This window comes from Rosa chinensis, chromosome 7, assembly GCF_002994745.2.
Source record: "Rosa chinensis cultivar Old Blush chromosome 7, RchiOBHm-V2, whole genome shotgun sequence".
NCBI lineage: Eukaryota > Viridiplantae > Streptophyta > Magnoliopsida > Rosales > Rosaceae > Rosa > Rosa chinensis.
The window spans coordinates 60,161,561-60,288,960 of NC_037094.1; the positions used below are offsets into that span (position 1 = coordinate 60,161,561).

General features: G+C 37.6%; 7 protein-coding genes and 2 long non-coding RNA genes across 11 annotated transcripts; 4 read left to right on the forward strand and 5 right to left on the reverse strand.

Moving 5' to 3' along the window:
* Positions 1 to 8,833: 8,833 nt before the first annotated feature.
* On the reverse strand, positions 8,834 to 10,233 carry LOC112176003. Its single transcript, XM_040511543.1, has 4 exons — positions 10,013 to 10,233; positions 9,595 to 9,664; positions 9,388 to 9,486; positions 8,834 to 8,878 (listed from the first exon to the last, which is right to left on the reverse strand). Exons 1-4 carry the CDS (start codon positions 10,153 to 10,155, stop codon positions 8,834 to 8,836), a joined length of 357 nt encoding a protein of 118 aa, XP_040367477.1. The 5' UTR covers positions 10,156 to 10,233.
* A 4,407-nt stretch (positions 10,234 to 14,640) lies between these two features.
* On the reverse strand, positions 14,641 to 16,821 carry LOC112178303. The gene has a single exon (XM_024316464.1). The coding sequence runs from the start codon at positions 16,819 to 16,821 to the stop codon at positions 14,641 to 14,643; it is 2,181 nt and encodes a 726-aa protein (XP_024172232.1).
* Positions 16,822 to 28,003: 11,182 nt separating this feature from the next.
* Positions 28,004 to 29,756, forward strand: LOC112178304 (putative methyltransferase DDB_G0268948). Its single transcript, XM_040512127.1, has 3 exons — positions 28,004 to 28,508; positions 28,669 to 28,822; positions 29,032 to 29,756. The coding sequence occupies exons 1-3, from the start codon at positions 28,249 to 28,251 to the stop codon at positions 29,662 to 29,664; spliced, it is 1,047 nt and encodes a 348-aa protein (XP_040368061.1). The 5' UTR covers positions 28,004 to 28,248; the 3' UTR covers positions 29,665 to 29,756.
* A 29,832-nt stretch (positions 29,757 to 59,588) lies between these two features.
* On the forward strand, positions 59,589 to 61,996 carry LOC112175354. Its single transcript, XR_002926418.2, has 4 exons — positions 59,589 to 59,911; positions 61,233 to 61,391; positions 61,483 to 61,547; positions 61,977 to 61,996. It is a non-coding gene; the product is annotated as an uncharacterized LOC112175354 (long non-coding RNA).
* Positions 61,997 to 81,245: 19,249 nt separating this feature from the next.
* Positions 81,246 to 83,361, forward strand: LOC112175520. 2 transcript variants are annotated; one of them, XR_002926484.2, is made up of 4 exons: positions 81,246 to 81,694; positions 81,780 to 81,831; positions 82,266 to 82,453; positions 82,934 to 83,361. It is a non-coding gene; the product is annotated as an uncharacterized LOC112175520 (long non-coding RNA). The 2 variants fall into 2 exon arrangements; XR_005802554.1 differs by having other exon boundaries at positions 82,275 to 82,453.
* Positions 83,362 to 87,658: 4,297 nt separating this feature from the next.
* On the forward strand, positions 87,659 to 89,547 carry LOC112176266 (putative methyltransferase DDB_G0268948). 2 transcript variants are annotated; one of them, XM_024314102.2, is made up of 3 exons: positions 87,659 to 87,844; positions 88,034 to 88,200; positions 88,718 to 89,547. In XM_024314102.2, the coding sequence occupies exons 2-3, from the start codon at positions 88,051 to 88,053 to the stop codon at positions 89,348 to 89,350; spliced, it is 783 nt and encodes a 260-aa protein (XP_024169870.1). In that variant the 5' UTR covers positions 87,659 to 87,844; positions 88,034 to 88,050; the 3' UTR covers positions 89,351 to 89,547. The 2 variants fall into 2 exon arrangements, with proteins under 2 accessions (XP_024169870.1, XP_024169868.1); XM_024314100.2 differs by having other exon boundaries at positions 87,661 to 87,844; positions 88,047 to 88,200.
* A 163-nt stretch (positions 89,548 to 89,710) lies between these two features.
* LOC112176265 lies at positions 89,711 to 96,018 on the reverse strand. The gene is made up of 6 exons (XM_024314099.2): positions 95,715 to 96,018; positions 95,391 to 95,586; positions 94,740 to 94,826; positions 93,295 to 93,684; positions 91,664 to 91,817; positions 89,711 to 90,795 (listed from the first exon to the last, which is right to left on the reverse strand). Exons 1-6 carry the CDS (start codon positions 95,795 to 95,797, stop codon positions 89,939 to 89,941), a joined length of 1,767 nt encoding a protein of 588 aa, XP_024169867.1. The 5' UTR covers positions 95,798 to 96,018; the 3' UTR covers positions 89,711 to 89,938.
* A 3,399-nt stretch (positions 96,019 to 99,417) lies between these two features.
* LOC112177201 (NADPH--cytochrome P450 reductase) lies at positions 99,418 to 106,279 on the reverse strand. Its single transcript, XM_024315460.2, has 18 exons — positions 105,835 to 106,279; positions 105,177 to 105,236; positions 105,003 to 105,079; positions 104,842 to 104,899; positions 104,655 to 104,738; positions 104,543 to 104,579; positions 103,204 to 103,273; positions 102,883 to 103,071; positions 102,639 to 102,731; positions 101,574 to 101,799; positions 101,398 to 101,481; positions 101,063 to 101,214; positions 100,880 to 100,976; positions 100,579 to 100,728; positions 100,414 to 100,491; positions 100,201 to 100,323; positions 100,007 to 100,120; positions 99,418 to 99,885 (listed from the first exon to the last, which is right to left on the reverse strand). Exons 1-18 carry the CDS (start codon positions 106,132 to 106,134, stop codon positions 99,805 to 99,807), a joined length of 2,073 nt encoding a protein of 690 aa, XP_024171228.1. The 5' UTR covers positions 106,135 to 106,279; the 3' UTR covers positions 99,418 to 99,804.
* Positions 106,280 to 108,051: 1,772 nt separating this feature from the next.
* On the reverse strand, positions 108,052 to 112,877 carry LOC112179521 (protein ECERIFERUM 2). Its single transcript, XM_040510156.1, has 3 exons — positions 112,406 to 112,877; positions 111,683 to 111,921; positions 108,052 to 108,879 (listed from the first exon to the last, which is right to left on the reverse strand). The coding sequence occupies exons 1-3, from the start codon at positions 112,847 to 112,849 to the stop codon at positions 108,237 to 108,239; spliced, it is 1,326 nt and encodes a 441-aa protein (XP_040366090.1). The 5' UTR covers positions 112,850 to 112,877; the 3' UTR covers positions 108,052 to 108,236.
* Between the last annotated feature and the right edge of the window lie 14,523 nt (positions 112,878 to 127,400).

The window sequence follows — 127,400 nt, forward strand, 5'->3', positions numbered from 1 at the left end:
TTAATCATGGTTTTAATTCTTATTAAATATTTATAAATGCTTTAATGAGTATGTAGTGAAATTGGAAAAAGAAAATAATAAATAATGCAATCTAATATTTTTTTTTTGTCCTTAATAATCATTTTATAGGAGGCTTTATATGTCATTTAATAATTCATTATAGCAGGGTCGGCCTTACCCATGGGCCACAGACATCATTGGCGACAGCCCAAGGCCAACATAGAGGGGGGCACAAGATTTTATCAATAAGATTTAATATATATATATATATATATCTATATATTTAACTATATATAATTATATATGTATAGAGAGTGGAAAGTTAAAAAAAAAAATTTATTTCTAGACATAGATCGCATCTTTTCTTCTTCTTCTTCTTTCAACGTGCAACGGGAGACACAAAATTGATTATCCAAGCGTCTCTTGCTCTCTCCCAAGTCCCAAACCTTGAAACCTAGCAATATTCTTTTTATTTTTTAAAATTTGGTTTCAATGGTTACCCAATTCTTATGTGGGAACAATTTGATAAATAAGAACAAAAAAAAGAAAAACCCTAGCCGCACCGGTTTCGGATTTTCTCCAATGGTGGCCGATGCCAGCCTCCACTCTAAGTGGAATCCTTCTATCCACGCTTTAAGATCTGTCCTCATCCCTCCGAAGCCTTTCAGAAAATCGAAGCTAATCTCTCTATCAAGGGAGATCGATCGACCAAAGCCCCTGGAATCCCGAGTGCTCATCGGACTCCAACAGTGGTTGTTGGGTGGTGGCGTCAACCTTCGATGCACGGTGACAAGGGAGGAAGTCGCCGTTGAATCGGGTCATGCCCGATCTCCCAGAGGGCAGCTCAAGGTAGTGGCTTTGACGTGGTTTGGACCTGTGTCAGTTGGCGAGGCGGTGGTGCTTCGATGTGCAGAGACGAAGGCAAATTGCTTCATGATCCGTTCAAGGGGTGCAGCGACGAGTGCGTGCTGGCTAGATCTTGTTGTAGCAGTGTTCCTGGGCCAATTACAGGCGCTATAGAGGCGGGATAGGGGCTCCGGCTAAAGGTCTCGATGGCTACGGCAGCGGTTCTAGAGAGTGTGGGTCTGATTAGGATTGATGCGGGGCCGTGTATGGCAGAAGCACAGGAGAAAGTCGGTGGGGAAGCTACCGGAAAGCAGTCGACTGCGGAGGCATTGGTGGTGACCAGAGCAGTTGGGAGGCCCCACTCCAATCAGGTGCCCAAATCAAATCTGAGGCCCAATTGGGTGCCCAAAACAATTCTGAGGCCCAAACTAATTCTAAGGCCTGATGCGGTGTTCAAAGTTTTTAAGAATGTTGCTTGGAGTTGGGCCCATTCGTGGACCCAAATGATAGGCTCTGGTTCTCTAGAGTTTCGTATTTGGGATCCTGGCGGCTTGATCCAGCAAACTATAGCTATGTTCGAAATTGGTGGTACTTGCCAATCTTCTAGGTAGTACTGAAGGCGAATTCGAGCTATTCTGTAATGGCGGAGCATGACATGTCAAATGAGTGGACCTATCTCTATGTACCACCGTGGGTCCTACCACATCTTCTTGTTCTGTTTGTAGATGGCAGCGTAAGGGTATGTAATGGCCACTCTAGCTTTAGGCTAACCCAAATTTCTAGTAATTTGATAACACTCCACAAATACTATCTGGAGGTGTTACGATATGCTTGTAATAAACTCTTTTGAGTTTCTATCTATAAAGTCATTTCCTTGCTTCAAAAAAAAAAAGGTTACCCAATTCTTTAGTTCATTCTCATCCATCACCTAATCTTTCTCCTCTCTATGTTTCTATTATTCTATGGTAATCATATAAATTTTTCAGCTTTCCATCGTTGTAGGCTGAGTTACAATTCAAAATAGGTATTGGGTGTTCTTCAATTTTTATATCCAATGAAAATTTGGATATCAAAAGTCTTGTTCTTCAATATGTTCTTCAATTTTTCAGCTTTACTGACAACCTGCTCATTCTTTGGTTTTCAATTTTCAATGTTAGGTGCAATTGAAAGTTGGAGTTGCAAGTCAATCTCGATCAGAAAAGAAAGAACAAGAAGGAAAAAAGCAAATTCCAGATTTCCAGGTATTGTTCTATGCTCCAATGTTTATCAATTATCATTCAAAGTGATTACTAACAACCTGCTCATTCACTAGTTTTCAATTTTCAATATTAGATGCAATTAGAAGTTGGATTTGCAAGTCAATCTCGATCAAAAAAGTAAAAACAAGAAGGAAAAAGGCTGATTCCAGATTTCTAGGTTTTATTGTTCTATACTAAAATGTTTATCATTCAAAGTTTAGTGCTTTGGCTTGCTTGTTTGAGTTTTTTTTTTGCCAGTTTCAATAATGTTACCTAGGAAACAACTCTCAGATTCTCAAAAAAGATAAAGTAAGAAAAGAGAAGAACAAATTATTCAATCTTAACGGGGATCTTTAGATAGATATTTTGTTAAAGAAACAAATGAATTTGTTGAAAATCAAGTTGAGAATTTAGGAAATGAACCTGATCTACAAATTCATTCTGATGAGTTTGTAGAAAATCATAATGAGGTAAACGAAGAACTTGGTGATACAGGTGAAAATGAAATTGACGAAACAGAAAATAATGAAAATCCTTGCCATTATGAAATTATTGCCAATGAACTTGAATGCTTGAAATCATCAGCTGATTTGAATATTTTTGATCCTAGAGTTTGGGATAGTCTAGATTCAAAAATGAGAGACTTGCTTGTAGAAAAAGGACCTATTACTGAAACTAATATCAACTTTCCTAAAGATGAATTAGGTCGGCACTTTTCCTCTAAGTTTTATGTTCGAAAATTACCAAATGGTGAATCTTTTGCTAGAAAATGGTTGATTTACTCAAAAGAGCTAGATAAAGTTTTTTGTTTATGTTGTAAATTATTTAAAACAGCTCGCTTGAGAAGTTAATTAGCAAGTGAAGGGCTAAGACACTACACACCAAAAACGTTAACACACAACACTTTTTGCACAACGAAAAAAAAAATGTATTGTGTGATGAAGAAAAGTGAATCACACAACATGTTTACTAAACTTCCGTTGTATAAGGTGGTTAAAATTTTGAAGTTTTTGTTTAGAAGGTCATTGCACAACGGTTACAAGAATAATCTGTTGTGTGAATCATAAAAAAAATAGCGGCTAATTTTCCCTCCTAGATCGACTCAAATTTGGCTCCAAATTCGTACTGCATAGTACAACAATATAGTTATATCTGTTGTGTGAGAGTGGCATGCAAAACATGATACAACAGTTTTTTACATTTTGTTGTGTGATAAAGTGGGAAATATTTGGATGTGCCTTTATTTGGCCCAAAATGGCACTGAAGCCCCCCCAAAACCCTCCAAGTTTTGATTGAAATATAGCACCAGATTGATGATCTCACAACCAAATGAGTTGTTTCCGTTGTGTGAATGAGCATTGCCTAGCATGTTACTTTGGTTACAAATTATAGCGGAAACTTTTCCCTCTTTGGAACCTTAGCTGAGGTTTAATCTGTTCACAATCAGACAACAAAACTTCGTCTTTATGTTGTCTGAATCATAAAGAAAAAATAAAAAGCCCGCCTTTGTCAACTTAATTAGCTAGCTAGGTTTATTGGATTTGCTGTCTCCCGGTCAACACTTTGTCAAAACAGTCGTTTCCTCTCGTCGAGCAGCTCTCTTCTCAACTTCATCAAAAACCATGGGTCTCTCATGAAAACACCATAGCTATTTGTCTCCTCTCACTCCCAGTTAGACAAAATAAGGGTTTTTCTTCGAATCGTTTCCATCAAAGACTTCTCCGTCACTTTCTTCACACTTCACAGTCCCTTCCCAAAAACCTCGACTACCCTTAAACATCGCGCTTTAGCTCTCTCTCTCTCTCTCAACATCCCCAAATTTGCTCCCCTCTCTCTGCAAATCAACCCTAAATCTTCAATCTTTAACTCCACTTAATGGTTCCGACACCTTCTTCCACCAAATCCAATCAAAACCCTAGCCAAACCCCCATAATCCCCCCATCGTCTGTAGTTCTTAAAAGCCCACCCATCTCCAAACCCCAACTTAACCCTAAAAGAGTCTTTGTCGAAGCACTTCGGTGGAAGTCTTTGCTCGAATTTGGGTCTAGGTGTAACACTCACTGGTAAGCTCTCTCTTTGATCTATTCATTTTCAAATCTATAAATCTGTATCAGGTTTTGGGGTTTCGAAAAAGGGGTTTAATCTGTGTTTTATTTTATGTGAATTTGATTTCTGAATCGGCCTTGACACCAAACTCGACGGCCTCCATCTCTACTTCATATTCTAGTTCATTAATAGATCTGGTTGTTTTACCTTGATTTCTGGGCATAATGTGGTTTGTTTCAATTTAGTTTGCTTAGGGTTTATATGATTGCATTTGGGTTTCAAGACTGGGCTTTTTATTTAGGCATTATTGTTCTCTCTCTCGACCTTTCAAGCTTGTTAAAGCTTCAATTTTTTTGGGTTGTATGTTTCACTGCTCTGATATATGTTTTGGATTTTTTTCTTTTTGTTTTTGCTTGGTTGTAGGTTGAATTGTTCTGGTGATGCCGATTGAAATTACTGGTGAATATGTATTTGAGGTATTGTAACATTTCTAGATTCCCCCCATTAAAATTTGTTGCATTATGAATTCTATCTTATGTTTAGATTGTTAATAGTTATCAGTCTCTTTGTTGGTTTTGAAGTGCAGATTAGTTCAGATTATATAGTTTCGATATGGACTGAGTAGAGCAATAGCCATTTGCCATTCAGAAGACAAACAAGTAGTAACTTTAGCAGGTGTGCTCGTTTTGTGTCTGCCACCCTATTTTTATTGCTTATATTTTCATGCATTTCATTGTTCCTTTAGTTGATGATGAAACTTCAATTGTAGAGATGAAAACAACATTATGAAAATAACATCTTCTTTGAGTTGACCTTGTGAGCAGACAATTTAAAAAGCTTGGGGTTTGTGTATATCCATAGTGCTTCTCTGCTTCTTCCTCACCCAAGATTAGCATGAGCCTCAAAGCCGGCATCGTTGGCCTCCCTAATGTCGGAAAGTCCACGCTTTTCAACGCCGTCGTATGCCCTACCAACCCCTCTCTCTTTATTTGAATTTGATATGTTTAACAACTTCTTAAGTCTCTATTTTGATTCTAGAACTGAAATTTAAACTGGTTTTAGACTTTTAGGGATAAAAGTTTAATACTTTTTAATCCAGGGCAACAGTTTGCATCAGTAGTTATGGACCATTTTTGTTTTTTTTTTTTTAACCAAAGTTTGATTTTTGGTTAATTTGATGGACCATAATGTGGGATGGAATTTATAATGTGGTTCAGTGTTTCGGTTTTCGTATACTATTGTGACTTGTGAGTGATGCATAGTGTTGATATGAACATGGTATTATGGCTGTAGGTTGAGAATGGGAAGGCTCAAGCAGCCAATTTTTCGTTTTGTACGATAGAGCCAAACGTTGGGATTGTTGCAGTTCTGGATCTGCGCCTAAATGTACTTTCTGATCTCAGCAAGTCTCAGCGTGTAGTCCCAACATCTTTGGAGTTTGTGGATATTGCTGGCCTTGTGAAGGGTGCTAGTCAAGGAGAGGTGAAATTCCATGGTCTTTTTTTTCCCCCTCTTTTTGGTTTTATGTTAGAATGTATCAGCTTATTTATTTTCTTTGAGGAAAAAAGGAAATAGCATCAGCTTAATTTATTGTCTTACTTTTATTCCTTGCAGGGGTTGGGGAATAAATTCTTGTCAAATATTCGCGAGGTGGACTCCATACTTCAGGTTTCTATCCTTTACTTATTGGTGCCATTTATTTGTAATTACCATCTTTTCCTTGTTCTGAAAATCTTTATTTTTTGGGTTGGTAATGGAGCCATTATATAGCTTAAGAAATGTATATGTGTGAGTGTGGTGGACAGAGAGGATACATTAGTTGCTCTTGAAAGGATATGTTATTTTGTACCAATATAGTTTCTTCTCAAACTCATAGCAAAGGACAATAGAACGATTCTGAAGAATCTAAACTTCAATAGTGCTTTGTTTATTCATATGTAGAAAGCCTCCCCTTACTTGACAAGACCCTTGTTGTTTCTTACACAGAGAACTCGTCAGATGGCTATTGCACTTAGACTAGAATATTACATTCAAGTACATTTATTGTGATTTGGTTGCTCGAATTATGGTTTAGGCGACTAAATTGTTAAGAGCCTATCAAATTGTTGTGGTTGCTTTTGTTGATTTTTCGCTTATCTGTTTTGGCTTCTTGTATGTCTTGGTTCTGCTGCCACAGAACACAGCTTCGTTACTGTAATTAACCCAGTTTTGGAGTAAACATATATAGCTTGGAAAGACAAACTCCTAGATTGGTGTCTTGCACAACATGAACTTAATACAACTTTAAACAGTGGACTGTGGAATTATTGCTGCTACAATAGTCAAGTGTCTGTTTTCAGATTACATGGTCTTTATTTTTTTACCTTTATTTTTTTTTTTCTTCTCTAAAATAGACTTGTAGAATTAGCATGCATTGGATTCCTCCACTCGTTTTTGTTTATACCATTTTCATTTTGTGGTTTAGATTTGTTCATTAGATGATTACATATAATAAAAATGAGAGATATTGAAAATGTTTTGTTGTTCAGTGAGGAAGGCAAGAGGACTTGCTTGTCTTCATGAGGAGTCATGCCCAAGGACTGTGCATAGGGATGTCAATGCCAGTAATATTTTGCTCGACGCAGAACTCTGCCTAAAAATATCATATTTTGGATTAGTAAAGCTTTATGATGATGACAAAACCCATACCAGTACCTGAATTGCAGGACAATGTAAGCTGCATATATAATGTACACTGAACGGTTTTATGCTTTATATGTAGTTGATAGCTGCAAATATATGTACACTGAACTATATTTCCCCTCCTGAAATTGTGCTTGTTGGCCATAGGTTCTTCTCTTTTTATATTTTAATTGTTGTTGAAGTTCTCATAGCATATCATGTTTGATTGAGAATGTAGGGAAAAATCAATAATTTCCCAACACTTAAAAGGGGTATAACAGATGCTCAGCGATCAAAGTTCGATTATTGCACACCATGTGTTTGACTCCCAAGCTTAACTGCTGAACCAGTAGGGCATTTCATGATTTTCGAAAAACCTATACTTCTTATTTTACTCTCAGTTTTTGATATTTTAAAGAGGACTTTTCAATGTTCATTTTGAACTTGGTTTCGTGAAAAACAGAGTTAAAATGAGATATTTATTCTATTTTGAAGTTATTGCACTGTTTCAGGATTTCTGCAGAATTCAGCAATTCTGTCACTTTAGATTCTTGTTTGACCATCCATTTGAACTGGGAATAGCATGAAACTCTACGAAATAGTAGCTTTGCATATCTACTTGAAATCTGGAAAGTTGTGCTTGAAATCACTAAAAGAATAGTTGTTGGTGAATTTTTCTTTCTTTTTACTAGTTTTCTGAAACTGTCTCAAGCTTGCAACTTATTATTACTCTTAGAATTCTTATGAGTATGCTTGTGGAATAGATTTAAATTTGTTACTATTTCAAACATATATAGGCAACAACTATAAATCTTGTGGGGTGAGGATGCATTCAAAGATGGGCATACAATCAGCTTCTAGATGGAGCCTGAAGTGTTTGGATATTCTCACAAGACATTTATATTGGGAAAAAATGTTAGGCGACTTGCAAGCATGAGGGAAGTAACTGGAACTTGTGCTTCTCTGCTGGTATATTGTCATGCACCATGTGTGGCATGTTTTGGAACAATATATATGTGTATCAGCTTTTTTATGTCCCAAGTAGATGGGCATGCACTATGCCAGAAAAGCAATCAGACGACAGAGGAGATCTGTCGTCTGATTAAAAAAATTTCTGTTGTCTAGTACGGTGCCGTCTCTTGGGGCATCAGACGACAGATTTCCTCTGTCGTCTTATTTATCAGACGACAGAAATTTGTTAGGTCTTCTGTTGTTTGATGAAATCGAGACATGAGGCTAGTGAATTCAAACGACAGATAAATGTGGTATGAACTAGAAACAAATAACAGTTCCTTATAATTTCTGTGGTCTGAATGGACTTACAATAACAGTTAAGTGTTGTTTTATTCCAGTTCAATAACAGTTAACTGTCATTTGTATTCAGTTTAGAATACAATTATCTATCGTCTTTAGTCACCTAAGATAACACTTATATGTTGTTTTATATGAATTATAGTCACAGATAAGTGTACATTGAACTTAGTTCATACTATATTTATTTACCGTTTGAGCTTAGTCACAGATGACAGTTAAATGACGTTTAAAGGGAATACAAATAACAGTTGTCTGTGGTTTTTATTAACTTATAGTAATAGTTATCTGTTGTGGCATATGACTTGGAATTACAATTAAGTGTGGTTTAAAAGTTGTTAAGGTTACATTTATCTATTGTTGTGGTTTATACTCTACAACAGTTAAATAAAGGTTGAAGAGCACAGACAGGACAATTATTTGTTGCTTGAAGCTAATTTGAGCAACAGTTAAATGTTGTTTCATTTTGTTTGTAACCATAGAATTTTGTGGTTGTTTTAGTTTTTAGTCAACAAATTTTGTTCGACTCTGTCTTTGTTTTGACATGAAGACAACAATTATCTGTTTTTTGAGTGCATATAAAACAACATACTTGAATTTCATTCTGTTGTTACTTTCTATTTTAGATGACAATTTTCTGTTGTTTAAGTGTCCAAATATGAACACATTTTTTCTTGTTTCTGTTGTTCTTTGATGCGTCCAACAACATCATTTTGTTGTTGCTTTCTATTCTAGATGTCATACACGTATCCCTGTTGTGCCATAATCATATAAATCTGGGAACAACACAATGCATTCATCAAATATGAAATCCATTCACAAAAGTACCAATATTTGATCTATTATTTGTTCCTGCAGCTATATATACATACATCCATCATGGAGCTAAACTTAATAAACATCAGTTCAATAACCCATAGCAGTTGGCATGATCAACAAATGTAACCCAAAAACCACTGATATCTCATACTAGCTACTGATCATAATTAAACTGTACTTGCAGGCCAAAAATAGATACTTAGACCAACTGCATAACTAGTTAATATGGGTTATAGATGATGCATGTCCAAAATTAGAATCTTCTCGACACACTAGCTTTGTTGAAATTGGCTGACATACTTTGCCCACTTGGCCCGGACCTGATCAATGTCTTTTTGTGTGTAGAAGTGATTTGCTTTCCTTTCCCACTGCAAGTATAAAAAAAAAAATACAAGTTAATGTGAATGGATATGTTTCACAACATTAATCAGAATTGGAAGGAGTTGATATATATATATATACCTACCTTAGCACTCCACTGTTGATTTTTGTCCTCCGCTATGTCTTTCATGTAATGCATAATCCACAGTCCACAAGTTTTATCGCCCAATTGCTCCGGAATGCCCTGAAACATCATAAAATTATTGAATACTTGGCTGATGCTATGGAATAAAAAGAACATTTGTTGAAGTAAAATCAACTAGCATATAGTTAGCTGGTTTGCAACTCGTACCGCACAATTTTTCCATTGAACTATTTTTCTGCCTTTCCTATTTTTCTGTGCATTGTATATTCTGATGGAACTGAAACAACATGATGAGAACAACAATCAGCCAGAAACTGAACAACTTACAAAGTAACATTTAGATAGAAATAATTCCAACAAAATGCAAGTATAACAACCAATTTAACATTGAACCAAACTGAATGTAGAAGCCACTTACTCGTCCACAATAGTTTTCCATTCACCGGTGATGAGTCGCCTCTTTAATGGATCCATGAAGTGCACCACTTCTTCACCGGAGTTCACAACCGTCAACATCCAATGACAACTAACATTAAAATGTTCAACTCAATACCCAAATTAATGAAGATAACATGCATTTATATTGTAGATATTAGGAGGTAAGGTCTAAATCAAAATTGCTTACCCTGAGTTATAGGGAACTAGAAAAACCTGGCCAGGCTTCCCATTTCCATACCGAACAGCTAGAGAACGAGCTCGTTCTGTTGGATTTCCACACGCAAGTGCACCAGTGTGATCAGGGTCTATGAAGGCGATCATTTCCAGCATCTTTGTTTTCTTCAAAACCTGATAGAGGTAGCTACAAAAACAGCAGATTTAGTTTAACAGCAATTACAACACTGAAGATGGCCACCATACAACCTAATACAATTTAACAGATTTAATGTGCACTACAAACCTCATATACATCACTAATGAGCCGTTCGATATCTCCTTCATATTGGTCATGGCATACACATCCCTCCTAAAGATAGCTACCTTCTTTGGATGGCCGAAAAGATCTTCTCCCAAAGTGGTGTGGATGGTGAACCCATCCTTTAAGAATGTGTTGGCCCATTGGCACAACATCTTTAGGGGTAAAGGCAACTTGGCTGGCAGGTTTTGAAGGTCATCATGATCATCATCATCATATATGTCTCTATTTCTCTTCTTCACAATTTTACGCTTTACTCCTTCCTATATTTATAAACAATAATATGCATCATTATTAGATAAAATAGTTTAGGGTTTCTGAAAATGTACTAATGAACAAATGAAATTACCTTTTGCTCAACTGTGGGGGTATAATCAAGTTTTTAGGCCAAGCAACGCATGTGCCAATCGCATCGCGTATTTTGACAATCTCATCTTTGATAGGAAATGGTAGCAAAGCATCTTCAACAATAGCTTTGGTGCCTGACACGCGCACATTTTCCTCTCCCATTGGAACACCATGGATTGTTTGTTTGCTAGCCTCAATATCAACTTCAACGATGGTTCCAAGAGCAACTACATTATCCAATGAATTTATTGCTAGCTTAGACTCCAACTTGACCGTATTGGTCATAACCTGAGATTTCTGAAACAGTTAGCATAAATCAGATTTCAGAAATCGGCATGCATCAATAAGTGTGTTCTATCAATCTAACCATAAGGGTAACAGAATGTAAAGGAAGGAAGGTAAGGTCATAGGGTGCAGTTTACCGAAAGTTCTTCCCAGAATTTAGTCCTCATGAGAGGTCTACCAACTATCCCAACATCATCCTCAATAACCGATGCAAATTTGCTGCTCAATTTACTATCCAGAAACGGCATAGCAGTCTCCTCTTCAACATCCACTTGTGCAGCATTGTTCAAGATTAACTTCTTCTTGACATTTCTAGCAAGCTCAGTTTGACCAAGCTTCATACCCTTGTCATTTTTCCGGGAACAACTGCCTTGTCCAGAACCAATATCATTCAACGGTGTCAATGTTTTCAATGAATCATTGTCAACCTCTTTCCTCACAACCTTTTCTTCCAACTTCTTAAACCTATCCTCCCAAGCAGCTCTTTCCTTGGCAATGTGATGTTCCATCTCCAGCTCCCATTTAGCTCTTTCATTGGCAATGATAGTTTCTTTCTCTTCAGCTAATATCCTCTTCACACTCACCCTCAAGGTGTCTTCTACAGATTCCTTTCGGCGTTTTGGTATATTAAAGTAAGCAGCTGGCTTGACAAAGCCACCAACACCTCGTACCCTGCCAGGGGCCTCAGGGTTTCCCAATGCCAATGTTAGAATATCATCTGATCCAGAAGAATTCACTTCACCTTCACACAATTTTTGCCTTAGTTTGTCCTGTAAACATAAAATAGAAGCAATGGATGCATGACTGATGCAAATTAATTATAAAAATTCAGAACAAAATAATTACACTTGTAATTGAACTTACAATTTTTTCAACTGTCTTCTTGACTGCCGGCCCGTTGAAGTTGCCGGTCTTGTCTTGTCGTGCCTTTACCCACATTGTCGCACGATCAAGTTCTTCGATCGGTATTGTTTCAGACTATATGAAAGGGTTTAATGATCATTACTCTATCCTAAATCCAAGGAAGAACAATTATACAGTAAAGTACTCTAGAAAAGGCTATACTAACCAGTTCCTCTTGAAGATTAGCATATCCTTTTCGCGCCATTCGATGAGGGTACTTATTCTCCTTTCGCTTTTTTATTTGTGCCTCGCGAAGTTCCTTCAAAGAGTATGCAGAAGTGTCCACAATATTAGAGCGTCTTGAAGATTTTAACCGATATAGACATAGAAGAAAAGCATTATATGTAATTGGACTAAAATTCAGTAGTTGCCAAACCTTAAATTTTGTGGTAGTCCTATCAGCAACAAACTTATCCCAGTCATGTTGGTCAATGGATCGATAATCATCGGGAGGGAACTCCAACAGTTCAGGGTTATCCAAATATAGCATAATGTACCAGTTTGTCAACTTGCTCTTGAATTCTCTCCATTTATTGGCGGCTGATGTAATAACCAATTTCTTCCACTCCTTAGGCACCACAAATGCTTCCTGGATATGTTCAAAACCATAAGCGGGAACCTTTCTTTAATATTTGCTCATTGTTAATGAAAATAAGTAGAATACGAGTAACACAGCTATAATAACAACATTATCATACAATTAAACATATAGTCAGATTAATTACCTCAATACTTTCCCAGATTTTGTCTTTCTCATCTAATTTCACTCCTCTCCAATCCTTTATAAATATTGGGATCCTTGTACATGCCAATACCCCAATATAGGACTGCATCTCTTTAGCTGCCTTTCCAATTGGTTCCCCTTGAGCATTACACTCAACTTTCAGCCTCTTTCCACGAATAAGTCGCCTTGAAATGCGATTCATCGTTACCATCCCACGCTTAAGTAACTGTAGTCCACCGGTTACGTTGTCCTCTTCATCAGGGGCCTTGCTCTTTCCAACATTACGTGCATATGCTGCCTTCTTGGACTTACCAGCTTGCTTGGATACACTTCTCTTTGGGGATGCAGATTTGTTAGAGTGAGCAAGTCTGAACCTTGTTTTTTTTTATGTCGCTTGAGCTTTCTTGGGGGTTGCAGCTTTATTAGGGGCTGCATCTTGCTGAGCAAAGGTAGATTGGAGTGGTACATCAATCTCTTCAACAACTGGTTTTGACACGATCTTTTTACCTCTTTTCAATTGCAATGCCTTCATCCTTAGTGCTATAGCTCTAGCTTTGGCTGTGTTGTTAGACCGGGGAGCCATGACCTAAAAGAAACAAGTAAACAGTTAGCAATATGTATAAATAAATGGTTGAAAACAAATATCACATCGCAGTACACAAAAGTACACAACACATTAGCAGCTAAATTGAACCTAGTACTAACAAAACAACTAACATATTAAAAAGGTTCATATATTTCATCAATAATCACACAGTACAAAGACGGGTGAAGCAAACAAAAGTGCAAGGAAACAACCCTATTATCTAATCCTATAAGCGACGATGACTATTTTCATTCTCAACCCATATGGCTTCATCTCCAGGTCGCATATAATTGATGTGATCATCACCAACTATATCATCAAAAGTCTCAACATATGGCAATGTGGCATTAAATGGCTGCTGTTCGACTTCAATATCTTGTAGCTCCTCATCATCATTAGCCTCTTGGTAGTCTTTATCTGGACACCTTACTACCACTGACCATTGCACATCAAGGGGGTCTTGTATGTAAAATATTTGCTTAACATGCGTAGCTAAGACAAAAGAATCATTTAAGTGCCCTGTCCTATTCAAATTCACCAAAGTAAACCCAAGTTCGTCTACTTTGATGCCCCTAACATTCTCTACCCAATCACATTTGAATAAAGGTACCCTAAACTTGTAGTAGTCCAACTCCCATATATGCTTAATCACACCGTAAAAGTGCATATCATCTGTTCTAGGGTTTTTATCCCTTGCATTAGAAATCTGCATTGCATCAGCAAGCAAAAATACCCCACTGTTTTGAACAGATCGAAGATTGTCACGCTCCTTGGTGTTGAAATCAACACCATTAACCTGGTATCCACTAAATGTTGGCACTTCATTCTTTGGTCCAGCTGCCATCCATCTCATTGTTTGTGAAACATTATTGTCAGCAAACATGAGTTCATTTGAAACCTGCAAAGAGTACATACATTACATAGCCATCAAAACATAATATTTTATTGTTGCAAATGTATCAATAATGAAGAACTTACCCTCTCTTTTAACCAGTTCGAAAAGGTTTGATTCTGTTTATTCTTCAACCACGTTTCATTTTTGGAGAACTTAGGATAAAGCAACTTTAATAACTCCAAATGTTCACTGGATGGAGGAGAAAAACAAAACACTTAGCAAGAAATAGAAAAAAATGAAGGAAAATGTTTAGCAATGTAATTACTAAAAAAAAAAAGGAAAAAGGAATAAGTAATGACTTACAGGAAATATGGCAACGCATCCTCCGTATTCTGCAATACACAAAGATGTGCTTGATGCATTTCTTTTCCATAAACAGAAATCATGGAAGCACCTGATAGCGGTTTGGATGCATTCCGAAATTCTGCTTTGCTACTTTCTGGGATTCCAGCAGTACCAGCATCATCAAGCATACGTTCAGCACAAAACTCAACAGCCTCTTTGACAATATAACACTCTGCTATGCACCCTTCAGGGTGCCTACGACATCTCACCCATCCTTTGAACACTTTCATGTATCTCTCAAATGGATACATCCATCAAAAAAATACTGGACCACAAAGCTCTACTTCTCTGACAAGATGCATAGTCAAATGAATCATGATGTCGAAAAAGGATGGTGGGAAGTACTTCTCAAGCAAGCAAACTGTAATAACTAGGTCTGCTTGCATTTTTTGTAGCTTGGAAACATCAATCACTTTGGCACATATAGCCTTGAAGAATAGGCAGAAGCGAATGATTGCATACCTAACAGGCTTCTCAAGAACAGATCGTAAAGCAACAGGGAGCAGAATTTGCATGATAGTGTGACAATCATGCGATTTAAGACCAACAAGTCTTAAATCATCCATAGAGACAAGGCTCCTAACATTTGAGGAAAACCGCACAGGCACTGTCATATTGAAAAAAGAGTTGCAAACTATTTTCTTTTCATTTAGCAGCAAATTCCAACTAGCTAAAGGTAACTTGTCTCTTTTGGCACCAATTTTGGGATTCAAACCAGTCCTAATGCCCATTTCAACCATGTCTAAACGAGCAGCAACCCCATCCTTTGTCTTCCCGGGAATGTTTAGCAATGTACCAATGATAGCATCACAACAATTCTTCTCAATGTGCATTACATCGAGATTATGTCGTACAGGAATATATCTCCAATACTCTAGTTCAAAGAAAACTGACTTCTTCTTCCAACAAGGCCTGCTTTGGTCTTCAACACTCTTTGCAGGACGACACTTTTTACCAAATGCACAGTTCATACCCTCTACTCTAGCAAACACCTCCTCTCCGGTTAATGGTACAGGAGCAAGCTCCTCCTCTACTGTATTGTCGAAAGCAGCACGCTGTTTTCGATAGGGATGATGTCTAGGTAGGTATCGACGATGCCTCATGAATGACATTTTATTACCTTTCTTCAACCTATATGGTCCACTCTTATCAACGCATATCGGACAAGCATTGTATCCTTTCACAATGCTGCCTGACAAGTTCCTATAAGCGGGAAAATCATTAATGGTCCAGAGGAGTATAGCTCTTAGTTTAAAGTATTCCCCTCTGAAGGCATCATATACTCCCTCAACCCCATCCCACAAGACTTTTAGATCATCTATTAAAGGTTGCAGATATACGTCAATATCATTACCAGGTTGTTTTGGTCCGGAGATCAGCAGCGTCAACATCATATACTTCCTCTTCATACATAGCCATGGCGGAAGATTATATGTCACAAGTATAACAGGCCAGCAAGAGTACCTGCTACTTAGAGAACTATGAGGATTAAACCCATCAGATGAGAGGGCTAGTCGAAGGTTCCTAGGCTCACTACCAAATTCAGGCCATTTCTTGTCAACTAAATCCCAAGTCGGGGAATCAGCTGGATGCTGCATCATTCCATCTTTCTTTCTGCCATAATCATGCCAAGTCAGATTCTTAGCTGTAATGGCCGATTGGTAAAACCGTTTGAACCTCGGGATTGGTGGAAAGTACCATAAAACCTTGGCAGGTATCCCTACTTTTTCAGTTTTATCCTTGCCTAATTTCCACCTTGAAGCACCACAAGTGGGGCAGATAATAGCATCTGCATGCTGCTGTCTATATAAGACGCAATCATTTGGACAAGCATGAATCTTATGGTACTCCATACCTAATGCACTAAGTGATTTTTTTGCCTCATATAAAGATGCAGGAACCTCATTTCCTTCAGGAAGCAAACCCCTGATCATTATCAGCATGTCAGAATAGCAGGAATCAGTCATTCCATGCTTTGCTTTCAGATTGAATGTTTGAATCAGACCATTTAACTTGGTTGTCTTGGTACAACCAGGGTACAAAGGCTTATCGGCATCCTGCACATACTTCAGAAACTCATTTGAGTCTTCTGAAATCTCCTCATCCTCACTCTCTCCTTCTACATCATTCTCTCCCATCCTACTACCCCCATCCCAATCTACAGTTTCAGATTCCCCTCTTCTATTGCCAGAAATGGCAGCTATACTATGTTCTCCATGCCACCTCCAATGCTTATAACTACTATCAATACCATTCCAAAAAATATGGTCCTTAACAACTCCAATGGAAAATCCATCAGTATTGCAGCATTTTAGGCAAGGGCAACGTATTTTTGCTTTGTTGTTGGCATTAGCAGAGGCAAATTTCAGAAACTGTCCTACTCCTACCTCAAACTTCCGTGACCTTCTATCAGCATTCATCCATGATTTATCCATCTTACACAGAAAAAGTACAATAATCAAGATTTGTACAAGACATTACATACATTTACATATCCCAAACACAATACATGCTATACTGCTCAGTACTCATTACTATTGTACATGCTAGATCCCAAACACAATACATAACTTGCTATAAGTTTTAAGACTTTCATTTCACAAAAACAATATTGTTTTCAACAATTGAAATGCAATTACTATTGTACTCATTAGTAATTGCATTTCAATAAAACTCTAAGCTTTACAAACATACTTACATGAGCCAAAACCCTCAAAACTAACTATAGAAGTAAAAAAGAAAAATGTACAAGATCAATCTTCAATCATCTATATTTAATGAAAAAACTATAGAAGAGCTGCAAGTCATGCATTGAGATACGATGTTAAGAAAAACTTACTTGTAATTGCCTGACAATATGCATGAACTACGACCTTGCTGGAATACCAGACCCTTCACAATGAAGTTAGCAACAATCTCAGCGACCTGTACAGATGTATAAAAACATTAGATAAGCCACACAATGTAATTATCAAAGATAAAAGAAATATTAATATCATTTAATAATTGCATTAGGCGGCCATAGATGCCAGAACATACTCATACAAGAATTAAATCATTTAATGACATCCATAATGAATTTGTTGATAAGTGTTTAATTTGATAAGTTTGTTCAGGTCAAGAATTCATGTCTATATTATATCTTATGGTATTTGGATTAAGTTAATATAGACAGGTTCCTTCAACCCCCAACCCACAATGCCCCATCTCCCTCTCACTTAGACTAATGGAATGCACATTTGCACATATATTTTAGATATGTCGCAATGCAAAACAACTAACACATTAACATGTGTTGACATTCTAACAGATATAAGATTTAAAGAAGCTAAAGAAATAAGTCATTAAACAAGCAAGTTCTCCAAATTGAATGATAATAGCAAAATGACTAGAAGAAGCACGATTGAAGAATATGACAGAACACCAATTCAGTTATTCCAAACAATATTACAAATGAAATCTCCCACATTGAAATTCCAAATGAAAAAATATAAACCTGTCAAAGATAGTAGCAGAATGCTAATTTCATTGGCAAATGATGCCTTTTTCCTTTTGCAGTAATATAGGATATAAAAATATATAAAGTCCTACTAACCTTCTTCAAAAACCCGGCTATTGCTACCGTTCAACAATTCTGGTGTCATCCATGGAAGCTTTCCCCGCACATCACCAGATACCAAAGTATTGTGATTGATTCTTGATAATCCACAATCTCCAACCTAAAGAGTAAATAATTCCAAGTACAGGTTAAGAACTCCTTTGAATCAATAATTCCAAGTATAGGTCAGTAACAACTAACAACAACACATGACATCCAAATTGAATTCATAGAATTGAGGTAAGAATGCACAAAAGAATAAGAATGCTTTGTCTTTTGGCTCTCTCAAGCTACTGCCTAGATGGCACATAAGAGGGTCTGTGCTGCATTTATATATAATGCCAGTGCTTCTGGAACATTGCCTAAAGTTAATGCATGTTGTTTTATTATCTGCAGCTACATGATTGCTTTATGCAAGTAAAAGATTACAAGAAAGACTTAAAAAAAGTGAAGATAAACTTTGGGTTGGTGATTTTGTTCCTCTTGAGATTAATGTACAGGAAAAGATCAATTTGAGAGGGGGAAAAAAAAGGTATCATTTTAGAAAATGTAATGGTGAAGAATAATAATAATTTTTTTTTTACAAATATCCACAAGTTGAAGTAAAAACTATCTAGAATTTTGGTCAACTTCTTTTGAACCGACCGGTTTTGAATATCAAGTTCTTTTGTACCTTAAAATGAACGCGGAGATCGCTGCCTCTGGCTTTGCAGGCTGATTCATCATTGCAAAACAATAAAAACCATTAGATTTTCAAAAACACTCAAACTCATACTAATAAGCCCACGAAACAAACACATTGGTTAAACTACAAATTACTTACAGTTGGTATTGTTGTCCGACTCTTGCGAATACTTCACCTGCAAAAAACTCAGTAACCCAATCTCATAAGAATTTGAACCCACCAACACAAAACCACAGATTCAATGACCCATACATTTTGATTTCGGACTAAAAACATATAAAACATGCTTCATTTTCACTGCTTCTGAAACCCAGAAAACCAAAACTATCTAGAATTTTGGGTAACTTCTGAGTCAAAGAATCTATGAAATTCCTGTTTCAGTAATAGAACAACTAGAGTTTATATTTGGTCATTTGGATGCCTAAAACACAAACATGCTATCAGATTGGTATCAATTATGCTATCCTAATTATGCTATCAGATTGACAGCAAAACACAAGCATCCTATCCTAATTGCAAACGGCATTAAATCGTAATTGCAATTATATCATTTTGAGTCTTTTGATTGTCTGCAATTATACCATCAACATCAAATGCAAATCCGAAATCAAACCCATTACCCATTACCCATTTCAAGTTTTCAACTATACCATTATGGTATTACCTTAGTTAAAAACCAACAAGAATACAAGATCAAATGGAAATCGATTATTTACTGATTGGAAATTGATTATTTACAAGAATACAAGATTAGAGGAGGATCGAAAGGACCCTTCGGCCGTCACAGAGGAGGAGAAGAAAACGGAGAGGGAGAGAGATGGTGAGATACCTGGAGGCGGAGCCGCGGAGACGAGTTGCTGGTGGGGATTGAAAGACTGGAGGCCCAGGTCGGAGGCTGGAGATGGGTTGCCGAGTCGGGAGCACTCCAAGTCTCCAATCGAGTTGGCGAGTTCAGCGATGGGGGGAGCAGAGATGTGTCGCTGCCCGTCAAATGGAAATCGATTATTTACTGATTGGAAATTGATTATTTACAAGAATACAAGATTAGAGGAGGATCGAAAGGACCCTTCGGCCGTCACAGAGGAGGAGAAGAAAACGGAGAGGGAGAGAGATGGTGAGATACCTGGAGGCGGAGCCGCAGAGATGGGTTGCTGGTGGGGATTGAAAGACTGGAGTCGGTGGCCAGTGGGGCTTGAAAGGCTGGAGGCCCAGATCGGAGGCCGGAGATGGGTTGCTGGTTCTAGCGTTGCACTCTTGCAGGTTGCCGAGTCGGGAGAACTCCAAGTCTCTAATCGAGTTGGCGAGGTCAGCGATGGGGGAGCAGAGATGTATCGCTGCCCGTCATGCAACCGCCGTCGATCATCGATTCATCAAGGAGAATAGGAGAGAAATCTGGGTGAGAGAGGACTGGGTTTCAGAAATGGCCGATTTTTGAGAGGTATAGAGTTTCTGTTGGTAAGAGAGTTTAGACAGAGCGAGAGGTAAAACGAAGGGGCTGCTAGGTTTTGTGTTATGTAAAAACAGACTTCAAATAAAAAAAGTCAAACTCACCTTATTCAAACAACAGAATTTCTTAGCTCTGTTGTTTGAATAGTTTTACATTCACTGGTCATCGATAGGGTTTGGGAATTTAGGAGGGAAAAGACTTATTCTTGTTGGAGGGAAATCCAAACGTTTTGCTAAGAAAATTTTTATTTTTTCAGACGACACTTAAGTGTCGTCTGAGTCTGACCATATCTTCAAAATGAAACAAGCATGGTTTCTCATTGTATTCAGACAACACATTTAATTTATGTGTCGTCTGAGTTTAGTCTGAAACACTCAGACGACAGAAAATGACTATTCTGTCGCCTGAACTCTGTTGTCTGATAGCTTTTTTGGCATAGTGATGCACTAGAATGCTTTTCTTGTGTAAAATGTTGGTTTCAATGATTGGAAAATGCACCCCTTTTTCTTTTGAAGTTTAAAGTATTGGTTATATGAATCATTTGATGGTTTGCAACGTTTGTATTTGATAGAGTATTGTTCATTTGGTAAATGGACCAAATGAATGCACAATCTAATTCAGAAATGGGATGTTCAAATGATCACACAACAGATTAGATATAATGATCACTACCTGTTGTCTGAATGGCCAAAAATGGGACAAAAACACATTGTAATCAATTATATCACACATCGGTTTTTAACGAATCAATGTTTTCTAATTTATACTCAAACAACAAAATTAATTGAACTTTGTTGTCGTAAAAGTTAATCACACAATAGAACCAATTGAACTCTGTTGTCCTAAAGTTAATCACATAACAGATATAGTCCAAGAACTGAAGTTTGAAGATCAATCAGATAACAGAAAAAATAAAAAAATGTTGTCTGACAGGCTTAACATACAACATCTTAAAACTGGCACTGTTGTTTGAAGACAGCACCTCAACTACTGTGTAGCTGCGCTTGGCATCTGCCGAGCCATCTGCCGAGCTATCACACAACAGTTATAACACATACCTGTTGTCTTTGTGTTTCTCACACAACTATGTTCCACCGTTGTCTGAATTTTCAACAGACAACGGCTCACTCTACAACGGTTGGTCTCCAAATCCCACAACGGTTTTCTGCCGTTGCCTGATAAGGTTTTTGGTGTAGTGAGATATTGGAAACATCTTGGTACAACATTAAATTTACATGAAAATAGTTCTGAATACCTCATTAACTTGAGAACTTGGGCTGAGTTGTGAGTGAGATTGAATAAGAATCAAACAATTGATAAAGAGTTACAAGAGTTAATTAAGAAAGATACTGAACATTGGAAAGAGGTTATGGTCAGAATAATTGCTATTGGGAAATGTCTTGCAAAGAATAATTTGGCCTTTCATGGAACAAATGAAAAAACTTAAGAAGATTCTAATGGAAACTTTTTAGGCTTACTCGAAATGATTGCTAAGTTTGATCCCAAAATGAAGCAACATTTTCGACTTATTTAAGATAAAGAAATTCATTATCATTATCTTAGCCATAAAATTCAAAATGAGCTTATTGGTATGTTGGCCTTAAATGTCAAGAGTGCAATCATTAAAAAAAATCAAAGAGGCAAAATATTTTTCGGTAATCCTTGATTGCACTCTTGATGCAAGTCACAAAGAACAGATGACTATAATTATAAGATGCGTTGATGTGACGAGTTCTCCAATAAAAATAGAAGAATTCTTTTTAGAATTTCTAAATGTGGAAGATACATCTGGTTTAGGGCTTTTTAATGAATTACAAGCAGGTTTAAAATCTCTTGATTTAGATATTGATTGTGTGAGAGGACAAGACTATGATAATGGATCTAATATGAAAGGAAAACACCAAGCTGTTCAAAAAAGATTGCTTGATATAAATCCTAGAGCCTTTTATATGCCGTGTGGTATTGTCATTCTCTTAATTTAGTATTGTGTGACATGGCAAACTCTTGTCATAAAGCAAAATCTTTTTTTGGAACATGTCAGACAATTTATACGATGTTCTCTAATTCTACAAAGCGATGGAGTGTTTTACTTGAATATATAGATGACTTGACTTTGAAATCTTTGTCAACTACACACTGGGAAAGTCATATTGAAAGTGTCAAAGCTATAAAAACTCAAGGTGCCCAAATAAAAGAAGCCTTAAAAAAACTAGCAAAAATTAGTGATGATGGAAAAATGTGTAGGGATGCTGAATCTTTGATATCTGGTGAACTTTCAAGCTTTGATTTTATTTTAAGTTTGGTTATTAGCATGATATTTTGTATAAAATTAACTTGGTTAGTAAAAAGTTACAATCCAAAGATATGCTTCTTGATGTTGCCTTGAAGAATTTAGAGGGATTGGTTTCTTATTTTGAAAAGTATAGGGAAAATAAGTTTAATTCTACCATGACTGAAGCTAAAGAAATTGCAAATGACATGGGAGTTGAGCCTGTATTTCTTATAAAACGTCATGTTTGCAGAAAAACGCATTTTGATGAAATTCCAAATACTAAAAGGGAATAGGAAAATGCTCAAGAGTCCTTTAGAACTGATTACTTTTTTGTTTTAGTTGATGATATGGTTGTTTCTCAATTAAAAAGCAGGTTTGAACAAATGAAAACTTTTGAATCTATTTTTAGCTTCTTGTTTGATGCATCAAAATTAGCTTATTTGGATGATGATGAATTGAAAAGCTATTGTTTGAATCTTGAAACTGCTTTGAGAAATGGTGAGGGTTCTGATATTAATGCAAAATATTTGCTTATGGAATTACAAATTTTGCAGAAGATGTTGCCGAAGGAGGCATGTGAAACAGATAAGGCTTAGACATCCATTCAAATTACGGAGTTTGCAAAGAAAATGGATATGTTTCCAAGTGTTATGGTTGCCTATAGGATTTTATGGACTATACCGGTGACAATAGTATCTGCTGAAAGAAGTTTTTCAAAATTAAAATTATTAAAGTCTTATCTGCGGACAACCATGACTCAAGATAGGCTGAATGGATTAGCTATTTTAACCATTGAGAGAAATATGTTGGCAAATGTTGATTATGAAAAGATAATTGATGATTTTTCTTCAAGAAATGCAAGAAGACATCATTTTAGACGATTTGTAATCTTTTTTATACGGTGTTTTGGTTTTATGTCCCCCCATTGTATAATGTTTCTTTATGTAATAAAATCAGCGTGGGGATGAGCTGCCCATCTTGACTGGGTTCCAAACTCCTAAAAAAAGGATTTAGCGTATGACATTTGTAAGAATCATTACATGTCTATTTAGGCTAGTTGGGCACACACAAAAATTTCACCATAGGCAACAAAAAGCTCAGGATCGGCCCTGTAGAATAGAATGAGATCAAGTGAGCAGATTTGGAGGTCCCAATAGAAACACTATTCTCTAAATGCAAAGTTGTGTGAGGAGAGATCTCTTTAAGGCTAATATAAAGCGAATCTGGGTGAGGAGTATTCCCTTACTGGAAATCCGAGTGAGGAGTGGAATCCATGTGAGCAAAAATTTCCTCAAGACGAATCTGGGTGAGGAGAATTTATGATGGAGTAATTTTAGCAAAAAAAAACAAACATGATGGAGCCATATTTCAAAAAGCTTATTTTAATTCAAAAAACTTTATGGAATCATATAGTCATTTTTTGGATGTAGATGAAGTTTTTTTTTTTTTTTTTTTAACGAGAAGAGGTCAGCCCATTATATATATTCAACAAGTAGTATAAAAACGAAACACCCCTATGAGGTCGATAGAAAGAATTGTTCCTTAGGGAACCCTAAAACCTATTCTAAAGCAAGAATAAGATCCAGGAAACCCCCAGTACACCCAACCTTTTACGAAATCCACGCACCATTATTCCAAACAAAGATCAAAATCCTCCGAAGTTAAATAAGTAAAATGATCCTCAGAGAATTTGATCTTTGCGACCTGATAAAAAAAAACTAAATGCTAGGAATGGAAGATGACAAGTCACCTTCCATCCCCTCTAAAATTAAACAAGCCCAGTAGGCCCACCATTTAGCCCACAAAGGCCCAGCCCACATGGCACTTACGAACGACACCTTAAGAACTGCTAAGGGCACCCCACCACCACCTCTGACTTGCCTTACCGCTGCAAAGCTCTAGCACAGAGTCACTGCTAGACCATCATGATCAGGCCGATTTCTACCCCAGCCATCGGAGTCCCCTAAGAGAGCAGATTGAGCCAGATCCCCATCCTTCACCATCCATCAATCACTACCCTCATCTCCAAAATCAACCAGACCAAAACACCCCAAACGGGATCCATCAAGATGCATCAGATTCACCACGACCAGTCCTCGCTGACCACAAGATTTTGGGCTGCACGACCAGGTCTGTGCACCATCGCTAACGCTACCATCAGAGGGCATAAACCCTCTCCACCTCCAAGGACCGATTATGCTATTCACACTACCTCCTTCACACATCACATAAGGAATCAGAATTAGATCCAAACCCGAATCTAATAGTCCTCCACCAATGCCATAAACATCAAGCATAAGAGAGAGTTAGCATTCAGCAGCGCGCCCCAGGACAACACATAATACGCCAGAGGAAGGATCGATTGTGGCAAGAGCCATAGTTTTGGGAAATTTGTCGAAGACGGGAGGCCAATGAGTAAACCCTAGCAATGACTACAGAATCGATAATTTCGCCGATATTTCGGTGAAATTTTCATTTTTTTGAGGCTCTGATATTTTGGATGACTTCCAACAATGTTTTGTTCGATATTTTCGGCATTTCGCGATATTTTTGAAAAATTTGCGATATCTTCGAAATTTTAGGGAATATTCGCGAATATTCCTCAAACAAAATACATAGAAAAACTTGACAGAGTCAGGATTCGAACCTGTCTCCTCCAATATCAAGTCAAAAAGCACCCCAGCCAACTCGATTGGAGTTGATTTTAGTTCTTCTATACTTTTTATTATTATTAATATGCTATTTGATAAAATAAATTACTAATTTCTTTAGACAATTAATTTAAACCTCTAACTTCTAAGATATAATTTCATCAATTCTAGATTTTTAGTTTTTTTACTCTAACATTCCTAAATACTTTTGCCATGTTGTAGAAATATTAATTCATTTCTATTTGTTGATTGAATAGCTTTACAACTTTATAAAATTTCTAATTAGAATTATATATTCTAAAAGTACCAAATATTATACGGGCAACATCAAACATTTACTCTAAATTAACTATGAAATGAAGCTTGGTCACCGTTTGTTTTTTTTCTCTTTCTTCCCAATATAATAGATAATTGATCAAATAAGTAGTTCACAAAGTTTCACTTAAAATTTCAATAATTTTCTCCTAATTTCCATCATTTTTTTCAAAAATTTATCTATATCGAAACTTTCTCAATATTTCCATTTTCTGAACCATCGATATTTCCTTGATACTCGATATTTTGATCATTGAACCCTAACAGAGCTGCTAGGTCACAGATGTGATAATGTAGATGAAGTTGACATTTATATCTATTTATATGTAAATTCAATCAATTGAATCTTTTAAAAAAATATATATATATATATATATTTTTCAAAATATTCCCGATGTTTTCTATATCTATATTTTTTTAATTTTAATAGAAATGTAAAAATCGATATTTTAATCATTGATTATGTGTATATCAAAATATTGTAGTAGATAAGACAACTTATTAAACAAATTATATGAATTCTTGTCGATTTTGAAACCCGAAATGCCATAAAACCAATGGAAATTGCATTTAGTTGTTAACTTCATCATTAAGAATTGCGGGTGATTTCATCATTAAGATTTGCGGGTGATTTTTACTTGAATCGTTCGATTTTTACTTGAATCGTTCATTATTGCATGTCCTCCCCAAGACTGAATGGCCTCATATGCGCTGCACCTCTCCTTATCAATGACGTTACATTTATGAGTCCCACCGACTAATCATCTAAGCTTTCTTTTCTAAGTGTTTTGTCTCATTCCAACAATTAATAGTTGGTCATGAGTTGTGGCTGTCCTTTTAAGATATTGTTTCCGTACAATTTCGTCTCATAGTCAACCAATATTCCATGTAATGATTGTAATCCTTGAATCAACCAACAATTAATAGTTGATCGTGAGTTGTGGCTGTCCTTTAAGATATTGTTTCCGTACAATTGCGTCTCATAGTCAACCATTATTCCATGTAATCCTTGAATCAACCAACAATTAATAGTTAGTCACGAGTTCCACAGCGGCAAATCCTTTAAGCTTTTGTTTATGTCTCATAATCAACCAATATTATTTGATTGATGATATATTTACTTACTTGGAATGAGAATAAAATAGAGAAAATTATTACTGGGTAAAAATCTTCTTGCGTTTACTAACACACAAAAGAATCGGAATGATTCCGGATAAAAGTATTCATGCGTTTGATTATGAAGAGGGGAATATGAGTTTTGAAATCAAAGCCTCCTGAATCAAGACCGATTATTTTCTTCTCACATTTTAATTGTCTCTAATTCATGATTATTTCTCATTCCAAGTATGTAAACGTGCCATGAATGAATAGCCACTATGCATCAATTATTGATTAGTAACAGGTAAGTGATGGCAACAAATATAACACCTCTCAATTCCCAACTCTTTGCACAACCAATAGATAAGTATAAAATGAAGAACATCATAGCAAAAGAGGTCAAACCATTTATTAAGTTCAGCAAGCGGTACCAAAATGATACACTCAGATGGGGTCGACAGAAAAAATTGTTCCTCACAGTACCCTAAAAACCTATCCTAAAACAAGAATAAGAGCCCAACATACCCTCAATACACCTACATTTTAGGAAGTCCACCCATCATTATTCCAAACAAAAATCTAGAATCTCCGAAGGTAATAAAGAAAAATGACCCTCAGAGTACCTAGTTTTGCCGACCTAAACAAAATTTAAACAATTTTTGGAGTACTTTGGAGTACAAGATGACTAGTCACCAAAACCTCCAAGTCTTCGGCCACAAAGTCATCGGAATTCCCCCTCGTGACAGCCTCATTGTCTTTGGTTGCACATGAAAAACCTTGGACTCTTTGGCTTCTGCGCTTACTTGATGTATTAGAACTAAGGCTGTCAATTCCGACACGACTTGATAACACGACTCGAAACATGCACGAAATAAAGCGGGTTGAACCCGCATGATTAAAAAGTGGGTCAGCAACGGGTCAACCCGTCATGACCCATTTAATAAACGGGTCGGCCGCGGGTCAACCCGCCAACACGAAGTGAACCCGTATAATTCGATTATGCTATACTTCATTTTTGAAATTTTGGAAGTTTGGAGTATTTGATCCTAGGATTGGACAATTTGAAATATTTTGCTTCATCATTATTGGATTGAATTATTTATGAATTATATATAATTATTTATATTCTTTGTCTTATGGAGTTTTTAGTGAATTTAATCAATTATGCATTTTTTTAGTTAAATGGGTCGCAGTGTTAGCCCTTAAATGAGTCATTTTGTCTAACACGACACGACCTATTTATTAAATGGGTTAAGCGGGTTGGAAACGGGTAACCCGTTTAATAAATAGGTTGGGTTTGAGTTTAAATTTTTGACACTATTAATAAATGGGTTAAGTTTGAATTTGTCTCTTCTGACACGACATATACCTTGACCCGACACGACCCATTGATAGCCCTAATTAGAACTCTTATTGGCTTTTGTCTCCTAAAGTCATAAATGGTTGATTAGATGCATAACTAAAGTATCTCCGAAAGATTACTAGTTTGGCACTCCCTGCACAGAGAGCCACGGACAAAGTAAATATAATTAAGCCCCGCTTCCAACCTCTGGCTAGCTCTTTTCATCTTCTACCTTCTTCAACAAGTAGAAAAGCCCAAATCTAATTGCAGGCAAAAAAACTAAACTAGATCGGGACAAACTCACTATATCCACCAGAAAAGGCCTAGAGAAAAAACTAGAAATAAGATTTGCTGGACCAATTAGCAGCTCAATTATGGTCCAAAGGAGAACCTAGCCCAAGTTCGAAGCCCAAAAAGGCCAACCCGGCCAAAACCCATCTCCACCCCGTGCAGCATGTATGCCCGTGCAACGGCCACGACCCCGGTCGCCGCCCTTCGAGGAAACGTCACCTCCCATCGCCGCCGCCATCTAAGCAAACGAGTCTGGCTGCCCATCAGGCCTGAGCCAACCGGGTATGGGACACCAAACACACCCCGCCGTCTACTGCATGCCAACGACGCCTCCACAACCTCCAACCAGCGTCCCCGGAACCCTGCCGCTACCATCTTTGCCACCAACGAGGATCGAAAACGGATGAACGCCGGCCAATCAATGTTAGTTTCATTTGGTACTTTTGCTATGATGCATGTGTTCTCTTTTTGTTTCATCTGCTGCGCACAACTATATATATGTTTCTAGGTTCTCTGCTTCTAAATTTTCATGCGCATATCAAGGTTTTTAATTATCTGATACTAATTTAGTGGCCGGAAATAGGGAAGTGACAGGTCTATTTGACAAGCAGGCAGAGATATACGTAAAAGGTCGGCCAACATATCCCAAGGAATGGTATTCTATGCTGGCTGCTCTCACCCCACAACACTCTTTAGCTTGGGATGTTGGCACTGGCAATGGCCAAGCTACCGTTGGTGTAAGTTTATTGTGGGCAATTTGTCCAATAAAACATATCATTGTTGTTGAATCTGTAGATTAAGGGCAGTTTGGTGAAAGGAAAAAATCATATGCAATTCGTATCTGATACACAGTTTGGGGACCTTTTTTTTTATGTTCTTTCCTAAATGAAATACTGTGTCAGCACTTTTGTATGCATACCGCTAAACTTCATGTCACTATACACAGCTTTTAGAGCATTACGACCAAGTAGTTGCAAGTGACATAAGTGACGCACAATTGAAATATGCCATCCAACACCCTCGAGTTCGATACATTCACACTCCAGCATCAATCTCAGACGATGAAATGGTAAACTTAATAGGGGGTGGTCAAGAAAATTCAGTTGATTTGGTTACAGTGGCTGCTGCCATTCACTGGTTTGATCTCCCACGCTTCTACTCGCTTGTCAAACGCCTTCTGCGACAACCAGGAGGCATAATCGCTGTTTGGTGCTACAATGGCATGGTCGTAAGCCCCGACTTTGATCTTGTAATGAAGCGTTTACACGAAAGTTGTCTACCATTTTGGGACCCGAGGACAAAGTACGCATGGGGGGGTTATACGACACTTCCTTTTCCATTTGAGAGCGTTGGATTGGGTCGTGAAGGTGAACCTATCACACTTGAAATACCAAAGGAATTGTCATTTCAGGGGTTTGAGAGGATGTTGAGGTCTTTCTCTGCAGTCGCTACAGCTAAAGACCGGGGTGCGGATTTGTTGTCTGAAGATGTGATTAAAGAGCTTCACAGAGCTTGGGGTGCGCATGATCTGGTTAGAACAGTTACATACAAGGCATTTATGCTTGTGGGCAGATTATAATCTTTATGTAATGCTTATTATATCCATGGAATTGGGAACTAAAACGTGCTGTATTTGTTTATGCAAATTATAATGTACGTTTGTGTTATTATAGTATTGCTTCTCTATATTTACAATCAGAGTAAAATCTTCAAATGGTACTCGAAATATCAATTGCAGTAGTTTTTTGGATTTCCACATTATTTGTATCATTTTGAAGTTTGTCATTTAGACTAATTTCATTTCATTTGGATTAGGGCTATCACTTGGTCCATTCGAATCGGTTTTTGGTCTTACCAACTTCAAAACCAAAGCTTTCGATCTCAAAATAGAGCTACCAATTACCAATTAAAATTTTCGGTATTTAATCATAACTATCAAATTCGTTACTTCGGTTTGGTATAACTTACAACAAGTATTTCTTTGTAATATAAATTCTTTACAAGTATTTCTGTCTTATGTATATATGACATCTTAGTCATTTTTAATAAAACTAATTATTTAATGGTCTTTTACCAAGTTACTTAAAATACATATGCTATAAATGTTGTATCAGTAATAGAGAAGTTTTAAATACACACCCCCAATTACTTAATACACACTCCTTACTCAATACACTTACCATTTAATTTCTCATTCTAATATTTTACTAAATACACAACCCAAATTACCTAAAATATCCTTAAACTAAAAAACCATGAAATACAGTATTATTTAACTACATTAAGGCTACTATTTAATTTGATTAGTATATATTGACATATTAGTGTTTTATAATTGACCATATTAATTACTTTGTTAGTTATTTGGAAGTCCATAAGGATTCATTGTTGTTACCTTCAAATAGATGCTTAGAAATAAGTTTTGTATTAGTTGAGTTCTCATCTACCAAACACCATACTGATCAAGTATAAAATTTTGAGTCGAACATTCAACCAAAATTGTATCAGTAGTTTCTCCACATTGGCGGAACTACAAAATTGTCATTTTATAGTCAAACAAATTAACAATTACAAAGTTTTATACATATGATATTTTATATTAGATAATAAATTGAGTAATCATAACTTTTAGGAAAAAAGAAGAAGAGAGTTTCTATTGGGACCCCTAAATCTGCTCACTTGACCTCACTCTATTATGAATTATTAAATGACATATATAACCTACTATAAAATGACTATTAAGGACAATAATTATACCAAAAAAATATTATATTTATTTTATGTAGACTTTCTAGATCAAAAATATTAGATTGTATTCCTTATCTATTTTCATTTTCCAATTTCACTGCATACTCATTAAAGTCATATATATGTTTAATAAGAATTAAAAATATGATTAAGATCATGTGACATAAAAATGTATGATATATATGTTGAACGCATATTGGTGAGGTAAAACAAAATAAATCCTCTTATAATTTATGACCTAAATCGAAGTCAATCCATTATATTTGCAAAAAAAAAGAAAAATCTAAAAATATTTAAATAATTAATCATGTGGTACAAAAAATAAAATAAAATAAACATTAAAAAAATAATGATTTTTTTTTTTTAGAATAAAAACAAATGATTTCTTCATTTTTTTTGTTTTTGCACAACTAAAATAGAAAAAAAAAAACATAATAGTTCATGGCATTTTCTTATTTATTAGACATTAATTTTTGAAACTCAAGTTTAATTAATAAATGTATATTTAGTTAAGATTTATAGAGTGATTAAATCATTGAAATGACTAAATTTTTTATTTTAAAGATAATAATTTGTTTGCAAATTATATGAGTGAGGTTATTTGAGGAAGTTTAGTGAGGTTTAGTGAGTAAATTTAGTTTTTGAAAATTTGATAAGAGGTGTAAAAAGCATAGAGGTCAAGTGAGTACATTTGGAGGTTCCAATAGAAAAACTCAAAAACAAAAGAACTAAAAAGTGGGAGTAAAGTGATTTGTTTTAAAAACATTAAATGCCATTGATTTTGAAATCTAAATTATATGGTTTCTCACCCCATTTAATTACAATTTATTTAAAGGAAATTTAAATTAGATGGTTTCTGACTTTATTCTTGTTTTAAACCTCATGCCATGTATATAAATTTATTGTGTTTATAATTATAGAATCATATATATAAGGAAGATATGATTCTTATTATTTTTCTTTTAATACATAGATGTTTATTTTGGTCATTTAATCTACCTATAAAATCTGATTTGAAATATAAAATAATAGAGATGTGTATTAAGTAGTTTGGGGTGTGTATTTAAAATTTCTCTTAGTAATAATGTTAATACTATTATGAAAAGTAATTATGTTATAATATAGTACAGATTTGCTCACCTAAGGGACAGTTTTAAAGGACTGTGAGCGACAAGTGTATCTCAACCACATGTATTAAATATAAAAGCAGAAATTATAACAACTTAAAACTGTGCATTTATTTTCAGCCGTCAGATTCACTTGTCCCTCTCAGTCCCTTAAAAACTGTGTATATAGCTAATTTTTGGATAATCGGTAAATTCGGTATTTTCTAAAATCAAACTAACTTTTCGATAATATTCGATTTCAATTTTATTGATTTCTATCGATTACCAAAAAGTCAAAAGATAAAATATTGGTTGGTATTCGATCGATTCTATATTATCAAACCAAATGGCAGCCCTAGTTTTGACTAAAGCATATCAGCATCTCGACAGTTCACTTCTTAGGACACCATGAATAGATTAGTTCTGCAAATTTTCGGCCAAATTGGTAACCGTTAAAGTATCGAACTAGAATAAATCAATGGACGAACCAATCTGTCAAACCTGATTCATTCATATCACAGTTTTGAATGCCTTTACGATTATACATTTAGACGAAAATTTGCTGAATGGTAGAAATGTTAATAAGTGATTGAAAAGTTGGTCAAATAATCAATCCCTTAAAATGACAAAAAAAAAAAAGGATCCCTCACTAGAAGGGTCCTATATATTAGGGCCAGCATTTTGGGCCGAAATGGCGAAACCAGCCGAGTTTCGAACTGGCCCAAACCGTGTTGGGCCGAAATCTCGGCTTGTCGACAACTCGGCTCAGCTGAGCAGTATCGATGGCTCGTATTCGGTTTGGCTATGGTATGAGATATTGCATACCGTCGGTATAACGTCCCGAACCTGAATATACCAATTTACTAGTCATTTGGACGGTAAACGATCCTTACTTTCACTTTTACTGTCGTTTTAGTACTTTTAGTGGCCCTAAAAGATGACTTTTTGTTCGGATCAAAATTTGAGAAAATGTTCTTCATAAAAGTTGTAGAGGACGTTAAACCGAGCGCGTGCATATGTGGTACGTAAAAATCGGAGTTCATATGCGAAAGTTATGGCCAAAATACTAAACTTACTGTTCATGGTAATTTTCTACAAATAGCCGAGTTACTGTGATAAGTTTCCATTTTCGGAAACTTACCGAGCCCTCTCCTTTCTCTCTCCCCAATTCTCTCGTCCTCTCCGACCTCGTCACCTTCTTCCGGCCATAGCTCCTCCATCCGGCGACGGATTTTGATGTATAAGATGTCGTTGGAAAGCTCTCTTCCTTCTCTTCATTTCTGGGTTCGTTTCGTAGCTTAATATGAACTTTGGAAGGTGCAGCAAAGAGAAGAAGAGGACGGTCACTGTAGCAGTTTTGAGTCAACGCCGATATTTTCCTATTCTGGCAGTCTCCGGCCACCAAACTGGCGTCGAAGGTTCGGTTTTTGACATAGATCATTTCCCCTAAGGTCTTTCATTTCAATTTGCAGTGTAGAGGTCGAATTAACAATTTCAATTTCTAGGGTTCTTGGAATTTCTGGAAATTTTTCACCGGCCAAATTGGAGCTCTTCCAGGTAAAATTGAAACTTGTTGTAGTTGAGAAAGAGGTTGGGTTTGTTGAGTAGATGGTGCTGCCAAATTTTGGTGGTCATCGGAGGTGGTTGCCGGTGGCGCGTGGAGGCGTGTAGGGCAGTGTTTTAATTCCGGTTTTTAGCCCATTAAATCCTATAAATTGTGTAGAGCTTGTATGTGAAGTTTGGTAATTTTTGGAGAAACTTGGAATTAATTAGGAATTTTGAAGTTTAGGGTTTCAATTATCGAATTACGAGAATCCGACCGTTGGATATCTCTCGGTTCTGACTTGGAACCTTTATGATAATGAATTAGTATTAGAGGTAAAATTTGGATTGAATCCGAGAACAAGTGGAGAGTTGATTAGTGAGGGTTTGATTATGGGATTCGTATTAAATTGTCGAATTATCGCTTACGGAATATAATCGTGTACAGGGCGACGTACCGAGCTCTGGCTTGATGAAGGAACTCGTATACGTGATCGTCGGAATAGTACTGTGAGTGGACTTTTGTTTTTAAATAATGATGCATGCATTTATTTCTTAAAGTAATGCTCTAGTTAATTATCATATTATATTTCGAGCATATGATTTATTTTCGGAGATTGATTTCGCTTTATCCCATATAATTGCTTTCGATAATGATTTGTTTCCAAAGTTGGTTATGACTTATAATATTATTTGACGAATTATTTATTTCCGAGGTGATTTTCGGAATTATACTTTTTAGTTATATTTCTATTCGTCGATTGGAGATTTTTAAAGGATTTTCGAAATGGGATTTCGAATTATGGAAATGGGATTTCGAATTTTCGAAATGGGATTTCGATGGAGTTATATTTCTTATTTATTTATCAACCTTCAGTTTTGGCATTGGGAATGCCTTGATGATGATCTTGGAATTGGTTTTGTTTCGATTTATGGAGATTATGTTTTATTATTTTCTCTCCTATTTATTTTTGAACTTGAGATTATCTTGGCGTGTGGGACACGTCGTTGGAAATTCATTTGCGAGAGTTGGGGAAGCTTTATGGATTTATGTGGTTTTCAGATTTTCTTTTGCCATACTTTGGGTGACTTATCATTGCTAGCATTGATCTTCCGCCTTTATGGCGAGGTGATGGGATCACCGAAGCCCTCCGCCTTTGTGGCGCTGGTTACTGTCTCTGTGATAGTAATTCTGAAGCCCAGTATCCTATCGCTACACATAGTGGCGTAAGGGTATATTACGGGAGTAATGGGAGTACTTTAGCCTGGGAGGCTATCACCCGAGCCTGGGTGGCTCACTCGTATGGCTATCGTCTTCCCCTACTCATTATACTATTTTCGACTAGCGGGGCTAGTCCTATTTATTTTAGCCAGCGGGGCTGGTTTTATTTCCTTGAGTATCAGAGTTTCAACCTTTTCTTTTAATCGTTTGTGACTAGCGGGGCTAGTCGGTTTTCATGGGCGGAACTCCTCTTATTTTATTTTCTTTAATCATTGCATGCATCGGGAATTTTTTAAAGAAATAAATGTGGGAAAGTATAAAATCCCTTTTGTTTGAAATTGTTTATTTTTGTCCACTCACGCTAACGTTTTTATGTACTTTCCCCTGGGCCCTTCGGTTTCAAATGCCCAGTTTGCAGGCGAATTAGTGGAGGTCGGGCGTACATGACATTTGAGGCATAATTGTCACCACTTCCGCATAGTAGGATCCCTTGATCCTTTATTCTACTGTTTATTTCCTTGTGTATTTGTATTGCTCTGATAACCTTTGGGATTGGTATTGTTAAGTTGAGTTTTGTGTTTTGCGAGTTGGGGAATGTTGTGAAATGGGGAGCAGGGTGGCTCCAGGAGTATAAGGTTGGTTTGCTTGAAGTGCTTTGTGTGTTTCTACAGGTTTTGGGTAGTCCATTTTTAGGGGAAGTTCTGCCAAATTTTTGGTAGAATTTCTTCTAAGGTGGGCCCCGCATGACTACTTCGGATTTCGGGGTGAAATTCGGGGCGGGTCCTGTCAGTCGGTATATCCTACCGATGGTATATAAGTATACATATCGAATAATATACAAAATATAAATAAAATAAAATTTGTAAGAGATAGGGTTCGAACCCCTCACCTCTTATACACCACAACCTAGTTCCCAACTATTTATTGCTTCTTAGATGATAGATTAAACAAAACAAAACTCCTTTCCTTATCTCTCTCTCTCTCTCTCTCTCTCTCTCTCTCTCTCTCTCTCTCTCTCTCTCTCTCTCTCTCTCTCTCTCTCTCTCTCTCTCTCTCTCTCTCTCTCTCTCTCTCTCTCTCTCTCTCTCTCTCTCTCTCTCTCTCTCTCCCCATTCTCTTCTATCTTCTTCCTTCGACGTTTTTCTTCTTCTTCATAAACTGGTGGCTTCACTCAAGATATGCTTCATCTCTTCATCTTCTCTTCTTTTTTTTCTTTTTTCTTCCTCCACAATCCCTATCAAATCATCATCATATCAACATCAAATCTTCCTCATCTAATTAGTAATTACCATATCTTCCATTATCTAATCATCCTCATCTCCAACATCATGAATCTCCGGTGAAAGAGGAAGAATAATAGTCTCAAAATCATCAGATTTCAGACATGAATCTCCGGTTGCAAATCCAATCAAAATTGAACTATGTCAACCAATATCTCAACTTATCGACAGTCGGTATACCAATTATTCTGATCAATAACGGTTTGAGAATCTGCTTACCGACAAGAGTCGGTTCGGCAGCCGGCTGAGGCAAAATTGCCTCGGTTTAGTACTGAATTCAACCCTGCTATATTTCAGGGCCCTTGTAGTGAGGGCCCTATATATATGATCTACTCATATATACCTAAGAACTGTACGGTTGAGATATGAATATGTAATCGAAAAATGTGTCTAATAAGTGATCCCTTAAAATGTCAAAAAAAAGGATCCCTCATTAGAAGGGCCTTATTTGTGTGTGTGTGTGTAGGGAGACAAAAGCCTTAGCCTCCCTAACCTCTCCACTAGCTTTCAACCCTTAGAGAATTCTTGTTCGCATGGCGGCACGTCCTTGGGATGTCATCGTTGGACGGGCATCTAGGCGACGTCCTTTGACGTCGTACAACTGTTCCTAGGTAGTGCATGCTTCATGGATCTTTAGCCTTGGCTGAGACTAATCTCCATTAGTGGTGTAGGTAGGAATGTATATAAACGGGGGCAAAAAAAATTCTTTCCTTTCTGCCTCTCCTCTAACCGGCAGAGCAACTTCAGGCTGGTTTTGAACATGCAAAGTACTGGGACCGACCTAAACCCGAACTGAGACAATACAGTCTAGTTTCTCAGGGCTTTCGATTCCTGGCAATAGCACCAAGGATAGAAATAGTACCATTATGCAATCTGTAGTAGCAGCAACGCTACATCTGCAACAAATAATGAAACAAATCAATTTTCTCCACTTGGTCGGTGCCGTTAGAAGTGTGGCTGTTGTGGAAGAGATCAAGGCGCTGTGCATTAAGGAACTGAGGGAGTGTCGAACTGATGGAAGAGAAAGAAGATGAAGCAGGAAGAGAAAAAAGAAAAAACTGAAGAAGAACGAGATAAAGAGGAGACCGAGAGTTGAGAGAGAGAGAGAGAGAGAGAGAGAGAGAGAGAGAGAGAAATAAGAAGGTCGATCTCTATTTTTTGGAGGAGGAGAAAAGTTGGGTTTAACTGGCTGAGGAAGAAGAAGAAGAAGAAGGGAGAAGAAGAGAGAATGAGGGAAATCGTTTTGGAGGAATAATGGAATATTGCCACTTGGAGGAGTACCCAAATTATTAATATAGTATTAATATATGATCAATGAAGTATGGGGGAACTGAATCAAAAGAAGTGGGGGCAAAAAAAAAGATCAGTGAATAAAATATATGATTTTACTAGGGGCCACTGCCCCCACTCGTCCTTCATTGGCTCTGCCACTGGTCTCCATGGCCACGGTCTGGCTTCGTTGTGTCAAGGAGGACACTGTGTTGTGGGTTAGATGAAGGCGGAGCAGGCAGCATGATTCATTATTAATGGCGGCTGTAGGGGTGGTCGGGAGGTAGCCGATTCCTCTTGGATCCCGCTTTGGATTTGCCAATGATGGTGGGCACTCATGGAGTGGTTACCGGATTTGGTCATCGACGTTGGTGGCTTTGTTGTTACCAGAGGTGGCAGAGAGGGTACGGTGCTGGAACTGCTCATCGTCGGGATTCTGCTCGTGCTCATGTGGTTGGGCTTGGTTTGTGGGTCTTACTCTTGGACCTGTGGTCTTGTTAGTTGTTTTCCTTTTCTTCTTGATTACAAGCATTTTTATGCGTGTAATTATATCTAAAACACTAGAAATGAGCTAATCCTCATATTTATTAGTATGTAATCCAACTTTTATTTATTTTGTAGAAAATAAGCGGAGCTGCGGAAACAAGAGAAAATTGTGCGAAATTAGAGCAAATTGAAGTTTCCGACAAAAGGATGAAATAGTTAATTGTGGTCAACACCATTAAGGGAGCAGATCCAATTGCCTCTGATAGTATACGCGGAAGTGCATTGAGAAGAGAGAAGAAAGAAGAAGAAGAAGAGAGAGAAAAAAAAAATTCTGAATTATGCTGACGTCATGTCATCAATGAAGACATCATCAGCCTTCATCCTTTCCCCCCCTCCCCCCCCCCCCCCCCCCCCCCCCCCCCCCCCCCCCCCCCCAACGTGCTGCCTCTCTTCCCCCCTTTTTTTTTTTTTTCATTTGTTTTCTTTTTCCTTTCTTCCTCTCTTCCTCTCAATTTTGGACACATGTCGTTATCTCTCTCCTTTTCTCTCACGACCACATATTCACATATTACCCCATTCTCTCTTCCTTCTCTATAACAGCGGCACACCCATATATATATATACACCCCAATTCTCTCTCTTCTCCACCAATGCCACCACACACACCACCACCACCCCATTTATTATCCCTTCTCATTTCTCTCACCTATCACCACCACTCACTCTCTTCTTTTCTCTAATTTTCATCTTTTTGAGACTCACTCAAGGCCTCAAGGGAATCATCATCAAGAATACCACACCTTAATTTGGGTAGCTGGGTGAAGAAATTGCTTTATTCATACTAACTCATAGCTAGAAGTGACCAAGCTAACTCTCCCCTCTCTTTCTTATTATCTGTTTCATAATTTTTATATACTTTTGTTGATGGATTCTTGTTATGAGTAGTTCAATTTTGGGTGTTAGGGTTGTGAAGCCCTAACTCATCTTGTGTAAATATTGATGCTTTAAATGAAATAAATGCAATTTCTATTGTGTATGCTTTAAATTTAAATTTATTGGTCCTTAGAAGCATGTTTCTAGGCTTTGTCACCCTTTGAAATTATGTTGTGGGCAATTGTGATGAATAGATTGATAAATTGACAACTTATTAATCTTGTGGCATCTAGGATTTAAGTGTGGTAACCATTAGCTAGCTTAATTGTAGCTAAACTTGCTTGGGTCTCTATTATCTCGCTCTCTAGGCCTCTAATTTTGGATTTTGCGGCCTTAACCAGCATAATGCCCAAATTAGAGAGTTGATTGTGGCCTTAACCGGCATAGTCAATACATCGAAAGGATAATTGGTTTAGTAGCCTTAACCGGTACTAGATACGGGACTCGACACGTATAGGAAATGCATGCATTTGTGAAATTGGCTTCGATGTTTACAAGATAGGTTAGTGTGAATCACCTAACACTCCCATGTTCCCATTAATTTGAAAATCCAAATTTAATTTCTTACCTGATAATTAGTTGTTTGCTTTTATTTTAGTTTGCATTTAATTTTGTTAATTCCCAATTCAAAACTCCCAAACAAAATTCTACATTCCATTGTGCATAACGCATTTGGGCTACAAGTTAGTGGCTTTGATTAGGCTTAGTGTGATCTAAGCCGAGCATTGCCGAGGTTTGGTGCCTTGTGAATATTTTATTTTACTTTATTTATTTATTTATTTATTTTTTTCATTGTGTGTTTTTAAGTTATTCTAGTGTCAATTATCTCGGTTAGGTCCAACACCTAATCCCCGAGGTACGATAACTAAGGTCCAAATACTTCCCTTACTTGACAACGATTCGTACGCTTGCGAGAGTATATGACTTCTAGTCTTTTATTTTCTAGTCTCTTTTTAGGCATTTCTTAGCAGTCTAGTGGATTTTTTCCTACCTAGTTTAGCATTTGGTATTGGTCTTGGTCTTGGTTTTTGTCGGCTTAATTCTTAATGTCTCTAGTTGTACACTAATTGAGGTCTCTAGGCGACTAGATTTACTGTTTTGAGAGTTAGGTTGGGAGGGTCGAGTCCTTCTATTTTTAGGCTTAGTTCTTCTAGCGCCTCTAGCTGTAATACCAAAGGAGGATTCCACGATGTCTACATATTTAATTGTACAGTGAGTAAGTCTATTTCCTATGTACCACTGTGGGTACTACCACTATCTTCTTGTGTGTCTATAGATGGAAGCGAAAGGGTATATAATGGCCTATTTTGGCTTGTGATGAATATAATTTTCACCCTATGGGCTCGATTGAAAAAATTATATATAGGGGGACGTTCAGAAGAGGACGTCCATGAAATAGAAAAACATGCGGTCGTCTCATCACAGCCGTTCAATTTCTTTCCATGAGATTGGATAGCAAAATCTCAGTTTCTTTTAGATTGGCCTCCACGGGTTAAAAAGAAAATCACAAATTGATCTTTGTTGTTATCGACACAACCACAAAGCACAGACCAGAACTTCAAAGTGCATTTGAGAAAAGATGAAATTTTTTTATGCCAATTCAAGAATGAGATGCCTCAAAGTTCCAAATCCAATGCCCTGCGCTCTATTTATCCCTCTTTAGTCTTTTTCTTCTTTCTTTATCCTTTGCTCAGACAGTCAGACTAAGAGCTAAAAACCTGACATATAAGAACCTATAAGGCCATAAACTACTAAGGGTCATTAATCCAAACCCAAAGTTCATTTCTTACCTCAAAATGCTATTAGTTCTCCCAAATTTTGATTTTGTAACCTTGAATCCCCAAATTTGATTGAAAAAAAAACTCAGATTTTCAGATAACGGAGATTGATGCTTAATTGGCTTGCAATGGGTTAGTTTGAATGCACAATTGGCTAAAGCAACAACAAATTTCCATCTTCCCTCTGTGATTCGGCTTTCAAAGAAGCTTTGAATCTAAATATGTATGAGAGAGAGAGAGAGAGGTGATCGGTGTTGGACTGTTGGCCGTGTACTAGCTTTTTAAAAGGAAGCTAAGCATCACGGTCCAATCTCAAGAAAAAAAAATGTATTAAATACTATTTAGTCCTTGAATTTTTGTCCAAAAAATACTTTAGTCCCTGACCTTCTAATTTCACACGTTTAGTCCTTGTACTCTCAAATTTGAACCAATAGGTCTATTTCGTTACTCTTCGTCCAAAAACGCTGTTAAATTGTTGACGTGGCATTTGTTCTGCATCAAAATATCTATTATACCCTCACTTTTTTTTTCTAATTAATTTTTTCTCTTTTTTTTCCTTTTCTTTTTCTATTTATCTCTTCTTCTCTCTCACCTCCAGAAATCTTAACACAACCACAACCCCCTCCGTCTCTAACCCCTTCGCCACGCTCGCCAACCAGATTGAACACCATCAACCACACATTGATTCCAACTTGTGGCGCCGAGAGCCCAATGCCATCAGTACTGTGTAAAAAAATAAATAAATAAATAAATAACCAAGGCAACAACAACAACTCCTGTTAATAACAACATCCATTTCTCAAAGCTCGAATCTTTCTAATCCCAATCACCAAACACCAAATGATCACAACTTACTTGTACATTATATCAAACATTTCCTCCATAATTTCTTCAAATTTTCATCAAACGATTCAATTCTCTTTTTCTTTGCTCTCAGAATAGGGTCTGGATACTCAACAATTTTCAAAGGCGTCTCAAATTCAACATCAGCAACTATAAATTCAATCAGTTAGGAACAATTTGATAAAGAATGATGATTTGAGTTTGGAATCTGAATTACCAGAAGCTACGTCATCTTCTTTGAGTGAAGAGCCTTGTGTGGTCATTTCTTTTTCCGGATCTTTGCCGAACCCTAAGCTTTTCCCCTCTTCTTCTTCTTCAAGCCACATCTCCTCCACTCCTCGCTTCACCAAGGTCCTCTCTCTCTCTCTCTCATCGTTCTCAGTAACCAAAATTACCCAAAACATCATTTCTGTTTTCCAAACCAAAGCTTAAATCACCAAGGTCTCCACCCTGAACCACCACATCATCTCCCTTACCTCCTGCACCTACGACCTCCTTCCCCTCGACCCACCACCGTCGCCCAATTGCTCTACCTCCTTCACCACAAGCCATTGTCAATCTCAATTCAAACTCAATTGAAGAATCAGGGAAGGGTGACGGAGGGTCTGGGAAGGGTAACAAAGGGACAAGATTTGATCTTGTTTTGGGGAGCAGGGTTTTGGCCTGCGAAATAGCGGCGTTAATGATAACGGTGGGCATGGGGCATGGATTCGGTAGGGATTCGTTGAAGGGTTTTCCGAGATCGAATTCTTCTCTGGAGGTGAGAGAGAAGAAGAGATAAACAGAAAAAGAAAAAGAAAAAAAATTAATTAAAAAAAAAGTGAGGGTATAATAAACATTTTGATGAAGAAAAAATGCCACGTCAGCAATTTAACAGATTTTTTGGACGAAGAGTAACAGAATGGACTTATTGGTTTAAAATTTGAGAGTACAAGGACTAAACGTGTGAGATTAGAAGGCCAGGGATTGAAGTGTTTATCCTCAAAAGTTCAAGAACTAAACAGTATTTAATCAAAAAAATTGAATGGCTGTGATTAGACATCCGCATGTTTTTCTTTCTCATGGACGTTCTCTTCTAAACGTCCTTATACCCACATACACACACACCATAGAGGTCCCTTCCACTAAGGGATCCCTTTTTTTGGATTTTTTTAAGGATAGGGCATTAGACAAACTTTTTTATCACATTTTGGCATCTCAACCGTTCAATTTTCAGGTCTTAATGCCACAGAATTCTGTAGATTGTACCTTAGTATGTAGGAGAGTTCTATACTACTCTGGCATATTTCTACTCTAGAAATAATGTTTTAGAAGTTTTTATTGCTCAAGAAAATTCCTTCTTTTTTTTTTGCTTGCTTGTGGTCTAGTTATGTTCTGCTTAGCCTTGTGAAATGAAGCTTGAATAAGATGGAGTGTTTGACATGATATCCATCCGGTTCTTTCAAGTTGGAGAGTACAATTTTTATACCGGAATGACGTTGGATTTTTTGAAACAGAAGTGAAGCTTCATGAATCATGACTGCTGGGAGGTAGGTCTTTGTCATTATGAGTTTCTTGGAAATTTTTGTTAGGGTCAGTAAACCACTTTCTTATTTGTTTTAGTCAATTTTATAATCTACTGTCAATTTCGTTGTCTTTCCTTGTGAATAACATGAATATTAGTTTACGAGCTTCTTTATGAATTATGACTAAAGTTGTTTTTTTTTTTTCCTTTAACAAGAAGTTATCCTGTCAGTCAAGAAACTTTACTCTAAAAAAATACTTCATACTCCTGGGAAAAAAAGGACAGATATACATATAAAAGCATATCAATTGTTGTCAATTGATAATCAGAATGTGAACCAGATACTAAATATAGTGCATATTACTTTCTTAATCAGACTATCCATGTTTGGATTATATAGTAGAAGCATCTGCATTTGATAAATCCCAACTTTGATAGATTCCTCTATAATTGTTCCATTACTATGAACTTCTGAAGAATGATATTAGGTGCTTTTTGTGCTAGAGGAAATACAGTTACCTTATGTTGCATCCAGCAGATTATGAGTGTCCATTCTTCTTATGCTGCACAGAAGAAGCTTGTAAGCTTGTTGGTGCCAATTTCGGCATCAACGAGTCAACGGTGGTTCCGTTGAAATCCAAGTGTAAAGTGGTGGGGTTGTTTTCTTCAAGTGGGCCAATCTTTTCCTTCGATTATTTTGGCTACGTGAGTAGCCCTGGTCGTCCACTTGTGACTGAAGGTATGCCCTGGTAGTCCTGTGCCTAGCCTTGGTCGTTCACCTCTTGTGATTGAAGGTATGGCCTTGGGCTTCCTTCACCTGATCCTGGGCCTCCAAGCTACCTTGTTTGGTGAAACTGATAGTCTCATCTCAGACTTCCTTCACCTAGTGTTGGGCTTCCTCCACCTAATGTTGGGCTTCCAAGCTCCTTTCTTGGGTGGAACTGATGGCTTCACGCCGGGCTTTCTCCACCTCGTGTTGGGCTTCCAAGCTCCTTGTTGGGTGAAACTGATAGTCTCGTCTCGGACTTCCTTTACCTCGTGTTGGGCTTCCAAGCTCCTTGTTGGGTGAAGCTGATAGTCTCGTCTCGGACTTCCTTCACCTCATGTTAGGCTTCCAAGCTCCTTGTTGGGTGAAGCTGATAGTCTCGTCTCAGACTTCCTTCACCAAGTGTTGGGCTTCCAAGCTCCTTTCTTGGGTGGAACTGATGGCCTCACGTCGGGCTTCCTCCACCTGATGTTGGGCTTCCACCACCTCGAGTTGGCGGAGCTCTATGGAAAGGACTATGCATTTTGGCATAGCTTTCGGAGAGAAGAGAAAGTTGAAGTCCCCCTCAGCCTTGTGAAGGCTGGGTATTTATAGGAGAAGAGGGTTGAGGTGGAAAGGGAAAGGCATGGGCTCAATCCCATAAAATCGGGGTGTCAGCCCCCACTCTCTGCTTACTGACGCTCCAGGATGGATTTGACAGAGTTGGTGACAGGTGTCGTCAAGTAAACCACCCTTTGTCCCCGAATCACTGTTGACATGACAAGGGAGCCATACTGGGTGTCAGAGCTTGACACGTGGAAAAGTTGGTGAGAGTTGGTCCTTGATGTGTACTACCATGTCTCCTTGACTGCGTCTAAGTGTGAGCCTGAAGGTTGAGGCTTTAGGCTTGGAAGTCGTGGTCATGATCCTTAGAGGTTGAGGCTTCTAAGCCTTGGGAGTCGAATTCTTGGCCTTGGGGGTTGAGGCTCCTGATTCCTTCGGACTATGCTATTCTAATAGCCAGGTCACGATATGCTTTGACCTCGCCGTCCAAGGTGACAAGTCAATAACATGGTGACTGTCCAAGACCTAAGAGGTGGAGGTCCAAGGTTAAAGACTCGGCATACCATGGTTAGGCATCTTACTAGTCATGGTTATTTTCATCTTAGGATTATCTTTTCTTTCTCGATAAAGGGTTTAAGTGCGTTGAAAGGTCAGGGTCCTACGCGTACCACGTGGAATGGGTTGAAAAGTCAAAAGTATTTGTCGAACCAAATTATGACATCAACAAGCCCCCAGTTCCCTGGCCAAGCAAGGCTTATGTTGGGTAGGAAACTCAATATGAGGGAGAATTTGGTGAATCTAGGCTTGAATAGGTGGTTCTTAATGAAAGACCAAGAGTGGATGTAAAAAAAAGTTAACCTCGTTGTGTTGGGGTGAGTTTCTATATGTGATAGGCCATCACTATGGTAGTTTGAAGGTCGAACTACGGAGGTCCTATGTGGATGAAGACGACATCCTTGACTAGGGATGATGATAACCTTGAATGTCGAAGGTCCACGGTAGAAGACTGAACTCATTGCGACTGATCTCCAATAGAGAGAAGGGTAACATCCTTGACAAGGGTGAGGATGGGTTAAATGACTTCCTTTTGTTTCCCTTTGAGCTTTAACTATTGGCTCTAATTTAGCACATAACTGCATTGTCCCTACTTTTGCCATAACTAAACTATTAGCATAATTTATAAGGGAGTGTAAGACCTCTAACTATTGTTCGGTCTAAAAGTCTCTGGTGGTCGTGGCGGTTGAGAGTCGACCAACCTCAAGTGTTCGTTGCGAGTTTCGGCCATTAAGACTCTCTCACCTGGCGACTCAAGTGAGTTGGACCTCGAGTGCACTATGTGTGTTAGTCTCAGTTGTTAAGACTTGCTCACCTGTGACTCAAGTGAGCTGGACCTCGAGGGCACTCTGTGAATTGGTCTCAGCTAGCAAGACTCTTTCATCCTGTGGCTCAAATCCTTGGGGTGTTGGAATACCAAGGATGTCTATTATACAAACTACTACTATATTTATCTTAGATGGACTTCTATTGAGATAGCTATACCTTTGTGTTCCAATAAACTTCTAGGAGTTTATATATAGATAGATTTGTGGAACTGGTACCCCACTTGGTCCGCATCTGGGCATTGACACAGGTTCATCAGTAATGAGCTGATGTAACCAGAGTTAATTAGTCATATGCTTAGCACGGGGGTCTTTGCCGAATTGTTGAATAGATGGATATATTTTCAAGCTAATTCGTTTGTGCAAATTCCGATCTCAACATGATTTATAGCATGCAAATAGTATAGAGACACATATAGTAGATACATAGAATGCTATATAAGATGTAAAAATCAATACATAATAGAATTGAGCCCCCGGCTCTCTAGGGCTAACATATTCCTATTGGTGTTTGAAGATTCATCACTCTTGGTATATCAAGGAAATCTTTAAAGAGGATATAATGGTGCATGTGATCATACATTATGATACGACAAATAAGTAATTAGTGTAGGGTGTACCGTTTGAGGTGTAGCTCGCTCCTTTGAATGTGACTTGTTCCGGACGGTGTCTCTATGTAGGCATTTTCTTGATGCAGGCCTTTGGCAACAAAAAGGGTGGAGTAGTGGCACGTCGAGACCTTTTTGGTGGGAGTACAGGTCTAAGGGCAATAAGATGGTGGGTTGAAAGCTCTTTCTTCTTCTGGGGTTAGCTCTCCTAGCTACTGATTTTTCGCTATATTGGTGAATGGGTATTTTCGCCATGCATGCAAGACTTGTAAACCCATCTATATGTTTGACTCGTGTGGTAGTACTCCAGCAACGCCAAAATCTCAAGATTGTCCGAGCATTGAAATATGATCAAGCGGTGGATGCTCAAGGTCTTTGCGCCGGTTGATCAACATTGTCTGGTCCTAGTAAAATAGTTGAGATCATCGAACGAACACCAACATGGCATCCTCTCGCTAGTGCGCGGTCATCATTTGATAGACATAGATAAGTCTACGGTAAGGATTACTACTCTTTGAAGGTCGTCATTATCCGACATCTTTGCGCTGGTGGTGTAGCCATCAGATTTTTAGGGAGTTAGTATAGCAGAGAAGTCGAGGACATAGGTGTGTTCCTAATTGAGGTCAACCTCCTGATCATGAAAGGATGGTGGACTGGAGTCCCATAATCTTGATGCCAACATTGTGTAAGATTTGTGGATTGTTGGTGATGTATGTTGATGAGGTTGATCGATCATCTTTGATCAAAGCTGCAACTTTCTTGTTAGGGTTGATGAGCATCGTGTACGAGATCTCCACATCAGTCATTTATCCAACAAGCGAACATAGTCTTTCTATGTTGGACCTCCAGGGGTCTGGTTCATGGCTCAAGCTGCCTCCTCATGTCTTCAAGGTTTGATTTGTTGTCACCTCATTCTATAACATCAATTTTTAGCGACATGCTGATCAATAGCATTTCCATTGTCTTCTTGTCCCGTTAGGTGTTGGTTAAGACCTACGATGGTGGATGCATGCTGAAATTCCAATGAAGGTGGAGGGTGCACCCAAGTTTTCTCCATTCTTGGAGAGTCAATTGAACCTCCATGGCATTCAAACATCAAGCTTCAACCATAATAGCATTGATGAAGCATGAGTCGTGTGCATCCTTTTAGCTACATGTTACGACTAGGAGCTAAATTCTCTCCCGCCTTGGTAATATGGTGGCAATTGGTGATGGAGCTCCAAGCTTGTTGACTACCAACGTCAATCTGAGTAGTGGACTGTCGATAACTAGACGTCGCCTATCATGCATCTTGATACTTCTTATGGCAGCAACAGTCAAAGACTTCTAGCATGAGTGGATTTCAGTTCTTCGTTTTCGGTGAAACAAATGGTCTTGTCGTCAAGCATTTGGCGGTAAATTTTTCGCTCTTCCTAGTGACTCCAAAGCTTTTACAACTCTCTCCTATTACGCCAGTGCCCTGGGCTACTAGGCATTGGGGGATCGGGGCCTCTAGTTCGTTCCAAGGCTGCTACTTCATCGAGTGGTGGTCACACAATGTCACAAGAATTGAAGTTGCTCGTCATTGACTATGTGTCGGAGGTTCCTACGCGTCCTTGTGAGCTATCATCTAATGACTTGGATGTTGAAGGTAGGGCCGTTGCTGGATTTCTAGTAGAAAGATTCTCCGTGTTAGGTAGCGTGTATGGTCTTTATGTGAATCTCCTGACTACACCATTCATCAAATCTACAGACTTTATCTGATCATCAATTCCCGGCTTGAATTCTAGTGATGGTGCTCCAATGATTATAATCAGCTCATCACCATCCAGTGATAATAATGATTAGCAGGGGTGATATGAGGATCAATTGTGTTCGTCAGCCTTGGGTGGTGATGGTTGCTTCGTGTTCGCCAAATCATAAAAGTGTTTGTCTTTACGATGTTGGTCACCCTTGGTCTCCTCATCAGTGGCATGTTGGGGGAGTACACATATGACAACATCATGTTCAAGAGTGGGCTATCCTCCGTCAAATAGAGACATGTGGACAAAGATTTGTAGATATGAACATTGAGTGTCCAGCCTACGATTGGTGTAGAAGGTGGAAGCCGAGGTCTGTAGTGGCAATGGTTGGTGGACTTCTCTTCTAGTACTTGCAAGCATGATATACTCGAACTTGTGCTCCTCCTCATAGGTGGATGTACACCCTTGCCCAATTTGTCATTGTTTCATCTTTCATTCGTAGTTGTAGGTAAGGCTCTAGACATCGAAGGTCTTTCCGGCATACTACACGCTTCCTTCTTAACTAAACCAGTGAACACGCGCCAAGCGTTCAAGGTTCCCACAGACGGCGCCATTTGTTGGTGCCAATTTCGGCATCAACGAGTCAACGGAGGTTCCGTTGAAATCCAAGTGTAAAGTGGTGGGGTTGTTTTCTTCAAGTGGGCCTATCTTTTCCTTCGATTAGTTTGGCTACGTGAGTAGCCCTGGTCGTCCACTTGTGACTGAAGGTATGCCCTGGTAGTCCTGTGCCTAGCCTTGGTCGTTCACCTCTTGTGACTGAAGGTATGGCCTCGGGCTTCCTTCACCTGATCCTGGGCCTCCAAGCTACCTTGTTTGGTGAAACTGATAGTCTCATCTTGGACTTCCTTCACCTGGTGTTGGGCTTCCTCCACCTAATGTTGGGCTTCCAAGCTCCTTTCTTGGGTGGAACTGATGGCTTCACGCCGGGCTTTCTCCACCTCGTGTTGGGCTTCCAAGCTCCTTGTTGGGTGAAACTGATAGTCTCGTCTCGGACTTCCTTTACCTCGTGTTGGGCTTCCAAGCTCCTTGTTGGGTGAAGCTGATAGTCTCGTCTCGAACTTCCTTCACCTCGTGTTAGGCTTCCAAGCTCCTTGTTGGGTGAAGCTGATAGTCTCGTCTCAGACTTCCTTCACCTAGTGTTGGGCTTCCAAACTCCTTTCTTGGGTGGAACTGATGGCCTCACGTCGGGCTTCCTCCACCTGATGTTGGGCTTCCACCACCTCGAGTTGGCGGAGCTCTATGGAAAGGACTATGCATTTTGGCATAGCTTTCGGAGAGAAGAGAAAGTTGAAGTCCCCCTCAGCCTTGTGAAGGCTGGGTATTTATAGGAGAAGAGGGTTGAGGTGGAAAGGGAAAGGCATGGGCTCAATCCCATAAAATCGGGGTGTCAGCCCCCACTCTCTGCTTACTGACGCTCCAGGATGGATTTGACAGAGTTGGTGACAGGTGTCGTCAAGTAAACCACCCTTTGTCCCCGAATCACTGTTGACATGACAAGGGAGCCATACTGGGTGTCGAAGCTTGACACGTGGAAAAGTTGGTGAGAGTTGGTCCTTGATGTGTACTACCATGTCTCCTTGACTGCGTCCAAGTGTGAGCCTGAAGGTCGAGGCTTTAGGCTTAGAAGTCGTGGTCATGATCCTTAGAGGTTGAGGCTTCTAAGCCTTGGGAGTCGAATTCTTGGCCTTGGGGGTTAAGGCTCCTGATTCCTTCGGACTATGCTATTCTAATAGCCAGGTCACGATATGCTTTGACCTCGCCGTCCAAGGTGACAAGTCAATAACATGGTGACTGTCCAAGACCTAAGAGGTGGAGGTCCAAGGTTAAAGACTCGGCATACCATGGTTAGGCATCTTACTAGTCATGGTTATTTTCATCTTAGGATTATCTTTTCTTTCTCGATGAAGGGTTTAAGTGCGTTGAAATGTCAGAGTCCTACGTGGACTCTTTGACATTTCAACGCGTACCACGTGGAATGGGTTGAAAAGTCAAAAATATTTGTCGAACCAAATTATGACATCAACAAAGCTTACGTTGCAGCCAATCAAATGAAGTTTTGCCAATTCATCATCATGGATCAATGGATTCAAGACATTGGTTGTAGAATGATGAGAAGGCTCAGAAGTTAGCTCTTAGAATTAACTTGAGGCTATAAGCTCCCATTAGGAATAAGTAGGCTAGTGTTAATTTGCAAGCAGTGGCAGACTCAAAAATTTATTTATGTGGGGGCGAACTTGAAGTGTAATAGCTAATAAAATTGAAAACTTTACTACCACATAATCGAAAGATAAAAAATTTTCATTTGCGAAAATCTACCAAAAAATCTATAAGAAAGAGTAATTAAAATGAACTCCTATACAAAAACAACATTTAACAATAAAGAGAAAGATCTACAGTATTGAATAAATTGTGTATAAGACTGCATGTTGTGTTCATTTAGGGAATTTGGGAGCTTTCTTCACGTCATCAATAATCTCTATAGGAATATAGGTCAAGCTTTTATGTTTATTCTTTTATTAAATGTTAATATTTCTTTTATTATTTAAAAGCTCTCTGTCCAAAGAAAATGTCATTTTGGCTGCCACCTCTTTTAGACTTATTTTATCAATTAATATTATATCTTATTAAAGCATTGGGCTTAGTGGGTACATGGCACATCTCTTTAATTTAAGTTGAAAATGATTGGTTGTGGGGGCATATATGCTATATTTAGACCAAAATATTGTCCGCTAGATTATACATCATCACTAAATAACACTGTGAACAAAAAGCCAATGGGCGCGTCCACCAGTGGTTGCAAGTACATTATTATTAGTTGTATTTTGGTTTATGTGGAATAATTATGGATGTATTTATTGGCTGCAATGACAGATTGAATAATATATGGCATTTATGTATTTCCATATTATATTCTAATTGTCACACAATAGAAATATAAATGTGTCATCTGAAATACAATGCAACCACTAAATCAAAGACAATAAGTTGTTGGAGCTACTTTAGAACAACTGAATTCAAGAAAAATCTGTTGTTATTTTCCCACTTAGACAACAGAAATTTTAGTCTTACAAGAAAAGCAAAGACAGATATACAAACTTTTGTTGACTCAAAACAAAAACAACCACATAAAATTGTAGTCCTAGTAATATAGTATCAACAATGATAACCAAAAAAAATCTATGGTTATAAATATAGGAAGAATATCACAAATGGTTACTCAACTTTTATTTGTTCGATACTTTAGTCACTCATTTTTTAAATATATCACTTTAGTCACCTAACTTTAACTATGTTATTCACTTTAGTCACTTTGTTTTTTTTTTCATTAAAAAAAATTATTTGCCACAATATCAATGATATTTTCATCCAACCGATTGTGAAAAATTGAGAAATCTGAATTGGAATGATTGGGAGAAGTGATTAAAGTGAGACAAAATACCCATTTGGTAACTGACGTGATTGACAGAGTAATAATTGAGTGACCCAAGTGATATTTTTAAAAATTGAGTGACCAAAATATCAAATTAGTAATAGTTGAGTGACTATTTGTGAAATTCTCCCATAAATTTATTCAAACGACATATAATTGTAACTTAAATGAATGTACAACAACAAATAACTGCCTTCTTAATTGAGTGTACAACAACAAATAAATGACTTGTGTTTAGTAGTTTGGCTAATACTTAATTGTTATTAGAATGTAAAACAAACAACAACACATTGTTATTGTAAGTCATTACAAACAACATACAACTGTCGTTTAAATTCATCCAACACATGTCTTGGATTTAATTAGACAACAGACGACTTGAAAACCTTTTGTTGTTTGAAAAATCAAACGACAGAGGAAATCCGTCGTCTGATACCGCCAAGAGACGGCACAGTTCTAGACAACAAATTTTTCTTCGATCAGACGACAGAGGAGTCTGGCATAGTGAAATTATAATGTTTATGAAATATTAGCCTTGTGTTGGACATAGTATTGCTTCTCTATATTTACCATGGTATTAAAAGGCGTGTTTGAGGCGTGCCTCAAGGCATCCTAGGCTCGAAAATGCTACAAAATTGAGAAAGTTTTGATGGGTAGGTGCTAAAGGTCGAAAAACGCAATCTCAAGGCTTAAAAAAACACATAAAGGCAGCTTGGTTGGGGCGCACACCCGGAAAATTTTTGGCTTTTTTTTTCGTCAAAAACTAAAAAACCTATAAGCATAATACCTCATCTCTATTATGTTCCTCTCAAAGCCCAAAAGCACAGTCATCGTGCGAGAGAGAGAGAGAGAGAGAGAGAGAGAGAGAGAGAGAGAGAGTTAGTCTTCAAATATGCTTTTAACATGTTTGGGATAAGAGCTCAGTTATCTATCTTTTCTGATAAGATTTGAGCTACTACTAGATAACAACTATTAGGTATTGGGTAATCACCTATATAATGTGAACTATTTCAATAATTATAAATAATTTTAGTATTTTGAGTTTAATTAAATAAGAATTAAATACTTGTTACTCCATAAAACAGTTCAGTCTATAAATTTCAAATTAAACAATTTAGTCTTTATTCTCTCTAATTCTCACATAATAGGTTTCAAAATGACAATTTTACCCCCTCACTTTTTTTTTTTTACTCTTCTCTCTTTTTTTTTTTTTTTTTTTTTAACTTTTCTCTCTTTTTTGATTTTTTTTTATCTCTTTCTCTCTCTCTCTCCCTCCTCCCTCCTCCTAATGCTATTTTTTCTCTCTATTATACACAATTGGGGAGTTGATTTTCCTGTCATCAGAGTTTGATCAGGGTGCTGGCTTGATGGTATGGTGGTTGGACAAGCAAGCAACAGTCACCACGGCCCATTCCCTCTTTATTCTCGAAACCTCGTTCCCACCGTCAGTCGGAGCATTCCACCGCGATCTGAAGAACTGCATATCTCTGATCCTCGATTTCCACACTAAAATCGGATCTCCTATCCTGATCAACGCCTACCCTTACTTCGCCTACAAATCGAACCCCAAACAAGTGTCGTTGGATACCTTCTCTTCCAGGCCGACGTCGGTTTGCTAGATCTGGGCCCCAATCTCCACTATGATAACATGTTCTTCGCCCAAATCGACGCCGTCTACACCTCCCTCGGATCCTTCTGCTACAAGAAGCTTCCGGTTCACATCTCCGTGACCGGCTGGCCTTCCAAAGGCGACGAGGACGAGGCCGGAGCCATGCCGGACAATGCCAAGAAGTACAACAGGAACCTGATCAAGCTCATTTTCCAGAACAAAAGACACGCCGTTGAGGTTGAGCTTGGATCTCAGCATCTATGTTTTCGATCTGTTCAACGAGAACATGAAACTCGGCCCGAGCTCCAAAAGCAACTTTAGGCTTTTGAAACGTGACGGAACTCCAGTGTACTCACTTGGATTGGAGAGAGAAAGAGAGAAACATAAAAATAAAAAGCAAAAAACTTAAATAAAAAAAGAAAGAAAATTAATTTTTTTTAAGGAGAAAAAAAAATTAAAAAATTGGTTAAAAAAATTGGGCTGTAAAGTAGTTATTTTGAGACCCATTGTGTTGTGCAATGTTCTAAAAATCGGCCTAGGCGTTAGGCGTGAAGCTGCTGTTCAGATTTTGCCCTAATTATTTGCCTTAGGTGCTGGGCTGCTAGGCATCTGCCTAGGCGGGCTAGGCAGATCTTGCCTGAGGATGGGCGCTGAACTATATTCAAACTCACATCTCTCTTCCGCCGCTGCTTTCCCTCTCTTTGAAGGCTTTATGACCGCGCATCACTCCATGCATCTCTCTCCTCGATTTCATTGAGATTTGAGACTGGGTCTGGTTGGGAGGTGGCGATCATGGTGTGGAGTGTGTGGTGGATGGTTGGTGGTCACAGGGAGCGAGGAGTCTTTGACGGTAACGTCGGGGTCTTCAAGATAGCGAGGTTAAAGTGGGCGAGAATGGGAGAAAAGAAAAGAAAGAGAGTAAGGTGATGCGGGATAGCGAGTGCGATATATTATTGTGATAGCGAGTGCCATTATTGTGATGATGATGATGCAATGCAGCTGTTGCAACAAAAAAGTTTAATTTGGAAATGTCTCTTCTTCTCTTCTGTACAACTAATAGATGAGATAAGATGGTGCTTAATCTCTGGGCTGTAAAGAATATTGGGTCTGGCAAGGTGGTTGACTCAAAACAGATTGTTAGATTCATATATACTACTAAATTTATTTTTTCATTAATAAGTATGATTGCTTTTTAGGCTATTGTTAAATTTTAAAACATTTTTTTCTCTATTTTGATTATTTTGAGTATTCTCAATAAATTGTGGACTTTAAATACTTTTATTTATATAATTATTTCATGAAAATAATATTAAAATCAAAAAATTGAAAACAGCCTAATCCCCGCTTAGGCCCCTAGGCGCTATTCCTCAGATCACCGCTCGACCAGCGCCTAGCGTTTTTTAGAACCTTACTATTGTGTGAGAATTAGATAGTGTAAAGACTAAACTGTTTAATTTAAAATTTTTAGACTGAACTATTTTACGGAGCAAAGTAAATTATTAGGAACAAGGGAACTATTTATTCTGTATTTCTCATAAAACAATTTAATCAAATTAAAATAAAATTTGTAAGGCTTACGCCTTACCCCTTACCCCTTAAGGTTAGCGCTTTACTGAGACTCTCCCGAAAACGCCTCGGCCTACACCTCAGCGTTTTAAAACATTGATATTTACAGTTAGAGTAAAATTAATTTTCAAATGGTACTCAAAGTATCATGGATTGCAGTTTTTTGGATTTTCATGTTACTTATATCATTTTGCAATTTGCCATTTAGACTAATTTTGTTTCATTTGGACTAAGGTTGTCACTCGATCGGTTTGAATTGATTATAGGTCTTACTAACTTCAAAACCAAAGCTTTCAGTTTCAAAATGGAGCTACCGATTGCCAACTAAAATTTTGGTATTTAATCATAACTACCAATTTCGGTACTTCGGTTTTCAGTATACAAACTTAAAACAAGTATTTCTTTGTAATATAAATTATTTTCAAGTAATCGGTCTTATGTACATATGACATCAAGTTTTAGTCATTTTCAATAAAACTAATTATTTAACGATCTTTTACCAAGTTACTTAAAATACATATACTATTAATGTAGTATTAGTAATAATGTTAATACTAATATGAAAAATAATTATGTTTATATTTCTTAATATACATGTATATGTATTACAAAACAGTGTATATAGCTAATATTTAGATAATCGGTAGATTTGGTATTTACCAAAATCAAACTAACTTTACGGTAATATTTGATTTCAATTTTATTAATTTCAAATCGATTTCCAAAAAGTCGGTTTACCAAACAAAAAATATCAGTTCGTATTCCGTCGATTCGATAATTATCAAACCAAATGGCAGCCCTAGTTTGGACTAAAGCATATCGGCATCTCAACTGTTTACTTCTTAGAACACCATGAACAGATCAGTTTTACAAATGTTCAACCAAATTGGTGACCGTTAAGTATTGAACTAGAATAAATCAATGGACAAACCAAATCTGTCAAATCTGACCCATTCATGTTTATAATTGTAAATCATAGTTTTGAATGCCTTAACGATTACAAATTTAGATGAAAATGTGTTGAATTAATCTACTCATATAGACCTAACAACTGAACAGTAGATATCTTAATAAGTGATTGAAAAGTTGGTCAAATAATCAATCCCTTAAAATTGCAAAAAAATGGATCCCTCACTATAAGGGCCTTATATATATAAGGGGAGTGCTAGGATCACATTCAGGTGAGTCTGTGTGAGCCACATTCGGACAAGTGGCGAACTCTAATAGTTTACTGATATCAAAATAGCATAGGGAAAGCAAAACATGTTAGTTTCTTTTTTTATATAGATTATTCCCTTTTTGCCCTCAATTTTCTTTCACATTCTCTTCCCTCCTCATATCTGTTTCTTCCCAAACCCCTGTCTTTCTCATCTTGCAGCTACGAAATGAACCCATCACGTTCATCCTGGAACCATTGCCGGGACTGCTGGTGGATCTCGCCGGTTTTGTGCAATTAAAACTGCATTTCCGATGGCATTGTCATTAGAAACCACCAAGATTCGCTGCTTACGATCTTCTACACCCAAACAAAAACCAACAACGGCTATGTTCTAAATTCAAGCATATCCTACCAAATTAAACCCATAATCTAGCAGGAAACGGCTTAAAGATTCAAATTTTCTTCGATTTTACCACATTTACGATAACAAAGACTGGGAATTTCTAAGAAAGGAAGCAAAACCTGAAATGGGTTTCTCTTATATTGTTCAAACTCCGCACAGATCATGTAAAATTGTGGAAATTTTAAACTGAATTGAGGTGAAAGGTCCGAGCTTTGATGAGTGGGAATTGTGGGTCTAGGTCTCAGTCAGATACCTAAAAACAGTAAAATCCCTCGAAACAAAAGCAATCCCTTAATTATGTTTTCACCTGAGACTCACCTCCTCCACCATTTCATAAACCAAATCCACCACATTCTACTCACCAACACTAACATCTAACCACAAAGTTATAATTTGTTTTTCATAATATATAAAAAAAAAAAAACATTAACATCTCACCAATTCTGGGCACCCATTTCTCTCTGAATCAAACCGTATAGATCCTCCTCTCTTTTCCCACAAAACCCAAGTTATCAAATTTCAAACATACCCACTTATGAAGATCAAAGATCATAGCTTTGCTCTGGGTTTCAGTCTAGTTGCCCGAGCCCATTGGCCTCGGCAAAGGTGACGGCAATCCGGAATCGGACAGTGCCGCCATTGATTGGATTCAACTGATTGGACTCAGTCGTCGACTGGGTGGACTCGATCAGAGAACAAGCTATTCGAGTAGGCATGGCCACGTGGGTGAGCTTCTCCGAGGACTTGTTGGATCGATCGGAGCTAATCAAGAGATGGTGCCAGGACTGAGCGCCGAAGAGGTTATGAGAGAAGTTCATGATGTTGTGGAAATTGACTAAGGGTAGAAATGGAACAATATAAATTAAAAGTAGCTTTCTTAATTATTGTGTAATTTAATATTAAAAAATTGTGGGAACTCACCACTTGTCTGAGTGTGGCTCACACACACTCACCTGAGTGTGAGCCTAGTACTCCCCTATATATAAACTTTGGTAAAAAAAAAAAAAAAAAACATAACTAGGGCACGTAACCCAGGGTGCCCCTTCATCCCTCCACCTCTGCTTGCTGGTTTCCTTTTTGGCGAAATTTTTTGTCATATTATTAAGGCCTCCTTCATTAAAGGAAGGGAAGATCTTCTTCTATATATCTTCTTCAAGGCCTTGTACAAAGGATTCTACTTTTGCTGCTTTTCTTTTTTGAGTGAAACTAGTGATTCTTTAGATGAAATTCTTAGATAAAAGTTGCTTGCTGGTTTGAATAATAACATCTGAGAAATTATCAATCTCGTTATAATTCATTAGTTTGAACATATAAGTTATACATATATTGATATATATGATTGATTATCAGTTAGAAAAATGAATCAATAATAATGAAACTAAACTTAGATTGGATTTCTGATCTGGATTGTCTCCAAGATCAGAGAAAGAGAGAAAACCAACAGAAAAGAATACAGAAAGGAGAAGAAGAAGAAATGATGGAAGAGGAAGAAGATGCCTCAGAGTGCAAGTGCAGTTATTATTAGTTATATATACACATCTCTTTTTTCTTAATACCAATGTTTTATAAGGTTGAAGGGTAGCCGATGCATTTTCAGGAGAGCCTCAGTAAGGCATTCGCCTTAAGGTGTAAGGCGTAAGCCTTATAAATTAGCTGTATTTATGTATAGAACTAGTCTTATATATAGAACATGTATTATAACCAAAAAAAACATTATAAATTGTCATCCATTCATAATAAGCAAGTACTAAAACCATATTATTAAACAAAATCACCAAACCTAAAATAAATCCAAAGATTTAAAGTTGAAAGACCAAAGAACAAGAACAAGAACAATTATTGAAATCAACTTCAACGAAACTCAGAAACCAATCACACAGACTGAAAAGAACAGAAGTTGGGAATTGTTTACATACAATTCTGATGGTAATGGCTCAAAGCTTAAAAGCTAATTATCAGCATCATTGTTATTGTCTTCACTGAGATCCCCAAACTTCTTCTTGAAGGAGTCTTGTCTATGCAACCATATCATATGCCCCTGAAACTCAAAAGCTCCCAACTTTACTTCCACCACCCAATTGATAAGTACTAGAATTACATTACAACCCAAAAATTTCAGTGCTTGTGTGTGAATTGTGAGAGAAAGAGAGGTGTAGAAGAAGTTGTTATACTAGTAAGGTTATGCTACATAAAATGTTGTTCTAAAGGAGTATAGAATTAGACCCATTATATTAGTTTTCAGTACTTGATAAACAATGTTATAAAATAATCAATAAGAATATTAAGAGACTTGAGAATGTAAAACATTGATGGCATAGGTTCAATGAATCATTACAAAAATGACATAGGAGCAGGAGGAGCAGGACATAGGTTCAATGAAGCACAGAAACCACACAACAATTTTTTACAAAAAGCTGACCAGAAGATAAACAATTATTACAAAAAGCTAATATTAGGAGACTTGAGAATGTAAAACATTGACGGCATAGGTTCAATGAATCATTACAAAAATGACAGGAGCAGGAGGAGCAGGACAAAGGTTCTGTTAGGTCCATAATTACCAAGTAATTATTCTCCTAATCTTGCACTTTTGCTTAACTTTTTTATTTATTTATATATGTATTTATTATATTTTGCTTATCATGCTAGGAAATGATGGAGAAGCTTGGAAATGCACTAAAAAGTTAATCTTATGACATTTTCCTACTCCTGCTAAAAGAAACCAAGCTATGCAAGGAAGGAGGAGTGGTAGACTGACCAAATAAACTCTGAATGAGTTCAGATCTATTCTAGACATCCTAAGGATCATTTGTTATGAAGAGTACAAGAGTTATTTCAGAATGGAAGGCCTTCAAAAGATCAGTCCAAGTTTTTGCACTAGAAGACGAAAACTGCAAAACCGGACCTGTACAGATTCCGGCAGCATTTCCGGCCAAACCACTGTGAAATAAGCTCTAAAATTTTACCAGGATGATCTACACTCATGTATAAATATTTGGTATGAAGAAGTCAAAGGCCAATTCGGAAGTCTTGATGGAAATCTAAGTGAAGGAAGAAAGAGGAAGAAAGTGCTCAAACGGACAAAAAAGAAGGCAACAGAGGTCAACGCCGGATTCCGCCCAAGTTGGCCGGCCAAGACCATGTGTGGAGGACAAGGAAGAGCTTACTAGGGTTAGAAACTTTAGGTGTGAATACTTTAGGTCTAGGTTATTTTGAAATTCAAAATTTGAAATATGACAAGTGGTTCCATTCTTCACCTTACACATTTGTCTCCCATTTATTGCCTTGTTCTCCTACACAATGACCCTTCTACTCTTTCTTTTTCTCCTCCACGAAAATATCTATGGGCTTTCTAGGTCATTTCTATGTGGAGTTAAAGACTAAATCTACATTTTGTGCTTACACATTTGTCAATCACATCTAGCCCTTCATTTCCTTTGATCTCCACCCTCCATTTATCACTTTTGGCCTATAAAAACACCCTCCCCTCACTTTGGACTTTTTTTCATACTTTCCTTCATCCATTTCATCTTCTTCCTCTCTCCATTTCCTCTCCATTCTTCTTAGTTCTTCATCTTTTAGGTAGTTTAGGTAGTTTTGTTTAGCCTTTGTGTAGAGAGAGAGGTGTAGCATCTTTGGTTGATAATCAAAACAGGAGATCCTATACCTTTTGATCAATCACACTTGTGGATAGATTCATAAGGCCTTGTTCTTCATCTTCTCTTTGTGTTTGTAGATTTGTATAGTGTTTTGGATTTGAGGAAACCAAAAATACTATACTTTGAAGCATCACATCTTCTTGGTTTGCATCTAGAAAGCTTGTGGAGGGATTGATTCATCTCGGTTTGGTATTGACACACCAAACCCATGGGTATTGTGACTTTTTCTCACCATCTTCTCTTTGTTTTTATGGTATATTATTTTAAGGATTTTAGGTATATTTCCATGAGTTGTGAGTAGAATAAATTTGGGGCTAGGGTTTAGCCCTAGCCGAATTTGTGTACAAACTATGTAGTTAAATTTAATATGGATCATGCCATGAATTTCTACTTTGCTAGTTTAATTGTTCATCATTTATGCATCTTAGATTTGTCACCTAAGGTTGGTAAGTGTTGATAATTTCATGGAAGTATGCTAGGCTTGACAAACTTAGTAAACTAAAGCATGTTGCAAATGTAGAAATGGTAATCTTGTGATAATCAAATAAGGTTGTTTGGGTCCTTACAATTGGGCTTATCATGTGGATGTGGCTTAGGTGTCCAATAATCAAGGGATCTTAGCTTGCATTTACATATGTCTACTAGTGTCCACTAATCAAGGAATATATAGAAACTAAAAGGTTTATATGAGAGTTATGTCCGATAATCAAGGTGTAGCTTAAATACATTCTCTAGTATAATTGTTTATTGGTTACTCGATACTCAAGAGAACTGAGGGGGTTTATGTTGGAGACATCATTGAGTATAAAATAAGTGCAAATTTGGTGTATGATGTCTCCTACTCCCATGATTAGGAGGTCGAGTTTTAGTAAAGGGAAAAAAAATAAGAGCATCGTAACCAAGAGATTGAATAACTCTACCCTAACTAGATCACCGTGAAAATAAACCTAGAAAACACATATAAAGTCTACCTTTTACAAGTTCACAACCTTAGCCCTTTGGAAGCTAAAGATCATGAGGATGGTATTAACAATTGTGGTAGTGAGCAGCTTAGTTGATTTTAATTTGGATAAAGAAAATTAAATGCATAAAATAAAATAAACAAATAAAAATGTAGAGACTAAATCATTTATGAAGAATAGAGACTTAGACATTGCACCTAACCTTACTCATGCACAAAATGTAACCCATATTTAATGTAAGGGCTAAATACTGGTTACTACCCTGTGGTTTGAGTCCAAAATCAATTCAGTCCCTCGACTTCCAATTTCATCAAAAACACCTTTACACTATTATTTTGTCATCCAATAGGTCACTCGTCATGTGTCCGTGAAATGGAATCGTTAAATCGCTGACGTGGCGTGCCAACTCAGCTCTAGTGGAGCTCACTTGACAGAGAAATTTCCTAATTAACCCCGGCTTTCTTCTAACCCCGATTAGAGCCACAATCCCTAGATTACCCTCATTGGAATTTTGGCTCTCTTCTAACCCAGATTGTCAGTGAGTTTTTACACTATGCAGTTTCTTGGTTAGGTATCACGACGATGGAGGAAGAGGAGGAGGAGGAGGACTCAGTCTAATTTGGAGAAGGGAACACGTCCCTGTACTCTCTATAAAAGGGAGGAATCCTCCGTTTAACTCTGCTTCAACACTGAGTTTTTCACATGTTCTTGATTTTCAGCGTAGAATCTGGTACCCCTCTAAACTCTTCATCTCTTCTTGACGGGAACTTATATCAATTGGAAACTAACAAAAGCTAGCTTCCCAATTTTTGCTGCCATAGATTCAGAATTCTTGCGACAACTCGTCGATCAATTGGCGTATAGAGATCTTGCGACTCATCCTCTGGTACGACCCACCTTTGTCAATACTTTTGTTCACCAAAATAATCAATTAAATTTGTTTTTTATCTCCTTGTTGATCATGTATAGCACTGCCTCGAGCAAATTTGAAATCAATTATGATTGCCACCATTCTTTTGTCTTCTTTCTTATCACACACAACACTGATTCTGGAAAACAAAGCAATTGATCATTAATTAAACTTTGCCTCCATTTCTTTTGTCTTCAATCAGCACCATTTTTGGAAATAGGACATGTTCAAGTTTGAATGCTTAGTCAAATTAAACAAAGAAGCTTGGCCTCCATTATTTTCTTGCTTATCACCGACAGCACCACTTCTACAAACAAAGCAATTGTTTATTAATCAATTAAACTTATACACCACCGCTTCGATTAATGAATTAAGCTTGTCTTACTTTGTCTTCTTGTTGATTAGACCACTGCTTTAGGTAACAAAGAGAATACGAGATATCAAAAGAGAGCAAAGTGGTGTGAGAGCAACAAGATAGAGCAATGCAACAACTCTTGATGAAGTGTCGTGGCCGTCCCCACCAACGACATCGCCGTCAGAACTCGTTTCCGGCGTCTTGGTGAGCCCATGACTCTGTTCAGAGAACGGGAGATTGAAAGCGAGATCAGCTGAGGACGATTCTGGCCAAACTCATTTCGGCGCAGCTGGAGACATGATGCTAAGGTTCATATTGCCCGCTACTTAATGCCCAGGGCAACCTTGCGGCTTCAACGTGCGAGGAGGAAGGAGGATGACCCTGATCAGAGTCAGGGTTAATTTGGGAATTTTACCAACCAAGTGGGCCCCACGGGAGCTATGTGGCATGCCACGTCAGCGGTTTAATAGTTCTGTTTTATGGAATGACCTATTAGATGATAAATTATAGTCTAGGGGTGTTTTTGATGAAATTGAAAGTCCAGAGACTGAATTGATTTTGAACCCAAATCACAAGGTAGTAACTAGTATTTAGCCCTTAATGTAATAACATGCTTTGATAAATTTCCCCTTAGTGCTTTGATGAAACTACTAAGAAACCAACTAGTCATGCAATTTAACAATCTCTTCCGAAGCAAAGCTAAATTACATAACCTTTATACCATTCAAATCTTCCGGATCCAAAATGGCATATGGTGTTGTGAGCCTAAATTCTTCCAGAATCTAAACTCACAACATCATGCTTTAATTTCAAGGTAAGAAATTCAAGGAACTTAGTTCTTCCTGTAGGAATAAGCTAAGCTACCACCTATTTAGCTACACATACTCACGGAATCAAGAGTTTATCAAGTTCATGTTTCCAATTCATTAATTTCCTAAAGCATGCTTTTAGGTGATAAATCTATAAACACACTTAGGATACATGAAAGTATAGTAGCCAAAAGATTCAAAACATGCATAAACATCAAACCACATAGAAATTTACATTATTTGCGCATAAGTTTGGCTAGGGCTCAAATACAACTACTCACAACATATGTTATTACAAATACAAGCCATGAACATCAAATTAAAGAGAGAAGGAGAGAAAAAGAGAAGAACTACCCAACCTTCCACCTAGCTCTCAAAGATGTCAAATGATGAGAGAATTGCTTCAAGGTATGGGATTTTCGGTTTTACAACCCAAAACACCATACATATCCACAAAACTCAAGAACAAAGAAGAACAAAGGCTTGGATGTATGAAAGCGAGTGTTATGATTGATTTAGAGTGTGTAGTAACTTCGGTTTTGGTGAAACCCAAGTGCCTACACACGTATTTCTCACACAAAATCAAAGAACTATGTACAAGGTATGAAAAACTAACCTAAAACTAGAGAAAAGAGAGATTTTAATGCTCCAAAATGAGAGAGCCAAGGGGGTGGACGGTTTTGGGGAGAGAGAATGAGCAATTTAAAGGCCCAGGCAATTCAAATCAAGGGTGGAGATCAAAAGGAATGAAGGGCTAGATGTGATTGACAAATGTGTAAGCACAAAAAGTGGATCTAGTTTTTAACTCCACATAGAAATAACCTAGAAAACCCATAGATATTTTGGTGGAGGAGAAAAAGTAAGGGTAGAAGGGTCATTGTGTAGGGGAACAAGGTAATAAATGGGAGACAAAGGTGTAAGGTGTAAGAATGAGACCACTTGTCCTCTTTCAAATTTTGAATTTCAAAATAACCTAGACCTAAAGTCTCTAACCCTAGTCAGCTCTTCCTTGTCCTCCACACATGTTCTCTGCTGGCTAACTCGGCCGGAAATGTCCGGAATCCGGCGTTGACCACCGTTGACCCATTTTTTGTCTGTTTGCGCACTTTCTTCTCCTTTCTTCCTTCAATTGAATCTCCACCGAGAGTTCGGAATTGGCATTTGACTTCTGTATAAAAAATGTTCCTCCATGAGTGTTGATAATCCTGGTAAAATTTCAGAGCTTAATTCACCTTGGTTTGTCCGGAAATACTGTCGGAATCCGTACAGGTCCGGTTTTGCAGTTTTTGTCTTGTAGTGCAGAAAATTGGACTGATATGTTGAAGGCCTTCCACTCTGAACTAGCTCTTTCACTCTTCATAATAAATGATCCTTAGGATGTCTAAAATAGATCTGAAAATTTTCAACTCATTTGGAGTTCATTTGGTTTGTCTGCCTCTCCTTCTTCCTTGCCTAGCTCGGTTTCTCCTAGCCGGGGTAGGAAAATGTGCTAAAGTTGAGTTTTTAGGACATTTCCAAGCTTTTCCATTATTCCCTACCATGATAAGGAAAACATAATAAATATATATAAATAAACACAAAGGTTAAGCAAAAGTGCAAGATTAGGGGAATAATTAGTAGATAATTATGGACCTAACAGATTCCATCTTAGCATGAGCATGTTAGATTTGGTTACTTAGATTTGGCACAAAGGACATTAGGTGTGATGCCTTACAACCTATTATCTCATTGATCAAAGTCTCTATTATATTTTATTTTTATTAGCTTAGTTTATTTTTGTGCAACTTAGTTTACTTTATAAATAATTAAAATCAACCAAGATGATTCACCACTTTACCATTATAAATATCATTATTGATAGTTTTGGCTTCCAAAGGGCCGAGACTATTAATTTGTAAAAATATAGACTCGCATGTATTTTTCTAGGTCTTTTCATGATGATCTAGTTAGGGTAGAGTTACTCAATCCCTTGGGTATGGTGCTCTCACTTTCCCTTTACTAAAACTTGACCTCCTATACTTGGGAGTAGGGCACATCACACACAAAATTGCACATAATTTTCATACTCGTGATGCACCCAACAGGTTCAATGAAGCATAGAAACCACACAACAATTTTTTACAAAAAGCTGACCACAAGTTAAACAATTATTACAAAAAACTAATATTAGGAAACTTGAAAATGTAAAACATTGCTGGCATAGGTTCAATGAATCATTACAAAAATGACAGGAGCAGGACAAAGGTTTAATGAAGCATAGAAACCACACAACAATTTTTTACAAAAGCTGACCAGAAGATAAACAATTATTACAAAAAGCTAATATGTGGAGACTTGAGAATGTAAAACATTGACGGCATAGGTTCAATGAATCATTACAAAAATGACAGGAGCAGGAGGAGCAGGACATAGGTTCAATGAAGCACAGAAACCACAAAACAATTTTTTACAAAAAGCTGACCACAAGTTAAACAATTATTACAAAAAGCTAATATTAGGAGACCTGAAAATGTAAAACATTGACGGCATAGGTTCAATGAATCATTACAAAAATGACAGGAACAGGAGGAGCAGGACATAGTATCAATGAAGCACAGAAACCACACAACAATTTTTTACAAAAAGCTTACCACAAGTTAAACAATTATTACAAAAAGCTAATATTAGGAGAATTGAAAATGTAAAACATTGACGGCATAGGTTCAATGAATCATTACAAAAATGACAGGAGCAAAAGGAGTAGGACATAGGTTCAATGAAGCACAGAAACCACACAACAAGTTTTTACAAAAAGCTTACCACAAGTTAAACAATTATTACAAAAAGCTAATATTAGGAGACTTGAAAATGTAAAACATTGACAGCATAGGTTCAATGAATCATTACAAAAATGACAGGAGCAGGAGGAGCAGGACATAGGTTCAATTAGGCCTCATCAATGGGCTGGGCTGGGTCCGGCCCAACCCATTCATAGCGGGCTTGGGCCGAGCCGGGCCGGGCCAGGCTTTATTGTAAATCAAAAGATCCAAGCCCTTCCATATAAAGCAGGCCTTGCAGGCTTTTTCTGGCTGGGCCTGGCGGGCTTTTTCAGGACAGGCCTTATGGGCTTTATTTATAATAAATATTTAAAGACACTAATTTTTTTATAAATCTATATTTATATATCATACATTCCAAAGAGCAACCTCTATCAATTCAAAGAAAATGGCAAAACCGACTGTTGGATGTGATTATTACAATAAATTATGCGTGTGGTTAAAAATTTAGTCAATTTCACTATAGTTTTGAGCCCGATCGAATTGGTTAACCGTAGTCACTTGTATGTTTTCTTAGTTGACCGATGACGTGACGACCGTGAAACGTGCTTATTTTTTTACATCACGTTTGTAAATATTTCATCGATGGATATGTGCATGGACAAAAGATAAAAATTTCAATTTTAATTACAAATACATTGGTCTATACCAATTTGGCTCCTAAAGTTGTATAACATATACATTGCATTTAAATTGTTGAGGTTCATTCTAAAGCAAACATGAAGTGGAAAATGAATTTGGAGAAACCAACCACTCGAAGGAGAGATTGTAATGTTTTATGGTGGTTGTAAAAATTTCAGCCAATTTGGTTCTCGTTTCGAATTCAATCAACTAGGTCAAACTTAGTTACTCTTATAAACCTATATTTATGAATCATACACTCTAAAGAGCAACCTCTATCAATTCAAAGAAAATGGAAAAACTAATCGTTGGATATGATTATTACAATAAATTATGAGTGTGGTAAAAAATTTAGCCAATTTCACCATATTTTCGAATCTGATCGAATTGGTCAACCGTCGTCACTTGTATATCTTCTTAGTTGAACGATGGCATGACTACTGCGAAACATGCTAATTTTTTCACATCACGTCTGTAAATATTTCATCGATGGATGTGCGTGAACATAAGATAAAAACTTCAATTTTAATTACAAAGACGTTGGCCTATACCAATTTGCCTCCTAAAGTTATATTGACTTATATATTGCATTTAAATTGTTGAGGTTCATTATTAAACAACCATGAAATGGAAAATGAATTAGGAGAAACCAACCGCTCGATGGAGAGATTGCAATATTTTATGGTGGTTGTAGAAAATCCAACCAATTTGGTTCTCATTCGAATTCGATCAGCTAGGTCAAACTTAGTTACTCTTATAAACCTATATTTATATATGGATTAAATATTTGTTACTCCTCAAACTTTTCCTTGAAAAACAGTTTAGTCCCTCACCTTTTAAATTAAACTGGATAATCCTTATTCTCTCTAATTCTCACACAACAGGTCCACAAAAGGTCCAAAATGACTATAGTACCCCTCACTTCCTCTTTTTTATTATTTCTCTCTTTTCTTTTTCTTTTTTTATCTTTTTATTTTTAATCATTTTTTAATTAATTTTTTTTTTTTGCTTCTCTCTCTACTCTCTCTCTCTCTCCCCAATTCCAGCTCTGATCCCATTTCCAACCAGGACCGAGCTCCACTCCCAGTCCACCACTTAAACCCCTAATCTCTCACCCTCATCTACCTCTTCTGCTCCACCGAAATCCAACCCCCAAACCAGATCCACTTCTAACGCTCCATTTGACCTGCAAAATGGATGATGTCGGTTTCCTTCTCGGCCCAAACGGTGATGTCGGCCATAACGACCTCGACCCGGAGAACTCAGAGTACAACTTGAAGCTCGAACTCGATGATGCCCACCAACCCAATTTTGGTTCGCTCTGAGCTCACTTTTCGCTGAGAAATCTACGATGACGGAGGTTGCTGTGATGGCAAGTCGTATGAGCTCACAACTCGACCTCCCTAGCTCGACCCGCAACCCAAGGTTCAAGATTGGAAAATCCTCATATACGGTATTGTTTTTCACTTTTGCTAATTTTCTCAATTGTCCCCGATCCTCTCTACTCTAGCTTCGAATAACAAAACCCTAGATTTCCAAATTTCAAATTCAATCAAATCAATCCCTTAGTCAAACACTCATACCCATCCTTCAATCCCATACAAATGATTCAATCCCCTTCCAGATTTCAAATTCAATCCCTTAGTCGAACATTCGAACCCAGCCTTTAAGTCTCTTCATCCTCCTCCTCCGCCGCCGCTGCTAGTCTCTTCCAAGCAATCCAAATCTCCGAGTAAGATAGCCGCCGCAAGTTCAAGTCTCTAAGCTGCGACCTTTCTTCTCTTTTCCCAGCAATCCAAATCTCTTCTCCCTTTGGTTTTTCAAAGCCAAAGATCTCCATGAGCGCAGCAGAGGATGAGAGCGCGATACTGCTGCATCTGCACATCAGTTTTTTTTTTTTTTTTTTTTTTTAAGGACGGGTTGGGCCCGAAAGTCCTAAAACCTGCCTGAAAATTGGAGCAACTCCAGTGACGACGATGGTGAAATTGCTGCTTCAGGCTAGACCGACAGGATCCTCCTCCTCCTCCATATCCTCCTTTGGAGGATGACTCTGAAGTTAAAGAAACACCAGTGTCTTCTTTGGAGCTTCCCTGCCTCATTTTGTTCTTGCCTTGCATTGCGTGTAGAGAGAGAGAGAGAGAGAGAGAGAGAGAGAGAGAGAGAGAGAGAGAATAAACAAATAAAAGAGAGAAAATTAGAAAAAGAGAGAGGAAAAAAAAAGAGGAAGTGAGGGGTATAATAGTCATTTTGGACTTATTGTGTGAGAATTCGAGAGAATAAGGATTAAATTGTTTAATTTAAAAGGTGAGGGACGAAACTGTTTTCTGGAGCAAAGTACAGGGAGTAACAAGTATTTAATCGTTTATATATCATACACTCCAAAGGGCAACATCTATCAATTCAAATAAAATAGAAAAACCGACCGTTAGATGAGATTATTATAATAAATTATCAGTGTGGTAAAAAAATTTAGCTAATTTCACCATATTTTGGAATCCAATTGAATCGATCAACCGTAGTCATGACATGTAGAATATATGTGCACATATTCTATATAGAAGTATGAGAACGCTCAATTTCACCATAAGCCAAATTACAACAAATTCACACTCACACAAAGAGACACACACACACATATAAACACACACACACACATATATATAACACACACACACACACACACAGATATATATATATATATATATATAGGATTTTTCTCAGGTGCAGACGTCCGTACCGAAATTTAAATACGGATTTCCTGTTTTCACCCACTTTCTGATCACATATTTTGATCTTAACCGTTCAGTTTTTAGGTCCTAATGTATAGATCATCTCTATAAAATTTCAGCAAATTTGGTGATCGTTAAGACATCAAAAATTGCAATTTACATGAACGAACAGAATCTATCGAACCTGAACCGTTCGTGTACATTGTTGTAATTTGCAGTTTTGGATGCCTTAACAATCATCAAATTGGCTGAAATTTTGCAGAGGTGATCTATACATTAGGATCTAAAAATTGAACGGTTAAGATGTGAAAATGTGATAGAAAAGTGGGGGGAAAAGGAAAATCTGTACCGACTGCCCGGTACGGACGTCCGCACCGTAGCAGGACTGTATACACACACACACACACACACACACACAAACAGACACACACACACATATATAAACATGTCTAAAAGTCTTGGATCTTCAATAATAATGATATGGCACACTGAAGATTTCCAAATATATGTGCTGGGCTTTCTAGACATAAACTTGTAAAAGATGTTGCAAATTCTCGTCCAAGCTAAACTGCTTTCACTTAAATTGCCATAACTCCTAAAAAAGTCAGAATTGTAAACCGTAAAATTCTTTAGAAACTAGACACATGGGGTTTTCCGTGCATATAGGGTACAGCTCCTAATTCCATCCAAACAGTTCCCAGTAATTCAGCGAAGTTAGGTGTTCTGCACAACAGTTTCTGTATTATTTATATAATATTTTTTGTTTGTGAGCTTTTACGGGCTGTGCCTAACGGGCTTTTGGCGGGCCGGCCCGGGTTTCAAATCCCTAAACCAAGCCCTGCCCTCTACCCACCGGACTGGGCCTATGGCGAGCTTTTGACGGGCCTGCGGGCCTTCGTCGGCCCTCTTGATCCGCGGGCTTTTTGATGAGGCCTAGGTTCAATGAAGCACAAAAACCACACAACAATTTTTTACAAAAAGCTGACCACAAGTTAAACAATTAGGATTAATTTCAATTTATCCCCCTGAGGTTTGGGGGTATCATCATGTCACCCCCTCTATTCTCAATTATGAATTTTTACCCCCCAAACTTTTCAATTTCAATCAGCCGTGTCTAATTTCTCCTATTCCGTCCAAATTGGACGTTAACTCTGACAATTGGATCCACTTTGAGGGCTAAAATGGTTATTTCAAGAGAAAAAAAAAAAAAAAAAAAAAACTCTCTCTCCCTCTCCCTCCCTCTCCCTCCTCAGCAACTCCAAAAATAAAATTTGCACACATTCCCTCTCTTCGCTATTCCTCCTCATCTCTCGAATCCTTACTCTGATCCCAATAACCAATCCCCCACTCCCAAAACCCAGGTCGACCCTAAACACCACCACCTCTCCCCAAAAATGGACTGACCCAGATTCGTAATTGAAGCCTCGGTGGCCGAGTCAATGGCCAAGTAGAAGGGCCTCACTATCGTGCAGCTCCTCCCGTCCTTCATTTGAGAGAGAGTGGGAATCCCTGTCGGTTCTCAGATCTCGAATTCATGTCGTCGTCTTTGTTTTCAGACGAGCTAGTGGTGCTGTAGCGATCGTGATCGCCCCACTCGCTGCAATGGACCTCTTACTTCTCCGACTGAGCGTACTTACGGTTAGGGACGAAGAAATCGTACTCTGATCTCAAGGTTTCGGACTGGGCGTACATCTCCGACTGAGAATACGAGTGGTTTTGGCAGGCAGTGGGTTGGGATTTGGCCATGTTGTGGAAGTAATTGTACTCCGATGCCTCAATTTCTGTTTCCGGCTCGATGTTGTCGTCGGAATCGTCGAGGTGGTGGGATTGCTTGGACTCCTGCTCTCTCTGGTTGAAGAATTCGGAGTCCGACGGCGACGGAGGGTAGAAATTCTCCCAATTCCACACGGAGGAGGCCTGCAACGGCGTGCTGGAGTACGTCGTGTTCGCCTAAAAGGCCGTCGAAAATCCGTTGCCGGTGAAGTTTGAATTCTGGCTCCGGGGAGTGGAAGAGGGGCTGGTGTTGGAGATGGAGAGGGAGACGAGGGTGGAGGGAGCGGCAGTAGTTTGCGTGGGCGGCGGCAATGGCGAAGACGGCGTCTTTCATTAAACGGCGTCGGTCCTTGCACCACCGCACAGTGTCCTCGTTGTCCAATTTGGACAACGTGCAGCCCATAATGGGAAGAATAAGGAAAGTTGAAATTTTTTGAAGTGTGGTGGGTTTTAAATGGAAGGAGTGAGAGTGAGAGAGGGGTTGCTTCGTTTGGGTTTCGATTTCCATTCTTGGAGTTGCAGATCTGAGAGAGAGAGAGAGAGAGTTGCAGAAGTGAGAGAGAGAGAGAGGGATTTGGAGAAGAGAGAGAAACCCCGAAAGTGAGAGAGAGTTTTTTTGGTTTTTTTTCTCTTGAAATGACTATTTTAGCCCTTAAAGTGGGTCCGATTGTCAGAGTTAACGTCTAATTTGGACGGAATAGGAGAAATTTGACACTGCTTATTGAAATTGAAAAGTTTGGGAGGCAAAAATTCAAAATTGAGAATAGAGGGGGTGATATGATAACAACTCCAAACCTCAGAGGGGGGATAAACTGAAATTAATCCAAACAATTATTACAAAAAGCTAATATGAGAGGAAACTTTTCTATCCACCCGGGGTGGATATTAGCCTTGAGCAATCTACCATTGATCTCTAGCTGAGTGGGTCCCGATAAACAATGGCCTTCTATTTTATGTTACTATGAGCTGGTCAGTAACGTTAGTTTGAGTTTGTGAAAAAAAAAAAAAAAAAGTGGGACCAGTTTTAGGGGTACAAATAGATGGAGGGGGTAACTATCCATTGATGGCAAACCAAAAGGATTTCCAAGAGCATCACTCGTCTCCATCCTCTCCTTCTCCCCCGAAACTATCACCAACACATCTCCGTTTTAATCAAGATAATTGTCTTTTGATTACTGTTATTTTTTATTACTGGTTTTGCAATTGTTTGTTCATTTATTGGGACCCAAATTTTTGTCTGTCAAATACGATGATTCTTGTTTCTTAATTTAGAAAAACAAAAGGAATTTGTCAAATCTTGATCTAGCTTTCGTTTCGATTAAAGTATGGTTCTTTTGAATTGCCTGTATTCTAGTTTTTGGGATTGTCTTCTTCTTCTTCTTCTTCTTTTTTCCTTCTTTTTTTTTGGTTACAGGGATTGTCTTCTTCTTTGATAAATTACCAATATATGGCATCTTGACTTTCTTAACTGTTAAAGAAGAAAGTAAAAAAAAAAACTTTGAAAGATTTGTTATTTTTGTCCTCAAGTTAGTTCATCTGGATTAGATTCATAAATCTGAAAATTTTGATGAAGTTGTTTAATTTTCATTGAATTCACACAATCCATGAAAGAGTTTGTTTTATTTGAATAATTGTGGAAATCCTAATCTACACGAATGTTTTATTTGAATAATTGTGGAAATCCTAATCTACACGAATTGGTTTGTGATGACCAATTCTTTAGGAATATCCCTAAAGTTTAGGTGACATAGTTTAGTTGTTGTTATCATGATGTAGTGGACTAGTCATATTGTAGTAGACTGGCTGTTGCTTTCTTTTCGTAAAGTTGGTTGTAGTTTTGCTATTTAAAGCATGCTGATAAGCCAATAAAGGTACTTCTGCATTCCAGAAAATCCTCTTCTTGTTTACTACTTTCTGTAGAAGCTATTTTCTATCAGTGGTATCAGAGCCCCCACTGGGCCTGAGGCAGGGAGAAAGCTGCAATTTGCAGCAACAAATATCATGGCCACATAATCAAATTTTGTGCAGCCTTCAATCCCAAAGTTCGATAGTCATTATGACCTTTGGAGTATGCTCATGGAAAACTTCATGCGGTCAAAGGAGTACTGGTGTGTTATTGATAATGGAGTCAGTGAACCAGCAGCTGGAGTTGCACAGACAAAGGTTCAGCAGAAGAAATTGGAGGAACTAAAGTTGAAAGATCTAAAGGCTAAGAACTATCTGTTTCAAGCAATTGATCGTGATCTTTTGGAGATTATTCTCCAAAAGGACACATCGAAACATATTTGGGATGCCATGAAGCAGATGTATCAGGGGTCCACAAGAGTGAAAAGGTAGTAGCTTCAAGCTCTTCTCAAGGAGTTTGAGGTTCTCCACATGAAGGAATGAGAGTCTGTTGATGAGTATTTTTCAAGAACACTTTCAATAGCCAACAAGATGAGTGTTCATGGTGGAAAGCTGGAGAATGTAGCAGTGGTGGAGAAGGTCCTGCGATCCATGACATCAAAATTTGATTATGTGGTCAGCTCAATTGAGGAGTCAAAAAATGTTGAAGAGATGTCCATTGAGGAATTGCACAGCTCACTTTTGGTGCATGAACAGAGAATGAAGAGCAATTATGTGGAGGAGCAAGCATTGAAGGTATCCACAAATTGGAGAAACTCTGGTAGAGGTCGGGGATGGTTCCGGGGAGGACGAGGAAGAGGCAGAGGAGGCTTTGATAAGTCCAATATCGAATGCTATCGATGTCATGGGTATGGCCACTTCAAATCTGAATGCACCTCCAATTTGCATTATGGTAGAGGAGAGAAGGCTAATTTTGCAGAGAAAGAAGAGAAGGAGGAGGAAATTTTTTTGATGGCATATCATGAGGGGACAAATACAGATGTGTGGTACTTAGACTCTGGTTGCAACAATCATATGTGCAGTAACAGGTACTTATTTTCAGATTATGATGAATTCTTCAAAGATACTGTGAAGCTTGGAAATGATGCTAAGATGACTGTTGTGGGGAAGGGCAATATCAAGCTGAAAATTGGAGGTCATGTTGTAAAAATCTGTGATGTTTTCTACGTCCCAGAGTTGAAGAGCAACCTCATCAGTATTGGGCAGTTGCAAGAAAAGGAATACACGATCATTATGAGGAAAGGCTGCTGCCAAATCATGCATCCAGGAAAAGGACTGATAGCTCAAGTTACCATGACATCAAACCGTATGTTTCCTCTACACATCCAACATGATATTCAAACTTGTTACACTATGCAAATGTAAGTTGCATCATGGCTGTGGCATAAGGCTGGGTATTGTATGCATGCAATGGGACGATGGTGAAGAGAAATAACATTGTGTGTTATCATTGATAATAGGAGCCCTTTAAATAGGGAGTTACAAGGTACCCAAAAAGGTAATAGAATCTGATTACAATTGAATACCTAGAACACATTCCTATTACAACTCTAAACCCTAGTTTGTAGAGGCACACATTATGTCGATATCCTTCAACACTCCCCCTTGTGCCGCTCAAACTTGGTGATGACGCTTTAATTGTTGCCTCATTAAAAACCTTGCCAGGTAACAAAAACCCTGTGGGACAAAAATAACCCTGGTCGAAGGACAAAAAGAGCACAACACGTCCTTCACTCTTCGAGATCGAACATGTAGACATCATGCCTCCCCCTGATGTCAATATCTCCCCCTGATTGCTACAATCATGGGAGTTCGGATAACTTTCTCAATCCGATGTTCTTCACATGTTTCTCGAAGGTGGATTTTGGTAACGACTTAGTAAATAAGTCCGCTACATTATCCTCTGATCGGATTTGGTTCACTTCAGTATTTAGAAGTGCATGTTGTCATTTTGATAGAGGAGAGGAGGAGCACGGAAGGTGGCATTTTGCCTTGTGGGATCCGATCCCATACTTCCGTCATTTCTTTTCTCTGTAGGGATAGAACAAGCCCATATCAATCGTACCTCTCAAATATCGAAAGATTGTCTTTATACCAATCTAATGGCGTTGCGTTGGCGCGGGGCTATGTCTAGCCAACAAGTTCATAATAATTGAGGTGTCCGGTCTTGTATTGTGCTAAGTACAATAATGCGCCTATTGTACATAAGTAAGCACTTCTGCTATTAACACGTCTTCATCATCATCTCTGGGACGAAACGGATCCCTTTTAGGGCCAAGACTACAGACGACCATGGAAGTGCATTTTTGACTTTATCAAAAATGTCTCTTGACACGGTATACAAGTTCTGAATTTAGACAAAACCGTGTTCTCCTAAGGTCATTCCTCTCAAACTCGGATTTCAGGTGTTCAGCGGTTTCCCTTAACTCTCAAGGGTTCCAATTATGTTTATCAACATAAACCGCGACAATTGCAAATCCGGAACTTGTCATAGAAACGCGTGGGCATAGTTCATCATATCCTTTCCCAATCAAGTAGTCATTTTAGTGAGCATTTCAACCTCGTTGCAAATACGCTCCGTGGTCTAGAGCCACTTGACTTAGGTAAATGAAGTCCACAAGAACCTTCATTATATTCCGTATCTAGATCCCCATAGAGATACGTAGTGACCACATTCGTAAGCTGCATGTTCAGTTATTTGGAAACTACCAAACTGACAAGGTAGTGGAGTGCAATGACATCCATTACGAGAGAATGTGTCTTCTCGTAGTCGATTCCAGGGCGTTGTGAGAAACCTTGCGCCATAAGGCGAGATTACCATCTCTTTTTCTCATCACGCTATCTAACGAAGACCTATTAATGTCAATAGGTTTTATGTTAGGAGGTGTTGGCATCTCAGACCCGAAATCCTTCCTCTTCGTTAGTGAATCCAATTCAACCTGGATCGCATCTTTCCATTTAAGCCAATTTTCTCTACGTTGGCATTCTTCAACGGAGTAAGGTTCGATGTCATTGGTCTCAATAATTCCACGTCCTCATGTACACTAGTGTAGTTCGTAGAGATCTCTACATTTTCAGGAATTGGTTCTAACATTGAGGCGTCCCCCAACGATGTCTCTTGGACATAACCACAATCCAAAATATTCTCATGAGACAGATTTTGAGTATCAATGATCAATGGATCAAGTTGTGCCAAACTCGCTATCTTCTTAAGGCGAGAATCCATTGAACCTATGGGTTTCCTACTCTCTCTAGCGGAACCCATGGCCTATGACGCCATTATGCCACCTTTGTGGTGTCACCATACTACCATCCATGGTAGTGGTGCAGTATCCATCTTCTCTGGGTGGCACCATGTCCTCTTGTGGGGACATCAATCCTTGCAGGCATGTTTGCAGCAGGTATATGTGATCTCGTCACTTTTAGGGGATCAAGATGAGACATAGTGGGGACAGACCACGACAATTCTTGTCGTTCCTGTTGAACATTGACGTTCTAATCTCCCCCTAACGACTGAAAGACTGTCTCATCAAAGTGACAATTCGCAAATCCAGCGAAATAGAGATCGCCTGTTAAGGGTTCTACATAGCGGACTTATAGTTGGAGACTCATGTCCAACAAATATATATATGCATTCGTTACAATGACTCATGTTGATGCGCTGTGGCAGCGCAATTGGCACATGAACCGCACACTCAAATATGCATAAATACGAGATATTAGACTCGAACCCAGTCACTAGCTGTAACGCAAATAAAAGTTGAGTGGCTGCTATGAGTCGTAGATGAATTAGCATAGCTGCATGCGATATTGCATAACCCAAGCGGAAATATTGGTGCGCATTACCAATGTCCGGGCTACCATCGTAGTCGTTTAATGGTGGCTTTTCCGCGAGACCAATTGGGTGTGTACATGGGGATATGATACTTAATATCAATACCCAATGATATGCAATAGTCATAGAAAATTGTCGATGTAAACTCTCTAGCATTATCAAGTCAAATTGACTGGATGGGATGATCTGGGTAGTGAGCCCATAGCCATATGTTATGTGCTAGGAGTATAGTATAAGCAGCATTATGAGTGGATAATGGCACAACACGGGACCAACGTGTTTGCGTATCAACCAACACCATAAAACATCTATACGGTCCGCAAGTTGGTTGATCAAATCCACAGAATTCCCTTAGATTCTTTGTGAGAATGGAATTATTTCCCCAATCTCCTTTGCATAGGATGGTCTCAATCCTAAATAAAAGGCTTTACAGAATGAAACATGGGCCTTATAATCAACCAATAAAGGTTTTGGTTAAGCCATAATGTCACAATAGACTTGAGAAGTAGAGAGAGGAGTTTATGGCGTCAATGCCATGTATTTGCCGCAGGGGGTAGGCGGTGCCGGCCATGTATAGCCGGTCTTTGCACAATCATGGCGCCATATGGCGCATGTGCAGCTCCTCGAACCAATTCTTAGTTCTTACTTTTCTTCGTTCTGAAAATGGATGTCCGTGTAAAGTCTTTAATACAAGGATCATTATGTTAAAGCCTATATGTGTCAGAATCCCATAAGTCGTCTCTCATGACATGGTTGGATTCAATAACTCAAATAGTGGCTGCATACAACCCACTAGAGCGACACATAATTTTCTCTAATACTCGTTTATGTCTGTAGTCATTAGAGGTGATGCAAAGGAACTCTGTCCATTCTCATAATGTGTTTCCACATGAAAACCATTGGCTCTTATATAATAAAGTTCGAATTAAGGTATGTCCAAGACATTAAGTAAAAGAATTGACACTTTATTAATAGCCAATGATTACATCAAAGTTTCCAAAATCTAATCCAAAATAAAATCAAACTAAGACACATTGTAGTACTCTATCCGTTTGGTAGCTCCAATCAAATATGACCAGGAAAGTAGAGAGAGATGTTGGTGGAGCGAGGCTCTCTTAAGTACCAATAAGCTCAATGACTTTTCTAGACATCACATTTTATTGGGTCAGCCACATAAGAAAGAGTTAATACAATTGTCATTTATTGACTAAGGCACAATTGCCATTACATAATTCTTGGAAAATGAAAGACTATTTAATCAAAATCTGCGGCATCAACATTGTTGTTTTCCTCGTCAGATTTGAAGTCCATAATGATGAGATTGACGTCATTGTCATCTCCATCATCTCCTTCAGCTGCGAGATGAGCCTCATGCTCTCTCATATCTTTTATATACCTAGTATTGTGCAGCTTTGTTTTTTCACTCACAGTCTAGCGCTTAAACCAATGCTTTGAAGATCCACATCTATAGCATTACCTCACCCATTACAGCTGATCATGGTAATGCCGAGGATATGGTGAAGAGAAATAAGACCGGGCAACCTCTTCTTGACAAGAGTGGCAACATCCAAATCCTTACCTCCCGCACTCTTCAACCAGTTACTCAATCTTTAGGAAATGAAAGTTTTGGCCTTTAGCTTCAGCAAAAATCTGTATAGACATTGCATCTTGTAAGTTTCAGTCATCAAATTACTGTCCACTTTCGGAGGTTTCAATTTATGGTTTTGTTTTTCTTTGTTAAGGTTCCCGTTGCTATTGGAGGCCCCGGACTAGCACCTGGTGTTCGGTTCCGCAAGGATCTTCCAAGTGGTGGTCTTGCCAATGTTGCTGCAATTATGATCAATCTGCATGGATTTGAGGCCCCTGCTGACTATGAGCTGTCCCTCATTGAAGTTGTTGATAACTAGGAAATACAAGGCAACGTAGGGAAAAGAATTCTCACTCTATTATTTCCTAAATTTTGATGTTAGGTTACAGATGCCCATTCAAAGAGGCGTTGACTTCCCTTATTTTTGTTAAATAAGTTTGAAAAACTATGTTTGCTCACAGCTGCTGTGAGAGTACTGGGAGTTGGAGATGACACAACAATTGAGATGAAAATGGATTTTTGCTAATTTTCCAATTAGCACTTCTTGCCCTAAACATGAATATCCTAGTTTGTTACAAACAATGTCTGCCTAAATATTGCTTTTCTTTTTAGTTTTTTCTCATCTTGAGACATCATCTTTCCCTTGAATTTGATGGTCTATTTCTTATTTATCCCATGATACGAAACTACACCAAAAAAATTTCAAAATTCCCTTGAATTTGAAATCATTTTTCACTGAATTTACAAAAAAATTTATTTTTAAAATTGTCAAATATTAATCATATAGTCATCATGATATATAAAAATTGAAAGTTAACAAAAATTAATAAGGACATAATAAAGATTAAAAATAATAACAAGAGCATTTGAACAACAAGGCAAAATAATCTCTCATGTCTAATTTGGCCACAAACAAAAAGCACAAGCTAGTTTGAGTTTACCAAACACTTTGTCACTGCTTTTCCCACTAGCAGCTCTTATAAAAAGTCAATTTATCAAACACTCAGCTGCTTTGCCTTTCAGCCACTTATTCTCAGAAATAAGTAGAAGCCAGCTTTTCTGAAAAGCCTAGCCATACCAAACATAGCCCAAGTGTGTCGATGGAGGTCCACCGGTCCATAGGACCAAAAGCTCGCCCCAATATGTCAAAAAGCCCGCCTTGGTGGGTAGAGGGCCAGCTAGTCAAAAAGCCTGCAAAAACCAGGCCCGGTCAGCCAAAAGGCCGCTAAGCTCGGCCCGTAAAAGTCCGTAAACTATTATATATATGTGTTATATATATATATATATATATATATATATATATATTTATAAACACACACACACATATACATATAGGATTTTTCTCAAGTGCGGACGTCCGTATCGAAATTTCGGTACGGATTTCCGGTTTTCACCCACTTTTCGATCACATATTTTGATCTTAACCGTTCAGTTGTTAGGTCCTAATGTATAGATCATCTCTACAAAATTTCAGCCAATTTGGTGATCGTTAAGGCAACTAAAACTGCAATTTACACGAACGAACCAAATGTGTCGAATCGGAACCGTTCGTGTACATTGTTGTAATTTGCAGATTTGGATGCCTTAATGATCACCAAATTGGCTGAAATTTTGTAGAGATGATCTATACAGTAGTACCTAAAAACTGAACGGTTGAGATGTGAAAATGTGATCGGAAAGTGGGCGAAAACAGGAAATCTGCACGGTACGGACGTGCGCACCGTAGCCGGACTATGTGTGTGTGTGTATATATATATATATTTATCTATAAACAAACATATATCTATATAAGTATATATATTTATAAACACACACACACATATATACACACACACACACACACACATATATATATTTATAAACACATACATACATACATATATATATATATATATATATATATAGACATGTGTGTGTGTGTGTTTATATGTGTGTGAAAGTTTTGATACTTCTGTATAGAATATGTGCATATAGACTTTACATATCATGACGACGGTTGACCAATTCGATTGGATTCGAAAATATGGTGAAATTAGCTAAATTTTTTATTACACTCATAATTTATTGTAATAATCTCATCCAACGGTCGGTTTTTCCACTTTCTTTGAATTGATAGAGGTTGTTCTTTGAAGTGTATGATATATAAATATAGGTTTGTAAAAGTAACTAAGTTTGACCTAGTTGATTGAATTCGAAACGAGAACCAAATTAGCTGGATTTTTGACAACCACCATAAAACATTACAATCTCTCCATCGAGCGGTTGGTTTCTCTAAATTCATTTTGGATTTTAAGGTTGCTTTATAATGAACCTCAACAATTTAAATGCAATGTACAAGTCATACAAGTTTAGGAGACAAATTGATACAGGCCAACGTCTTTGTAATTAAAATTGAAATTTTTATCTTATGTACACGCACATCCATCGATGAGATATTTACAGACATGATGTGAAAAAATAAGCACGTTTCGCGGTGGTCAAGCCATCGGTCAACCAAGAAGACATACAAGTAACGATGGTTGACCAGATCGATCGTATTCGAAAATATGGTGAAATTGGCTAAATTTTTTACCACACCCATAATTTATTGCAATAATCTCATCCAACGATCGGTTTTTCCATTTCTTTGAATTGATAGGGGTTGCTCTTTGGAGTGTATGATATATAAATATAGGTTTATAAGAGTAACTAAGTTTGACCTAGTTGATTGAATTCGAAATGAAAAACAAATTGGCTGGATTTTTTACAACCACCATAAAACATTACAATTTCTCTATCAAGCGGTTAGTTTTTCTAAATTCATTTTCCACTTCATGGTTGCTTTATAGTGAATCTCAACAATTCAAATGCAATATATAAGTCATACAACTTTAGGAGGTAAATTGGTATAAGTTAACGTTTTTATAATTAAAATTGAAATTTTTATCTTATGTCTATGCATATCCATTGATGAAATATTTATAGACATGATGTAAAAAAATAAGCACATTTCCCGATTGTCAAATCATCGGTCAACCAAGAAGACATAGAAGTGACGACCGTTAACCAATTCGATTGGATTCAAAAATATAGTGAAATTGACTAAATTTTTTACCACACTCATAATTGATTGTAATGATCACATCCAACGGTTAGTTTTCTGACTTTTCTCATTTTCTTTGAATTAACAGAGGTTGCTAGTTAGAGTATTCATACACAGACCCGGTATATAAATACAAATTTAATTTCTTTAATATTTCACTTTCCTTTTTGTGGTGTTGTTGGTCCCGAGTGCCGACTTAGTCGCCCATCGCAATCCCAAATCTTGCTATCTCGATTTCGAAGTGGCACCGCCGTATCCCGAATTGGAAATCGCCACTAAGGCCCATATCTCAATTTCAATTTAACTCATCGATCTTTACTAACCTTGCCCAGATGCAACATCGTCCTAAGTCCTAAACCTCATGCCTCGCATCTGCCTTCGATTTCTTGCATCTGATTATTTCGTATCCCGATCGCATACATTTTAAGACTTTCAGGTTTAAGATTTACATATATCGGCTTTCTGTCGAACATGGTTCCAACCCTCATAAGAAGGAGATGGAAATAGGTACTTGTTCATTTTTGTTTCTGATTTTGTCTACAGTCCTGTATTTGTTAATAGGTTGAATGAATCAAGGTCTGTGCTGCTTGGATTTCAAGGCTTGAAGGAGGTAAACAATGAAGTATTACTTTTTTTTTTTTTACCTGAGTCTGGTTATTGATATATGTGTTTGTTGAATTGGTTTGTGTGGTAAGGATTTGCAAACTTGGAGGTCGAAGAACGACTCACGTTGAGGTCTGTGGCGATGTAAGTGTTTTTATAACGTTTTAAACGCTTCAAAAGCAAGCATTTGGATTATGCTTCCATTTTCTATACTGCACATTTTTTAGGTTTTTGTGTGATCCATGCTTAATTATTCGGATGAGTAATGTAGGCATTAGTGGTTCTTTTGGCATTTTTCATTATCAGTTATTTACTGTTGTTCATTTTCTATTTCATTTCGTGGTTGTTGATTTAAGGATTACTTCTGTTCTCATAACCTGCCAATCCCCTCCTCCTGAATGTATATGCAATAATATCCCTTACTTTTATTGTGATGTTGTGTGTATAATCTTGCTGGGAAAATTGAGTTTTATGAACTTGTCACATCAAAATTTGTTTAATTGGGATTTTATTTTCTTTACATGATAGGGATTTACTACCTAAGTTTGCTCATTCCAGCTTTTGGTGCCTCTTGTTAGCTCATACAGGTATGAGGAGGTGAGGTGAACATGAGTGGCAAAATCAAAGGCTAAGCTGCTCCATGAAGTGATCTTGGGGCAGGAATACAGTCATCTGAGGATATCAGGATATTGGCTGCATGGAGCAACGAACAGATCAATGCAACTCTGAATCATTACAGATATGACTTTGGGAATGATATAACAAGGTATACAAATCTGTTGTATAACTATCCTTTGCTAGGTATCCTTAGATTTCTTGTGCTGCTCATGATTCCGTAATCAGCGTAGCAAAATGCCTTTGTTCTTCTTTTTTTGATCCTCCTTGATTGAATTTGGGACAACCTATTGTATTTGGGTAGTATGTATTATGATATACCCTGAGGTTTTATATCCTCGTTTGACTGTGAATGACGTTCTACTGTTGTAGTTACTATGATGGTAAAATTTTTACATGCTTTTATTATTTATCGGGAGATGAGTCCTTATTGGTTTGCACCCAAGCGAATTTTGATCTAAAAGCAATGAGATTATGTTTCAACACATTTATTTTTAGGCAGATTGTGTTGTTTCAGTCTTTTGATCCTCTGTTTTGGTGCCCTTGGCTACTTTCTTTTGTTGTTGTTCGGTGTTTTGCGCTTTATGCGGTACTGGAAGATCTAATCAAGCATCCAAAATTATTGTAGCAGGATCTTTGAGGTATTGTAGCTGTATATTAGATGCAACCCAGATGATGCGCAAACTGAAGACAGAGAGAGAACAGTTTCAGACCCTTACATAAGGAGGTGTTCTTTTGGATTTTTAAATTTGAATTTTTTATTGTAGGAAAAAAAAAGAAAAAAAAAGAACCTTGTACTTCAGAGAGAATAGAAACCATGCAATAGCCAGACATGAGGCACTTAATGGTTTAGCGGTGTCCAGAAGAAGACATGTTTCACACCAGTTTGTTTCATCAGAGCGGGAAATTTTTTAGGGTTGAGGGTTTAGCAATGTCTGGGGTTAGACATTATCGCCTCAAATTCTGATGGTTACCCAAACTAAATTGAGATTGGAATTCACTCTCACCTTTTGTTGACTCTGTACTTGTATAATAGTCTATTGGTTGGTTTTCAGGGAATATGCCAATATGGTATGAAAAATACTAAATGTTGAAAGCAATTAGACATGGCACAATCTTTGATTTGTTTACAGTAAGTTTTCTACACCCTGGGCAAGGTGAAATGCCTCCACATCATACAATTCTATAGACTTCCATGCATCTCAAATCTATTGAAGGAGCACACTGATTTGCTTGGGCAAATTACAAATTTAGAAAATTTGTTATGTACAATGAAGCACAATAGCTACATGCTTTACAAAGCAAAAACTGAACTTAGGTACAAAAAATTTGTAACAAAGGGCTTCATGTAACAACTCTGCAGCAACAAATAGCAGGACACTTTGACCTCATGTAGAAATATTCTCACGTGTCTAGCCATTGCCATTGTTCCAAATGATTAAATAGAAGCTGCGTTGCAAAGTAGGGGTAACTTTTAATGACCAAACTCCTGTCAAAACACAGATGCCACATCAGTATCAAAACCACTGCAAGATCATTTCCAGTTATATTACTGGATGAAGATCATAATTACATACATCAATGTCATCTATTTTCACTTTTCATATAAGATTTAGTTCTATAGGTTTCGGGTTTCATCAAATCCATCAGAGATGCAACTAATCAGCAGAAAGACACAAAGGAAGGAAGAACACCATCATTGGAACCTTGAGAGCTATGCCACAGTGCAGTAATTCAGAACATGAACTATAAGGCAGTAATTCACTATAGTTGAAAGTTATGATTTAATCAGTACCTTCATATCCAAAGGCAAGCACTTGAACAATTTTAACAAAAGCAGTCCATTTTGGACGTTTAAAATGTCGTCATATTCAATTACTGTTTTCTCACCATACCCAACAATTCTTATCCACCAACCAATGGAATGTTGTTAATACATTTCCAAAGTTTTAACACTTCTTGGGGATGATGATTTGCTTCATACATAGCGAAAGCACATACAATATTGGACCTGTACAAAAATAAACCAGTAACTTTTGGCCTTTTGCCTTTCCTTGTGAGTTTTATTTAAAATTTTTTTTGATAAAAATCACTTGGTTATCAGTTTCACAGCTATACAATTATTTGAATTTGAAGAAGCAATTCATCTAAATGTTCAAAGCCAAAATGTCTGACACGCTATCTTCTTTTGGCATAATGAATTGACTGAGGTTACAACATAACAAGAGCAGCCATACTGTCAAAACGAATTATATATTTATATGAAAACACAACCCAACAAGTGACTTAATCATTGAAGCAAAAGAGCATAAAGTATAATCCGTTACATCCGTATCTGCAGCTGAGCCAAGATTCTGCTAAATATGGTATTATACACAAAATATGAAGCCATGCAAGACACTTTGCCAATCCTATCTAACAGATTCGCAAGCCATAATGGACAAACTGAGAAGGGGCCACTCTCATTGTCACTTATCGATCACACAGACTGGAATGACTTTGTTAATACGGTCATAGCCAGTTTCCTAGAATACCCCCATGTTCAATGCTAAATTTTTTCAGCTTTATACTGGATTGCAGGACCAGTACAAATCCATGTTCAACCAGCTTCTCTTAGTTTAATAACCCTCAAATGACCCATACAACTCTCAAAGCTAGGAGATATTGGAGAGCAAATGAAACAAACAACGCATGGGTTTACCTGAAAGTCCTTAACCTAGGAGCCTAGGATAGTTGAAAAACATATTCTATCAGTATCTTAACCCACTAGGTTTCTTCCTTATTCTTCAGCTAATCAAATACAATCATCATTAGAACCATATATGCTCCTGAAAGTCCTTTAGAACTAATGTTCATGTCAGCTGACTCAACTCACCTTCCAAATCATCATCTAGGACATTTTATGAGAGGAATCATACCAAGTTCACTACCAAAAGACTAAATGAAGAGAATGAAATGTTCAACTTGGCAATTAAATAATGAATAGTTGCCCTAAAAAATAAAAAGTAGTTGCACTAAAAGGGTCCCAAAGATGTCACTTAAGAATTCTTTCTACTTACAGTATATGCAGAGTGCAACCTTAAATGCTCAACAAAGCAAAACACCCATTTACAGAGAAAGGCCTTTTCTTTTCAAAGTGGTAAACTTTCTCAGCTACCAAATAGCCCGTAACAAAATGGAAACAAGTTATAGCTAAAATTCTCACAAAATTGAATATGGGTTTGATTCCAAAACCCTATATTAAGCCCTAAAACCGAAATAGAAAACTGGGGTTTTGAATGGAGAGGGAGCTCTGCTCAAAAGCAAAGAGCATTTTCAAAGCAACACGTCACCATCACCACCTAAACCGAAGTCAGTTTCCATTTTTCACAATCGTAGTTCACAACCCAGCCTCAAAATCATTTTCAGAATCAAAATGCACAAACTCAATTAGATTGCAACCAGAAAATGATTCTTGTATGTCAAATTTTATTCACCGATCAAGAAATCACCTGGACAAAATCAAATTGGATCAAATTTAAACCCAAGAGCAAACGACTTACAGGGGAATTTGAGCTCCGTGGATTGAATGCTAAGAAGATCTCCAGATTCGGTATTGAATTGGGAACTAGGGTTTCGAAGTGAAGAATAACACCCATCTCAACCTGAAAGGAAAGAATTGGGCTTCGCCTCAGGAACTATTAAGAATTGGTCTTCACCTGTTCTTCTAATTCTTTTTGTTCGGAGGGACCCTTCGAGAATCGAGACTAGAACGGCTCTGTCTTCTCCATGCGCACTCCGAATCATTTGATGAACGGCTCTTGTGTTCTGCATCAACATCAGTGAACAGATTCTCTGCTAGCTGCAAACAAAAAATTGAAAGATCGGGTTTGTGAATACTCGATCTCAACAACCACAACTGGTCGTGGTAAATTTTGTTTTTACTACGCTTTTCTTTTTTGTTCTTCGTTTCAGTTTTCAACGACCACCAAACGTCTGTTAGCGCACGTGACTTGCACACTGCTGGTGCAAGTGCATGGAATCCTCTCCGGTTTAACGTGAAAATTGGATATCTTTTAAACATGTTAAAATGTCGGAAGTATTGGAGAATTAAAATTGGGCATATGGCTAATTCTTCGAGTTGGGTGAGGATGATGCTGGACTGCTTGAGAGTTTTTTTTTTTTTTTTGGGTTTAGGAGTAAAAAATGATTAATAAAAATTTAAAAAATTAAGGAGGTCCAAATGCTAATTTTGGAGGTATGAATAGAAGCATTTTTTCTTTTTTTTCTTTTTTAACAATATGAGTTGGTTAGTACTAAAAAACAATTATTATTTTTTTAGATACATTAGGGAGAAATCAAATCTCTGATTAAACTAAGTCCTAACTCAATTCTCAACCCCGTCTCACCGTTTAGTTAACTCCAAGGACAAAAACAATTGCATTGTTGGTCCTAAAGCTAGCTATATATAGGAATTGGCTTAATAGCTAATATGTTACCCTAAGTTTCACCTTGGTGTCAATTTGCTACCCTATTTCTATTTCAGCTAATTTACTACCCTAGAGTTTCACAATTAGCCAATTTGCTATCCTAAGTATTATTTCTACCAATTTACTACCTATGTTTCAAAATTAGTCAAGTTACTACCCTTTTGTCATATTAATTGCTCCATTTCTCCTTTCAAGTATTGATTAATTTTGAAAATCTAGGTAGAAAATTGCCAATTTTTAAAGATTTAAAAAAACATATTGGTTAATTTTGAAAACTTATAGAGTAGCAAATTTGATGGAAATGTAATTAGCCAAAATAAAACTTAGTGTAGCAAATTAACAATAAGGTAAAATTTAGGGTAGCAAAATAGCAAATTGACAATTATGTCATAAGAATTCTAGCTACCTTCCTTATTTATATACTAGCAGTCTAGCAGCGCTCACCCACTATGTGTGTAGAGAGAAGTTAAAGGTAGTGGAAAAACTTTTCGTACAACTACCACATTTTCAGCTTTTTTTTAAAAAAAAAAAATTATTTTTTTTGTTTTCTATATTACAATTTACTATAACTATATTATCCCTATTGATTAATTATATTTATTAATTTTTTAATATAAAAATATTAAATTGGTAAAAAAAATCAGTTTTAGAGAGCACTCTTCTCTTAATAATAGTATTATCTATATTCTCCTTCCAATCTTCCCCGCTCGCTATTTGACACGTTAATTATTGATTCACTAAAAATTATGTAATTAACACTTTCTGTTTTTTCACATGTACAACTTTTTGCACGCACTGCCAAATGGCGCGTGACCAATCCACCATCCTGAGCCCGAGGGTTGCCCATTGTATTAGAACTCAAATCGTGTTTGTGTTTCTTCTCCTAACAGGCATAATGGTTGGTTAGATGAATAGCCAACCATCTGCTTACGGGCCTATCCAACTAAATTAAATTAAGTCAAATCCGGAATTCAACATCTGACACTTTCTTCACAGACCAAGTCATATAATTATACCCTCTCACCTCCCAACTCTGAATCTCAAGCTCTCTAATCATCTACATTCTCCAACAGGTACTTCTCTGACTTTAACCCTTCATTTTTGGCCCTGGTTATTCTTCATTTTCTACTTTAGCTCTGTTGCATGTGTTCTCTTTTTGTTTCATCTGCTGCGCACAACGATATATATATGTTTCTGGGTTTCTCTGTTTTTAAGTTTTCATCATCAGATCAAGGTTTTTAATTACTTAGAGACTAATTTAGTGGCCGGAAATAGGAAAATGGCTGGTCTATTTGACAAGCAGGCAGAGATATACGTGGAAGCTCGGCCAACATATCCCAAAGAATGGTATTCAAAGCTGGCTGCTCTCACCCCTCAACACTCTTTAGCTTGGGATGTTGGCACTGGCAATGGCCAAGCTGCTCTTGGTGTAAGTTTACTATCACTCTTTCAAATTCAATCCAACAATCCCACCATTCAGTTTTTATCACTTTATATACAACTTTGACAATAATGCACTTGTGATCTAATGATTTAGCCGCCCTAAAGAGGCGTTTTGCTTAATGTATAAGATAGAAGGATTCACCGAAAAGTAACATCTAAATATTTTTGCGAAATGGTGTGGAATTTGAACACTAGGAATATTATACATTTATACATCGTTGAATGGCCTCATTTGACAACCTTTTTATGATGATAACATCATCAAAGATTGGGATTCCCTACTATTTAACAACAAACAAAAATTTCCTTGATTTTGGCTTAGCGATTGTTGAATCCTTTCCTAATTGGTTTCATATTCCAAAAGTGTTTGGCAAAAGAAGAAAAATTACATTTTTGATTTCCCACTATATACTTCTGTGTTGGTACTCTTGTAAACATACAGCTAAACTTGATGTCCCTAATGGTATAGGTGCTAACTTTGGTGATCTCCCACATTTTTACAGCTTTCAGAGCATTACGAGCAAGTAGTAGCAAGTGATATAAGTGAAGCACAGCTGAAACATGCCATCCAGCACCCTCGAGTTCGATACATTCACACTCCAACATCAATCTCAGACGATGAAATGGTCAACTTGATAGGGGGCGGTCATGAGAATTCAGTGGATTTGATTACTGTGGCAGAGGCTGTTCATTGGTTTGATCTCCCAAAGTTCTACTCGCTTGCCAAACGCCTTCTGCGTAAACCAGGAGGCATAATTGCTGTTTGGGCCTACAACAGAATGCTGGTAAACCCAGATTTTGATCCTGTATTTGACCGTTTCCGCGAAAACTCTATACCATTTACGCACCCAAACTCAAAATACGTAAGGGCGGCTTACAAGACGCTTCCTTTTCCATTTGAGAGCGTTGGATTGGGTCGTGAAGGTGAACCTATCACAGTTGAAATACCAAAGGAATGTTCATTTCAGGTGGTTGAGAGGATGTTGAGGTCTTACTCTGCAGTCACTAGAGCTAAGGACCAGGGAGTGGACTTGTTGCCTGAAGAAGTGATAAAAGAGTTTCAAAGAGCTTGGGGTGGGCATGATCTGGTTAGATCTTTTAAGTACGAGGCTTTTATGCTCGTGGGAAAGTTGTAATGCTCTTGTAATGTTGTATTGGGGATAAAACAGACTGATGCCTATTTTCCCAAACAATTAAATTTCCAAACCAAAGCCCTCGGCTTGTAATACCAAGGCATATCCAATAGGAAATGACCCTGCAACGATGGCATTTCTCATAAGATTTCTAAAGGTTGATGATAAATGTGTTATAAATTCAAGTTCCAATTGATCGATCGAAGCTTAATTTCAGGGATTCCATCATGTCACACGTATTCTGATGCCAACATTTTTTTAGCCTTTTAGAAGAAACTACAAAAGCTTCCACAACTGAGACATATTAGTTACTATCAAACTGTAAAATCTCCTCGTACCAAAAGAATCTATGCCAGTGAGGAATGAAATCCAATAACATAGGAACCTACCCTTATAAAAAAGAAATCCCAGACATCACTGGAACTGAACTTTGACTATAGAATGCACCATACCATTGCCATCTGAAATAGGCAGGACTTTACATCATTCAAAAAGATTATCCATCCAATGTTTCATTTCCAAGAGATTCTAAAAACATCTAAATGTACACAATTTTCACAGGATACTCTAACCACCATCTCTAGCTACTCCTTAATGGCTGCCTCCTCCTTGCTTAAGATCATGGTCAGAAACATCTGTTGTCCGTTTCAGTGTTGTGTTTTGGTCTTCACCATTTACTGCTGATGGATCATCACCTCCTCCTATACTACCCCGTCTCTCTTCACCTGTTACTGCTTTATCATTACTCCCATCTTTCTTAGTGTGTAATGAACCAGCAAGATTCTGAGCATTGGTTAATAAACTTTCTGACTCAGCTTTCTGCTTTGGTAACTCTACCTTACCTTCTTGAACCTGTCCACTGCCAGGGAGTACTTCATTTTGGACCTGCTTTCGTAAGACTTCAGCACCAGGGCTACTGTTAACCCCAGTGATCTTTCTGGATGTGTCAATCTTCAAAGCTTGTTGACTTGTCTGGGATACAACTTTTAAGGACCCAGGGTGTCTAGTGGGTGGATGGGTGGAAGGCAGTGTCGTAGCCGGGCCAGTACGAATATGATGCACAGTAGGATGAGGCTCTGATTTAATGGACAAGCCACCAGGTGTCAATGACTTGATAGAACCCCCTGTTTGAGGCATGATATGGATAGTGTTCTTTGCTTGAGCAGCAGCCTTAAGCAGTTCAGCATCTGACTGAGTGACAATGCGTGCCCCAGCAGCAACTGCAGTTGCTCTTATGATATCTGGATTCATATTAGACTTTGGCAAGGTTTTCTTGGAGGTAACTCGACCTTTTGGAGTCGAACCGAATGATCCTATCCGATTTGGTTTTTTTGCATTAAGGCCTTCAGCAGTAGTAGTATGCAGCCCAGAGTTGCATATTCCATTTGTTACACCAGACCTACTGTTCGCATTTGTTTCAGCAGATGTGCCGTTTGCATTTGTTCCCACTGTTTCAAATTACGGATATTATTATTCTAAAATTCAAGAATATTTAACTACTAGTTAAAAATCATAGAAAAGGGAGGGGGGAGGGCGGACAGCAAAAAAAAACAAAAGGAGACAAAAGAAAATAAGGAAAGAAAAGGAAAACACTGGTTTATTTCAAATTAGGTTGGAAATCATAAAGCAAGAAGAATCGGTCAGAAACTTCACGCTTTTGTCAGCTTTGCCCCATTAGCATTAATTAAGCAAATATCAGCCTTTCTGAAAGAGGCTGGTGCATCCACCGAACAATGGCAATTTCAAAAACATTATAATTTGAACCAGAGTGAAGAGTACTACAGATAATGCAGCAACTAAAGTATAAAATAAACAACTTGGCAGATTAAGGGATTCCAATAGGACTAAAAGTTACAAAATATCCTACTCATTAATTTTTCCATTCAGTACATATCCATTTTTCCCTAATCTTTACTATCCCAAAACACATATTCTCAACATTTTCTAATGAAAATAAAGTTAAATATTGAAAAATTTATATAATGAAAGTGTTTAGATATAGCAGCCATCGAGTATTGCTTTTGGTTATGTCATACTTAATTGGATGAAAAATGCTACATCAGTGTATATATTTACTGAGGCTTCAAATTTAATGCCAAGTTTACATTTGATGGAAATACTTCCTTAATTCTAAAACAACATAAAGGATTCATAACAAATAAAGCATAACACACAAATTTGAGGGAATTTTCTGTTTTGGAGAAGGAAGTTAAGAGGTAATGATCCCTAAAATAAAATCACAAGAGTTGTAGGTCCTTTTGGAGAAACATGTGCATTATTGTGAATCAAAAAAGCATAAATGGACAAGAGAATTACCAGTGCCCACTGTAATAGATGCTCTATTCGGCCCATTATCTAAAAAATGGGTTATTGCCTGGTGAGCTGCCAGCAATGCCTCTTTTTTAATGCACGGTGTGCCTCCTTCTCCCACACCCAACTTTTTTTGCCGCTTCTTAACAATACCCCATCTCTGTGATATAGACCCACAAAATTAGTAGGAAAGCAAAACCATGCCTCCAAAGACAACTACAAAGAAGATTAAGAGTTGGAACAGAGATTAAGTTTGTAACTACCCATTGCCTCAGAGACGGAGAAATCAAAAACATGAAAAGTGGATAACAAATTATTTAGTTTTAACAACACCGTAGTACAAAGCATATCACATCATTTTCATAGACAGGGGAAAAGAGAATCCGTTGCCGGGATTTGAACCCGGGAAAACTGGGTGAAACCCAGACATCTGACCAAACTAGATGACAACGGATTACTGCAGTATGATGGTCTCAATATTTGAATGAACTCCACCAAGTTTCTTTGGTGGCAAATATCCTGTCTTTTTTTTATTGTAAAAAGTTCATTCATATATAATTCTAAACGTTCAGTAATATTTACATGAAACTATGGAATAAGGATATCCCATTATCCCAAAAGCCTAGGAAAATTAATCAGCACCCATACTTTGTTTAGATCTGCCTTATTTGTTTGATAATAGGGATACCAATCATTTGGATAAATTATACAATTAAATTAATACAAAAAAGGGGGATGAAGAAACCTGTTTAACTGTTCCAGTATGCATCACACATATCAATCGTTTTACTTCACAGTATAATCACTTTCTTATTTATAAGCATTCAATCCAACAAATGCAATCATAGAGCACGATTCAAATAGAAACGCAGGCAAGAAGTTAATCAAGGTAGTTAAGGAAAAATTAAGGCAAGTTTTAGTAGCAGAAATTCGACAAGCACAATAGTTTACACATGTAAGACATTGCTAGGTAAACTTTTGGTACAATTTCTTATATCAGGTTCCAAAAGTCCTATTTAAAAATTTTGATGAATGAGAATAAAGACTCGATTTACTATTTAATGATTTTCTGTCGTAGCACGTTAAACATGACAAAATAACTCCAAGTTTCCTTAGTGGCACACTGACATGTGTGATTGGAAATAGAAAATATAGTCCTTAAAAAGGTTTTTTTTGATCATTTGAAAAGAAAAAAATAATAATAATAATAATTGAATAGTCTCTGGCAAAAGTGATTTTTATTAGTCAAACTAGCATAGGGATATCAGTTGAGTGCTTGTTTAATAAAGGAAATATTTATCAAGTAACTAATGGAAGTGAGTGCATTTTTCAAGTATATGAAATGAAAATAAAATTATTGTGTTTGGCTCATTAAAGATGTGTTCTCCATACAAGAAAAAACTAAATTGAACATGACTTCTAGTATGAAGTGCTAATTGAGTGAAAAGCAATATGTGTTCGTCTGCCCTCTAAACCTGCAGTAATCCTAGGCAGAGAACACCTTACATTGTCCTACATAATCTTCTAGCCATCTCCCTTAAGATAATCCAGATACATTTATGTAGAAGCTAGGATTTCAAAAACATAAAATATAATAAATGAACAATAAAGAATCACTTGGGCTGACAGGAAAAAACCTGAGATAGCTGATTAGCAGTTCTGTCCCCTTTGAAGTTTGCTTTTACGATTTGAGTCCAATTTCCTTCACCATATATGTTCACAGCAGAGACCAGTTCCAAATCCTCCTCCTCTGTCCACTTCTTTCTCTTCTTCCGAGGAGCCATGATATTGCTAGTTGATCTATATGCATCATCTCCTTCAGCTTTTGCTGCTGCAGTAGTTGTCATTGCAGGGAGGGTCTGTTTCTGAATAGAAACTGGAACTGTAATGTTCATGCCTTTTGCTGAAGCAGATGGTTCATATGTTTTAGATGACTGGCCATTAGGTATATTTATTGTCAATGGAGCCTCCACTGTTGTGCCATTCAGATGGCTAGAATCACTTGGTAGACCAGAAGCCATAAGGACCTGACCAAAACAAATACCAACTATATGAGCTCCCAGATCTGTAAAAGTAGGGTCAAAACCCAACGAGAAATTATGAAAAAAGAGAAAAAAAGACCCAAAGGATGTGTAAATCATAACAAACCAACCTAGATAAGCGGAATGATGAAACAAATATTACATGTTCTTCCTCCTTGGAAGGAAGAGAAGTTAGGACCAGATGAATATAAGTTGAACTTTACACAGTCACAACATTCATTTCCTTTACAAAAGAAAAATGAGGCAAATTAGGAGTCAACTGCACTTGGAATCATACATGAACAATTTGCAGCTATACTTATCCATTAACTAAGGCCATGTACCCACTGCCCATCTAATGACCAAATCATGCAAAAGAACTTGCATAGTTAAACAGATCTGATTCATCAGTAAACCAAGTTCAATTGAATCAAAGGGTCTTTTGAATTCAGAACTGCAATACATATTAGGAAAAGGTAAAATGTCAAACACTACTCAGATAATCTATCCCATCAAATTTTACTGTCAAATAACCCCTAAAACTCCTATGTTAGCCATTACCCAGTCACTTCCAGTAAGCTATTGTCCTCTTAGAAGCAGGCCCTTTCAAAGTTAATCTTATCCATTAGAACCCCAACCCACCACAACCAAACATATAGAAATTTATTTAACCTTTCACGCATTAGAAATATATTACTGTTGACACTCAAAATATAAATTAGTTTTGTTATCTTAGCACTTTCTCACTTTTCTTTTTGGTAGCAAGATGTATGCATAAACTAGGCATGCAAGTCACTCTCAGTGTTCATAATCCTAGACTAGCTCTAGATGTTTATGACATCCTTCGTCCACATGCCGAGTACTAAACTCTTACACAGAAAGGAGATATTTAAGATAGTAGAATCAGAAAGGAAATTGTTATTCATTACGCACTTAGTTACAAGGGTTCACCTGGAATATATAGAACACCTTAAAGCAATGCCTTCTTGTTTTGTTATTGCTTTTTTCTTTTTGGATAGTAAAGCAAAGCATTTATTTAAGTAGGAAGTCATTTGATATACCTTCACACATGCTGCAGCCTCTGTTGAAGCTTCACCGCTAACAGGAGGAGCAACTTCCACTTCATATTCGTAATCACTATCTACATCCTGCCAGTAAAGTTCAACTTCACTCAGAAATAAGAAAATGTATTTGTCCTCCTAGATATAGTAACTATAACAGACCTTTTACAGGCAAAATACTTCATCAGGATTTAAGTAGCATGCACTAAAATCTGGAACCAGAATCTTCAGCAAGATTGATGGATTTCCATGACATTGAACATTATAATGATTCTAATTTTCTCTATGGAAGCGGAAAACAGTTGTGTACAGTTGCATATTTTTTATTCCAGTTGACCAAGGGGGAGATTTCTGACCAAAATTTAAAAGGCCCAAAATCGAACACCATCTTTGGTGTCACAGCCGTAGAACACCATAGAACAACTGCTAAGCATCGAGCCACAAATATACCAAGAGTTATCTCTCTCCTCTTACAATTCTTAGTTTCACTCAAATTTACAATTTCATTCATACTCCTAACCCACAAACCCCATCAACAGAAAGAAATACCATTTGCATCACATAGAATCATGTAAGCTATATATAACAAAACAAACACCACAAACTACAATTCAATAAAAAAAAATCAAGAATTGCTGGGGAACACCGCACCTGAGGCCGAGCTCCATCATCGAATTTGTCAGGCAAAGGTTCCCTATAAGCCAAATGTCGCCAAAGCATCTGATACTCTCTAGCATTTGTAATCCCAGTTGTAGTATTGGCCACCAACTTATCCCAATCGATCTTCTCCGACAGCAACAAGTGTGCCACTTCCTGCAGCAATGCCAGTATCGTCGTCGCTGTGTACCTGCCAAGAAACCCCATTAACCCCAAAAATTATACACAAAACCCATTAAAACCCAAAACCCAGGAAACCCCCAATTTCACAAAGAAACCATTGAAATCAATGAGAGAGAGAGAGAGAGAGAGAGGGACCTCTGTAAGAGAGTGGCGGTATCTTCTTCGGTGATGAAACCCTTCTTCTCCTCCTTAGGGTTCTCACCCATCGTTTCAATCATGGCGAGGAATCCCAAATTGCATATTAGGCTGCCAAATTAGCGAAAGGAAAACCCAGTGAAACCAAATTGATTGCTTCGCCTAAAACCCTAAAAACCCCAGTGAGAGGGTTTTACAGAGAGAGAAAAGAAAGAGCGTGGGGCACACGCGCGAAACGAAGAAGAAGAAGCAAATGAATGGCCGGAAGGAGGAAGGAGAGGGGAGCAGTTATTAATACATGTCCATGGCACTGTATTTGTCGCCCATGACAATGTGGTGTAAATCCGAGCATCTCAGTTTTTTTAAAAAAAAAAATACAATAAAAAAAAAAAAAAGGATTTTTGTTGCGGTGGAGAAAAATCGTGGAAGTTTTCTTGCACCAACTTTTTCAATTTTTTTATGTTTATGTTTTTATTTTCCATTTTTTAGATAAAATTTGAGTGATATATAAGGAAAAATTATTAATTTAACTTATAAACTAAAGCTAATTACGAAAAGCTTATAAACAATATGAGCGAGAGCTCTTGCAAACGTAGCGCTGCCCTCAGCGGCTTTCCACTTTGGGGGCATCTCGCACCTCCCAATCACCATTTACCAATTTATGGCTAGTAGGTTTGGGGGTCCTCGAATTCGTGCGAGGGGATTAGTATGACTGTGTTGAGATACCCTTGTGAACTTGGTCTAAAATACTGGCTGAATGGGTGTGTTACTTACTCACTAAGGTAACTGAGCTGCTTTGCTACCTCACTCTCGATAACTCAAAATCTAAGTCATCGAAAAGTAACCTAAAAGCTATTAAAATGCTACATCATACAAATCAAATTCTCATTTTCAGATCCGTCAAATCTGTTGTGATATACTGTATCCTATTCAATTTTGAAGTTCTTTAAGCCAGGTCAACAGGTAGTCAAAACCTCACTTCATGATCACTGTATTTAGATTTTCTTCTTTTGTTTTTAAACATTGTTTCAATTTCAAACAATTTGATTTTTGTAACCAAAACATACAAAGGGCATACAAGAGTAGGCTAGATAGTTAAACTAATGGCTTAATGGCTGAAATACCCCCTGACATTTCCTTTTAGGGTCAATTTACACACTAACTTACTAATGTTACTCGATAACACACTAACTTTTCAAAGTTTGCCAATTTCCACATTTTCGTTAACTTTCGTCAAGTTCCATCATTAAGTCCCCTCATGGTATTTGGTCATTTTTTTATTTTTTATTTTTTATCTTTTTTCTTTTTGGGATCAAAATCTCACTTCCTTTCTGATAAGAAAAAATCCACTATCCATGAATCTTTATTTTGTTATGAGAAAAAAATGATTTATACATGAATGATTCAATTTCATAAGCTTGTATATTCATCTTATATTCTTATGTCAAATGATTATTGAAAAAGCATACCAAAATGCAAAAAAAGAAACCTAGATATTAAGAAAACAAGTCTACCGACGTTGTTGGATATGAGAAGGTATTCTGACGCAATAACAGTGAGAAGATCTTTTTCTTCTTCCACGTAAAAGATTAACAAGAATTAGGTTGGATAAAAAAAACCAAAAAATAAAAATGACCAAAAAAACCTCACATGTTTCGCACATGATGGTACTTAATTGTGGAACTTGACGGAAGTTAATTGAAACATGGAAATCGGCAAACTTTGGAAAAGTTAGTGTGTTATTGGGTAAAATTGAAAAGTTGGTGTGTAAATTGACAATAGAAGAAAATGTCAAGGGTATTTCGGCCATTAAGCCTAAACTAATCCCCCTACATTTCCTATAAAGTTAACTTGAGAGATAAATTTTTGTAGAATGCACCTTATCTTTTTGGGTTATCTTCGCAAATGGTATATGAACTTTAGGCGATTCTGCATTTTGGTGTATCAACTTTCATAACTATCAGAATGGTGTATTAAGTTTGCTCCAATTTTTCATTTTGGTGTACTCCGTTAAATTTTCCGTTATCTTTTTCAAAAAAAAAAAAAAAAATTCCATTATCTTTCCTTTAGCTTTGTCAGTTTTTTTTTTTTTTTTTTGTAAAGATAACGGAAAATTTAACGGCATACACCAAAATGAAAGATTTGAGCAAACTTGATACACGATTCTGATAGTTATGAAAGTTGGTACACCAAAGTGTAGAATCGTCTAAAGTTCATACACCATTTGTGATGTTTTCCCTATCTTTTTTGATTGCTACCTCTCATCCCCTTCTATTAAGAACACCCTGTACAAGCGAAACCGATTGGGTATTGGGTCCCTCCCTCAGGGTTACGCCAACTACAACACCGCATACAAGTGGACTGTTGAATTTTTCAATTTGATATAATTGCATTCAAATTCTCTATCTGAAGTTACTATTATATTCTAGAAGAAACCTCACCCAAAACCGCAATTTTTATACACAGTTCAAGAAGAGAATGGGCCTGCAACCCAGTATCAAAAAGTTATGCTAAAAGGAAAAAGGTAACTTCCCATAACAAATTGCCAAACACCAAAATACAAGAGCCTTATGTGTAGGGCTTTCAATGGAACGTGTTGGGTTGAGTTCGTGTTGGGTCAAGGTATTTGTTATGTCACATAAGAGAAACCTAAACCCAACTCATTTAATAATCGTGTTTAAAATTTAAACTCAAACTCAACCTATTTATTAAACGAGTTACCAATTTCCAACCCGCTTAACCCATTTAATAAATAGGTTATCTCGTGTTGGACAAAATGAACCATTTAAGTGTTAACATTGCAACTCATTTAACTAAAAAAATGCATGCATTCACCATGGGGGCAGGAGTGAAACCATTTGATCATCTTTTTTGTAAAATAATAGACAAAAAAAATATATATATATATATAGATAATTATATATAATTCGTAGATAATTAAATCTAATAATGAAAGAAAATATTTGAAATTGTCCAATCTCATGATCAACCACTCCCAAAGTCCAAAATTTGAAGAATAAATATAGCGAATCGAGTTATACATGTTCACTTCGTGTTAACAAGATAACCCGCAGCCGACCTGTTTATTAAATGGATCATGGTGGATTCACTCATGACCAACGGCCAACCCGCTTTTTAATCATGCGGATTCAACTCGGTTTATTTTGTGCAGATTTTGAATCGTTTTATTAAATCATGTCTGAATTGACAACCTTACCTGTGTGGTATGCATACATAAAACCACCTAATCCATATTTTGTAGACCCCAGGTCCAAGTTCTAAGCTAGTATGCATAAGCACAAGCCATACCGCACATAGCAAACATTAACTTTGAAAAACTGGCCTTATGTAGGAAAAGAAATCGAATCTAGGTAACCGCCAGATACCATCCATTTTCTCATTCTACTACTCACATACTGACATTTTAGGTCCTTACTTCTCATCAAATCCTCACATACCATAGTACCATACTAATCATCTAAGAGATGCACTTACTCCCATCAGTACTTCTCAGATATTGATCCTAAACAAATAAATGTGATAGCCTAGTATCAAAGCTCCTTTTGCTTTATTTTCGCGTCAATTAGTTTGTTCCCCATAAACCATACCAGAAAGACTCTGGAACATCAACCCACCACACTCGAATTGATCAATCAACAATGTCATCAAAGGGGAATTATGAACTCGCAAGTCGTAACACTTATTTTCACCATCGAAGCGCAAACTTCAGCTTTATTTTAATTACCATAATTTACTAAAAATAATAATAAAAAATTATCCAAAACAACTTACAGCCAACATGAGTACGTGTTTTTGAGATATTTGTTACTAGCTAACTTTCCTAAACACAAATGATCCTTCTATGGAAAAAAGATAAAAAAAGGAAAAGAAAAAATTAAGGTAGATTGACATCTATCAAATTATAACTAAAACCCATTTAGGGAAGCCAGGTTTAAGTTCCCACCAATATTTTCCAAACTTCTGCTATTAATTGGAGGACAGAGATTCACCAGCTGAAGCCTAACCTCGAAGAAATATAAATCCAATGTTCCGAAAGATGATACAAGCAAACCGAATGAGGGAAGCAATATCACCAGACATCCCTGAGGTATCGTCCATCCATCTGGAGTTTTTTCACTATAGACTCTGCCTTTGACGAGTCTACTTTTTCCTGAAAGTTTTTGCCAGAGAACTTGAAAACATGATTTAATTCGATAGATTATAAGACACAAAATAACGAGAGCGTGTAAAGTTTACACACACACACACACAGACAGAGAGAGAAAGAGAACCTCTTGCTGGACAATGGTATGCAACGTCCGATGAACATCTCTCGCCATACCCTTGGCATCACCACATACGTAGAAGTATCCCCCTTGCGATATTAGGTTCCACATGTACGCTGCCTGCATATTACAAAATTAGTCTGACTGTTCTAAAGGTACTCATCCAGACAAAAATCACTATACATTTTACAACTACTTACTCTCTCCATCATCTTATGTTGAACATACTCCTTTGATGGTCCCTCCCGTGAGAATGCAACGATTAACTCTGATAGTGCACCTTGTTGCACAAAATTATTCAACTCATCTTCATAAATGAAATCCTACAAAACGAACAAAGATCATCTATGAAATCCTAAACCCTAAATGCTAAATTCATGTAGCATATTAGACCATAGAGTTACAATGTTTACCATTTGGCGATTTCTACAACCAAAGAAGAGAAGTGCAGGACCAAGTTGAGCACCTTCCTCTTTGAGGGCTAATCTTTCCTGCAAAAGTCAAAATGATAATACTTTTGTTTTCTTTTATTTTTTTCTGTACACAGAAAACGAGAACCCAGAATTTTCATCCAATACCTGTAGAAATCCTCGGAAAGGTGCTAAGCCTGTACCAGGCCCCACCATGACAATTGGGACTGAATGGTCAGCAGGTAACTTGAAATTAGATTGCCTAATAAAAATAGGAGCCCAGCTACAGTTCTGGCTTTTCTCTAGAGGAACTGCATTCTGATTATTCAACACAGATTAATATTAGATACAATCTTAACCCACGTCTTTTGTATAAGAGAGTGATTGGTTTTGACAATGGAAAAAACCAAATTAATTGGTATAGCGACTCAGAAGAGAAAGTTTCTCAAAATTCACAGCTCAATATCACCTTCATCCAGAATGAAGACACTCCTTTGTGAATTCTGCCAGTCGGAGTTGGACCATAAACCAAAGCACAGGTCACATGAACACGATGTGGGGCAAACCTGTTAGAAGCAATAGCAGTAATTAGTTTTCTACATGTCCAATTAATTTTCTAAATATACTAAACAAAGTAGCATAAGAAAATCACCTCGGTGATGACGAAATTGAATAGTAACGAGGCTGCAAGCGAGGGGCAACTGCAGCAAAAAACACGCCTAGTGGAGGCTTTGCTGATGGGAATTCAGCCATCACCTCTAGAAGACTTCTCTGACTTCCAACAACCCATTTTGAGTACTCATCCTGGATTGTATAAAGCATATGATAAAAATGTAGATTAATATACTATGTGTGTGTGTCTATATATATACTATATATATATACATATATATATATATATATATATATTAAAATAGTAACACAGTAAACATACATATAGAGAATAAAAAAAAACATAAGGAGTAACTGCATTGAAAACTTTTTAACCTTCCCCTGAGGTGATGATAAGAACTTGAGTCTTTCTGCCTCACTAGGTTCAACTGCATGTGCAGCCAAAGCAATTAGAGCAGCCTGACAGGAAAAGTAATTCAAAAGAAATATTTATAAGTACTAAAACAATAAGAAAGAGAAAGACATGAGCTTGCAAAATGGATGAAGCTCACCTTCCTAGGTGGGTTCAATAGATCAGCATAACGTGCCAATGCTGTTTTGAGTGTGCAAGGACCAGGAAAAGGAGGCGGCAATGAGCTTCCAAGTGATGTGCCATCATTATTGTCCGTATGAATGGAGAACAGCAAATCTAGAGGTTGACCCAACAACTTTGCAGCTTCTTCAACTGTGTCATCACAATTATCTGCATAAACACCCACGTGGTCTCCGGTTTCATATCTGGGACAAAAGAAAATAAATTTGATCATCACTTTCTTAATACCAGAACTAACCCCAAAAAAAAAAACGCTCAGAACAATTAAAGGAGCTCAAAAATGAACCCTTGCTTTTGGCTTAGGCACCAATTAATTCCTATTCCATACCAAAAACATGCTGTTTTTGGCCAAATCAAACAACCAGTGACTGTCAAAACTATTGATGGCCATTCCTGTTCAGCAGATGCTTACACAATAATATGAATTTTAAACTTTGCACTCTGTTCCTTCACCCAATAATCAATCAAATAGAATTTTTAAATAGTATAATTTAGTATTTAGAAATATTCTAAGACTCCAAGCACTTCATATATCCCTCTCCCAAAGAGCCCAACCACAGAAGAATTTTTGGTTGGTTGAAAAAGATGCCAAGGTTGTTTTATCATTACGAGGGACACTTCTTCAGCTCCTTGTCCACAACGTTACCTTCGCTTCCATACAACCAAGTCAACAAGATAAAGGTTGTTCTATCTACATCACATTAGCTCCATTTCAAGCCTTGCCAAATACTAAATTTAATAACGTTTAATTTAATCGCTGATAACATTTTGTTAAAGCTTCATTCATGACTCTTAACTGTTTCTAGAAATATTTATATCGCTATTCAACAGCCAAGTAATGAATACAAAAATCTAGTTCTACAAATGTAAATTTGTTGTTGCGTCACATAAAAATCACAAAAATGAAAAATCTAAAAAGGAAACACGGTCCACATCTGAAAATCATTTGTGAAAAGCAAACACATCTTTTAAACCTATCAACACATATTCTAGACAAAAGCAATTATTAAAGTCATGAACTTACGTAATACCAGTTGCATGGACGTCAAATTCCAGATGTATGCAAGACCGATCGGACGCAGGTTTATGAAGCTCTTTCTGAACAGCAACATTAACTCTTCAGGGGGGAAATCACAAACTTTAGTAAGAGAAAAAAAAAAATTTCCGGAAGAAGAAAGGGGAAAGAAAAACTAAAAACTAAAACAACACCAACTCTACAAAAATATAGTAACTCTGGAAGATGCAAGACGTTCACAATCTTTAAGTACCTGCAAGGATGATGAATGTCAAAAGAAGCATTCCCGTTTGCCATATTCGAGTAATGATCCTCATAAGAGGTAATACTGGGATCATGAATAACAATTCTATATTCAGGAATCACAGCTGTATATGGGGTAGACACATTATTTGTATCATCTTGGAGTAATTGATCTAGCTCGGGCCACAGTGCTTCCCTCCTAAAGAAGAACAAAAAGATTACAGTTATATGCAGAAGAAAAAGGTGTCACACTACACTCTTCCCAAATTAAGATACCGCCTTAAAAAGGGTAATCAATAAAGAGACTGTGACAATAATTATTAAAGCATACCAAGCAGAAAAATCATCCTCAATGCATTGATCATCATCACCTAAGCCAACGGTCACAAGACGCTTTGCACCTACATCAACCACACGGAGGCAAATGCAAAATATTAACAGACTAGACAGATAAAATAAACTAAACATTAACCATGAGATGAAAAAGAAAACACAAAAGAGAATAGTTTAATCCAAACATGGTCTATTTTGATATGCAACACAAAGATACACACAAGGTCTATTTTGATATTTGGTTTACCAATCCTAAAAAAAATTCAAAACTCCAGCAAACTAAAATATCTGTTCACATACAAATACAAAGCTTCCATCTAGTTTTGTATTAAAATCATTGGGAGAAACCATCATAGGAAGAGTAATGAACGGAGAATGAGAATTGGCATAATTGGAAGAAACCTTAGGATCTACCTATATTACAGAACTTTTCTGATCAAGATTGACGTGCCAGCTTTTCAACTCATGGATTAATCTGGAAAGCCAGAGTTCTCCAAGGTGAAGATCTTTACCGGGTCAGTTGCTCTTGAAATGTTCAGTCCTTGTAATAGGGTCCAAGGGATCCAAACCCCTGCCTTCTCCCTCAATGGTGCACATGGTGAGAAAAGGACTAAAATCTATCAATCACGTTTTTTATACTGTCCTGTGGTTTTGTTGAAGTTGCTTGGGGAGATGAAAGTAACCTGCAGAATTTCTAGGGACAGTTTTCCTTTTATTTACAAGAAGCACGCAATGTTAGAAATGGGACGAATGACAAACTTATGTGGGGGTTGTATTGTTTTGGCTGTGCTCGTGGTAGTTTGGCTAGAAGGATATTAAAGGATTTTGAAGACTTTGCTAGCAATGTGACTGAGGATTGGTGGGGCACGTAGTTATGACTTGATGCTCAATTGAGCCATTTGTATCCACAGGATGTATGGGTTTATCTTTTATAAGCCTGCCGATATATTGAATTATTAACAAACCAGTGTTTTAGGTCATCTGTGTTGAGTGGGCCAGTGTTAGCATTAGATAGAATTTGTGATTTTTGCTTTCTTAAAGTGACCATCTTGTCCAATTTCTCTTTGGTTCCATTGCCTACTGCATAAAAGCTATCTCAATTTCAAAAAGTAAGCTACTGCTAAGGACTAAGGATCCAGAGAGAAAAGAAGAGAGAGGGAAAACATATAAAACTAGAATGGAAGTCTACGAGAGTGCCAGTCCTTACATAGAAATTGATACGGAAACTTCTGGCACAATGTTAGGCTGTACATGTCATGAATTATATTGAAATGCAAATGACAAGATACACGAGGGACAATATCAGCAACACAATATAGAAACAAGTTTAGCTATACCTTGTTCATTAAGTAATTCGTCAACCACTTTCCCTATCTGTGTCAATAAGGCATGGTCAGAAGATATTATTTGAAACAAAATGAACTAACAAACGTATAGTACTGGGTTTACCTTATTAAAATGTTCGTACTGCCGGTTACCCAGACCAAAAACACCATATCTTAGTTGTTCCAGCCATACACCCCGATCTGTTCCCTATAACAAAATCATGTTTCAACTTATTAAATTAAACCCAGTAGGCCATCTTTATGACTTTAAGAGTGTTCATCAACTGAAAGTCTACGAGAAAAATACCAACCTCAGTAAACCATTTGTAAAATCTTGCTGCATTATCAGTTGGCTCTCCATCTCCATAACTACAAAGTCATGTCAATTATATTGAGTGTGAGACACTTTCATAAGAACCGATTAGGTTTTCATCAAGTATAATTTCAATATTGGTAAAACTGTATATCTTACGTGGCCAACATAAAAAATGCCATAGTCTCTTTCTTCAGTTTTTCTCCATATTTATCATCCTCCGGAGCATAATCATCCTAAATGAACCGTGAACATTATAATTATTGTATCTTCCAGATTATACAGTTTATCAGCAACAATGCAATACAAAGCATCAGTTCCCATCCAACGTACCAGGTCAATAACCTTGACTACAGCTTTCTCATATCTTGCCTTGATCTCTTCAGCCAAAGCCTATGCTTGCAACAAAACATATCAGTTGAAATAAGAGATCTTCCAAAAGAAACTTTAGTTACAAAAAATACAGAGGAGTTCAGGATACAAAGTACTATCATCAAACTACTGCAAGTGAGAAACCACACCAGTTGTATATTTCATGCTGCTCACTTAAAACTATAGCTCCTAAGGAGTTAATCAGACATATGCTACACTCATGAACATTTCAACCAGTCACTAGCTCTTATCAGTTTGATCTCTACAAGTCCAAAAGTTAAAATTTGTCTACCATTCCATTTCCAATTCTCCAGAAGTTTATATTACCATAGCTCTGGTCTAAAATAATCTAGAAACATTTCCATCTATCTTGCCTCAGACACCAAAATCCGAAAGCAGCAAGCCATTACATATAAACTATACACAGGTGTCAAGAAAATCCTCGACTCAAATCAATAAACGGAAACTACTATCATTTTACCGAATTCAACAGCATCTTACCAAAAATTCAATCCTCTTAACTAATACCTCAGACATACCTAATTCTATAACAAAAATTGGAATTGAAACAAGTAAAACACAGGAACAGTGAAATTTAGCACACAAAAAAAAGGTCAACCTTGGCGAAACCTTCAGCGGTGCCGGTCTGAGTCCCATAGAAAATAGTCACCCTAGTCTTCCCCGACGCAACCTCAAACTCATCTTCCTCCTCCTGAAGCGGCACCGCCTTGGGCACCGCCAGCTGCTTCACCTCCCGACTCTTCCGATCCGACGATCTCCACCACAGCACCACCAAAACCCCAATTATCAACGCAATTGAAGTCGTCGCTATCACCACCGCCGTGTCCGTCACCGAGCCTCCCAACGAAACCCCAAGCGCCGACTCCAGCTTCAGCACCAATTCCGAATTCGAACTCATCGTCGGAGATTCTCCGAGCTCGAATCCCTCGGTCTGTGCGAAAAATGAATCGGAGCCACGGAGCTCTCGATTTGCTCGAGGTCGGTGAACTAGAAACTCACAGTGAGAGAGATTTTGACCAGAAAAAAATTTTGAGCTGCTATTTATATATTTACAAGGAGGAATCCTATTATTTTGGTCGCAAATTTTTAGGGTCGTTGTTTTGTGCGTCGCAATCAAGGACTTTTTTGACCTTTTACTTATACGAAAAGCTCTGGAAAAGTTTATCCTTTTCTTCTACTTTCACCCATTTACCTTTTCACTGAGTCCGTGCGGGTGTTACTTTTAGTCTGGTAAACCTTTCTAATGCCAACCCCGTTTCAAAAAAAATAAACCTTTCTAATGCCAAGACAGAGGATCGAGAAATTCCAAGACAGAGCCACAAGCACACAAGTATTCAAATTTGCTCACCAAATTTAAATTTACTCACAACCAATATTTTGGTGGTGATACCACCACTTAATATAAAATTATCATGTGTTATAAAACATAATTATAGTTAATCATGATGATTTATTAAAAAAATAAATTTTAAGTATTAAATTAATTTTACATTACGTGATAAGTTTTAATTGGGTGGTGATATCACCACAAAATAAAAATGGTGAGCAAATTTGAATCGGAGCCACAGAGGAGGAATTCTTCGATCACGTCGAGTTATTCAATTTGTCTGATCGGTCAATTCTACAACGTTACGTGAACATTAGAGACACTATTTTTAGTTATTTTGCACTGAAAATAATGGATATTCAGTGTACAGATTTTATCTTAATCCCTCAAATGTGTCACATAAAATAATCATCTCAACTAAAATTTTTTCCTTAATAAGGCGTGATACATCGAGAGACCAATAAATCATAATAGCTAAAAGTTATGAATAGCACCTAATCTAAGTATAGAAATGTTTAAAAATGGGTTGCTCATTGGCAATCTCTGCTAATTGGTATGGCAATTAAGGGTGAGTAAGACACATTCAAGTAGGCCTGTAAATGGACCGGGTTCGGATCGGATCGACCTAAATCCAAATCCGTTTAGTAAAAAAAAAATTCGATCCAAACCCGCTCCGTTAACCAGACGGATCATTGATACCTCGATCCAAATCCGTATCCGTCGGATTAACGGATACCCGATCCGCTAATCCGATCCGTTTATAATTTCAAATATTTTTAAATTTCAAATAGTAATATTAAATTTATATCATAATATCTCATAAGATATTAATAAAATATTAAAATAACATAATCTACATGAAGAGTATCACCAAAAATAAAATTACATAATCAAAAATAAAATTACGAAGACTGCCTCTTAGATTTATGCAAAAAAGTAATATTAGAAATCTTTAATATTTTATATTTTATATTTTTTAAAAATAATAATATATTAATAAAAAATAATATTTTTTTATTACTAAAACGGGTCGGATCATTAAAGGATCGGATCGACCTAAATCCAAATCCGATCCGTTTATTAAACGGGTTAACGGATTCGGATCATTAACGGATCAACGGATCAAAATGTTCGATCCAAACCCGTTAAATAGCTACGGATCTGGAGTGGATCCGGATCAAAATCGGGTCCATTTACAGGTCTACATTCAAGCTATTAAACACTCTACTTAACTTGGTACAATATATGTGTTAATTATGGCTTTTGAATCTATGACTCATTTGGTTCGGAGTCTGATATTAAGGAATTTGATTTATGTGGCGGGGAAACAATATCTATTATACGAGTGTTTGTTTTGTATAGTCAATCTTTCTGTTAAGAGCTTGAAAATGTTGAGTCATATGCATCACCGCTATAATAACTATGTTAGGCATATAAATTTTCTCCATATCATTTGTACAATTAAATCTTACCATTTGCACAGTTGCTTATTTTCTTTTACTTCTTGTACTTCTCAAATATATATATATATAGATTTTAGCTATAAAGGGAGCTCTAAATTGTGATTTATTACAAATCCCATATATACTAGCACACACTTACTCGATGAATCCTAAGTATGATAATTTCTTGTTGAAAAAAAAAAAGTATGATAATACCAAAGCCTTTCGATCTCAAGCAATACTCCAATTCCTTTTGAGCTCAACTTTCAGCTGTGCAAGTTGATTTTCAGGGAGAACCATAGTCACATATCGATCACCATTTATGCCATCTCCCTCCTTACCACATTTTGGCCCTGGAAGCACCAAGACAACTCCCTCATCACCAACCCCATTAATGGAATAATTTGCATAAACTGGCTTTTGCCCCTTCAATTCAAGGCCATAAATCTCTATCTCTTCTAAATTCACAAATGTCAATTTTGCCCCATATGCTATGAAGTCTGAAGATTTTTCCCCAGTCTCAGTATTCCCCATCATCTCTTCAATCATGCCATTCTCATCTTCCCTTTTGTTCAAAATGAGCTCTACCAATTCTGAGACCTCAGCTTCTGCCACCCAGAAATCTGCTTCTACTGTGCTCCACACCATCCCATTACTTGGAGACTCAAATTCTTTTTCACGGAGTATGTTTGTACAAAGAGTCACCATCCTTGTCTCCTCTGGGTTTTCCTTGATCTTGGACAAGGTTTTCCATATGATTGCTGAGAATACTTCAAAAGCTGAGACCTTGAATTTTTGGTCTGAGAGAAAATGGTTAATTTTCGCTCTAGGAACATGGAAAGTATGTGTCTTCATCTTGCAGTTGTTGGGTGCACTACTAGAATTATAGCTATAGGACACCATCAAGTTTCTGTGCTCATTGTTGACAAAGGCCACTGATATCTTCAATAGCCACTATGCAGCCACCAATCACATGTCAGTCCCCTTTGGAGCAGTTTCCATTGTTGCATAGACCACCATTTCAACATCGGTGGTTCTTTCTCATCATATTTTGCTTTAACATTTGGATAAAGTACACCTGCCGAAAACTGCTGTGTCAGCTTTCGCAGTGGCAGTTCACACCATTTCCTATTCTCTTCGGTGTAATTGATTGGTGTGTAACCTTATATTATATTAATTTTTTTTCATCATGCAGTCACAATTAAAACGGTGTCAATGTTCATTTATTAAAAAAAATAAAAAATTAATAGGCTCCAATCTGTATTTCCTATACCCATACCAGTTCCAATTACAACTAATGCCCGTCATGGCATGAAATTCATCTATTTTTATTTTTTGGCTTTCCTTCTTCTGGCCTTCACAAGCTGTTTCAACTTTCCTGTCAATTACAAAGTAACAATGTGTAAGCCACATACAGTCACACTCATAAAGATAATGAAAATATGGACAAACTATTGATTTCACAAATACCTTTGAGCATAGTCTGTGGGCTGTTTGACCTGTCAACTCCTGCCCAATTTTACCAACATAAACCTGATGGCAAACACCAGAGCATTAGAACTAATGTAAATAAAGGCACACGAAAAAATTAATGTATGTAAATAAACACTAATAAACTCCTGTTTCTTTTGTAAGCAGAAATTAGAACAAATGTAAGATTTAACAGACATTATACTCTGTGATCGTAACTATAATGGCAGAAATTAATAACAATCCATGATCAACTTTTATAGCCTCCTAAACTGTCCATATGTATTAACATCAACCTAAGAAAAAGCTGACTCCCTAATTGCTACTAATATTAGATCTATGCAGAGTTACTGACAAAACCAGTAAAATGTAGAGTTTTTAACTTTTAACATACCTTCCTTCCACCAGGGACTATACCAATGACGACCAAGCACAGCCCACAGAAGCTGGAACATCTAAAATATGATTCTTTTTTCTTCCAATGCTATGGTAGGATGATTGAGAAGTTAAAACTCCACTTCCATGCAATGGGACTTTAGGACTACTACAAGATGTTTGATATTGTGTTGACCGACGCACATCTGCTACAAATTTGGCAAACTTTGAAATAAACATATAATTTATGGTGTTCACAGACTCTTATCTTGCTCAAGTACAGACCACATACAGAGAGAAGCAAAAAAGAAGCTTACAATCTGAACAATCAGTCAACTGCAACTAAATGAGATTGGGACTAAAAGTATTCCCAAAATTGGACCTGTCTACCAAAAGACTCATAACTTCTTGCATTGCAGATTGCATAGCGACCTGAACAATAGCTGCACCAAGAACAAAGCAACCACAATCAGAAGGCAAAACCATATATGGCGAGACACAAATTGTAACCAACTCTGCCAATGATTAATCAACCGTCAAACCTGCTTGCTTATGCGGATAAATTTTACAATGATTGAAGAGTAGTTATCAACCCTAAGATTTAACCCAATTCCTTTAAACCATTTATTTACCATACATAGTTTCTTGTCAAACTACTAGCCTTTAAAAGGCATTTTAACAGAATGAAACCAAAAGTTTTTACCTTGTGATTACCATACATAGTTTCTTGTCAAATTACCATACATAGTTTCTTGTCAAATTACCGCAACCCCCAAATTATCAAAGTCAGTCTCCTTCATCAAAACACCCATTAAATTACATCCGCAGATCTCAACAAATGCTAGATTGTTGATCTTATTGGTTACTACTGGCTTTTTCTTCAAATTTGTAAATAAAACAAAAAGAGAAAAATTCACTTCCTCCTCCAAATTATGATCTTCACATCATAAACAGAGACTAATCAACACCAATTAATAACAATCCCTCATTATTATTATTTTTCTCACAATTTCATCAAAAAAGATGAAAAATCAACTTTTATTTTCACAAGAAATTGCAAAATCTCATCTCCACTCAAAACATCAATAAGCAAAAATCCAAAATATTAAGAGAAAAAGACAAAGAAATTACCTTGATAGTATCTTCAGGAGAAGAGAACTCTTCTATATCGTCTTCCATACTCCAAAACGGCGATGGATTGGTGATGTAGATTAGCGCATAGTTGAAAAGCTGGTCCAGTGAGAGCCAAATCGAGTATGGTGATGATGTGGCAAATGATCGCGGCGGTCACGGCAACGCGATGGTGGAGATTGCTGGGTGATGAGAATGGAGGAGAGAAGAACGATTTGGAATGAGAGAGAGGGGTGGGGGTGGGGTTTTGGGACTCGAGTGATTTTAGATCCCTAAATATTTTTATTTTTTGGGTTGTTCGGCGAATGAAAACATCTTCTATATTTCTTCTATGAGCAATATTTGCTTTTTTATTTAATTTTTATTAAAAGTGTATACTGGTCTGTCAAAGTATGGCATGTAACTTGTACCAAAGAAAAAAGTATGGCCGTCGAGCCATCAAATACATTTAAATATCTAGGTTGTCAAGGGCGAGTACAATGCACGAGTACTATTTATAATTTAATATAATAAGACCAAGAAAAAATATAATATAATAGCAAAATGCCTTCTAACTTCAGTCCATTCCCAGTGATCATTAGTGGCATTGTAAAAGTTTGTCACTGAAGACTGAAACGGTGGAACACTATTTCAATCAAGCACCACTTGGCAACAGTGGCTAGTAATCGGTAGCCTTTGCCCAAATTTCTAGTAGTGGTGTGAGCCATAAGTCGCCAACTGAATCAATCCTTTTAAGGGCGTTTGGTGTTACCTTGGGAAGAACTAAAAGTGGGAGCTTAGGTTTTGCAGGCCAGTCTGGTACGTGTAGTGACTTGTGAGGCACGTAACCTGCCATGGTCTTCCCCCACAGGTTGACGAAGGTTGAGGCTGAAAATGCATCTCCAAGGACATTTGCCCAGCTAATTCCCACTGACATTCCTCCACATTTGAACCAAGTGAACTGCTTAGAAGTTTCACGCACATTAAACAACAACAAAGGCAATTAGGCAAATTAATATGGGGGCTTCTTCTTAATAGGAAAATTTTTCTTAAATAATCAAGCATCTTCCAACTTGAAATTGTACTAAGAAAACAAATGATTCCCGAAAATCTTCTCGAGCTTCACTTAAGTCCCTATGATCCATGCACTGTGTCACTGTGACATTATTATTATCATAGTAGGATAACGCTTAATTAGGGAAATCATTGTTGAAAATATCTGCATGCATCCTTCACACATGCTAATTAATCAAGGGCATTAATTTTGTATACTTGGAGATCGATCAAGTCTTTTTCGTTCAGCCCAACAGTAAAAGTATCCTTCTTTAAATCATAATCTACAATAAAGTCCCTATAAAGCTAGAGATTTAATTTGAAACTTGAAAAAGATTAGCTAAAGTAGAATTCATTTCCATGATAGACTAGTAGTGAGCTAGTGATTTAACCTGTATAAAGACCAGAGGAGAGAAATCAAGATCAGTATCACCAAGTGCTTGATTATAAGCAAGACCATCAAAAGTAGAATCATCCTCCACAGCCATGGCCAACCATTCATCGACCGTTTCGTCACAACGTGCCTCCACAATTCTCACACCGCCATCGTTACACATGATGAAAGGCCGGCCCGTTTCGGATCTTCGGATTCTCCCGGCGGCAACAAAGTAGAGTGGAAGCAAATGGATGACCATAGGCTTCTTCAAGTCAAACACCGTAAGCCCCTCGACTGCATAGCTGTTGAAAAAGTAGACCCCTTTGATGTAGTGTAGCTTCATAGCCAAGTCCACGTTGGTCAGCTCATGGACCTTCCGACCGGTCACCGTTGCTGGGGCGACGGACGACAGTCTCATGCTGGACTTGAGGCGGTGGATGTTGTCAGTTGATGACACCATTTTTGGAGAAGAAGTGAGAAAGGGGAATGGATCGAGTCTTGAATGTGAAACAGCTGTAGAGATAAAGGCATATATAGGCCTGATCAGGACACCTTTTTGTATATTGAGGTCTTCGGGGCAGTTGGGCTAATTTAATCCTCTACTGATATATGTCATGCAGACTTCTTTTTTTTTTTGTTTTTTCTGGCAATGCGTATCATGCATAGATTTGGACAGTTCTGTTTACGAATACAGGTACCTTCTTGTAAATTTCTAGTACATGCATGAAAAGGATTTTTATTATTTGAGCCGTTTATGGACCAGAAGATAGTCCTAGTCGGATGGAGATGAAAGTGAAAAGATCTGAGAGTCCCGTTTCCACAAGATACAAAAGTCTTGTATGTTAGAGGAGTACGTAGCGTCCTTATATTTTGTTCCTGGCCATTAATTGGAATTTAAAAGCTTAGAGAGCTGGATAGAAAGAGCTAGAATGGAATTATAGTTAACTTGAATCATGACAGGGAGGGAATGCGAAGGACCTGGAAGACAAGGGTTAGTGTCTTCAAATAGGGGTGAAAACCTAACCTCGATAACCTCTTCTCTCGATTTGCTGCGCATGCATACCACCTATATAAAAACTAAACCTAATTTTATTTTTTCTTTCACACTCCCACAGATCGATTGAACTTACATAAGCATTTGCCAAGCATAATTAGCTATAATGAGCCACGCTCATATCACCGCCAGCGGTACCAACAACCATCAACGGTGTGACCTACAAAAACACAACTAAACAAGCTATCATCTGAGCCCCGGCTCACCCCCAGATCACCGCTAACGCGCTGCCAAGCGCCGAGCCAAGATCGCCTCGCTGAGGCATAAGAAGCTGGGAACTGAAGCATATCAGTCCCACATCGAAAATAAGGAAGAGGTCAGCCTCTTCCCCACCTATAAAAGTTCCACTCTTCTCTCCTTATTAATTACGCATTTACTACTTACCTACTGTTATTTTTGTCAACATAAATACATTGACTAACTTAGGCATCGGAGAAGAGAAGACCACCAACCGCGGTCTCTCTCTGACGCCCTTTGTATTTTATTTGACACATAGCGGAATCAGCAAAGAATATCACAAGTAACAGTTCGCTCCTCGAACCAGCGTTAACTGAGGTTCAACTACCGCTGAATCTTAGACATTAACATTGGTGCCGTCTGTGGGAATCCTTGAGCAAAATAGCATCCCACCACAACAATCACCATGACTAATGGTAGCGGGACATAGGGGTCATCATGGGCCGGGCTAGGGCCGGCCCTACCCTAAATTTTAGGGCTTAGGGTCGGGCCGGGCCGGGCCTAGTCAAAGTCAACAAAATTTAGGGCCGGGTAGGGTCGGGCCAGGGCTTAAATATGCTAACCCTTACCCGCCCGAAAAGCCCGATCCGTTAGGGCCGAAAGGGCCGGGTCGGGCCGGCCCTCAAATAGGGCCAAATAGGGCTGAAATGGGCCAAAAAGGGCCTTATTTTGTTTAACAAAAAAAAAACATTATTTTTTCTTCTCAAAATATGGCTTAATGGTATATATTGGTGATATAAGACTCATTGTTTTTTATTGAACATATTTTATATTAATATAATACTTGTAACTTATAACATTTATTAATATTACTTAAGGTGGTTATATTCAATTAACTATCTATATAAATCTCCCAATATTAATTGTTGTCTAACAAAGAAAATAGAAATTAAAGAAAACAAAACTTATGAAATCAATTACAAAGAAAGAGATAAATTGCATATTATAGAAAAAAGAGAAACGTAATTAAAAAAAAAAAAAAATGGCTTATTCGGGAGGGCCAAAAATTTCAAAATGGAAATTGATCAATCTGACAATGCTCATGGAGGGTAACAAGCCTAATAAACTAGTTATACTACATTACAAGGCATATAAGGATTATGTGCGATCCAAAAATTTTAAAATGAAAATCGACCAATCTGAAAATTCTTATATGTTTATACAATAGTGATAGGTATTGTGTAAAGAAATTAGGCCGATCCGCCGTGAATAAGGCGTCCAAAGTAGCGGTCAACGCTTTGCACAAGCAAACTTCCCTAAGGGGAGAGGCACCATGCGCGGACAAACGTTGCGGAATTTTGACATCCGTAAGTAGACCCCCTACCCATGAGAGTGTGGGAGCTGAAAGATCGAAAAAAATGAATTGCCAAGGACCGATTAAGAGCATATTTGTTTTATGTTCTATTTAGGGTATTGAGTTGACCGGATAGATCGAGGTCCAACCGAAGGCGGAAATTGCTGAAATTTCTACCACTAACATATATTCATATGAAAACAACATCCAGCGGTTCATTTTAAAAAATTCCATTTCGTCCCTCATTTTGCTCATGGAGGGTAACAAGCCTAATAAACTAGTTATACTACATTACAAGACATATAAGGATTATGTGCGATCCAAAAATTTTGAAATGAAAATCGACCAATCTGAAAATTCTCATATGTTTATACAACATTGATAGGTATTGTGTAAAGAAATTAGGCCGATCCGCCGTGAATAAGGCGTCCAACGTAGCGGTCAACGCTTTGCACAAGCAAACTTCCCTAAGGGGAGCGGCACCATGCGCGGACAAACGTTGCGGAATTTTGACATCCATAAGTAGACCCCCTACCCATGAGAGTGTGGGAGCTGAAAGATCGAAAAAAGTGAATTGCCAAGGACCGGTTAAGAGCATATTTGTTTTATGTTCTATTTAGGGTATTGAGTTGACCGGGTAGATCGAGGTCCAACCGAATGCGGAAATTGTTGAAATTTCTACCACTAACATATATTCATATGAAAACAACATCCAGCGGTTTATTTTAAAAAATTCCATTTCGTCCCTCATTTTGCTGATGGAGGGTAACAAGCCTAATAAACTAGTTATACTACATTACAAGACATATAAGGATTATGTGCGATCCAAAAATTTTGAAATGAAAATCGATCAATCGGAAAATTCTTATATGTTTATACAATAGTGATAGGTATTGTGTAAAGAAATTAGGCCGATCCGCCATGAATAAGGCACCTAATGGAGCGGTCAACGCTTTGCACAAGCAAACTTCCCTAAGGGGAGCGGCACCATGCGCGGACAAACGTTGCGGAATTTTGACATCCATAAGTAGACCCCCTACCCATGAGAGTGTGGGAGCTGAAAGATCGAAAAAAGTGAATTGCCAAGGACTGGTTAAGAACATATTTGTTTTATGTTCTATTTAGGGTATTGAGTTGACCGGGTAGATCGAGGTCCAACCGAATGCGGAAATTGTTGAAATTTCTACCACTAACATATATTCATATGCAAACAACATCCAGCGGTTCATTTTAAAAAATTCCATTTCGTCCCCCATTTTGCTCATTAAGAAGTTAACATTACATTGGTAAAAAGGTTTCAACTCGACCAATTGATTATTTTTAGTTATGTTGATTACTTGATTTATTTCAAAATTGGTATTACATGAATATATTGTCCAATTTGAAATAATAGCTTTGTAATTATTACAGTTAATTAGTTAACAGTAATTATTGGTAAATATTAAAATACCCATAAGATTATATTAAAACGGCGGCGTTTTTGCCGAATTAACAGTTAATTCTTAAAAAAAAATTATTTTTTTCTTCTCAAAATATGGCTCAATTTAAAAGACTCATTTCCTAATATGGTAGATTGAAATAATTTTCTACACTTCCATAGTTTTATTACTTTTATACATATAACACATGTAATAGAAAATAACAAAAATAAAATATAAATTTTAGGGCCGGGTTAGGGCCGGGCCGGGCCTAGCCCTTACGGGCTCAATCGGGCCGGGCCGTAGGGTAGGGCCGGGCTTTATTTGTGTGACCCATACCCTACCCTAAATAAAAAAGGGTCGGGCCGGCTCGCCCTAATGGAAGGGCCGGGCCGGGCGGGCTTAGGGCCCAAGGGCCATATGATGAGGCCTACGGGGACACGTCGAAGAGCAGGCGGACCAATCCGCCAACCCCCATCCACCAACCCCGCGACTAACGTTAACCGTTAACCATGCACTATTCAACACTCTGCCAACAAGGCCAACACCTACCCACAAGCTTTTCTAGACCCTCAAACACATCATCACAACAAAGAGCAAGAGCAGATTCAGACGCAAACATATCCAGAAGCCCAAAACAGCAAACAAAGGCAAGAATTGAAACACCAACCTGGAGTATGTAAGATGTCTGCACTCGAAGGACGCCTGCTTCTGACTCTAGAATGGAACTCTCTCTTGAAAAATCCGGGCCGTTAGCTAAAAAAACGACATCGCACGGGAATCGTACACATGCCTCACGATCACAACCACTATCCAGATTAACCGAGGGTTCGCCTCAGTTACAAAAAGGATATTTACTTGCATTAATGGCGAAGAGACGGGTGTGCTAAGAAGGCGTACACCCGCACGCTAATCCAATGCATGACGGCCACGTGTTGGGAGCTGTCAGACGAAGCGTTTATCCGAAGTAATTGTCAAAAGAAGCAGCTATACCAATTGGCAAGTGAGATAGTCTCCGCTAAGCGAAACACGGCTAGCAGGACTTCTCCCTGCTCATCCGGCAAGTGAGACAGTCTCCGCCTAGCGAAACACCGCTAGCGGGACGTCTCCCTTTCATCTGCGAAGTGAGACAGTCTCTGCTAAGGGCAACACCGCTAGCGAGATTTCTCCCTTTTTCATCCTGCAGGTGAGGCAGTCTCCGATTAGCGAAACACCGCTAGCGGGACTTCTCCCTTTCATCTTCGAAGTGAGACAGTCTCTGCTAGAGGTGGCAAACGGGCCACTAAGCACGAGCGCGGCATGGCCCAAACCCGTTAGTGGCTCGGCACGACCCGAGCACGTTAGAATAACGAGTCCGGTTGGGCCTAAGAATATTGGCCCATTGGCCCGGCCCGGCCCGAGCCCGTAATGGGCCCGGCACGGCCCGAGCACGACATATTGTGGGCCGGCCCGTTACAAACACAAAATTTCATTTTGTTTTTAAAAATATTAAAAAAAATACAATGATGAGATTTGAATATGAGACCTTTTTATTTAAAACCTTATGGCAATTCCACCAATGTTTTCTTTTATATTGTCAAAACAATGAAACAAAACATTATATCCTTGTCTTGACATAAGTATTTTTTCTAAATATTAAATATATGTTTATTAATAAAGACTAATCTCATAATAATACAACTATAGAATGAAGGAAAGAATAATAGATACTAAATCTTCATTATATTAATAAAGATTAATCTCACAATAATATACTAAAAACAATATATTTTGAGTTTTTTTTTCTTCTTTCTTTCTTATAGTGGAATATAAAAAATTATTAGAAATCTAATCTTAAAAAGCTAAGATTAAGAAAAACGTTGTGGAACTTAATTTATTTTAATTTTCTAAATAGTTAAATAAAATTAATTTTTATTTTTTCAAATTAAGATTTTAAAATCGTGCTTTATAGTGGGCACGACCCGTTATTGACCAGGCACGAGCATGGCCCGGCATGATATGGGCTCTGGCCATGGGCAGGGTCGGGCTTAATGTTTAAGTAAATGGGCCGGCACGAGCCCGACACGATAATAAATGGGCCGGCCCAAGCACGGCATGAAGCACGACTATGCCCGCTTAAAATGGGCCGGGCCTGCCCGTTTGCCACCTCTAGTCTCTGCTTATCGAAACACCGCTAGTGAGACTTTTCCCTTTCATCTTCGAAGTGAGATAGTCTCTGCTAAACACAACACCACTAGCGAGATTTCTCCCTTTTTCATCCTGCAGGTGAGACAGTCTCCGCTAAGCGAAACACCGCTATCAGGACTTCTCCCTTTCATCTTCGAAGTGAGACAGTCTTCGCTAAGCACAACATCGCTAAAAGGATTTCTCTATTTTCATCCTGCAGGTGAGACAGTCTCCGCTTAGCGAAACACTGCTAGCGGGACTTCTCTCTTTCATCTTCAAAGTGAGGCAGTCCCCGCTAAGCGAAACACAACCATCGGGACTTCTCCCTTTCATCTTGCAAGTGAGACAGTCTCCGCTAAGAGCAACGCCGCTAGCGGATCTTCTCATCTTTCATCTTGCAAGTAAGAGTCTCCGCTAGGCGCAACACCGCTAGCAGAACTTCTCCCTTTCATCAAGAAAGAGTGCAACTCCGCTCAACACCACCTTGGAGGCAAGGTCCCTGCAACGCATCATACAGTTGACCTCCAGCGGAGGGACTTCTGTAGACGGCGACTCCCGAGGCAACGCCTCATAATGACAACGATCGCCATGCGGCGTTGTAGTCAAACGATTGCCACGCGGCGTTGCAGTCAAGCCATGTTCCTCCGGGACAACTAAGGGGACACGTCAACACAGTCTTCGACGACCTTGATCAGGCACGTTGACCCCCGTAGCTCGGGTATCAAAGATTGGGCTCACTACCCAATACCAGCTGCTCAACGTAACTCCCCTCACCAAATAATATACCGGCTAAACGGAGGCCTATCTTAGCAGGGGAGTGGGGGACTCCCTCGGGGGCCTAGCAAGGCCCTACCCGAAAGGGTATAAAGCGTTTGATCAGTCCATGGTTGACAACGCACTGACGCTAATTATGCTTTCGCAAGTCTAGCAGAAGTAACGCTTCAAACCGCTAGGCAACTCCCCAACCAAGATTGCCCTCCTTGAGTGGGGACTTGGGGGAATTGTATTTACATAAGCATTTGCCAAGCATAATTAGCTATAATGAGCCACGCTCATATCACCGCCACCGGTACCAACAACCATCAGCGGTGTGACCTACGGAAACACAGCCAAACAGGCTATCATCTGAGCCCCGGCTCACCCCCAAATCACCCTGACGCGCCGCGCCAAGATCACCTCGCTGAGGCATCAGAAGCTGATAACTGAAGCATATCAGTCCCACATCGAAAATAAGGAAGAGGTCAGCCTCTTCCCCACTTTTAAAAGGTTCACTCATCTCTTCTCATTAATTACGCATTCACTACTTACCTACTGTTATTTATGTCAACATAAATACATTGACTAAGTTAGGCATAGGAGAAGAGAAGACCGCCAACTGCGGTCTCCCTCTAACGCCCTTTGTATTTTATTTGACAGATAGCAGAATCAGCAAAGAATATCACAAGTAGCGGTTCGCCCGTCGAACCAGCGTTAACCGAGGTTCAGCTACCACTGAATCTTAGACATTAACATCAATTGTGCAGGTTTATATTAAATCTAATGTCTGGAATCCCTATTGCCTAGGCATAAATATACAGCTTTTTCGTTCACTGAGTATATAAGTAATTAGGTCATAAACGGGACTTGGTCGGAAACAGTAACAAATTAAAATTGTCTATTAAGGTATCATCCCTCATTTAAACATGAGAGATTGAAGGAAGAAAATACTTTGAAAGAAAAATGAAAAATTGAACGAGGTTTGTCGTGGAAGTAGAGGTGGTAAACGGGCTGCTAAGCACGAGCACGGCACGGCCCAAGCACGTTAGAATAACGGGCAGGGTTGGGCCTAGGAATATTAGCCCATTGGCCCGGCCCGAGCACGACATATTTGGGCCAGCTCGTTTCAAACACAAAATTTCATTTTGTTTTTAAAAATATTAAAAAACCACAATGATGATATTTGAATATTAGACCTCCTTATTTAAAATCTCATGACAATTCCATCAATGCTATTTCTTTTATGTTGTCAAAATAGTGAAAAAAAACATTATATCCTTGTTTTGACATAAAGTATTTTTTCTAAATATTAAATATATGTTATGAATAAAGACTAAACTCGTAATAATACAATTATAGAATGAAGGAAAGAATAATATGATTCTAAATCTTCATTATATTAATAAAGATTAATCTCACAATAATATACTAAAAGCAATATATTTTGAGTTTTTTTTTCTTTCTTTCTTGTAGTGGAATATAAAAAATTATTAGAAAACTAATCTTAAAAAGCTAAGATTGAGAAAAACATTGTAAAACTTAATTTATTTGAATTTTCTAAATAGTTAAATAAAATTATTTTTTATTTATTCAAATTAAGATTTTAAAATCATGTATTTATACTGGGTAGGCACGAGCACAGCTCGTTTATTGGCCCGACACGAGCACGGCCCGGCACGATATGAGCTCGGGCCATGGGCAGGACCGGGCTTAATGTTTAAGTAAATGGGCCAGCACGAGCCCGACACAAAGCATGACTAGGCCCGCTTAAAATGGGCCGGGCCAGCCCGTTTGCCACCTCTGCGTGGAAGTAAAAAGAGTATATGTGTTTTTTTCTTTTTCTCTCTTTGTCCTTATTTATATTTTCATCTGAGCTGACAAGTCTATTAACAATTAAAAAAAAGATGAAGATCCAAATATCAAATTTAGAAATCCAACTAGAATCACCCAAATTTATAAGATAAAACCTCTAGTACAACCAGACCCAATTTGGTCGAAAAAGATCGCATTTCTAACCGGGGGCTGGGGGAGTTACTTTCCTAACATTTTTATGAGCTTCTAGAGTGTCTAAGAATGATGGAGTTTACATTGATGCATGTAAGTTTATGAATTAATTGAAGGCAAAATAGCCAAATTACCCCTGACTTTTCTCATGACTGCCGATTTACCCTCTGACATTTCAATTTTGATTATCTACACTCTCACTTTTCTAATTGTTGCCGATTTACACCCTATCATTATTTTTTAGACTTTCCATCCAATTTTTCTTTAATTTGGTTAGCACGTGAGGGGTTTTTTCGTCTTTTCAATTATCACCAAAAAAAAAATTAAACAAACCAACACATTGTCAAAGAAATAAATAAAAAAATACAAAACTGTTCTTCGTTAAAAAAGGAAAAAAAAAAAAAAAAAAACTTGCCCCTTGTCGCTTCTTCCTTCTCCATCTCTTCTTCTTCTTATTCACTCCCTTTATTTCAAGATTGGTCGTTAGCTTGCAACTGATCGCTTAATTAATATTTGCTAGTCACATCAATGATTGGATTATCATATCACTGAAGGAGAAACGGTCTTTGTTCATTTAGCTTTCTGGTTTTCTTTTTCTTTGAAGGCTGGACTGGTAATTAATATTTCAAACATTCACATGAGAATTTGATCTTCCATGTTTCCAGTTGGAGGGGTTTGTATTGTGTATAAGATTGAGAAGCCATCGAACAAACTAAAATATTTATATGTATGGAATATGAAAATTAAAATTACAGCAAGCATGTGAAGGTCATCTTGATTGATTCAAGTTGGGATTGTGTTATAATATTGATCTCGATAAAAGGAACATAGAGGAAGAGGTCATGCTAAGAAGAAGATAATTGCGAGATAGATAGAGAAGAAGATGAGAGGCTGAGGGAAAAAAAAAATAGTTGTGGGAGACGAATAACAATATTTTATTTTTTAACAAAGTAATTTTGTATTCTTTTTTTGTTTTGTTTTTGGTGACAATTGCAAAGACGAAAAGGCCTCTCACATGCTAACCAAATTAAAGGAGAAATTGGATGAAAAGTCTAAAATTTAACTATAGGGTGTAAATTGGCAACATTTAGAAAAGTGAGGGTGTAAATAATCAAAATTGAAATATCAGAGGGTAAATCAACAGTCATAAGAAAAGTTAGGGGGTAATTTAGCTATTTTACCAAAAATCTTTCAATTTGCATTTCATCTACTGCAAGGGATTACTTTCCTACCATTTTTCTGAGTTTCTAAAGTGTCTAAGAATGATGGAGTTGACATTGATGCATGTAAATACATGCATGTGAGTTTTTTTTTTTTTTTTTTTTTTAAAAGGGTTTGGAACCCAGCCTAACTGGGAGGCTCAGCCCCACACCCGTTATTTATATTATTAAATAAATTTTGCTGCATCGAGGGGGACGTAATACCTGAACCCCGAGTAGACATAGTTGTGTTACAATTATCCTCATAAAGAACATCCTGTATGAAAATAGGAGGCTCATCTAAACAAAGATCCACAACATGATCTAAACTAGTAGAGTGAGCCAATATATTTGCTACACTATTTGCTTCACGAAAAATGTGTTGAATTTCAATCCAATCAAAACTTTGCGTGAAAATTCTACAATCATCTTAGATTCGACTAACCTCGGAATTGTCCTCCATTTGTTGGTGGAGGGAAGCAACTAGGATGGCACAATCACTCTCCAACACTACCTCACGGCAGCCTTGATGTATGGCTAGGAGCAGCCCTGCTCTACATGCTTCAGCCTCTGCTTGTAGCGTCGAGCTTAACAATGGTAACCTCTGAGAGCATGCTCCACGAAAGCGACCAGTGTCATCTCGAGCCACGAACTACTCCCACTCCCCCAATCCCATCATTGCTGTGAAAGGCCCCATCAAAATTTATCTTAAGTCTTCCTCTGGGGGGAACCACCCATTTAGTAGTCTTGGGTCTATTACCTCTTCCTGAATTCTTCACAGGATGGCAGCGTTGATACTCGGAAAGAAGATGCATGGACCACCTAACAGTGTGCATGGGATTGAAAAACCCACCATTCCAAACCAATTTATTGTGTTCTGACCATATGGCCCAAAGAAGCATGTAAAATACTTCAATTTTGCATTTATTTAGAACACCCAGTAACTCCAAGATCCAATCCTTAATTGATGTAGCTTCATGATTTCTGTCACGCAAACCAAGAGAGCTAAACAACCACATGCATGCAATCACATTGCAATCCTTGAATACATGCAACGTAGTCTCAACATCGTAACAACAAAATGGGCATACTTGATCATCCAACCTCACCCTCCGACTCAATGTAGCTTTCGTAGGCACAAGGTACGGTAACTCAATGTAAAGGCCTCCGACTTAATGTAGCTTTCGTATGCATGTGAGTTTAATTTGCCCTAGTTTTCTTTCAGAATCATACCTAGTATAGGGAAACTAGCTTGCCTACAATTAATATAAGTTACCCATTTTACCGATTCAATAAGAGGACGCTTAGTGTATGGATCTGAATTACGTCAGTCAACCAAGTATTTATAATACCGGGCCGCGGAAGATGATGATCAAACAGGAAATATATATATATATATATATATAGAATTTTTCTCAGGTGTGGACGTCCGTACCGAATTTTCAGTACGGATTTCCTGTTTTCAACTACTTTCCGGCCACATTTTTACATCTTAACCGTTCAGTTTTTAGGTCCTAGTGTATAGATCACCTATGCAAAGTTTCAGCCAATTTGGTGATCGTTAAGGCATCTAAAACTGCATTTTACACGAACGGACCGAATCTGTTGAACCAGAACCGTTCGTATTTATAATGGTAAATTGCAGTTTTGGATGCCTTAACGATCACCAAATTGGCTGAAATTTTGCAGAGGTTATCTACACACTAGGACTTAAAAACTGAACGGTTAAGATTTAAAAATGTGGCCGGAAAATGGTCGAAAACAGGAAATCCGTACCATCTGCTCGGTACGGACGTCCGCACCTGAGACGGACTGTGTATATATATATATATATATATATATTGTTGGAGAAATTACAATAAAATAATAATTTCTATATGAGAAACTCGTTGACAAAAGGCTGAGGCGCGGGTATCTCGCTCTCTTTAAGGAGATTCAAGCCCTCTGCGGAACAATGCCGGTGCACCAGAAATCTCTTGACTTGTCCCCTCCAGGATACAACAGCCCAACAACAAGTTGTGTGGCTCACACCAATCTGCACAAATTGGAGGAACCCAAAGCTCCACCACAAGAACACCTTTCTCTGGCCAAAAAATACACAAGACTCTTTGGGGGATTTTGGAAAGAAAGTTGATGGGTGAATAGTTGAGTAAAAGTTTGATGTATTTTAGCATGCAACAAATGGTGCTATTTATAGGCTCTTAGGACACTCCCTACCATTAATAGGATAGTAACCAAAAGCCATAGGTTACAAGAATTAAAACCCAAAATAAATCAAAATAAAAACACCATGAGTTACAAAATAAAATTCAAAATAAATTCTGAATTTAAACACACAAATAAATTCAGATTTTAAACACAAAATAAATTCACCCAAATTTAATTTCAATAATAAATAAAATATTAAAATGTAACAACATTCCCCCACTCATTTTAATATTTTAAAAACAAATATCAACCAAAGTTACCGGCCAAAGACAAACCATTATGCGTTATGAAGGTGTGCTCTGCATTGAACCTTCACTTAGTGAAACAGCAATCCCTACTCCAGAGTTGATAGTGGTCTCAGACTTGAACTACAACTGCTTAAGGGAAAATAAGAACTACTGCTCACACATAATAATTCAGGTGTTAATATGAGCTTTATTAGCCAGCACGTTACGGCCTTGTGCTTATCCCGGTTTTCATGAGTATATTTCAAGAATAAGCCCAATTCTTATAGAGAGCGGCCCCACTCTCACACTCATATAGGTAAAATCCGTCAAGGATGCTCTTGTAACTATGACATCCCACTCATATAAGCTACAGATTTTATTAAGAGTTTTAAGTGAACTCAACCTTCATATACGTTACAAGATTAATGCACTTACATCATAGGGATGAGTAAGAAAATATAGTGCATTTTTCTTACGGCCACCTTATGATTCGTTTTTCCCATTGAACCCAGTTTTTAGGATCTCTAATCACCGGGTTGGGTGTCCTCATATATGGCTCATGATGATATGGGCTTCAATCCCATCCCCCTCGATGTATTCCAGACCTTTTCTCTTGCCAAGCCCTTAGTTAAAGGATCTGCAAGATTATCACATGATTTAACATAATTCACATTAATAATTCCATCACTCAAATATGATCTCACAGTACTGTGTTTTCTTCTTATAGGTCTGGATTTTCCGTTATAATAACGGTTATTTACTCTACCAATAGCTGCAGTGCTATCACAATGAATTAATATAGGTGGTATATGTTTTTCCCACAAGGGAATTTCATGCAATAAATCTCTCAACCAATTTGCTTCTTCACTTGCTGAAGCTAGAGCAATAAGTTCAGCTTCCATGGTTGAATTAGAGATTATTGTTTGCTTTTTTGATTTCCAACAAATAGCACATCCACCTAATGAAAAAATATAACCAGTGGTAGAGAGAGAATCACCTGACAGAGTATTCCAATCGGCATCACAAAAGCCTTCAAGTACAGCAGGATATTTTTTATAAAATAATCCATAAGTTTTAGTACCAAGCAAATATTTCATAACACGCTCAATTGCATGCCAATGTTCTTTACCTGGTTTACTTGTGAACCTGCTAAGTACTCCAACTGCATACGCAATGTCAGGTCTAGTGCAGTCAGTTGCATAGCGCAAACTGCCAATTATGCTAGCATATTCCTTTTGATTAATCACATCATTTTCACTTTCAACAGGAAATAAGTGAACACTAGAATCAAAAGGAGTAGACACATGCTTGTGGCCAACATAATCATATTTCTTCAAAATTTTCTCAATATAATGTGACTGATCAAGAAAAATACCATCACATGTTTTTGTTATTTTCATGCCCAAAATAACATTAGCCTCACCAAGATCTTTCATATCAAAATTGCTCTTAAGCATAGTTTTTGTCTCATCAATTACATGCAAATTTGAGCCAAAAATTAACAGATCATCCACATAGAGACTAATAATAACATGTGAATTTTTCCAAGATTTATAATATATGCACTTGTCACATTCATTTGATTTATAACCATTTTCAATCATGCAGGAATCAAATTTTTCATGCCACTGTTTAGGAGCTTGCTTTAAACCATAAAGAGATTTAGATAACTTACATACCTTATGCTCTTGACCAGGTTCTATAAAACCTTCTGGTTGGTCCATATAGATCTCTTCATTTAAATCACCATTTAGAAAAGCTGTTTTCACATCCATTTGATGAATAATCAAATCATGAATTGTAGCAATAGCAATCAATAATCTAATGGATGTAATCCTTGTAACCGGAGAAAAAGTATCAAAAAAGTCTAGATCATGTTTTTGCTTAAAGCCTTTAGCAACAAGTCTAGCTTTATATTTGTCTACACTTCCATCCGGTTTGAGCTTTTTTCTAAGGACCCATTTACACCCAATGGTTTTAAAACCTGTTGGTAAATCTACTAATTTCCAAGTATTATTAGAAATTAGAGACTCCATTTCATCATTTATAGCCTCTTTCCAAAAAATTGCATCTGGTGATGATAAAGCTTCATGTAAAGAAATAGGATTTTCCTCAATATTATAAACATAATAGTCAGGGCCAAAATCTTTTTCAACTCTAGCTCTCTTACTTCTTCTAGGTTCATTTTCATTAGTTTCTTGTATATGCAAATTAGAAGAAGAAGAACTAGGTTGTGAAAAAATATTTTCTCTAGATTCTTGACCCCCACTATTTTTTGATTTAAAAAGAAATTTTTCTTCATGAAAAATTGCATCACCAGATTCAATCACAACATGATTTTCAACATCAAGAAATCTATAGGCTGTACTATTTAAAGCATATCCAACGAAAACACAAGTAGTAGCTCTAGCACCTAATTTTGGTCTTTTAGGGTCAGTTAACCTCACA

Coding starts and splice junctions, on each gene's coding strand:
- LOC112176003 (XM_040511543.1), bottom strand. CDS start 10,155: ATGCTGGAAATGATCGCCTTCATAGACCCTGATCACACTGGTGCACTT. Junction 9,665..10,012: donor CTAGTTCCCTATAACTCAGG/GTAAGCAATTTT, acceptor ATGTTGTTTCAG/TTCCATCAGAATATACAATG. Junction 9,487..9,594: donor TTCAATGGAAAAATTGTGCG/GTACGAGTTGCA, acceptor ATGATGTTTCAG/GGCATTCCGGAGCAATTGGG.
- LOC112178304 (XM_040512127.1), top strand. CDS start 28,249: ATGTATGCCCGTGCAACGGCCACGACCCCGGTCGCCGCCCTTCGAGGA. Junction 28,509..28,668: donor ATGAACGCCGGCCAATCAAT/GTTAGTTTCATT, acceptor GGCCGGAAATAG/GGAAGTGACAGGTCTATTTG. Junction 28,823..29,031: donor ATGGCCAAGCTACCGTTGGT/GTAAGTTTATTG, acceptor CACTATACACAG/CTTTTAGAGCATTACGACCA.
- LOC112179521 (XM_040510156.1), bottom strand. CDS start 112,849: ATGGTGTCATCAACTGACAACATCCACCGCCTCAAGTCCAGCATGAGA. Junction 111,922..112,405: donor CTCCTCTGGTCTTTATACAG/GTTAAATCACTA, acceptor ACTTCTAAGCAG/TTCACTTGGTTCAAATGTGG. Junction 108,880..111,682: donor TCAGTTGGCGACTTATGGCT/CACACCACTACT, acceptor TAATTCTAGTAG/TGCACCCAACAACTGCAAGA.
- LOC112178303 (XM_024316464.1), bottom strand. CDS start 16,821: ATGGATAAATCATGGATGAATGCTGATAGAAGGTCACGGAAGTTTGAG.
- LOC112177201 (XM_024315460.2), bottom strand. CDS start 106,134: ATGAGTTCGAATTCGGAATTGGTGCTGAAGCTGGAGTCGGCGCTTGGG. Junction 105,080..105,176: donor TAGTCAAGGTTATTGACCTG/GTACGTTGGATG, acceptor CGGTTCATTTAG/GATGATTATGCTCCGGAGGA. Junction 104,580..104,654: donor AGTACGAACATTTTAATAAG/GTAAACCCAGTA, acceptor TTATTGACACAG/ATAGGGAAAGTGGTTGACGA.
- LOC112176266 (XM_024314102.2), top strand. CDS start 88,051: ATGGCTGGTCTATTTGACAAGCAGGCAGAGATATACGTGGAAGCTCGG. Junction 88,201..88,717: donor ATGGCCAAGCTGCTCTTGGT/GTAAGTTTACTA, acceptor ACATTTTTACAG/CTTTCAGAGCATTACGAGCA.
- LOC112176265 (XM_024314099.2), bottom strand. CDS start 95,797: ATGATTGAAACGATGGGTGAGAACCCTAAGGAGGAGAAGAAGGGTTTC. Junction 95,587..95,714: donor ACCGCCACTCTCTTACAGAG/GTCCCTCTCTCT, acceptor GTTTCTTGGCAG/GTACACAGCGACGACGATAC. Junction 94,827..95,390: donor ATGATGGAGCTCGGCCTCAG/GTGCGGTGTTCC, acceptor CTTTACTGGCAG/GATGTAGATAGTGATTACGA.